This window comes from Lutra lutra, chromosome 1, assembly GCF_902655055.1.
Source record: "Lutra lutra chromosome 1, mLutLut1.2, whole genome shotgun sequence".
NCBI lineage: Eukaryota > Metazoa > Chordata > Mammalia > Carnivora > Mustelidae > Lutra > Lutra lutra.
The window spans coordinates 20,443,589-20,587,767 of NC_062278.1; the positions used below are offsets into that span (position 1 = coordinate 20,443,589).

Genomic DNA, 144,179 nt, shown 5'->3' on the forward strand with positions numbered 1-144,179 from the left:
GCGCCTACTATCCTTGATGTACCACTTGCTCCAGAGAAGTCTCAGGGATATAGTCCTTTTCTGGGAGGGTGCCTCCCATGCCCCTGATAAAGCATACAGGCCAAGACTGCCTCACCAGCACTCATATAAAATTCACTACTCACTGGTCCTCCAGAAATAAACAAGAGGGATGGCTCTGGTGGATACAACCCATCCAAAGAGCCCGTTAAACATTGGTGATATAATGTTTACATGTGAAGATTTGCCTCTGCTATAGGACACTTGGTAGGCTTTGCTGCAAAACCTGTGAGGAAATGAATGGGTGATGGAAAGCCCAGTCACTACCATAAGGTTTGGGGAGTCATTTTTTTAGGTGAAATGTATGCTGTCCCAGAAGTTATGATTGATAAGATACAGGCTTATCCAACTCTGAAAAATGCGAAAGAGGTGCAAACATTTCTAGAGATTTTAGGGATTGGAGGATTTTTATTACCCAGTTGTTATAGTGACTTTATCCTTTATGCTACCTCTTAAAGATAGGGCCCATGTAAGACAGGATGAGAGCAGCAAGTCACCTTTGAGAAACCAAAAATTCTAGTGCAGCAGATTAAAGCCCTGGGCATCAACCAAGCAGGACTACCATCTGAGTTAGATGTGTCTGTGACCCCAAAAGGTATGGGTTGAGCACTGTAGCAGAGACAACCAAATAGGAGAACATTTTTGTCCCAGCTCCAAAAGGGGACAGAAACTTATAGACCCTCATAAAGCAACAGCTCCTAGCAGTATGCACAGAACTTCTCCAGGTCAAGCCTCCCACAAAGGAACAGCCACAACAGCTAATGGGTCGAACTCACAAAGCTTTGGCTGGTCATCGCTCATGAGCCCTGGCTGTTAACCCTTTTCATGAACAGGGGCTGTTCTAAATGATTAACCTTATGGTTTGGATGACAGGAAACAAAGGGGGAGATGACCATGAGAGGACCTTTTAAAGCTCAGGATATGTGGAAAGACGTTTGTGTTCAACTGAAAGAGTCTGAACCAGTCCTTACTTGTTTTCCTTATCCTGGATCATAAGGCCCTGGAACCTCCTGGCAATCAAAAATCAAGAAGCTGATGCCTTAGCTGGAGTATGAGTCCTAGCAACTTCCAGGAGATGAAGAACACTGGGTGTATAGGAGATGCTGACACTATTTAGCCCATAGGTGATGGCGCATTGTCAGGGATGCTGGAAAGTCCTTGAAAATGACTTGGTTAATGAAGTAACAGTATGCCCTGTGTGCTCCAAAAATGTCCAAAGCAACTGTCAAAGGAGTCTAGGACCATCCTGCAGAGTTCCCAAATGGTAAGTTCCCAAATTGATTATATTGTCCCCCTCCCTCTGAGTGTGTTCTAAATATGTCTTGGTTTGTGTGGACAATGGATCTGACCCAATCCAAGCTTTCCCCTATCACTGTGCAACCCAGGCTGCTATGATTAGGATAGTAGACAAGCTGAGTAACATGTCTGGATATTTTCATCAGCCAAACAATGATTAGGGGATTACATTCCAAAGGTCATGTTGTGCAAAAGTGGGGAAAAAGCAAAACAAAACAAAACATGACATTGAACTGAGAATTCTATCCCCTGAATAACCAGTAAGCTGCAGGATTGTAAAGAGAAAAAATAAAATATATGAAGATATCAGATGAAATTACTAACAGATAACACCACCTTGGCTGGGTGGCCTGAAGAACTATTCAGACTTTGACACGTTTGAATGTTCACCAGTAGGACCTGTTGCTCCATATGCCCAACTGGGGACCCTTGCCAAGATATCCAATACTATAAATATGTGCAAGTCCTAGAAAATAGCCCTGATTCTCACTGTGGATCAATGTGCAATGCTGCTGGGAATACCAAGCCCCATAATGCCTGGAAAAGCAGTTATTTACTAGACAATGGGATGTCCCTCCAGGGTAAGTAAGTTACTGTGCATCGGTGGGTGAGGGGGAGCTACTCAATGTCCACAAGGATCCCATTATCCTGCTAGAAGCTGGACCTATGGGATGCACTCTACCTGGAATGGAAAATGTATCATTGAGAGAGGGGGGCAATGGGGGTCTTGGTCTGCAATACTCTCCCCCCGCAATATATCCCCTCAGTATTGTCACTCTGACCAACATGTATGGGATACATAACAAAGTTGAATTCCTAAAGTTTCCAGCCTGCCTCTCCTCAAGGCCAGGTGGGCACATTTTCCCCCCCCTCCATTTTCCTGGAGGTTGTTATAGCACATATAGAAGCCCTTTCTAAATGAACCCATGAAAGATAGCCACCAAAGTCTGTCCTCACTGAACACAAAAACGTTCCTACTGAGAAAAGCTGTCCTTCAAAATAAGATGGTCTTGGACGTTATTATTGCCCACAAGGAAGCACCTATGCCATTATCCAAACAGAATGTTGTGTGTGGTTCATACTTGATGAGTCTACTAATGTGTCATCTTCATTAAATCACATGAGGATATAAATGAATATCCTAAATGATCCAAGCCCCAGCTTAGGTGGGTCCAGGTCCCAGAAACATTAGTGGAAAACGTTGTCACTGATTTGTGGAATTATTATTTTAATCTATGTTTTCTCTTGCATATGCCTACATTGTGCTCTGGCATCTGCCCCCACAGCAGTCAAATAGCTGTCAAAGGAGCCACCTCCATGCTAGTGAGACTCCTTTCTGACTGCTCTGGGCACATTGCAGAAGAGGTTGATCACAAGGGCCAGGTGGAGTATTGGTAGAGGTCCTCAATACTGCTAGTTGACCGAGGAGCAAGACCTGGCAATTGAAGTCACCTCACCACCAACTCCCATCCTTGGAATGGATATTCTACTTGCCTTTCCTGGTCTCAGAAACTGCCCCCCAAAACCCAGCCTTTAGATAGTGATGTGTTGTTGAAGGTATAGATGACAAAACCCCATTAAGGTCTTTCATAATACTGTTAAGGTTTGATAGAGGTTGTGGAGATCTACTAGATTCAAGGCCACCCAAGACAGGCCTTGTATATAAGTTCCCTTGCTTATTAAACCTGCCACCTTTCGATCTGTAATGACCTGCCTCTTTCTTTTTGGTCTTTCAAAATTAGTAAGAGAAGAGGGAAGATCCACATGGTCCTCTCAATTGATGCAGAAAAAGCATTTGACAAAATACAGCATGTGTTCCTGATTAAAACTCTTCAAAGTACAGGGAGAGAGGGAACGTTCCTCAACTTCATAAACTCTATCTAGGAAAAACCCACAGCGAATATAATTCTCAATGCGGAAAAGCTGACAGCCTTCCCTTTGAGATCAGGGACACAACAAGGATGCTCACTCTCACCACTGTTGTTCAACATAGTACTAGAAGTCATAGCAACAGCAATCAGAAAACTAACTAACTAAATATGTTCAGATTGGCAAAGAAGTCAAACCCTCTCTCTCCACAGATGACATGATACTTTATATGGAAAATCCAAAAGACTCCACCCCCAAACTACTACATACAGCAATTCAGTCATGTGGCAGGATACGAAATCAATGCACAGAAATCAGTTGTTTTCTTATACACTAACAGTGAAAATATAGAAAGGGAAATTAGGAATTGATTCCATTTACTATAGCACCAAGAACCATAAGATATCTTGGAATAAATCTAACGAAAGACGTGAAAGATCTGTACTTGAGGAACTACAGAACATTCGTGAAAGAAATTGAAGAGAGAAAGATGGATAAACATTCCATGCTCCTGGATCAGAAGGATAAACATTGTTAAAATGTCTATACTGCCCAGAGCAAGCTATATTTTCAATGCCATCCTGATCAAAATTCCACCAGCGTTTTTCAAAGAGCTGGAACAAACAAGTATAAAATTTGTGTGGAATCAAAATTAATACAAGGAAATTTTCCTAGAATGAAATTGAGAAGTTTAGCCAGGAGAGCTCATATGCCCTATCACTTACAGTTAATTGCAGACCCAAAAGAAAGAGGTGAACCCTGCACATGGATACTACTTTACTATCCCAGTAGAAGGAAGTAAGTCTTCTACCGCTTATGTCCCTCAATGGCTCAGCCAGTGAGGGACTATCACAACTCAGTTAATGAAAAGCCTCTATTCTTCCAGTTCTCAGTTAATGCCAGTGGATGTTTCTGTTTATAACAAATAGCCTTCCCAGATTCCCACTTTTCTCTATAAAAGAACATTCCTCTCCTTTGTTCTCTATACTTACTTATGGTTTTGCCAGAGTGTGTTGTTCCAGATTGCAATTCTTTGCTATTCTCAAATAAACCCATCTTTTGTTACTAAAATTACTGGCAGTTTTATTTTTAAGGTTATCAGGTCTTTCCTTGCCCTAGGCTTACAGGCTGGTTTCAGATTTCACCTGGGAAGCTCTTGACTAGCAAACAACATCAAAGCAGTTCATGGAGGAAAAAGAGCAAAAATCACATGAAGAGAGATTCTATACCCTGAGCTAAAATAGAGAAGTTTTATTGATGACATTAAAAAATATTAAGGAAAAGGAAAGAAAAACTAACTTTGTCATTGCGTTTTTCCAAAGTCCCAGTAAAAATAGAAGTCAATCTGTTTTTGATTCCTGAATATAAAGATTTTAGTGTAATAATTCCTATTAAACTTATTAATATTTTGTGAAAATATAGATTATAACATCAATAAAATAGAAACAGCTCTTTAAAAAGGGACAAAATTAAAGAGAAGTATAAAAATTCAGGATAGGGAAAGCCATGAATCTGCATAAAATGATGTATATATTTTGAGTAGAAATGGATATTAAAACACTCAACCATCTGGGGTGCCTGGGTGGCTCAGTGGGTTAAGCCGCTGCCTTCGGCTCAGGTCATGATCCCAGGTCCTGGGTTCGAGCCCCACATCGGGCTCTCTGCTCTGCAGGGAGCCTGCTTCCTCCTCTCTCTCTGCCTGCCTCTCTGCCTACTTGTGATTTCTCTCTGTCAAATAAATAAATAAAATCTTTAAAAAAAATAAAATAAAACACTCAACCATCTAAAAGCATGAAATCTTGCCATTTGCAATGACATAGATGGAGCTAGAAGGTATTGTGCTAAGTGAAATAAGTTAAAGAAAAACACCATATGATTTCACTGATATGTGGAATTTAAGAAGCAAAACAGAGGAACATATGGGTAAGAAAAGAAAAATAAAATAAGATAAAAATAGAGAGGGACACAAACCGTAAGACACACTGAACTCCAGGAAACAAACTGAGGGTTACTGGAAGGTGGGTGGGCAGATGAGGTAACTGGGGGATGGGCTTTAAGGAGGCATTTGATGTAATGAGCACTGGTTGTTATATGCAACTGATGAATCACTAAACTCTACCTCTGAAACCAATAATACAGTTTATGCTAATTAAGTTGAATTTAAATAAAAAAATACAAAAATACAAAATATTGGCATATTGTTAAAATCAATCTTTTAAATTAACCAAGTTTAAACTGCCATTGAAAAGTAAAATGCTGACATTTTAAAGCAGATGAAATTCTATTAAACTGTCAAAATAATTGGTTAAACAAGAGCACCACACACAGAAGTTTTTGTTCCATGTGGCATGAGTGATAGGTCTTATGAAGAGTCTGGTTTTCCTCATAATTTAATGTTTCTGCATGATCCACATATAGTTAAGTTTCATATAGAATCCTTCAGTTTCTGGTGTTAAATTCAAAAGTTTAGCTTAACTTCAAATTAAAATGAGTTGAAATGATTTTTGATCAATGATGTGAATAAATAAACATTTTTAAAATAATATAATTTTTAAAGTGATGAAAGGCAATTTTATTCCAGCAGTCTGTACTTATTTTATTCTAAAAGAATGAAATGCATAAAAAGTAACAACTTTGGGACGCCTGGGTGGCTCAGTTGGTTGAGCAGCTGCCTTTGGCTCAGGTCATGATCCCAGTGTCCTGGGATCGAGTCCCTCATCGGGCTCCATGCTCGGCGGGGAGCCTGCTTCTCCCTCTGCTTCTGCCTGCCATTCTGTCTGCCTGTGCTCACTCTCTCTCCCTCTCTCTCTGACAATTAAAAAAAAATCTTAAAAAAAAAAGTAACAACTTTTATTTTTGTTTGCAATCTGTAAAATTAAGTTATTTTGCTGATGTAAAATACCAGTCACTCACTTGAGGACCATGTCACCTTTTGTTTTTTTTTTGTTTTTGTTTTTTTTTTAAAGATTTTATTTACTTGACAGAGAGAAATCACAAGTAAGCAGAGAGGCAAGCAGAGAGAGAGGAGGAAGCAGGCTCCCCGCTGAGCAGTAAGCCCGATGTGGGGCTAGAACCCAGGACCTGGGATCATGACCTGAGCCGAAGGCAGCGGCTTAACCCACTGAGCCACCCAGGCGCCCCCCACGTCACCTTTTGAAAATACCACACAGCTGCTTAGATGTGGCAAAGCTGAAACATATCTTCTACTTGTCCAGAGTTGAAGCAGCAAGCAACTGTCTTTGGCCAACAGATGTTTTCTTGACCACAAATCTGACTGTGTTGGGAAACAGCCACAAAACAAGGAAGCATGGCAAGATGCAAGAGACTTTTCATTTAAGGGCAAAACACCCCAGTGGCCACCTGACATAAATAATTTCTACTTTCGTGCTCATCAACTTGTACAAAATAGAGCACCATTTTTAAAGATGTGATGTGGTAGAACCTGGCAAAGCTTCATAGTATCTTTTTCACTTATTGGCTGTATAGTTTTTGCTTTGAATCTATAAAATATGTTTATTATTCTAAAGAAAACTTTTAATTTCTGAGGAAAAACATCATTGTTCATGTCACATATGACAATAACAAATATTTAGACATCTTGTGATATTACTTTTTCAATTTTATGAAAGATATGGAGACTTGGTAGTATAAATTAAAAAACAAAAAACAACAAACAAACAAACAAACAAAAAAGTATGTGCCTGATCTTGCATTTGGACATGCTTCTCTCTGACAATATCTTTTTATGTTACAATATCATGTCTATCTATAAAACTCAAGCACAAAATATCTCAATTAAAAAAAAGGAATGGCCATGAAAAAGAAGAAAAATATTATATTAATTATATTTTAGTATATTTATTATTTACTCATAAAATAAAAATGCTATATCTGCTTTTTAAGTTTAATTATAACCTATGAAAGAAAATAGTACCTCTGTTTTATTTAAAGTCATGCGTGCATTGTAGACATCACAGAATAAGTACATGCTCATGATTTTTGTTGATTCCAAATGTTCTAAGATGAGTAACATTGAAAGAGTCTTTCAGTTAAATCTCAAATGCATGTAATCACCAAAATCAAAATGAGTGATCAGACATTCAAGGCAACTTCAGACCACGCCAACTGGTTGATAAGGTTTGAATTTGAATGTTTCCCATCCTAAAAGGGAAACACTTAACAGGCACCTTTACCTATATTCTGTCCTAGCCAATTAAGTTTTTCACTTTACATTTAAAAACAACAACAACAACAAAAACCAGTTGATTTCATTTACTCCATTCAAGATTTCCAACCACACCACCAAATAGTGGGGAATAAGCAAATCCTGCTCCTCACACATATTCTCTACTCTACAATACAGACTATACAGATATGACCTGGAGATAACAGTTAATGATTTTTTTTTTAAGAATTTATTTATTTATTTGACAGACAGAGATCACAAGTGGGCAGAGAGGCAGGCAGAGAGAGAGAGGGAAGCAGGCTCCCTGCTGAGCAGAGATCCCGATGCGGGGCTCAATCCCAGGACCCTGAGATCATGACCTGAGCCAAAGGCAGAGGCTTCAACCCACTGAGCCACCCAGGTGCCCCAATGATTTTTTTTTAAAGATTTTATTTAGTTATTTGACAGACAGAGATCACAAGTAGGCAGAGAGGCAGGCAGAGAGAGAGAGGAAGGGAAGCAGGCTCTCTGCTGAGCAGAGAGCCCGATGTGGGGCTCGATCCCAGGACCCTGAGACCATGACCTGAGCCGAAGGCAGAGGCTTAACCCACTGAGCCACCCAGGCACCCCACAGTTAATGATTTATGCTGGATTCTGATTCAGTGCACTGAGGGGGACACATACACCTATAGTTTCAAAAAGGATGATGTTAATATCATTGAAAATCTTTGAATGTATGGGAAAGTTTCTCTAGGAAAATCGTTCTCTCATATAGCTAACAAAAATACTCCCATCTGTTTTAAATAAAGTGTTTTTTTTTTATTTTCAATATAATTTTGGAAAGATAATGGTCCTCTTTCCTTGCACATTTGAGAATATTTTTCTGCTTAAAAGTAACTTATCCTACTTTTCACTTAGTTTTAAATGTTTACACTGATTTCACATAAACTCTTTCAAGACATTTATTTCCAAAATATTATGGCAAGCAAAAATAACTGTCCATGATTTTTTTTTTAATTAGAACTTTTATAGGAAGGATATATTAGGCATCTTAAATTACTATTCTGACCATTTATAAATTTTCTTGTTAGAAATCACTTTGGAAATACATTGTTTTAATAACTAAAACTAAATGGCCAAAATTGCATAAGTATTTAGATTCATTACAAAATTTCCATAGAGTATCTAAGATTTTTATCTAAGAAAATCCACTGGAATTTATCTTAAAGTGAAAATCTTCAGAATCTCAAGTTTTCAGGCCCTAACACCTGAATGACTAAAAACTCAGGTTTTTTTGTTTGTTTGTTTGTTTGTTTGTTTGTTTTAAAGATTTTATTTATTTATTTGACAGAGAGAGATCACAAGTAGATGAAGATGCAGATAGAGAGAGAGAGAGAGAGGGAAGCAGGCTCCCCGCCGAGCAGAGAGCCTGATTCCGGAATCGATTCCAGGACCCTGAGATCATGACCTGAGCCAAAGGCAGTGGCTTAACCCACTGAGCCACCCAGGTGTCCCAAAAACTCAGGTTTTAATGACTAATAAGGACTATAGACCTGGACATAAGAAATATGAAATGGATGCATTCTATAGCTCATAAATTGGAAGTTTCTGATTAGACTTAATTCTCAAAAGCAAAAAAATAAGGGGAAAAAGGATTTTTAAAAGGCAAGTAAATTTAAATTCAAAAATATACTAAATGAAGTAGAATTTATTCTTTTTTAAAAATTTTTAAAAAGATTTTATTTATTTATTTGACAGACAGAAATCACAAGTAGGCAGAGAGGCAGACAGAGAGAGAGAGGGGGGAAGCAGGCTCCCCGCTGAGCAGAGACCCTGATGTTGGGCTCGATCCCAGGACCCTGAGATCATAACCTGAGATGAAGACAGAGATTTTAACCCACTGAGCCACCCAGGTGCCCTTAGGATTTATTCTTAAGTTGGAATTTTTTTTTTTTTAAGATTTATTTATTTATTTATTTGACAGAGAGAGAGATCACAAGTAGACGGAGAGGCAGGCAGAGAGAGAGAGAGAGGGAAGCAGGCTTCTCGCGGAGCAGAGAGCCCGATGCGGGACTCGATCCCAGGACCCTGAGATCATGACCTGAGCCAAAGGCAGCGGCTTAACCCAGTGAGCCACCCAGGCGCCCTTAAGTTGGAATTTTGATGAAACGTCATGGAATCCAATTTGTAATAAAATTTTAGTTAAAATTTATAAAAAGTATAATCTTTTTCTTATTAGATTCATTCGAGTTTAGTAAAACCTAATAACATGCCATGGAGAAAAAAATGATTGTTCTTAGTTGTTCTCCTCAGGACTATTTATAATAATATCCTCCAATATCTGAAGAGGGAAAATACATGCTGTACCTGTGAAAATGCAGAATGCAGCTAACCATGTGCTTGAGAACAAAAGCAAGTTCTATAGTTGTTGGTTAACAAGTTCCAACATTTGTTTCCATAATCTCTTTCCTATTGGTTAAGATCGTTAAATGTTACACAAGGACCGGAGCAGAGCTTCTTCTATAAAGCCCTGGAATTTGCTGACAGGCTTTATGTCAGTCGATTGAATAGGCCATCACATACAGTGAATCAAGATCCATTTGTCTTATACACATTTTGAAGCTGTTTAGAATAATTTTCTAAAATACAATAAACAATTTACATTATTTTAGATTATCAATTTTTGAGACAGGGACATACTTTGTGAGCAATTTTTGCACCTTAAGCGTTACGCTAAGCAAAATAAGTCAATCAGAGAAAGACAATTATCATATGACCTCACTGATACGTGGAATCTAAGAAACTAAACAGAGGATCATTGGGGAAGAGAGGACAAGATAAAATAAGATGAAACCAGAGAGAGAGACTCTTGGTCATAGGAAGTTACCTGTGCTACTTCATTCAGGGTTCAGCTCAACTGTCACCTTGGCAGAGAGTCCTTCTTTCCCCACCCTTTCTAAAGTGGTGTCTCACTTAGCATGTGTTGCTTCTACTTTAATTTTTAATTGTAATCATCACCTAATACCCCTTCACAAAATAAAAGCTTCTCCCATTAAGATGTCAACTGCAGGAGTTCAAAAGCTTAACTATTCACTGATAAATCCAAAACATCCAAAATAAATCCTGGCTCAAAGTATCAAAAAATAAAATGTTTGTTGGATTAAATAAATGGTATGAAGTGTTTGAATAGAGATCATCAAGTGGTAAGTAACATATGTATTAATTAGCATGTATACTTAGGCATATATATGTAAATTCACCTCTGTATTTCACAGGGTAAGTTAACCAAAATGGCATAGTCAGTAAAAGATAGTCACTAGGCTATACTGCCTCCTAAAACTATGACAGAGGAAAATGCAATAAAACTAGTTATTAACAGCGAAGAGTGAATATAGAGAAATGATTTTCAGAAACAAAATCATTGATCGAGTCTTAGAAAAAGGGAAGCCACTTTCTCCATTTATTTAGGAATATTCATGAATTAGGAAAATATGCAACAAAAGAAAAGTTAAGAAACTTGGCAATTTAAATAAATTTTAATAAAATTTAATATAATTAATTGCTGAAGAGCAGTTAAGTTCATAACACTAATTCCCAGTAAACCTTGTTAAATTTATTTCTAGGGTTTCTAAAGAGTAGAGGTAATATTATATGGCTTAATTGAGTGACTCATGAAGATGTCATAACTAAAAAAGTCTGAAAACAATGTTTAACTATAATTTCATATGATTATAAGAAAACTTAGTAAATAAGCATTTCATTCATTTATATTTAGTGATACAGAAATTGCAATGACCCATCCAGTTCGGCACATACTTTCTGAGTCTTGCAGCCTTATTGAAGTAAGATGGTTTATGTCATGATACTCTACAGTGAGCTAACACAACTCTCAAAACACCAGTGTGGGCAACACGAATGATTGCAGAAAGCACATCTACTTCTAAAGCATAACCAAGGGGCGCCTGGGTGGCTCAGCGGGTTAAAGCCTCTACCTTCGGCTCAGGTCATGATCTCAGGGTCCTGGGATCGAGCCCCACATTGGGCTTTCTGCTCAGCGGGGAGCCTGCTTCCCTTCCTCTCTCTGCCTGCCTCTCTGCCTGTGATCTCTGTCAAATAAATAAATAAAATCTTTAAAAAAAAATAAAGCATAACCAAGTAACATCTTGCATTAAGTTAGAATTTAGATTGTGCTTTGATCATAGCAAATGACAAAAAAAATGGGTATCCTCTGGAGGGGGAATAACAAAACAAAATACAGTTGACCCTGAATGAAGAGGGTGTTAAAGGTGTTGGGTTCCTACACAATTGAAAATCTATGTAACTTTTGACTTTCCCCACTAATACCCTACTGTTGACTGGAAACCTTACCAATAACATAAATGGTCAGTTAACTCATGTTTTGCATTTTATATGTATTATGTACTGCATTCTTACATTAAAGTAAGCCGTAGAAAAGAAAATGTTATCAAGATAATCATAAGGAAGAAAAATACAATTATAGCACTGCACTGTATTTATTGATACCATAGTTTGTATAGTCTGTTTCCAAGATAAATTGTCCTTCAGTACATACATCAATATTGTCATCTATGATACAAAACACTGCAGGTGCAGGGACTGATGGTTTTTAAATATGACTATGATAAAATGGCAGCAAGATTTTGGAAGATTAATCATTGATGGAATGCAGAAATAGATGAAACAAGTGAGATGGAGCCAGTGAGAAAAGTGAAAAGGCCACCTCCATGGTCCATACATAAAATAATAAGATAGCAATCCAAGGTGGAGACAGTCTAGAAAACCATTTTTTTAAAGATTTTATTTATGTATTTACTTGAGAGAGCCTGAGAAGGGGAAGGGTCAGAGGGAGATGCAGACTCCCTGCCGAGCAGAGAGCCCAAAGCAAGACTCAATCCCAGGACTCCAGGATCATGACCTGAGCCAAAGGCAGTCGCTTAACTAACTGAGCCACCCAGGCACACCACCTCCCCAATTAAAAAAAAAAAAAAATTATTTATTTATTTATTTGAGAGAGAGAATGCGAGAGTAATAAACCCATTTCTGATCGCATCAACACACAATGCTTTCTATATCCTAACTCATTAGTATTAAAAAAGACATTGAGGGGCACTTGGGTGACTATATTGTTAGGAAGGCAACTCTTAATTTCAGCTCAGGTAATGATCTCAGGCTCTTGGGATAGAGCCTATATCAGATTCCATTCTCAATGGGGAGTCTGCTTGAAATTCTCTATCTCTCTCTCTCTCCCTCCCTCTCTCTGTCCCTCCCCCTGCTCACATGTACTCTTTCTTTAAAAAAATTAATAAATATTTAAAAATATTAAAAAGACATTGACTTTCCTACATCCAGTAGTCTGAAGCTCTTGGATAAATGGGGTAATATCTTTTTCTCTTCCTATGTCTTTAAGACTGCCTATAGTATAACAGGAAAAATAAATAATGTTCACAATAATGATTTTAATAATCTAAAACAAGTTAAATTATGTTTCACATTAAATGTAGTGAAATATGCTGTATGTGACTTCAAATTGATTTGATAATATATCTTTAAATATATCTTCTAAAACTTGTCCTACAGAAATCCTTCACATCAATTAAGTGCTGTGTTATAATACACACTGTATTTATATTAAAATCTGAAATGTCCAAGTGTGAATATATGCGAGCACTTGGGAGGACTGTATTAAAAATTTCCTGACATTTTGTATCCCTCTTTCAAACTGGCAATTATAAATATTTTAATGCTTTCATGAATTAAATTTTCATAAAACTCTCATGGAATAGTCATCTTTATATTCTCATATTTTTTTAAGTTTTTATTTAAATTATAGTTGGTAACACAGTGTAATATTGGTTTCAGATGTAGAATTTAGTGATTCATTACTTATATACAACATCCAATACTCATCACAAGTGCTCCCCTTAATACCCATCACCCATTTAGTGTATCCCCCCTTCCCTCATGCAACCCTCAGTTTGTTCTCTATAATTAATTGTCTCTTATGGTTTTTCTCTCTCTCTTTTTTTTCTTCCTTCCCCATCTTCATTTGTTTTGTTTCTTAACTTTCACATGAGTGAAATCATACTATGTTTGTCTTTCTTTGACCGACTTATTTCACTTAGCATAATACATGCTAGCTCCATCCATGTCATGGCAAATGGCAAGATTCCATTCCTTTTGAAGGCTGAGTAATATATACACCACACCTTCTTTATCCATTCATCAGTCGATGGACATTGGGCTCTTCCCATAATTTGGGTATTGTTGATAAGGCTGCTATAGACTTCAGGGTGCATATACCCCTTCAATCAGTACTTTTGTACCCTTTGGTTAAATACCTAGTAGTGCAGTTGCTGGGTCATACCATAGTTCTACTTTTTTAAAAAGATTTTTTATTTATTATTCAACAGAGAGATAGAGAGCACAAGTAAGCAGAGTGGCAGGAGAGGGAGAGGGAGAAACAGGCTCTCCACTGAGTAGAGAGCCCAATGCAGGTGGGAAAAGTGAGGCTAAATATTCACAGAGGAAAAAGCGTATCTGAGAATGGAAACATCTAGTTGAAATAGCAAGATGTTGGTGACACAGAGATTCTCCTTAGGCAAGCAGCCCATTTCCAGAGACACCACCATCAGCAATTATGCAATTCTAAGCCTCCAGTCAGTTTGGGTGGGAAGATTGGAACAGAGGTTATTGCACCAAAGACTTTACACATGTGCCAATTTCAAAATGTGTTCAATGGTTTATAGATCTTTTTGCCATTCTGAGTTGTATGTGAACTCAAATGTTAAACACTTTTCCTTATAAGTTTCTCTCTTAAAAAAACAAAACTTTAGAGATTTACATTTTGGAACGTCAAATGCTATTACTAGTAACAGGAGAGAGCAAATAATCTCTCTCCCCAAACCAGTAATTACAGAGTCTGCCTTCTAAAGATTCTATTTCTGCATGCATATATATGAATTTAGGGCAGGCATTTTATACTTGAGTTAGTGGAAGTTGAGAGTGCCAGTGACTGAGAGTGCCTGAAAAAAACATGAAATATATTTTAAGTCTGTGAATTGCATTAGCATGTATGTAACATAATGGATGGTACCTTTAATAAAACCAGTGCAATTCATTGAAAGAAAAAGAAGAAGAAGAAGAAGAAGAAGAAGAAGAAGAAGAAGAAGAAGAAGAAGAAGAAGACAACGACTTCAATGGTTCTAAAGAGAGTGGTATAAGTTTTCAGTATATAGTCTTAAATACCATGGGTACTCATAGGTACCACAGTAGCTTGATTCATAGGTAAAGATGTGCTCTCTAGAGCAAAGAGGCTTCAGGGCATTTACAAATCTAAAGTTTTTATTCATTTGACAGGGAGAGAGAGAGAGAGAGATCACAAGTAGGCAGAGAGGCAGGCAGAGAGAGAGGGGGAAACAGGTTCCCAGCCGAGCAGAGAGCCTGATGTGGGGTTCGATTCCAGGACCCTGAGATCCTAACCTGAGCCAAACGCAGAGGCTTAACCCATTGAGCCACCCAGATATCCCTACAAATCTAAAGTTTTATGAAAACCTAGCATGTATGTGTATTATCCAGAGAGGAAATCCATACCTTTCATTAGAATCTCTTGAGTGTTGTTATAACAACAAAATTTAAAGAAAACGGTATTTCAAATTTATTCTTAATTTATAGTTGACCTAAGTAAACAATTGAAAGTTAATAGTTATTGTCACCCAACACTCTGAAGACAATATTTCACTGACTTCTGGCTCCTATTTTTGCAATGGTGAAATCTACTATTTCTTTGTAAGTAATCAGACTTAAAGATGCCATTACCTCAGTGTTTTGGGATTTTTTGGTAGCATCCTTTTCAGTTTGTTTGTTTGTGTTTGTTTGTTTTCCATGACTGGAAATCACTCTTGTTGGCTCTAAAGATCCTCAGCTATTACCTTCCTTCCTCATTCTCAAATCTCTTCCAGGTGTACGTTAGAATTAAACACGGAAAGCAATGATCTCATCCATTAACTTAAATTTAACATTGTTTTTTCATGTTGGTATTTATCTTTTGGGCTCAAAATATTTTCTTCCACTCTATTATCTGGTTTATCTTTTTCATCTGCCTCTATGAAGCTACTTATTTATTTCAATGATTACAATTTCAGTTATTCCTTGATTAGAATTACAGTACACATTCCAACACAAAAATTAACTGGATAAGTGATCCTGTTCCTTAGAAACTTGTTTATTAATTGTATGAGACTTTCATCTGCATCTATGCCCTGGATCCTATGTGTATAAATGTACATTTTCAAGGCTCAGTTGAAGCCCTAGCAATTGTTTTGATGATTGATGTGGTAGAAAATTATTTTTTAAATATGGAGAATTATAAACAACTCATAAATCAAAAACTTCATCTAAGTATAAAAAAGTAAGACATTTTGACATGTTTTGAGAATATTATTCCAAATAGAACAAAGCTTTCTGGGTTGGGGCAACATGACATTTTCTTCACTCTTATTTTAGATTTTCTGAATGTGTATTTCACTCTGATTTCAATGAAAAGAAAATAATAATTTTACCAAACAGTTGCTCCTCTTTTTAGTCTTTACAATTGCAAATTAAAATTTGATATTTTCTACAGATAAATTTTCTTTTACAGAGCATAAATAGTTTTTCTTTCAAAGGGACATTTATTTTTAATTTATATTGAAATATTTGGTTAGTTAAAATTTATATTAAGAGTTTTCTCTTTATACCACACTAATTATTATGTGATTTGGTTTACCAAAGGCATGGTGGATGCTTAGAATAGAATTATACTCTTCTTTTTTCTCTTCTCTTCTCCTTTCCTCCCTTCCCCTCCCTTTCCTTTCCTTCCCTTCTTTTTAAAATAAGAAAGTATCAATTTGGAAATAACAGCACTTTATAAATGGAACATGTGTTGTAAAATAAAATTACCCTAAAACCTTCTGTCCATAGTCTTCAAAAGATGTAATGATTAACTGCAGTTTGAAAATAGCTTCCCAACTGGATGTAGGCAGTAGTCTCACAGGATATAATTATAATGTATACATTTTAATATATAGATGCTAATTTGAATGTTATTGAGCTTAGTTTGTAAACACTGTGATTAAAGTCATGTACAGATTCCATCATTACTTATGTTATTAAAATCTTATAAGTTCTAATCTCAGCAAAAGTCCATTTCTTTTTTTTTTTTTTAATGATTTTATTTATTTATTTGTGAGAGAGCATGAGAGGAGAGAGAGATCAGCAGGAGAAGCAGACTCCCTGCTAAGCAAGGAGTCCAATGTGGGACTCGATCCCAGGACTCCAGGATCACGACCTGAGCCGAAGGCAGTTGCTTAACCAACTGAGCCACCCAGGCGCCCCAGCAAAAGTCCATTTCAATTGAAGTTTGCACTAAATAAATTTACTTTTATAGTAGAAGTAATTTCTCCATCTTATGAACAACCATCATTTTCTCATTTCATTTCATTGACTTTGTTAGTTGTTACTATTACATATTAATTTTAAATGGAAATGTGATTAGTGTTATAGTAGATATAATACATCATTAATAAACACAGCCAGTACCAGAATAAATTACCTTTCTTCCAATTTATTTTATTTTATTTTATTATTTTTTTTTTTTAAGATTTTATTTATTTATTTGACAGAGAGAGATCACAAGTAGACAGAGAGGCAGGCAGAGAGAGAGAGAGGGAAGCAGGCTCCCTGCCAAGCAGAGAGCCCGATGCGGGACTCGATCCCAGGACCCTGAGATCATGACCTGAGCCGAAGGCAGCGGCTTAACCCACTGAGCCACCCAGGCGCCCCCCAATTTATTTTTTTAATTTAATTTTATTTTTTCAATGTTCCAAGATTCATTGTTCCAATTTCTATAAATTAATGTTTTATATATATATAAATTAATTAATTTTCTATAAAATAATCATCATAAAAAGGATGAGTATAGTACAATAAGATCTTTTGAGAAAGACGGCATTTGCTAAACTTTTGTTACAATGTATTGTTATAATAGCTATATTTCACTATTAGTGACTGTTGTTAACCACTTCCTGTGACTAATTTGTAGATTAAACTTTATTATAGGTATGTATGCATAAGAATAAACATAGATATATGGTATTTGGCACTATCTGTGGCTTTAGGCATCCACTGAAGATTTGGAATGTACCCCTGTGTGGATAAGGGGGACTAATATATTTTAGAAAACTTTTGAAAACAACTCTTCCATAGATAACAAAGAAAACTACATACTATCTGAAGTTAGGAATAGCCATTTGCAAAGACACAGAGGCAGAAGTCTAGTTGGTAAAGTCCCTCTAGAAGCTGACAAAAATGTAGGCCTGCCTAGAAAGAGTAACTTATTAAAAGTATGTGTAAGATAGAAATACTGTCAAAACTAACTTACTTATATATTCAAACAATCAAATTTTTGTTGAGACATAAACACACACACACACACACACACACACACACACACACACACACACACAAATATGTTTGCATTCTTTGCCATCCAAAAATTGAGTGGATTCAGGTTATGTGAAGATTCTGTTACTGTATAAAATGAATTACATAGAGTTCAAAATTTAAAAAACAACAAAAAAAAAATCTTTGCCAGTTCTTCCTCACTTTCTCTGAGATAGATTTTAACCTCCAGACTACCAGATATCATCCAAATCAAGTAGTAGCCATTAGATCTGTGACAGAGTGTTTTTAAAGCACTTCATTAAAATGAAGCCATCATGTTTCTGCTGGATTCTTATGTAGCTAACTTGGATCACCTCCAGTGTTCCCTGTCCAAAAAAAAAAAGAAAAGAAAGAAAAAAGAAATAGCTTGTTTCATTTAACAACCCCCCAAGCCTCAAATTCATTAAACAATAAATTTATTATATATCATAATTCTCTGAATCAGAAAATCCACATGAACCCAATAGAGTTCACTCTTTAGATTCATTTGACAAATGGGCTGGGCTGAATGATCTGATTTGCACTGTGGTTGAGTGCTGGTCAGCGGGACTCGGTTGGGAGTTCTCAGGGTAATTGGAATTCATACCTTGCAACTCAGAGCTTCTGAAGAACCATCTCAAGAGACCCAGGCCCAAGCTGAAATGTCCCTTTTGGCCGAGCCTCCGCAATTCCTGAAAGGTTAGTTCTACCACATTCCCTTGGGCTAAGAATTCACCAAGACTTGCTCAGATTCAAGAGAGGACAGAATTTGATTCTCTCTTACTTAGAGGAATAGCAAAGCATTTATGGACATCTCTAATCTACCATACAGATGAAACTACAAGACTTGTTTTTAAGAAATTGCTTCCATTTAATATATTGATCTTCATATTAACTAGAGTGAAACAAGTGTGTTTCAATTTTTTTTGAATACAATTGTGAAGAATACCCTACTAGGTGTAAAATCGGAATTGTCTCCAGACTTGGAATCAATTGTAATAAAGTAACTATCTTATTCTTTTTTTAAGACCCTACATATAATAGGATAAGTGTACAATCAGAGTAATAAGACAACTTGTTAAATCACAGGTAAAATACGTTTCCCTCTATAAATAAGATATTATTCTAATTCCTATTATAAGCCTTTGTTACTTTCATTTTCTTTGTACATTAAAAAACCACATCTTAACTCATTCTGTACATATAGACTTTCATAATTATTTTTATCTTAATTAAAACTGCATTTGTAATAAGACATGCATATGGCAATTCGGTAAATTATACCTCAATATAGAAGCATTATGGATTTATTATAATATTAATTTATATCCCTGAAACTTGAGAAAGTGTCTTGTGCTGCCTAGCTACTATTTTTATCCCTCAGGAAAAATTGCATTTTGTGTTCTTACCTCTGAACAGAAATAAAAGCATATGCAGAAAACTTGATGTGGAAAAATGTAAATAAGACATTTTGATGTTTTGCATTCTGAATCGTTAACAGGTTTAAATTTAATTTATCTCATATAATAATGAAGTATAACTAATAGGTAATATAGGATGACTACCTTGTTACAAATGATATCTTAAATGTAATTAAATGTGTTATGCAATTAGTACTTGTTTTATTAAACCAAATGCAGCATGCTTGTGATCTCCTTTGTTCTGAAAGCATATTATCTTTGAAATGCTGAAAATAAATGGGTTGGTTTCAGCTTATACTGAAACATAAAAACATTTTTGAACATTAGAAAGAGGGGCATAATCTTCCAAATTTCTGAGGCTTGACATTATAATAAAAAGTTTGGTATCCAATTATGAATGGTTGGTTTTTTTTTTCTGTACCTTCATAGTAGAGTTAAGAATTATGTGTTGTGCTGTAAAGTAAATGTTTTATTCCTATTAGTTTTCTAACATAATAGGCAATTTTATTTCATTTTTTAAATCTCCATCCGATTTTATCAATAAACTTTTGAGTTTGTAAAACAAACAAACAAAAACATGAAACATAGCTTCAGGATAAAAGTAGCTGAAAGTATTTGTAAGGTTGAATATTTTATTTTCATCAATAACTAGCTTTCCATTGCCTGCTTATAGGGAAGTTACTAATTGTTTTATTATTAAGATAAGCATGTCACTAATTATAGTATCTGTCAGATTACCTAATGACCCTAGGCTTCATTAGCAAGAAATAAGCAAATTAAATAAGTTCAGTTTTTATCAGTTGATGTATGCAGTTTGCAACTAGAATTTCCTCTAATCCTCATACTAAAAGCTGATAAGAAATTTTCATGCCTCAGCTGGTAAGATATAATGACATTAATTGTCACAGATAATAAGTGCATCAGAGGAACTGGCTAAAATTTAAAGAAGACTATTTTAAAATTATGAAATGACTAGACATACCTGAAACTGTATGATATTTAAATGAAATTAATAATTTTGGAGCGAAAAAGAAGGTTTCACTTAAATAAAGCATTTATACATAGGCTTGAGACAAGGAAGAAATTTCTAGAATTGGAGATTTTTTTTTTTTTAAGCCTGAAATCTATCAAATGGATACATGGGGAAATATATGAGACCTGATTTCCAAATAATAATTAAAAAAAAGAAGTTTATTTTGAATCAATGTTGATTTACTTAAAATTCCACTCATATTACAACAAAGCTTTTTATTTCTACCCTTTGCAATTCAAAGATAATACAATTATTGAACACTTAACTCCCACTTTGTCTTAAATATCTCTCACTGCAAACATCTTTCTTTACAAAAATAATTCTGATTCTTGGGAAAAATCTGAAACTTGCCAGAAAGACTCATTCTGTAATGATTAAAACAATAATGTATTGACAGAAATCTCAACACACAAACTCCTAATAAAACTTTTAAATCCAAGTGACTAGCAAGGATCAAGGAAAGTTGCTCAAGTGCTTTGTAAAGCTTACTGCTTTATTTAATTATTTATTTCTTAGATTTATTTATTTATTTTTTTGACAGACAGAGATCAGAAGTAGGCAGAGAGGCAGGCAGAGAGAGAGGGGGAAGCAGGCTTCCTGCTGAACAGAGAACCTGATGTGGGGCTCAATCTCAGGACCCTGAGATCATGACATGAGTCAAAGGCAGAGGCTTAACCCACTGAGCCACCCAGGCACCCCAAGCTTTCTACTTTAAATGGTTTTCTAAAACAGGAACCGTACTTCATTATGAAGATATATTTTATAAAAATATGTATTATAAATAGTTGTAAATATCTAAACCAAAGCCCATCAACATATTATGTAGAATCTTTCTAGTAAACAGGTTACAAGGTTTTGTTTTGTGAATCTATACTGTGAAATTTGTATAAAAATCCCAGAGCTTTTTATTTTTCCAAACTTACCAAAGCAAAGTGTGCAGATATACGTGGGAAATAATCAAATAATGTTTTTTTTATATTAATACACTGACTTAAAAAAATATTTTTTCTATTTTCTCTAACAGTGTCTTAGTATTATTGAAACTGAACTTGGTGACACATATAACATTTCTATTACTGTGGTTATAATCAGAAAAAAAACTGATGTATTAAAACTTCAAAGAATGAAGCATATTAGTTACAACAGCTCTTGTGACAGAGCGATGAAGAATAGCTACAGCTTGATATCTGGTCTCATTTTCAATCATCAATGGGACTTTTCATTCATTTCTTATTTTAGGAGATTGTTTTCCTGGCTTCAGACTCAAACTGAAACAGCTGCTTTTCCTGTGTCTTGAACTTGCTTACCTAAAGACTGAAAGTCTGGAGCACTGTTCTGCTTCTCAATTTTCACACATCAGCAGCCCTTCCGGATCTCTGGCTTCCCAACTGCAGGTCTTGGGACTTGTCAGACTCCAGAATCATTTGAGACAGTTCCTTATAATAAATCAGTCTCTCTCTTTCTCTCTCTGAAAGAGAATTAGGAATAGATAGGTATATATATATATATCTCTTACTGGTTCTGTTTTTTGTTTGTTTCTTTGTTTGTTTGAGAATTCTAATACACTAGTATTATATATTTATCTGGATATTTTCTGTGTCTCATTTTTCACTTTCATGATAAATGAACAGTGAGTTGCCTTATCTCTGTTAACTAGATGGGCAAATAAAACAGAAGCTGCCCATTATACATTTTGTATCTCTAATCACTCAGCATACAACCTAACAGCTAAAGTAAATGAAGATATAGTTCTGACCTACATGACTTCCTTAATTTTTCCAAATATAATTTTATTTTATTTCTTTTTTCTTCAAGATGTTATCTAAATTCAAGTAAGTTCACATACACTGTAGTATTAATTTCGGGAGTAGGATTTAGTGATTCATCAGTGGCATATAACACCAAGTGCTCATTACATCAAGTGCCTTCCTTAATGCCCATCACCAGGTTACCCCATCCCCCCACCCACCTACCCTCCAGCAACACTCAGTTTTTTCCCTATAGTTAAGTTTCTTATGATTTGCCTCCCTCTATCTTAATTTACATTTCCTTCCCTTCCCCAATGTTCATCTGTTTTGTTCCTTAAATTCCACATAAGTGTCATTTGTCTTTCTCTGATTATTTCACTTAGCAAATATGCTCTAACCCCATGTTGTTGCAAATGGCAAGACTTCGTTCTTTTGATGGTTGAGTAATATTCCATTGGGTATGTATGCACACCACATCTTTTTTATCTATCCATCAGTGATGGACATCTGGGCACTTTCCACATTTTGGCTATAGTGCAGAGTGCTGCTATAAACATTGGAGTGCATGTGCCCCTTTGAATCAATATTTTGGTATCCTTTGGATAAATAACCTAGTGGTACAGCTGTTGGGACACAAGGTAGTTTTATTTTTAACTTTTTTTTTTTTTTTAGATTTATTTATTTATTTATTTATTTATTTGACAGAGATCACAAGTAGGCAGAGAGGCAGGAAGAGAGAGAGGGGGAAGCAGGCTCCTTGCTGAGCAGAGAGCCCAATACAGGGCTTGATCCCAAGATCCTGGGATCATGACCTGAGCTGAAGGCAGAGGGCTTTAACTCACTGAGCCACCCAGGAGTCCCTGTTTTTAACTTTTGGAGGAACCTTCATGCCATTTTCCAGAGTGGCTGCACACGTTTTCTTTCCTCTTTCTCTGCATCCTTACCAACATCTGTTGTTTCCTGAGTTATTAATTTTAGCCATTCTCACAGGTGTGAGGTGATATCTCATTATGTCTTTGATTTGTATTTCACTGATGATGAATGACGTTGACCATTTTTTTTTTATGTCTGCTAGTCATTTTTATGTCAAATATGATTTTAAAATAACAACATCTAGAAAGCATAAACTTTGGTGTACTGGGTTACTTAGTGTGAAAATATTTATATGCAGGAACAAACTAAAATTATTCCAATGTTCTTGTGTCTGCTATGGATTAGATATGCATGAGTTTTGAAACACAAAATACTTTACAATGTTGGGTATGAAGGGTCTCTGATACCTATCTGCTACAACTCACTTATCTTGTATATAAGGAAACTGAGATCTCAGGGAAGAAAAATGACTTATCTTAAGGTAGCATGACTAATTAAATTAATACAAAAGCAGGGATAGAATCAGGGTTTATCATGTATGAGATGGAACCACTCCAGCAGGAAAGAATAATTTATCACAGACCTTGTTGGAAATTAATAGTGCAAACTGAAGATAAAAAGAATTGTAACTTTCCATAAGTCTTTTTCTTTCCTTCTTTCTTTCTCTTTCTTTCTTTTTCTTTCTTTCTTTCTTTTCTCTTCCTTCTTTCCTCCTTCCCCCCCTCCCTGTCTCTTCTTTCTTTCTTTCTTTCTTTCTTTCTTTCTTTCTTTCTTTCTTTCTTTCTTTCTTTTTTTCTTTCTTTCTTTCTTCCTTTCTCTCTCTCTCTTCTTTCTCTCTTTCTCTCTTTCTTTCTTTCTTTCTTTCTTTCTTTCTTTCTTTCTTTCTTTCTACATCTCTGGAGAAAGCCCCCTCTTATTTCCTGGATCTAGAGCAGAGGACTTCCAAGGCCACTCCTCCCTTGCTCAGAGCCTATTCTTACACTGTCCTGATAATCAAGAACACTGATCATTTCTTTTTTTTTTTTTAAAGATTTTATTTATTTATTTGATAGACAGAGACCACAAGTAGGCAGAGAGGCAGGCAGAGAGAGAGAGAGAGAGAGAGAGGAGGAAGCAGGCTCCCTGCAGAGCAGAGAGCCCGACGCGGGGCTCGATCCCAGGACCCTGGGATCATGACCTGAGCTGAAGGCAGAGGCTTTAACCCACTGAGTCACCCAGGTGCCCAACACTGATCATTTCTCATTACCTTCTTTCTAAGTGTTTAAGTTAGTGGTTTGCATTATAGATCAAATAATTTGAAAATATATCCAAGACACAAGAGCAAACATAGAGTACATTTGTAATTTGTAAGTAGTTAAATTTGTAAGATATAACAACCTCACAGGAAAGCATATTTGAAAAAACTCACAAGACTTCAGGGGGATATTCAGATACAACTTTAAAAAAGGTAAAGGATATGTGAGGTACTGGGGTGGCTCAGTCGGTTTAGCATCCAACTCATGATCTGGGCTCAGGTCATGACCTCAGTGTACAGGGATAGAGATCTGCATTGGGCTCTGTGCTCAGCGGGAAGTATGCTTGAGATTCTCTCTCTCCCACTCCCTCTGCCCCTTCCCCCACTTGCACACACTCTCTCTGTCAAATGAATAAATTAATAAATATTTTAAGAAAGAAATGTGAAGGATATCATATGGTAAGAGACAGCAGGAGAAAAAAAGCACTCATGATCATTAGGGAGATCCAGGACTTGTAGTTAAAGTTAAAGTCTCCAAAGGATCCATTCTCAGTTGCAGATGACAAACTTTGTCTCTGGATGGTGAACCACCAAGACATACTCTGGTCTCAAAGGATCCATGTCACAAGTTTAATGAGGAAGCTTTTTACTCCCTATTTTTTTCCTTCCGTTCTTTCTTTCTTTCTTTCTTTCTTTCTTTCTTTCTTTCTTTCTTTCTTTCTTTCTTTCTTTTTTCCTTTCTTTTTCTTTTCTTTCTTTCTTTTTTTTTTACATAGCTGAAACTATAAATTAGGTGAAATGCATCTGTCTATATATTTTTAATGACTTATGTAAACAAACATGGAGATAATGCTTACAGAGGAATTTTGTACGTTGATTGGTATATTTTACATCACCAATAAGACATTTCCATCCCTCTTTGGCCACAGGTGAATATCCTGGTTTCATGGCTTCATGCATCCCTGATGATAATCACAAAACAACCACCATAAAGTTGTAGGTTAACTCCATTCTTAGTCAACCCCCTGTCCCTTTGCCTAGCTTTCTTACTTTCACATATCTCAACATCATCGCTTCTCATTTTGTGTCTTTAAAAATACATATAAGGGGCGCCTGGGTGGCTCAGTGGTTAAAGCCTCTGCCTTCGGCTCAGGTCATGATCTCAGGGTCTTGGGATCGAGTCCCGCATGGGGCTCTCTGCTCTGCAGGGAGCCTGCCTCCTCCTGTCTCTCTCTGCCTGCCTCTCTGCCTACTTGTGATCTGTCTGTCAAATAAATTAAAAAAAAAAATTAAAAAAATAAAAATAAAAATAAATATAAATGGGGAGCCTGGGTGGCTCAGTTGGTTGAATGATTGACTTTTGGTTTTGGTTCAGGTCATGATCCCAGGGTCATGGGGTAGAGCCCCATGTCCAGCTCCAAGCTCAGTACAGAATCTGTTTAGGATCCAGTCTCCCCTCTCTTTTCCCTCCCCCCACTCCACTCTCTCTTTCAAATAAATAAAACATTTAAAAATAAATAAACACATAAATATACATATAAAGTAGAAAAAGGTAGAAGGATAAGCATCAGAACACTAATCACCCAATAAGATCTTGGTAATGCTTTTTAAAGAAGAATTTTAATTTATTGAATATGTCGGTTCAAACGTGGGTGCAATGCACAAGCTTACAACTTTTTACTTCTTTTCAGTGGTGAAATTTGAAATATATGAAAGAATCAATATATGGACTTAATGTAGTAATTACTGAATAAATCCACATTTTCTCTAGTCTGTCATCTTCCATTGGAAAAGCATGTTGTCAAGCAATCATTTCAATCTCCCAATTCATCAATACTGGTATTGTTTTGGTTGTTAAATCATTTGTAGATCCAGTTGTCAGTTAATTCCAGGTTCCAAGTTTCACGTTTCCTGTCTCATACGGAGAGTTTACACATTCATAGTTTTCCAATAGAATTTTTCCTTAAACAATCACAGTCTTATGACCTCTACTAAGAATCCTAGACACGTTTAAAAGGTGTCAGTTCTAATTAATTTCATATTGGGTAAACTTGCTTCTTAAATGTATTCATGATACTTTCAAAGTTAAAAAACATTTATGCAAAATATATTATCCATAAATTTTCACAGACTACCGAGGCCAAAATTTCACATAAGTTCATCCCTTGTGCTTTCTCCTGCCAAAGTCAAAGACCATTTTCCCTGAGCTATTGCTACTTTCATCTAGATGAGCATACAAAGATAGCTCTTCTCAGGTCAGTGTGTATGCTCTCTAACAATCTGTTGAGTTTTTTAATCCATTTTTTTGGTAAAAGGATATCCTCTATTCAGACCACTTAGTATCCTTTGTCTTCCTCCTAAAATATCATGCATTTTAAATGTCAATAGAAGCTCATGAGTCCTTTCCCTCAGTCTCTCTCTCCTCATTAAAGACAAATTTGTTTCATTATACAACTTTTAAACATGAGCCAACATCACTCAAGTTTCTCTTAGAATGTTTCAGATGATTTTGTCTTACCCACCAAATATATTTTTGTAAGTGAGTTTAGTATTAAGTACAGTTTACTAACTTATCTTGGAACCAGAAAAGTTGACCTCCTCAGCAGAATGTCATATGGCTAGCTGTTGCTTACCAAATATAGTTTAGTTGGAGTAATCCAAAGAACTCTTTTTAGTGTACTCAAAAAGTGCACTTGTGAACCAACTAAGTCTTCCCTAAACTAACACTGATTTCAGTTTGCTAAGTATTCTTTACCTTAATTTTGGCTTCTATTCTCAAAAATCTTGGAACAGAGAATATTACAATAACTTGAATACCAAAGATATTTTAGTTCCATTTTAGCTAGGTACTTTTCTTAACATATTATAACACGAGTCAATAATTGCATAATGGTCCATGGCTCTGTTGTTAAATAAAATCCTTTGTAGGTGCTTGAGATGTAAGACTTACGGTAGATTATCCCCCCAAAACTGTCCAATGTGATTACCATAACCTGCATTACCAGTTTCTTGCTCCTGTTCAATCAACATCCAGGTCCATTTCTTTCCATTTATTATTAAATATCACCCAGAAAACTCCCTTTGGGTAGAACTGTCAAGTTTAGCAAGGGTACTGACTCAAAGATCTGGCCACAACATAAGACCTGTCAATATTTCTTCTTTTGTCCATTCCCAGATGTATCATGTAGGGGTGGAAAAATATTGGCTAATGAAACTGTTCGTCCACCAGGTGGTGAAGAGGCAGAACCATTAATCTCAATTTAGATAGGTGTCAGGAAGGAAAAACCACCCCATTATTTCTTCAGAACTCAAGTATTTAATATTTAGAATTGTCATGATGTCATGTTTAGAAACAGATTTTTCTTTTTGGCAGGAATTAGTAATTGCAATCTAGGTCTCAGAACTGCTGGATCATGTAGAGAAAAAGAAGGAGGAGCAGGAGGAGGGCAAGGCAGGGAGGAAGAATAGAGAGTAGGAGGAGAAAAAGAAAGAAAGAAGAGGAGGAGGAGGAGAAGCAGAAAGAGGAGGTTATAAGTTCATGTAAGCTCATTCTTACATCAGGTTCCAGCATCTATTCCCTATTTTTCCTTGTTATATCATTAGTCTATATGACGGTAAATCCTCTTTTACTCCACACATTGTTTTAACATATAAATCATTTCTATCACGCAAGCTATCTGCTCAGCCTCCAGTCACCTTCCAATTTTGTAACCAGATCTTTCAATGGTTCATTCCAAATTTCCAATAGACCACTACCTTGTAGGTGGAAGGCTTATGAAAAGTCCATTGTATATGATGTTTCTTAACTCATGGTTGTACTCTACCTGCTGTAAAGTAAGTTTCTTATTCAGGTGACTTAAAGGGTTGCACATTAAAAAGTGTTTATTTTCTCTTGCAGACAATAGTGTTTGAGGTGTCTCCTTCATTTACTGAATATACAATTCCAAACCCAGAATGAATTTTTAGCCCAGTTAAGACCCATGACTAGAGCCATGGATAACTTGCCAGTATCATCCCCTAGTTAGCTGCAGGTCAGCCTGGATTCCCTCAGGGTGCTTTTGGTGATTTTAATTTCTCAGGGTCCTGTTGAACAAAGAGAAGAATTGTTAGACACATTTTTGAGGTTCTAAGGACAGTGAGGGGTAGCTTTTCTCTGCCATTTTTTTAAACGTGAATGGCTCCATGACCATTCACCTCATGTACTCCAGTGATCAATTCCAAAGAGTGAAAAAGAACATCTGTCTTTTAGGTTCAGTTCCATTCTGAAGTGTGTGTGTGTGCGCATATATGTGTGTGCACATACACACACATAACTAATTATATATATATATATATTTGTATTCATTATTCATTATTTATATTCATTATATACATCTTTGATTTGTTGTCTTCAAAACCATACTTTTTTTCATAATATTGCCACATACTAGGACTCCTTTTATTTTCCAATAATTTAAGGCACACTTTATGAACCATATTGCCAATTCATCAGGTACTCCTTAAGAATTGGTACAAATTTACTGTTTTATTATTTTTATCTAGTTCTTCAGATGCCACAAGGGACACTACTCCTAATTCTGATAACCTAGTGGTTTTACTTTTTAAGTCTTCTTGCAAACTTCAGCCATTGACCAGATACAATATAGCTTTATTTCTGACTAAGATCCTAGGAAGTACCATATGTGAACATTATTGCTTATTTAGCATCATTTATTAGGTGCTCTTAGCGACACACCTATTCAACTGCAGAGTTAGATAATTCCTCAGGTGGATCTAATATGGAAACAGGTATGGTAGCCACCTGTTCATGTATGGGATGGGTACTGCAGTAGCATGTTTTTTAATATATCATTCCCAACTCCTTTGTGTGTTTCTCTCTCTATTGGAATGTTGTTTTGACATAATCCATGACATGAGAGGTATTTTGTGTCTCAAAATAATTTTATGTCCTCCCATAACAGAAAGTTTCATTTGAAGCCCAGTAACAGACCTAAAATTGTCTTCCAAAGGAAATTTATATAGCAACAGCTTCTGGGAAATTTTTACTCCAAAATCCCAGCAGTTATTATTGCTGGGTAACAGATATGAGCTTTTGCAAAAGGCTCTAGACAGCATAAGAGCAAGTGGCTGACACATCATTTGAGCACTGGGCTTGTACTACCCCAAGGAATAGACTTGGTAAGCCATTTGTCTGAGTTCTTTGAAACTCTGAGTGTCTTCTGTTGTACATAACATTATTAAAATTCATCTTTTTCTCTGGTACCTTTGTGAAAAGGGACTAGTGAAATTTTTACTTGTGGTATGTGATTTCTCTAGAGACCAGCAACCCAATCAATCTTCATATCTCTTATTTTCATTTTGGAGATGAAAGAGAAAATAATATTTCTGGTTCTTTGAGGTATATCTTTAGTGTGTCCAGTCCAGGTAATTTTTAAGAATCTTATCATTTGTGCTTGACTCTGTAGTTTAGCTAGGTTAATCCATGACCCTGTGGTGGCCATATTGATTTATCAGCATTTAGTTCAGTCCACTTGACCTTCAGATTGAGTTGTCAACATTGTATCATCAATATGATGAATAACAGTCTTTTAAATTTTTCATTTAATCAGATCTAAGTCTTTTCATGGAGATTTGGTAATAACACCAGAATCTATATCTGTGTGAGAATACAGCAAGTATTTGTTGGGTTTCATCCTCATGGATACAACTAAGTTTGGCTTCCTTTTGAAATAAGAATTGGGGAAGAAAACCCCATTGAAATTGTTCACAAAACGCTGATATCCTTTAGCATGTTGTTTACTTTGAATTGTTAAACCACACTGAATACAGCATACTTATAAGGCAACCACTTTGCCTAATTCCTTATATTCTACAGTAAACTCCAGGGATTTATTAACTTTCCTCAGAATATTTAACAAAACCTCTAGGGTACTAGTTCAGATGAAACTGAAATATCCTTAAATAAGCAACAAAAATCCCTTGATGACACCCAAATATCCTATACTGTTTTGAGTTAATCACCTCAGTGGGTTTAGGTAATTCTAAAGATTTCCATCCAGCATACCACATTTAAACAAGTGAAAAGCAGATTGGCATGGCTTCCTTTTTCTTAATGGTTTAAGTACAGAAAAAAAAAATCCCACATTCAAACATTGCATCTATTCCCATACTACTTTCTGATAGGGGTAATGCATTAGAACATAATACTTCCCTTCATTGATTTCTACCTTGAGTCATTTTTACATTTAAGCATTCCAGAATTGTATCATCATATTCTCTAACAGAAACAAGTCATCCTTTAATTTTTTTATTAGCAATTAATAAAATTAGCCAATTTGGGTTAAGAGTATAGTGTGGACTGGTATCCAAGAGTTTTCTTATCACCCTCAGTCATTTAATCTATATCAGTATAAATGGTCTCTCCTATTCCTGTGTCAAGGGACCCTTATCAAGCCATCACACAGAATCATAATTCTCTCTTTTATTTCACACCATTTTAATCAGTACTTGTTCTGAAGAGACCATAGTTTCTGTATTTCTGTTATCATTACAAATTTAGAAAAAAAATTATTTAGGCTAGGAAAATTCAAGTGAATCTATTCTAGCCCCTTTATAGTCTAAGGAGTTGATTACCATTCAGATCACCTAATATTTACTGTAATCCACTAAAATTTTTATAGCTGCCTCATCTATCTCCTATTTTATTTCATTTTGAATGAACTATCGAAATGCTTCCACGGGCTTAATTGTCTCAAAGTTATTCAGTATTTTAATCTTGTTTTCTCTCTTTAAAATAATTTCCAATACTTTCCCACAACTGAATCTCATTTGAAGAACCTGAGCTAATAGCTTACCACAAATTATCCTGCCTTCCCAACAGTAGGGTTAGAAGGAGTCCAAGCAGTTGGAGTACTTTTTAGCAAAGCATGAATAGCACTTGGTCAAGACTAGGTGATACTTTGGTTTCATCATAAAATGAATCCAAATGTACAAGCATTCCTAATAATTTTTGGTGTCTCAGAATCCCACTTAGTATCAAAGGGTGGTATGTCTTCCTGACTCCCTTTTGGAATCATGTCTCTGCATTTTATTTTTTTAATTATTTTTAAAAAGTATTTATTTATTTGAGAGAGAGAGAGATAACAAGAGCAGGAACACAAGATGGGGGAGTGGGAGAGAGAAAAGCAGGGTTCCTGCCTAGTAGGGAGCACGATGTGGGGCTCGATTCCAGGACCCTAGGATCATGACCTGAGGCAAATGCTTAATGACTGAGCCACACAGGCACCCCATGTATCCTTTTAAAAAGGATTTCTGGCAGTCTTGAAGTTTTGTTTCTCCATTTTCTGACATTTTCACTAAAATACCCCAAGGAATCCAAAAGAATTCTTGATCAATTTTCTCTCTTTAAAACTAAAAAAAGCAAATAAAACAAAACAAACAAAAACCCTAATTTAGTTATTTGTCCAACTTTAGATCTACAAATTCCATTAATATATTGTCTTCTCATCAATGTGTGTGGCCTCAAATAAGGTGTGGCCTCAGAGGCAAACCAGTATCAGGAAAAAATTTCATTTATTCTTCCTGCCAACTGCAGCTATCACACAGGATTAGATATTCTAAGTATTTACAAACAACTGCATAAAGACAAAGGAGAGCATGCAAAGGTACCATCAAAATATGTGTATTACTTTGGGTTCAAGGAGCCTAGACACAAGTCTGCAGTTAAAACCAAGCTATAGGGGTGCCTGGGTGGCTCAGTGTGTTAAAGCCTCTGCCTTCAGCTCAGGTCATGATCTTAGGGTCCTGGAATCGAGCCCCGCATCAGGCTCTCTGCTCGCAGGAGCCTGCTTCCCCCTCTCTTTCTCCCTGCCTGCCTCTCTGCCCACTTCTGGTCTCTATCTGTCAAATAAATAAATAAAATCTTAAAAAAAACCCACAAAAACCAAGCTATATAACTAAATCACCATCATCATCATCATCATCATCGTCATTGTCATCATCACCTATAAATTTGTAATGAAAATGAGTAAACTAGTATAGGATTCCACCCAGGGATATTTGAGTGGACTCTAAGTAACAGATAATTGGTCCTACTACTATTTAGTATATTTAATCCCTCTCTTGGTCAAGTTTAGTGCCATGGCTCCAGGCTTTCCTGGAGATAAGATGGAACACCTACAGACAAGATAAAATCTAACTTTATCTCTATGCATAAGATTACATGTTTACATGTCATTATTAGAAGACCATGGGTGGAATCTAGAAAGATTAAAAATATTTCCTTTCCATCTGTGTCACAATGATTTTGCTACCAGAATACAGGTGTTGTGAAAGCCACCACTAAATCTAAGCCTAAATGGAAAAGAAAAAAAATTTATACTAACATCATCAACTTCGGACCCAAAGATTCAAAGAAGTTTACCACTACTGGCCATCTGATCTACAAATGCGGTGGATCAACAAAGAATCACTGAAAAATTGGAGAAGGAGGATGCTGCAATAGGAAAGGATTCTTCAAGGATGTCTAAGTTTTGGATAAGCTGAAAGATGAATGTGAATGTTTTATCATCATTGACATGTCTTTGTGAAAATTTGAGACCAGTAAGCATTATGTGACTACCAATGATCTAAGGACAAAGAGACTACCAGGAACATGATTACTTACAGGCATGTATCAGGCTGATTGTACTGTTCTTTTTTTTTTTTTTTTTTAAGATTTTATTTATTTATTTGACAGAGAGAAATCACAAGTAGGCTGAGAGGCAGGCAGAGAGAGAGGAGGAAGCAGGCTCCCTGCTGAGCAGAGAGCCCGATGCGGGGCTCGAACCCAGGACCTGGGATCATGACCTGAGCCAAAGGCAGCGGCTTAACCCACTGAGCCACCCAGGCGCCCCTGATTGTACTGTTCTTTTTTTTGCTGCTCATATTGGTGAATTTGAAGCAGGTTGCTCCAAGAAGATTCATGCAGATTGATAAATTTGACTCAGGTGTCTCCATTCAGATATTGGCTTACACACTGAGTGTGGAACAACTAATTGCTAAGAAAATGGATTCCTTCAGCTGGAAAATATATGGGAAAAAAATGTTACAGAAATCAACACCAGCATTTTAAAAATTGGGTACAATCTCATACAGGTACATTTTTGCCAGTTTCTGGTTGAAATGGTGACAAGATGTTGAAGCCAAGTGCTAACATATCTGGGTTCAAGGAATGGAAAGTCACCCATAAAAATGGAAATGCCAATGGAACTGCATTGCTTGAAGCATTGCATTGCATCCTTCTACCAACTTATTCAACTTGCAAGACCTTTTTTCTGCCCCTCCGATGTCTACAAAATTGGTGGTATTGGTCCTGTCTCTGTGGACTGAATAGAGACTAGTGTTCTAAAACTTGGCATGGTGGTCACCTTTGTTCCAGTCAGCATTCCAAGTGAAGTAAATTCTGTTAAACTGCACCATGAAATTTTGAGTAAAGCTCATCCTGGGGACAAATGTGGGCTCCAATGTCAAGAATGTGTCTGTCAGAGAAATCCATTGTGACATGTGGCTGTGATAGGGAAAAAAACAAACAAACAAACAAACAAAAACCCACGAAGAGAAGAAGCTAACTTCAAGGCTCAAATAATTCTCCTGAACCATCCAGGCCAAATCGATGATGGCTATGCACCTGTGCAGGTGCACATATATATTTATGTATATAAATTTGTTTGCACTTATAGCTTTTTTTGTAAATATAAACTGTAATTTGTTGTCTATTTTTACTGTAATATTTAAATAAACACCTGATTTTTAAGAGTTTATTTAGAAAGTATCATAGGGTAAAAAATTATAGCACTTTATTTTTTTTTTTAAAGATTTTTTATTTATTTATTTGACAGAGAGAAATCACAAGTAAGCAGAGAGGCAGGCAGAGAGAGAAGAGGAAGCAGGCTCCCTGCTGAGCAGAAAGCCCGATGTGGGGCTCGAACCCAGGACCTGGGATCATGACCTGAGCCGAAGGCAGCGGCTTAACCCACCGAGCCACCCAGGCGCCCCAACACTTTATTTTTTTTAAACAAGATTCATGATGTGAAGCTGAAGTTATTCATGAAGATTATACTCCTTTAGAAAGTTTTTTTTTAAAGAACATCTGTGAACCATATATGGTTAATAAGGAATTTCTTTAAATAATAAAAAAAAAGTCACACAACTCACATTGCTTGCAACGGTGGTGAATTGAAGAAGAAAATTTATTTCCTTTATGAGGAGAAACTAACTGGAAAATGGCTAAAAATTCTTGAAATCTGATGATGCTGTCATCATTGAAATGGTTCCTGATGAGTGCATGCATGTAGAGACCTTGTCTTACTATCCATCCCCTGGGTTTTGCATTCCATGACAGGACATGGACAGTTACTGCTGCTGTCATTAAAACAATGGAAAAGGGGTGCCTGGGTGGCCCAGTTGGTTAAAGGGCCAGGTCTTGATCTCAGTTCAGGTCATGGTCTCAGGGTTGTGAGATCAAGCCCCACATCAGGCTCCAGGCTGAGCATGGAACCTGTTTGAAATTTTCTCTCCTCTGCCCCTTCCCTGCTCCTGTCTTCTCTCTCTCTCAGAAATAAATGAATAAATAAATAAATAGCAAGCTTTGTAGATTCATAAAGATGAATTCAATTTCATTTAACTGTTTCAATAATTCTATAAAGGATTTTTTATGTTAGAAAGGGCAGTTTATATCTTAGGAATGACTAGTCTATCATATTTACCCCAGATTTAAATAATAAGTACTTTAAATTAGTTTAGAATAAATATATCACTAAGGCCAGTCACTGAATACTATTTTTAACTAAATGGCATTCCTAAGGCACAGGAGATTTTGTGCAGAAATCACCAACCTCCTGTTTATTTTCCAAGGATACTTATGTACTCCCTTGAGTACTTATTACTGTTGAACAAGAGGAGCTGGAGAAATTGTTAATTTACATTGCCTGAATTTTGTGAACACTGGATATTTTCTCTCAGTGGAGGTCTGAAAAACTGAAGTATTATTTCTCATGGCAATGAGTTTCTTTTTTCTAGGCAGGCATTTTGATGAATAGCATGGGTAGCTAAACATCTATGGTATTCTCTCAGGTTCAATTCTGGTTCTATCAGTGAGTAAGATAAGGACATAAATGACAAGTTGGCAATTTGTACTATGATTTGTGAACAGTGTGAGGGAAAATTAAACCTACTGGTTTTATATATAGATCTACTGTATATATGAACATTTACAGAGAACAGTCAAAAGAATTTGATCTCAGAGACCAGCTCTTGTCCAAGAGACATATGATAGAAAGTTCTGCCATCCCTTCACCTTTTGAAACATTGAAAATTTTCAGGAAGATTGATTATTTTTAGAGTGACAAGTTTCAAAATGTGAATATAAATATTAAGGTCATATTTAATCTGGAAAGAAATTTAATTTTTTTAAAGAATCTGAAGGCATTTTCTGGTTACTATGTTATATAGAATTGACCTCTCATCTGACTACAAAGGTTTATATAGAAGGAATGAGTTACTGATGAAGATTTTCATGCATGAGCTTATAAGTTATGTTCCTGATTCCCATAGCCTGAGGAACATGGACAACCTAAATATTTTAAATTATTTATGGTTAGCTTATCAAACTTCATTAACAGAAGTTGTGTATAATGAGGAGACCCCATTTTAGGTGCAGTGACTCTTACCTGGTACAATTGACTGTACAAAATTTTCAAGTGGTAACTTTGAAAATCTGAACTAAATGACAACCAGAAGTTAGAAATGTGCTGTATCTCTCTTGTGAGAAACAAGTTCTGGGTAGAGAAATATGGAAGTTAAATTTCTAAAGATAGTTTTGAGGACAGATCATAGAAGGTCCTCTGATCATAGAATGACAGGGAGTTTGGATATTATTTGCTGGGCTGAGGAACCCTTGAAAGTGGTTAAGGAGACATTAAACATTTTATCAAAGAAGTTTAAACAAGCAAAAGCATAAAAGATGCAATGATTGGGGGGGAATTCTGGGGATAGAAAAGTTAATTAAGGGACTATTACATTTGTTAAGTACTTATCAAATGTCTGGGTTTCAGAACTCTGTTTCAAGATATGAAAAAAAGTTGAAACTAAGAGGAATAATATTAAAATAAATAAACAAACAGGGGCGCCTGGGTGGCTCAGTGGGTTAGGCCTCTTCCTTCAGCTCAGGTCATGATCTCAGGATCCTGGGATCAAGCCCTGCACTGGGCTCTCTGCTCAGTGGAGAGCCTGCTTCCTCCTCTCTCTCTGCCTGCCTCTCTGTCTACTTGTGATCTCTCTCTCTCTGTGAAATAAAGAAATAAAATCTTTTAAAAAATAAACAAACAAAACCCTAAATTCTAGAGGGAATTATATTCTACTCAAAACTGAAAGAAGATGTAATAGACTGCATTCTCAATTAGATGAGGATACCCAGAAAGATCTGGTAAAAATGCTAACAGAGCAATGTGACTATAAGAATCTCCTCCAAGAGACTAGGGCCTTGAAAAAGTTATTTTCCAGGAATTAATAGCAGAAATGTCCCACCATTTATCAGAAAAATCATATTAAAGAGCCCTGTTAAAGCCATAAAAACCACTAGTGGTGAAATCTGTGGTCTCAGATAGGGCCTCCAGCTTTGGCATGAGTCCAGATCACAGTACTTGTTCACAGCATACCTTCTCACCAACTTGGACTTGATAAGGAGCCTGTGAGTAAGAGAGACATAGTCAGAGACATAGAGGGTGAGACACAAAGAAAGAGTTGAATATTTGAAGATGTTACATTGCTGGTTCGGAAAATGAAGGAGGAGACCAATAGCTTAGGAATGTAGGCAGGCTCTAGAAGCTGGAAAAAGCAAATGAATGGATTTTCCCAAAAGCCTCTGGAAGAAACACATATTGATTTTAGAACTTCTGATTTCTAAAAGTGAATGATAATAAATCTGTGTTGTTATAAAACACAAAGGTTTTGCAATTCAGTACAGCAACAATAAAAAACAATAAAAAATCACTAGGAAGAAAATTCTGTGAGCTACTGTTTCCAGTCTCTCAGATTGTTTTCTTGAATACTCATTGGCATACTCTTTCTTTTATATCTGAGACAGAGCAGCAATAGTGCAGGGAGAGATCCATGAATATGGCTGAAATTGGAAACTGTAAAAGGAAAAGAAAATTTGCATTTGAGGAATACGGGGAGATTGAAATGGTAGAATATGGAAATAAACAAACAATTAAAAAGCAGTGAATGAAGGATGAATCAAAGCCATTGCTTTTAACTCTTTCTTGGCAAAGTTAGCAATCTTATACTGAGAAAATATGTAAATATACAATTTAGCCTATAATTTCTGAGTTCACAGATACTTTGGCCAAAGTCAAAGTTGTAGGAGAAATTGATACATTCTGAGAGATGGCTTGGTGATAAGATTTCTTCCAGTTTCACAGTTCAATAATAACTATAAAACTTAAGCATTAAGATACTAATGGAACCAACAATGGATCCAAGGAAGGCAGGAAGAGAAAATATTTTTGTGGGGTAATGGTGAAGGTAATGGTACGTGGTAATCGAGTTGTCTTTTTTTTTTTTAAGATTTTATTTATTTATTTGACAGAGAGAGAGCACAAGCAGGCAGAGAGGCAGGCAGAGAGAGAAGAGGAAGCAGGCTCCCCGCTGAGCAGAGAGCCCTATGCGGGGCTCCATCCCAGGACCCTGAGATCATGACCTGAGCTGAAGGCAATGGCCCAACCCACTGAGCCACCCAGGCGCCCCTCGAGTTGTCTTTTAAACACAATTAATATAAAGTGCTGTTAGAGCATTTATGAGGAACTACTGACCAGATCATTAAAAACACAGAAGTAACACCCGGGCAAGTGTTTAGGGCTGTAGATGATTATTAACCCAAAACAGTGAGCAGTTAAGATTTAAATGGGAAAATTACAAAAGGAGGAGTGTAGATGGAGGGGTCAGATTGTGGAGAATACACTTTCCATATTTATAGGCCTAAGGAAAGGAGGCTGAGAAGGATCTAGAGAATAAGCAGAAGTAGGTGACATCCTAGGAATTAAATGCAGAAGGAAATTCATGAAAGATTTTACAAATAGCTCATGTGAAGTACTTCTACCTTTAGCCTATTAATGTTAGTGAGTCTATGGAGGTTGAACTCTGGAAAGCATAATAATCAAATCTAATTCTTATGAAGGTAACTCTGACATTGTTAGAGGGTAGACTGAATTTGAAGAGAAATTGAGCTCAAGGAGGACTGAAAGTCAGGGAATAATAAAAAATATTTAACATCTAAAAAGCCTAGCTGAAGAGCTAACTTAAAATCAAACTTTGGGGCGCCCGGGTGGCTCAGTTTGTTGAGTGACTGCCTTCAGCTCAGGGCATGATCCTGGACTTCCAGGATCGAGTCCCGCATCGGACTCCCAGCTCCTTGGGAAGTTTGCTTCTCCCTCTGACCTTCTCCTCTTTCATGCTCTCTCTCACTCATTCTCTCTCAAATAAATAAATAAAATCTTTTTAAAAAAATCAAACTTTGTATTTTACTTTTTTTCAATGATGAATTATATATTTTTGAAAAATATGGTTTGGTTTGGTTTTGCTTTGGTTTTGGTAACAATGTATGTATAACCTATGTATAGTAATAATGTATATATAATCTGTGTATAGGTTGCAATGAAAATCAATGTTATACACGGAAGATGAAAGATACTTTATGTGGAAAGAATAGAGAGAAGTGGGAAAAAATAAGGTAACAAAATTTCTAAGATTTCTAACAAAAAAAAGTTGTCTTTTTGTTTAATCATTCCTGGTTTAAGAAGAGAGAGAGAGAGCGAGTGAGAACTCACATTGTTTTCCAGCCTTGAAAACATGACAATAGGAATAATTGCTTCTAAAAAGAATTTTCCTGGAGGCTTCATAACTTATGACCATTTCAGATATTTTAAAGTGTTTGCTAACTTAGCATACAACTTTGTAGTATATCCTTTATAGCAGAAATGCTGATACTTAAAATGATTCATTTAGAGCTCTGTTTAGACTGAAGAATACATGAAAGTTTAGGAAAATACAATATGAGGATATCCAGAAAGATGAACTGAAATGTTTGGGAGTGTTTGTATTGCTTTTATCACTCTAAGAGGAAAGGAGAGAAAAAAAAAAGAAAGAGAAAGAAAGAAAGAAAGAAAGAAAGAAAGAAAGAAAGAAAGAAAGAAAGAAAGAAAGGAAGAAAGAAAGGAAGAGAGAGAAAGAAAGAAAGGGAGAAAGAGAGAAAGAAAAGGAAGGAAGGAAGGAAGGAAGGAAGGAAGGAAGGAAGGAAGGAAGGAAGGAAAATCACTGGATATAATCATTAGAAGTTAATACCAAAATGAAGCCAGTGATTTATCAAAATATTTGGAAAATGGACCCACCTGGGCAGAAAATGAGTCTGATATGTTGTCATTTTATATATGTTAAAAAACAAACAAACAAACAAACACACTTATGGAGGAGGAGATGAACCTTGAGAGACTATGGACTCTGAAAATCAATCTGAGGGTTTTGAAGGGGCAGGGGGTGGGAGGTTGGGTGAGCCTGGTGGTGGGGATTATGGAGGGCACGTATTGCATGGAGCACTGGATGTGGTGCATAAACAATGAATTCTGGTACACTGGAAAGAAATTTTAAAAAAATTAAAAAAAAAACACATATATATGAAGTAATTTATCTGGAAAAACCAAGGCTCGGCTGTTTAAAGAAATTATGCTAGGTGATAAATGTCATAAGTGGCAGAATTGGAAATTAAAATTGAACCAATATCTCTGATAGGGCTGTGGGAGTAGTGGGAAGACCAGTGAAAGATCTGATAACACTGATGGAAGTGGTGGAAACATTCATTATGTTCCACATATTCTTCTGATTACTTTCCATGTTTGAACTCACTTGTTTATGATGACCACAATATGAAGTAGGTCTCTTTCTTACTCTGTTTTACTGATGACACCTGGGATGTAAAGAAACTAGCCCAGGACACACACTCATGTTACATCATACCAAAACCCCAAAGATGACCAGTGAAGGCAAAGTAAATCAGTTGTCTTAGGCTAGGTTAGTCTTTGATAGAAAACAACTCACAAAATTTCAATGGCTTAAAAAGCATAAAGGTTTATTTTTACCTCACACTCTGTGTATTGCAGGATAGCATGAGTTTTTGTGGTTGTTTTTTTCCATCTTTTCTTAAATTTGGTTTTCGAACAGCCCCTATCATTGTTAGTCTTGTGGAAGAGAAAAAAATATTTAATTTAAAGAGTAATAGGTAAACTGTCTGATAGCTTCTGTAACATTTCTTCTGAAGTACTTCATGTCACTTCCTCTGATATTTCATCTTCAAAAGTGAGCTGTATGTCTAAGCCTGTCAATGGAGATAAAGTATAATATTTCCATGTGGAAGGGCTCTGGAGTAAAAGAATATACAGTAATGGGTAGTGAATAGTTTGAACTATATTCTACTCTACCACACAGGGCTACCAGAGATGGGCTGTTCATTGTGTTGATTTCAGTTTCTCATAGAAGATGATCAGTGGGTGGTTTGACTTAGTTTCACAATAGAGTATTAATGTGATGATCCCAAAGGTTGATTCTTGGTTTGTCAGTCTTGAACAGGTTACCATTCAAGTTGAATAAAAACTATTACATTGAGATATCTGCCAATTTCTAGGAATAGTATAAAATATCTTACAGACTTGAGAGACAGATCTCTAGAATGAACCAAACACCATGCTATACCAGATCAACAGAGAAAAATACATTTTTTTTAAATGTACCAAATCATAAAGGACAGAAGTCTTAGGCTGACCTGGTAAGGTGTCAGGTGATGTGCCAGTGAGGTCTTTTTTCAACAAAGAATTTTATTTTTCAGCTTCAATGAGTGCAGTTATCTCACACTGTTGGCAGCCTTGGGATGAACCTACTTCAGTTTTCAAGCCAATCACACTTCACCTGAGCAGCCCAAGTCCAGACTTAGGTGTAGTGGAGGTACTATGGGTTGGTTATTTTTATTCAGCATAGAAATTATTCCCTGGGTAGTCTCTGCTCTGGAGTTTCTAACTGGGTAGCCTAGTATGTTGTTAGGTCTGCATCAGAGTCTGAGATTCTCTTTGTGCCATCATCTTCATTCCCCTTTCCTCTCACTGTGGTCTAGTGCCTTTCAATGTGCCTATTCTGTCTCCTGCTCCCTTAGCTTTCACAGGTGTTATTCCTAACTTCTTTTCAACAGTGGCTTCCTAGAGGATCAAAGTGGCACTTCAGCTAGGAGAACCTCTAGGGAAGGATAAGTAAACAGAAAAAATAGAAGTTGGAGATACCTGAAGAAAGCACTGAGATTGTTTAACTTAGTGTATGAAGATTGCATTATGAGGTGGGTATCTTGTCCTGACCTGATGCATCTGAAAGTGGCCCCAGTGTGAACTGACTGGGGAATGCTCTAAAATCTAATGGGTACATTAGATACCATTCAGAGATAGTTGGAGGAGAGGACAAGAAGAGTCTTATTATAACATAGAGTCTGGACTACGTGCTTTAGAAAACTAGAACCTGTAAAATAATCAGGAACAGAAAATGAAGAGTAAGGGAGGTATTTATAGGAAACCAGATCATAAAATCCAGGTGGCCTGAGTCCAGTGGCAGGGGAATGGAAAGAATGAATAGCTTTTATGAGATGTTTGTAGGGCAGAGTTGAAAAACAGAGACTGAATGGAACGGGAGAGGCAATAGAGCAAAGGAAAGAGGACAGGATGATTTCTTGGTAACATTCTTCTCTCACTTAATGAAAGTATTTTATTGAATTCTATAAAAAGAATCAATGTAAATATCCTTATGAAAAATATAAATGTTAGTTTGACAACCATTCTGTGGCCTTGGGAAATTAAGTCATCTTTTTTTAAATTGTTTTCCAAATCTGGCAGGTGATATGTATTTGTATAGCTTCTGTAATAAATGCTATTGATGTGAATAATGGCGTATATGTTATAAAACTAAGGATAAATCTGTAGAAAGTTAATTGTTGTAAAGTAAACTATAATGAATTCCAGCACTATCAGGAATATTGCATTTTTGTTGGAAGATGCTTACATTAGCTCTCAATGGGATGTAAGCAGCCTCCAAATCCTGGAGATTGGGCGGGCTCCAAATTTCTGCCTGAACATTGCAGCTACATAATAAAGACTTGAGACATCTGATGGAGGTAAACATGAAAAAAATTCTTGGACAGGACTGGTTGCTTTGTGGGAGTGATAAAAAAGAAAAGATGATTTCCAGAAAATATTTCAGCAGGGATTTTTGGTGAAGACAGGAAAGTTGACTGGGTTTTTATTAAATTGTGTAATTGGGTTATTTGTTATAAAATAGTGTTTCATCTCTCTTAATAATTTCCAATAACATCTGAAAGCATGTGGGCCCACACACACACTAAAAACATTGGATGTTATTAGAATATTCTCCATAACAGTAATATGATTGAGATCTGCTTACCTTTTGGCACAGGGCAGAGGGAGGGAACCCCTATTACCTGAATCATGAAGGAGGTTATAAAGAGTGCTTGGTTCACATGTTTCTTAAGTCAAAGCAACTTGTCTTAACATTAGGCAATGCATTGTCTTTCTTTAATGTTTCTTAAAGAATAAGTTTAAAAAGAGGGCATAGTCATGAATCTCATACAAATATGAAATGAATATGTCAATGATTTAATTTAATTCATGTATTAATAAGAAAAACAGTAAGATGTTACAATGAGTTAAAAACCTCACATTTGTATGCAGTGAGGTAATGCTGAAATGAATTTGCAAATATATTCAAAAACTGGTCTATCCACAAAACAATAATCAATTGCATTCTACTGGACTCAATAGTTTAGTACTTCTGTGGGCAAATTCATTTGTATTATTATCAGTTTTCTACATTTACAGAGTTGTAAAATAGCTCAAAGACACAGAAAGCACAAATAACTTGAATGTGTGACACAGAACACTGATTAATTATTTTTAAATCTTTTACTCCATTTAAAAATCCTCTTTACACTTCAAATCTGAGAGTGGTGGAAAGAAAAACTAGTGGAGTCAGACCTCCAAGGTGATAGGTAATAAGTAGTAAGTTATAAGAATGAATGCTCTCACCTTCAGGTTTAAACATAACAGCATAAATAAGTAGAACATATTATTTTCTTGTGTATTTTTTCTGTGTCTGCATCAGTAACAAACTAAGCCTACTGATTTTAAATGCTACATCTTTGTCCCTCCTTGCCCCTTATGTGAAAGCAATATAAAATTAATTTGTGGCCAATAGCAAGTTAATAAATAAATCACAATAAAAATCTAATAGAGAAAGCTGGGAGGAGTGGATATTTGAAAATGATTAATACCTTAAGGGAATAAGAAATAATAATAGATGGAAGATTATCTGGGCACTTACAGTGTTACAGAGTTAAAATAGAAAATTCAATTTTAGGTTGTGAATGCACTGGTACAATATCACATCATGAAATATGAAGAAACCATTCACTTCAGAGAATTTGAGCATGAAAATCAAATAGTTGAATGTAAGTGAATGTGATATAAAGGGAAGTGGAGATTACAGGGCTAGAGGGATAGTTTCAGAGATAAATACATAATTGAAAAAAAATTTAAAGAATCTCACTGGAGTTTATATTGAAGATGGATGAAAAAGTAGGAGAGAGAGGAAAAAAAAGTAGTATAACAGTATCTGAACTACTCAATTTTCCAGCTGTCAATGGAGTTTCATACAGAATCCATGCACTTTCTACTTTCATAAAACACTCACCAATAATTTGATGAGAATGGGTTAGAAACTTCATTCCTATATGACCAAATTCATTAAGTGCCAGATTTAAAAATAAAGGAACTTGGAAAAACATATTTTCCTCAACATCGCTATATATAATTTAGTGTTTTCTAGATTTCATATATAGGTTATGGTATATAGATTAAATAATTTTCATTTCTATGAAAAATGAGCATTTATATTAATTTCAGAAATAAAAAAAATATTTTAAGGAAGTGTAAACTTCAATTGACCAGTCCTATAACTTTGTTACATTAATATTTGTTAAGTAGTTCCCAGGAGTGTCCTATGGTGAGCCACCCTTCCTCATCAATAAGACGAGCAAGGAAACTGCTTTCCTTATAACACTTCTGCCAGCAACCTGGGACAGAGAGGAAAGACCCAGTCCTAATAATCATCTCTTCTGAGACAAAGGCTGGGGTGAGGGTTGGGATAATAAGCCATCTTAATTTATTAATTGGTTTTATCTAAAACAAAAGTAAACCTTTTTTATCTTCAGGAGGTAGTTTTTACAACCTGGAGTAGGTTGCTCCTAGAAAATAAGTTCTACCCTCCTACAGACTGGCAAAGTGAGGCCCTATCTTCCTTGGTGATAACATTTCAAAGGGATAACCTTAAGTCCTTGAGAAGGACAGTGCTGGGTTGTAAAACTGGCCAAGAGGCTTTACAAAAGATTCATACTTCCAAGGAGCAGAGAAAGAATAAGTTTAAGTTTTGTCAGAAAAATATCATGTTTACTACAATACAACCTTTTTTTTTGCAGTCTATAGATATCATTTTAAGCAATGATACAATAAACATATAGCTACTTATTTTGATTTCAATCATCAGAAAAAACAACTTGGGCAATTGTTTTTGAGAAGGATTCCATTATCCTTGTAGACATATTGACTGATCGCCAGTCAATGTTCTAGACCAACCAGAAGGACAAAGTCCTTGTCCACAGAAAGCTATATCCTAAATGGGCAAATAGATATAAACAAATATGTAGCTTGTATTGGAATATTATGATTAAAAAAATACGGGAAACAGATAAGGAGCACCCGGAGTGTATGATGCAGTGTCATGAGTTTAAACTTGACCCCCCCACAAAGGTGATATTTAAGTAAAGCTCTAAAGAAGTGCATCTGTGCAAATCATTAGGGAAAAATAAAAGTAAGGATGGTAAAGAAAGTCCAAAGGCACTAAGGCAGGAGGGTTCTCATATGTTCGAAGGATAGTGAGGAAGCTAGTAGGGCTAGAAGAGAGGAGTCTCTGTGTCAGGGTTTAAGTCATCAGATAAGTGATGGGGGTTTGGGATTGTGTGCAGGGAAAAGTGTTAAGGGGATGGTCAGATCCTAAAGGGTTAGGGAAGCTTTTGTAAGGACTTTGGATCCTCAAGAGTGAAGTCCTTAAAGGTATTGGATAAAGTAATGACTCGATCTCACCTTTTTAAAATAATTATTCTGGATTGTGCTGAGAATAAATTCCAGAGAAGTAAGAGTTGAGCTTAGCAGATGAGTTAGAAGGCTTATGGAAATAACCCAGCTGATAGGTGGTTGAGTCACAAAGATGGTAGTGGAGGAGCTGATACGTCAAGATTCTGGATATATTTTGAATTTAGAACTAATAAAGTCTGCTGATAGATCAATGTGTTTTGTGAGGAAAAGAGAAAGACAATACATGTGCAGAGGGTTTTGGCCAAATAGGATAATGGAATACCCATTAATTAGATGGGAAAATAGTTGGAAAGGTAGGTTAGAAAGGAAGATCAGGGATTTAGTTTAATTATTAGTTATGTTATGTTTGACCTAATGTTTTAAGATAGAATGAGGGGAAACAAATAGGAACAAGTATAGACTGCCTTCTAGATGAGATTTTTTTCTGACAAGATCAAGAAGAAAGTATGCAGGAGCTGGAGGAAGAAGTGGGGCATTGAAAAATTTTTCAAACTAATTCAGTAGAAAAACACTGATGATAATGCAGCAGGGAGAGGGGGTAACTAACTGTTGGAGTAGTATCTACAAAGATGAGACAGAGATAATAAGAAAGAGAGATAAATGGTTTATCGGCAAATAATTTGAAACAAAGAAAAATGGCAAGAATAAAAATAGAATATTACCCAAATTTTTCTATTGTTATCATTTGGCTCCATTTATTTATCATAAGTTATTCCTCTTCTTCTTGAAAAGGATAAGCATAGCATAAAAGTAGATACAGGTGTTAGTATAGCTATAGATTATAGATTGATGTACATAGATATAATTTTTCTGAACTGTTTGAGAATAAATTACATTTTGTTGTCTGTTTATTATTGAGTTTTTTAGGTTTAAGTAATTTACGTTATAGGAGTCAAAATGTTCAAAATATTCCTTCAAAAATCCCCCAGCCCTCAAACAAAAAAAGAAAAGGAAAAGAAAAGAATCTAAATTAGGGCTATAGATAACACAGAAAACCCACAAGATGGCAGGAGTGCCACATACATGTAAGTTTCCTTATTACTTTCCTTATTTTTATCCCCCCCCATTTGCTCATGTAATGTAACTTTAGATTTAATATTTTGTTAGTTTTGAAATATATATGCGTCAAGAAACTTAAAGAAAGATGATAATATATAACTAGCTAAAAGACAAGAAAAAACAGAGGAAAGAAACATAACCAGGGAATCATAATAGTAAACTATCCAAAATTAATCTCATTAAATGCCTCTTATGTTGAGATTGAGGGAAAATGTTATTTGCTGAATAAGACTACAAACTTGGAGGTCAGGAAGCTATACGAAGAATACCTTTTAGTATACAATAAGCAAAGTTCCTAAACTTCTAATTATAAGGCATAGGTTTTAAAGACATAGTATTGCATATGTGTTTATAGACATAAAATAATATATAACATAATATTACAATATATAGAATAATATATAATAAATGTATATATACATATGTAGACATATATTAACATTATGTCTATGACATTCATGTCTTATGATTGTAACTTTAAGAAACCCTGCTTTTTTATATAAAATCCCTAAGGGACACTTGGATCTTTGCTTTCAAAAAGATAAAAATTGCAATAGTCTTTTATTTGCAGAAATTCTACCATGGGTTGCAGTTTAACCACACAAGAGCTATTAGATTGAACAGACTTTGTTTGACTCCAGATTCCACTTCTTACTTGGTGAATCACTTTCTAGTTCTTGGTTTCAGCTGTAAAATGGGAATAATTATACCATCTTCCTAGGGCTTGCTATAAATGACATCACAAATAAAGCACCTCACATGTAACAGTGGGAACAGATGCCTACCTCCTGACATCCACAGTTTTTTTAATGCTGTTGCTGGTTGCGTTTCCCTGCAGGACAGAAAGCTTTGTATACCGTTTTGAAATACCTCTCCTTTTTCTGTATAAAACATAATCATCTTTGTAAAGGCTCATTTTTTTAATTAATGTGTTTAATTATGCATTTATTATATTAGGCATCTGATGATTTATGCCCTATGGTGTTATTCAATATATGGTAGTAAAAAAGAGAATAGAGAATGTTTTTTATCAGCAAGCAAGATGTCCTCTTTATCCTTGCATGTAATTTCCTAAAGAGCTGACAGAGTCAAAGCACAGGCTATCTCTCACCATATTCCTCTGCAGACAGCGTTAAGACTGACAGTGAGTCTGCCCTTTCTAACTTGGATCCAAGTGTGCAGTTTGAGGAGGTTATGTACAAATTACTATTAGGGCTCCAGGAAGGAACATGGTTACCTATATGAAAAGAGGCACAGTGGATATATGCCCTGGATAAAGACTGAGGCCAAAGTTGTTGCAAGGATGCTTGATAACCAAATACATGAACACTTTAATGGCTTCAGATTCATCTTACATTTGACCTCAAAAAGAAATCCATTGAAACACATCAGAGAAAGGTAAAAAAAAAAAAAAAAAAAAAGGTGGGCCTGGGATGGGAATAGAAAATAATAAAGATAAATGAATACTATAGTAAAGATATGAATATCATTGGTACATGAGATTTCTGAAGAAAAAATGTTAAGATACAAGGTATACCATGCTCAGAAGAGGAATATGTTTTACAAAGGCAAAAGAAAATAGAGTTGAAAAAGTAAAGGAATCAGAGAATATGCTGAACAGCTGTCTGCCTGAGTTAAATGACAGTGATGCTGATATATATGTTTTAATTATAAGTACATTTTCTAACAAACATCATTGATCTTATGAGTAAGAAATCATTAAGAGATTTTTTAGCATAATTTAATTATTTAATCATTCAATTGGTTTCAGTAAACCAATAGACTTGGGAATTATAGGGCTTTTTAATCCCAACTGATGAATTCCATTCCCCTATACTCAATCATCTTCTAAGTATAGAAATTTGTGTAGGATGATAAAGGTATAGATATTCTTTTTTTTTTAAAGATTTTATTTATTTACTTATTTGACAGACAGAGATCACAAGTAGGCAGAGAGGCAGACAGAAGGTATAGACATTCTTAAGGAATATCAACTTGCTATTAAAGCTGATTTAGTACTTATAAGAACAGTATTTATTTTTCATCTTTAAAGCTCTTTGGATACCAATAATGGCTTGAAAAATACCACTTTTGATTTTCCATTGCATATTTCAAACTTGGTATATTTGGGTTTGAGTAGACAGCCTGTATTTTTCAAGCACTCTGGTTTAGGGCAAACCATTTGCTAGAGCCATTAGCATAGAATATGTAAAGAAAAGGGGACTGTGGTTTAAATGTTAAGGTTAAGAGAGACAGTTTTGAGGGCTGAAGACTCTGAGAGGGCCAGCAGTTAGAGACCAAGTTCCAAAAGAACTCAGCATAGTCAGTTAAGGTGTCAAGAATCAATGGTCAGCAAAACGGGAAAATGGCGTCGTGTTAGGCGCGGGCTTCGAATATGTAGCCCTGGGAATGTGTAAGTTTTGGGTGAAGTCTCAGAGGATTTTAGGTGATTCTAGGAATCTCATACAAGCAAGGACAAACAAAAATGAAGATTCTTTAAAAGAAGGTGAGCCAAAGAGTTGAAATGAACAAGTCCAAGCCATCCCCAGGCTTAAAGTAAAGGATAGTCTAGAGTACAGGATAAAACTGCTCCCCTGCAAAAATTGGGGCCACAGTTATGAAATAGGTTATTTGGATGCCAGACACCAAAGAGACTCAGACAGGGGTTAAACTGGACAAACTGGAAACTCCTTAAGTGAGATGGAGTCCCAGTAGCAGCTCATGGTAACTGGTTCACCTATGCTTCAGCACAAAGAAAATGGATTTTCTTCTGTACTTATTTGATTAACTATACAATTGTTAAATTCTAAGGAGGTATCTCTTTTTTTTTTTTTTTTTTTTTTTTTTTGGTGGGGGGAATCAGGAGAGATGTTGGGCAGGCCAGAGAACTCAGGCCATCATCTGAACAGATGGACGACGATGGGTCAGGGTCAGGTGGAAGAAGCACAGGATTTTGTAACCTGTAGATGCCATGGTCCCTGAGGTTTCTACCCATAGTTTATGATGTCTTTATGGAAGCACACCCTGAACAATATATCATAGTTTTACTTGCTTTTCTTAGAAGTCCAAAATATGTTGAAATACTTAGTCATGGCAAATCTTATTAAAATCTGTCTTCTTGCCCATTCTCTAAATGCTCATAACTCCTGGAAATAAATTTCTGGGTTCCTGTCCACTCACATCTATCTCTGCCTTCACCTCACCTCACTGGCATAACACTCTCTCCTCACTGGCATAACACTCTCTCATGAACACCCTTGACATTCTATGTTCACATGACTCTCACCACTGAAAATAAAGTCTCAGGAGAATGATTGACCCTCACTGTTTTTTCTCCTAGACAAGACCTATATGGCTTTTCTGTTTTGGTTACTTCTTCAATCTCTTAATTGATTGTCCCAAATCCTACTATTCTAAAAATAGTAGCCTTCTCCTCAGTGGGACGGAAGGGACACAGCTAGCTAAACCAAAGCCAATTTCCCTAAGTAGAAGGAATGGAAGGACTAAAAGCCCCATTGATTTAATTATTTTTGTCTTGTGTTACCTATTGTTTCATTCCTAACACATTCATTCCTATCTCCACCTTTGAGTTACCTTTTCTGGTTATCTCTCTTCATTTAAAATAGAACATATTTCCATTTGGGACATATGACTATCCAAAACATGTTTTCAAAATACATAAATTCATTTTTAAAATGATTTTATGAGTTAACAAATGTTTTTCTTAGAATAGGCAAGTCTTCAAAATCTACTTTCTCTAAAGTGGTTGCCTTCTATATATTCCCAAGTCAGTTCCCTTCACCCCACAAAGTTCTATTTTTTTCACAAATTTTATTATCTGAAATTTTCTGAAATTCTTCCTTTGACTTATTTGCTTAAAATTTAGTGTTTCTTTCAAAAAACTGCAATATCTACTAATAGAATTTATTTCATGCCATTCCAACATGTGCTCCAAACTCCTAATGTAGTTCCCGAGTAACACAAAAGCTGCTGAATAAGTATTTATGTAGTAAATGAGTCAATGTCAGATTAGATGTCCCTACTCTTTCTTTGGAGTATAAGTTTTTGTAATAATAATAATAGTACCTAATATTTACTGAGAACATACTACATGTTAACCATGTTACATGCATTGACTTTTTAACCTCACAAAGTTCTAAAAAGTAGGCACTATTATTATGGTTCCAACTTAATATATGCATATTTTGAGATTTTTAGAATTAAGATGTTTGCCCAAAATCAAGCAGCTAATAGGTAATGCAATGAGTGTTTAAGTCCAAATCTTTTAAACTCCAAATCTGTCTCAATCACTTTGATATAATCCTTCAATCCATTCTTTTAAGTACCACGGTAGAAAGGCTATCTACGTGTATTAGTTTCCTAGGGCTGTCTTAACAAAGTACCACAAATTGAGTAGCTTAAAACAACAGCTACTGGTTATGTCACAGTTCCAGAGGCTGAGAGTTCAAAAATCAAATTGTCAGTTATGTGTATTCCTTCTGGGGACTCTGTGGGAGAATCTCTCCTATGCCCATCTCCTAACTTCTGGTAATGATCAGAGAGTCTTGGTGTCCCTTGGCTTTTAAATGACTTACTGTAATCTCTGTTCCATTTCCACACAGTATTCTCCTTTTATCTCTCTGCCCTTACATAGCTGTCTTCTTACAAAGATACAGTGTATTGGATTATAATGACGTCATCTTGACTAAATATTTACTTGATTAAATCTGCAAAGACCCTATGTTCAAATAAAGTCAACATTCATAGGTACCAGGGGTTAGGACTTCAATTTAATTTGGGGGGGGGCAATTTAACACATAACACTTTTCCAAAACCATAAATCACATCGATCATACTTTTATCCCTATCATTCAAAAGGCAGCAAAGGCCAATTCTGTGTACCGTATCATAGTAATATCTCTAGAACATAAGTTAAGGTTGAAAATTGTGTTGATCTAAATATTGGTTCATTAGAATGAAGGAACATTAAGGAATTCAACCCTGTAGGAACATTAGCTGTCTAGAACTGTTTATATAGAGTCTAAATAAATACCCAGAAGATATGTTGTAGAAGAAATTCATAAAATTCATATATTGGGTAGTTGGCTATCTGGGATGATTTTGACATTTATTATGTTTTTTCTTTGTTCCTTCAAGACCATGGTTTCTAATTGTACTTCTTGGAGTCTTAGTTTTTATTTTCCTTCCTTCCTTCCTTCCTTCCTTCCTTCCTTCCTTCCTTCCTTCCTTCCTTCCTCTTTCTTTCTTTCTTTCTTTCTCTCTCTCTCTTTCATTATTTTCCCCACCAATTCTTTTTTCACCAAGTAACTACCAGAGTGAAGGTAGCCCTATTTCCAATTTAAGCTGAGGTGGTCCATCTCTGCCTGTTTTTTACATTAAGTCTCTAAGTGAAATCTGTTTTACAAAAAGGTTCCAAAGGCAAAATACTTTACAAAACATTTGGTCTTGTGGGAATGTCCTAATAAACAAAAGATGACATAGGCTTTTCTGTCTATATTATAAGCAGGATTGGATATGTGGTATCAAAGGTGTTTGTGTGTTAAATTTTACCTTTTTCTTAAACACATAATAGCTCAAAGCACAGCTATTGTGCTGAATGCAGAATTTTTATTGGAAAAGATCAATATAACCTCTGGCATTTGGTAACTAGACTAATGAAAACATTCTATACATCCACATTAACCAGGAAATCAAAAGCCATTTGAATTTACATAGGAATACAGTAGTCCATTTTAATGTCTTTTTTTTTTTTTAAAGATTTTATTTATTTATTTGACAGAGAGAGATCACAAGTATACAGAGAGGCAGGCAGAGAGAGAGAGGGAAGCAGGCTTCCCACTGAGCAGAGAGCCCGATGCGGGACTCGATCCCAGGACCTGAGATCATGACCTGAGCCGAAGGCAGCGGCTTAACCCACTGAGCCACCCAGGCGCCCCCCCCATTTTAATGTCTTGCTCTAAGGCTATATTAACTCTCCTGCTCTTTGTTAAACTGTAGTCCAAAGGGAATTTTAACATCTTGAAATTCTGTAGAACATCAAGTGATCAACTCTATTGATAACATGTTACTAACTAGACATAGTGAACAAAACTGTTACACAGTCTAGCTATCTAATAAAACACATACAAGCCAGAGCATAGAGGATAAATTCTATGGCATTTCAAAGGTAAGTCTAGAGGATTACAATATTTTAGGGCAGGCAAAAGCATTCTTTCTAAGAGAAGGAACAAGTCGTTCCTCTTTTAGCCTCTATTGTTAAAGAGATATAACATTGGGATTTTGAGACACTACATGCCATGCTGCATTTGGTAAAATTGTTGTTACCTCCTTATCATGACTTAGATGACTACTTATTTTGAGCAAGTTGCTGTGCTGATTAGTATATATAACACATAAAATCCAGTGGATAAGGACGTTCTGTGGGCTGTCTGACAAGTTTTAATAGAAGAACCAAAGCAGGGATCTTTAGGGTTCAGGAATATCTTTTACAGAGTAAACTATTCTCCATTTCAAAAGTGACTTCTGGTGCACAACTGGGTCTTAGTGGAGGCTGTATGCCTGGACATGAGACACTAAGTAAATGTGTGACATCTACAGGGGCCAAGACCACAATAGTATCTCCCTTTTTCTACTGATGCTGTTCTATCAGTTTACATCTATGACATTCTGGAAGGTTCTTATGACTAAATGCTAGACAAAGAAAAAACTGGGGTCTGAGTCACAGCTAGTCATAAATCTGGTGATGCCACACCACAGTCCTACTCAGGGGTGGCCCTAAAACACATGGTAAAGGGAAATCCTCTCAGAGGGCAGAGTAGAGCAATAAAAACTATTTAACCAATTCCAAACACATAATTCCAACTTTTGACATATCACAATCAAACATTAGCTCAGCATCATGACTGAGAGCTAGGTATACAAAATTTGTTCAAGATCAAAGATTTGGTGTCATGGTACATCAATGGTATTGATTTCAAGACCAGAGACTGCCTATAGCTGTTAACTGAGATAACTGTGAAGTCAAGAATTGATAGCCAGAAGGAAAGCAAGGTGTCTTTTCATTAATATTAAATTTTCCATGTGTTATTTTCCTTCAACCAATCTTTTATGAGGTAATTGATGACTGAAGACCCAAGCAACGTTTCCTTCTTTTTATATATTTATTTACTTTAGGACCCAGCCATTAGGAGACATGTAATAATTTTGGGATTTCACATTAAGTGCTGCATGCAATTTATTACCTGTGTTGACTTTGTTCAATTCATACATTTCCAAGCCCTAGACTTTTGGCCTCTAAAGCAAGCATTAAATTGGTACCTCTGTCAGAGTGTTGTCATGAATATTAAATCATATAAATGAAATCACTTTTAAATAGGAAAGTGCCATCCACCTCTAAGTTACAGAGTTTCTTCTACTTCTGGGACAAACCTGGGACTCTCCACAGTGTGAAGTGTACTTTACAGATTGGAAAAGTCACCTTCTCCTGCCTGTCCTTTTGTCTGCCTTATTCATCTTTGTCCCGTTTGCAGAGCACAATGCTGTCCAACTGTGTGTGGCTCTACACCTCAATAACAACTCTGCAGAAAATGAACTTAATGTATGCACAACATGTGCTGGGAAATAAATGGAATGTGACAAGGAAAATTCTAGTTCTGCCTCACTCCCGGTGAAATCAAGATGAGTCAGTGATGCCTGTAAATGAGGCCAAATGAAGGGTTAACATGGAAGACAGCCCCAGTAATTGGGAACTTCAGTGGACTACTGGCAGTCCATACTCTGGAGATTCACAAAATGACTGAGGAAGATGGGAAGGATATTCAAAATTCAAGACACATAAAATAATTAATTTTTCTCTCTAGTTAAACAGCAGTGGATCTAAAGGCTGTTTGACTCTGCTGACGTTTGAATTGTATGTTTAAGGATTTACACAAAGGCTGGGGGGTGGGAGGTTGGGGGCACCAGGTGGTGGGCATTGTAGAGGGCACGGATTGCATGGAGCACTGGGTGTGGTGCAAAAATAATGAATACTGTTATGCTGAAAAAATAAAAAAATTAAAAAAAAAAAGGATTTACACAAAGGCTACATAGGATATGAAAGCAAAGCAGGATGAAAGAGAGAATGATTACACTGGTGATTCTATTGGGTAAAAATAAAAATGGAAAAAAGAAAAAAATCAGGTAATCAAAAATAATAATTGTCTATCACGTACAAAACTATATTGGAAGCTAACACATTGAATTAGTCAACCTTTTATTTATTTCCACAAAAGGAATTTCTACCATCCAAATATTTTTTCATTCATTCATCAATCCATTAAAAATTTTTGGAATGCTTCTAAGTCCCACGTAGAGCAATAGAAGCTTGTACATGCACTACCAATTTTTCACATTAATTATTTTCAACAGGTACAATATTTCCATCTTATCTCTAAGGAGTCTGACATGTAGAACAGTTAAATAACTCAAAAATTATGACACATTCACTAAGGGAAAAAACAAAAACAAAAAAAAAAAAACAAAAAAACCTGGGATTTGAACCTCCCTTTTTTTTTTTTTTTTTACTTTAAAATCAACTTCCCTTTCTCTGATTACCTGCCATGCACATAATATCTTGGTTACCATGAACTGAACTGAAAAACTTCAAAAAAAGTTTTAGCAATTTCCTCTTTTTTAAAGATTTTATTTATTTATTTGAGAGAGAGAGAGCACAAGTGGGGACGCAGATGGGTCAGAGGGAGCAGGAGATGCAGGCTCGCCTCAGAGTGCTTAATCCCATGACACTGAGATCATGACTTCAGCTGAAGTCAGATGTTTAACCAGCTGAGCTGCCCAGGTGCCCCAACAATTTCTTAATAGCTTCTAAAAAAATAGAGGCATCATAATGTGTTATCTCTATCTTATAACCTAATTAAGAAGTGGTACTGAATGTTAAATTTTGTCTTCCTATTTGTACCCTCAAGAAACATTTTATTAGATTATATATTTGTTACAGCTTTTGAAGCTCCTAATTTGGAGGTAGCTTCTACAAGTTCTTTTACCTCATTTTTACCTCCTAAATCATGCTTTCTTGTAAGAAATATCCTTTAGAATTATTTCAGAGCCTTGTTAAAGTAAAGGTTCCTGGGACAACTCCAGATCTCTATGGTGGGTCCGGGAAGCTGCATTGTCAACAAACACATCTATTCATTCAGATACATGCACAAGTTTGGGAACAAGTGCCCTGGACAATTGTCCATGCAAAGCCCACCCACAGTAGTTGGTGACAACACCACGGGCCTCTTCAGTCTGCAGAATTCAGTTCAGAATTCTGAACTTCCATCACCAGGTCAGGCCCTTCCACCAACTGCATCACATGAAGTGGCACTGCCTCAAAGGCCATCCATTCTCATCACATTCCATGATTACTCCTAATTCACCCAAATCCCTGCTCCGATCCTGAACCTTAGTCCCCAAGGATGCTGGAAGCTCTGGGACACTTCTTTCCTACCATAACCCCAATGAAGGCTCCAATTTATGTTTCCTTCGTTCAATACCCAGTCCTGGTTATGATCCTTATTCCACGCCTGGATTTTTCCCTACTTGCCCTTACTCCACTTCTCCACAGGAAATCTCTTATCCTAGAATGAATAAAATCATCTCTTTATCTTGATTTGGGGACTGAGATTACAGATGTAGACTATTTCCATACCTGGCTAATGATGCCTTAACGCCTAGCAGGAGTCAGGACAACAAATGCACTGTTGAACATGATTCTGATAAGGACTGTGTGAGCAGGTGGAATCAATGATTAAGTTACATTTTTGTTTATTATAGGTGTATGAATTTTATATCTGAATGGCATCTTGCCAATCCACAGAAAAAAATGCTTGGGTGGTCTCTGAAACACATAGCGTCCTATAAGTCTAAAAAATGATTTGCCCTAGCTAAATAAAGGATAATGAAACTTTCCCTTAAAACATCTATTAGTTCATGAGATTTAAAGCAACATTACAAATTAACATTTGGAACCAAAGATTTAGTACTATAGTCACAAAATACAATATTATACAAAATTAACTGAAATATTTCTTGTCTTTTTGTATACTTTAGATGGTACAAGGTACCATGAACAATGGGAAAACTAAAGCTGGGTACAACCACCCGGAAGGTTCTCAGTGTGTCAGAAACTGTATTTCAAGGAAATTCGGCAGTTGTAAAGGTCTTTTTTTTTTTTTTCCCCTTCCTCTGGAGATTGGTTTCTTTACTGTTCATCTCTTTTTCTTTCGATCTGTATTTTAATCCTAACAGAAACAACAAAAATATTAAGTTATGTCCTAGAGAAACAATGTAGTTCAAAGCAGACTCTAAACTCACTTCTATGGGATGGGAAAGCATCATTCATTCACCCATCATCAATTTCCTTATAGTACTTTGAGGAAAATGGGACATGTACAAACTTTATCTTTAAAATTGGGTTTGAATCTTGATTCAGATGTTTATAAATTGCCATAATTTAGAAAGGGGATTGAAATTTGGGTTCCTCTCTCATTTTTCACATGATGATATCCCCACTCTTGCCTTTTTTCCACCAGCCTTATTGAAGAGAACATGAGTTCTGATGCTTCACAAATCAAATGAACTGGTTTTTCCTCTTGGTTATCTCTCTTCTGCCCACAGTTACATGGGGGTTAATGTTTCTCAAAATAGTGTGGTGAAAGACTAGCTCTTTTCTTTGTTTAAACTCCAAACTATCATGGACCAAAACTTTTGTAAAAATAAGTAAGTATGAGTAATCAGAATTATCAGAATGACCCCCAAAATGATTAGGCTTTTGGATATGATTCAGTATTGAATTATAGTCAAACTTCCTTTTTGTTCCATTCCAATGTCTGTACTTAATTTACAGATGAGTTCACAGGGTATAAATGACACCGGTCTGGGTAACACACATTGATTGTGATACTTACTGGATAGCAGAGTCACCTGTCCTATGTTTCATAGCACTCACTGGCTCATTAAGTGCCCCTTTTTTCTTTGTTTATAAACTTCTTAAGGGCAAGTTACCTCTCCATCCTTCACAAGTGTCCAACTTTCATAGAGTCATACGGCAAATGCTTATCAAATATATGTTTTTGGATGAATTGCACTGTAAAAGAAAGAGAGAAATACCTGATCAAAATAGCTGCTTCTAAGTCTTGTAGGGGACATTTGTAAAGTTTGTGGCACCATAGTAGGGGCTCGATAAATGCTAGCTTGTTTCTCCTGAAGAGCCCCTGACTTCTCAACTTTGCTCCTATGACGTTTTATTAAAAAAAAAAAAAAAAAAAAAAAAAAAAAAACAACAGTTGGACATGTGTTTCTCTGAGCTTCACACCACTTTCAGAAATGTTATCCGATGCCAACAAGGCCAATGGAGTATTGAGAGCCTGCTTAGGAAAATAGCATTCCCAGGGATGCTGCATGTTTAATTGAAGAAGACACCTTAGAGACACAATATGGGTTTTGTCACTCTGTGATGGGTAAATATTAAAGCTGGAAAAACTTTTAAGCTTCTTTCAGAGCAAACTTAACCAACCTGTCATTCAGGATCTAAAAATGAGCATGTGCTCCCTCTTCAGATGTGTTTCTTCCTTATTCCTGGGCCATATACTATAAGCCAGTGTCTATGTGGGACCTAACTCACTCATGCAATCTAAGAAGAAGGTGAAGGGATGAGTATGCCTGTTATAACTGCAGTGGTCCTTGTCACCTAGAAGGGTGAAACATCTCTATCAGTAATAATGAAGGAGACTGGTATATTTTACCATACACAGTGCATTTTATGTATATAAAGAAAGATGACTATAGACAGTAACAATTATCAATGTTATTTTAAAATTCACCCAGTGACTGTAAGTTAAAGTTCTTTGTTATATAAGAATATAAGAGATATAATTATATAATTATATATTGTTATATAAGAATATATATTGTATATTCTTGTTATATAGAATATGCTATATATTATATGTTGTATAAGAATATATTTTATATTGTTAGATAAGAATATAACAAAAAGATATGGAGAGCCAGTTTAGGGGAATATCTTTCTCCATATACGCATCTTTCTCCATATACATATAGGTATATAGAACTTCTCCTTCAAAATCTATCAGATATATGCTAGAAAATAAGAATGCTATGATTAACCTGAAGACCATAGTACTGTGCCTGGGACTAGGTTCATTATCCATAAAGAATGATTAGCCTGGTGTTCTTAGAGAATTTTCTGGTCAGCGGAGGCTCTCAGCTTCCCAATCAATCACAATGTAGACATCATAAGTATATTAGCTATTTTGGAAAGCAGTCTTTATAGCCTGGTTAAGAGACAATTTCAACATATGTTATGAAGAACAATGAACTGTCAGAGGATAAAGAATGAAGTAAAATTGAGACAATGCATAAGTTATATTGAGAGGTAACCTTTCATGATTTAGGAGATTTGGAAGGGTTTTGTAGTAACATTGCTATATTTTCTATGCTGACTGAGCCTATTAAGATAATGTTTACGAGAAGAAGGAAAAAGTACATGACCCTACTTCAGGTGAGATGGGTGCAAGTTCTATGGTTAACTATAGATGTACAGTAGACTTTATGAAAGATCAGTACAACATGTCAATGTAAGATGTGCTTTGTTTTCCAATAATAAAGTAGAGAAAATGAACCCCTCTGTAGATGACCAGTATTGTTTCAGTTGCCTAACATACCCACCTTGAGATACAATATCTGGAAATGGAATGGCTGCCATATTCTTACATATGGCCTGGCGGCGCCATGTCAGAGGCAGATACTGACTTGACTCATGATTTCTGTCAGAGAGAAACAACTCAAGCTGAGTAAAGCAAAAGTTAGTGACAAGCCTTGTGGCTTATGGGAATGGCCTTGCCAAGGTCATTGGTTTCATTCTGAACAGATCACTTTCTCATAGGTCTTCAGTTTCTATCTGACTAGTAGGAATTTGTAGCAGCAGTGTTGTCTGGATCAGAAAATGAAAATTCACTTCTTTAAGAGCAGAAAAAAAAGATTTTTAAAAGCTATAATAAGAAAATACTTCATCACCCTTTGCACTAGTTCAAATTAGTGCTTATGTTCTCAGGAGAAATATAAACCAAGAGAGGCATAAAAGACATTTTTCATATATCATCATGCTATACAAGACATTTGTTCCCTCTTTTTTTAAGAAGAGCAGACTGCCACTTGCAGCACCTGATTTGGATGTTTGAATATGTCTGGAGTTTTAGATGCTTGACTACCTTATGTTCTATAAATGGACCTTGAGAGCTGTTTGGAGATTGTATCAGGGGAAGGCAGCTACTCATATATTCTTGATCTAAGAACTGTCCTCCTCTGTCAGGGAAGGTCATCCTCTTTGACCTAGCATGCAGTTTCAGGAGGAAAGCATTGGAGATGTGAGGAAGGAAAGGGACACATACCTAGCCAGCCAGATCACTGAAATCAACCCTATCAATGGGGTGATGGATATCATAGCTAGATTTCCCTCACAACCAAGACACCTGTTCTTTTTGCTTCTAAATAAAAATGAGTTTCTAAAAATAGTATAAGAGATTGGGGCGCTTGGGTGGCTCAGTTGGTAAAGCGTTTGACTCTTTTTTAATTTTTTTTTTAAAGGTTTTATTTACTTGACACAGAGATGGAGAGTACAAGTAGGCACAGTAGCGGGCAGAGGGAGAGAGAGAAGCAGGCTCTCCACTGAGAAGGGAGCCAGATGTGGAGCTCCATCCCAAGACCCTAGGATCAAGACCAGAGCCAAAGGCAGCCGCCTAACTGACTGACCCACCCAGGCACTCCATTAAGCGTCTGACTGTTGATTTTACTTTGGGTCATGATATCAGGGTTATTAGGTCAAGCCCCACATTAGGCTCTGTGCTTGGCATGCACCTTGCTTAAGATTTTCTCCCTCTGCCCTTCCCTCTCTCTTTCTATCAACAACAAAGAAAATAGTATAAGAAATAAAATTAATAGGTGGTTGATTGTTAAATAGAAATGTATTAAAACCTTGTTTGCATTTTCTGATGAACAATGATTAAATCCTAATTTCCTAGTTTTATATAATTAGCTTGTGATATTTTATTAAGTAAAATAATAATATGCTATAGATAAATTTGAAATTTCTCATCCTCTATTAATTTTTGCCTTCCAGATACATGTACCCAGAAATACAAAATATATCCTTTCAAAAGGTTCTTATTGATATTGTAAAGTTTTATACACGTATAGGTTGATGTTTAGATTTGGAGTAATAATAATTTTTGTTTCCGATAAGTAATAAGTAATTAAGTAATGATTTCCTTAATATACTTCTACTAATTTTACCTTTAGAGTGATAGAATCTTGTTATAACATACAGTATGTAATATTATACTCTGTAATATCATTATGAAAACTCTTCAAAGTGTAGGGATAGACGGCACATACCTCAGTATTATCAAAGCCATCTATGAAAAACCCACCGCAAATATCATTCTCAATGGAGAAAAACTGAAAGCTTTTCCGCTAAGGTCAGGAACACGGCAGGGATGTCCGTTATCACCACTGCTATTCAACATAGTACTAGAAGTCCTAGCCTCAGCAATCAGACAACAAAAGGAAATTAAAGGCATCCAAATCGGCAAAGAAGAAGTCAAACTATCACTCTTTGCAGATGATATGATATTCTATGTGGAAAACCCAAAAGACTCCACTCCAAAACTGCTAGAACTTGTACAGGAATTCAGTAAAGTGTCAGGATATAAAATCAATGCACAGAAATCAGTTGCACTTCTCTACACCAACAACAAGACAGAAGAAAGAGAAATTAAGGAGTCCATCCCATTTACAATTGCACCCAAAACTATAAGATACCTAGGAATAAACCTAACCAAAGAGACTAAGAATCTATACTTAGAAAACTATAAAGTACTCATGAAAGAAATTGAGGAAGACACAAAGAAATGGAAAAATGTTCCATGCTCCTGGATTGGAAGAATATTTTTTATGGTTTCTAATTAGTAAGGGAAGGAGACCTAGAATCATATGTAGATTTAATTACAGTGTCAGCTTTCTAACATTGGAATCCAGCATGTTTTGTTTAAATATAAGAGACAAATAGTTTATTCTAAAGCCAAAATGAGGCATTCAACTCTTTCTTTACAACTTGCAGCTAGAATAATAACAAAGTTTACTATCTTTCTTATTTTCTTGAATTTTGACATTCTCTTACAGAAGTTATTCATTATTTTCTGAATATTTATGACTTAAGAAAACAAACACACAGAACAAATATGGGATGAGGCCCCGATTATTTATTTCTGGAATGCAAATTACATAATAATTATATATTATATTATAATATATTATATATATATATGATTATATATTATATTAAAATAAAATAAAAATAAGTTTATTATCAGGTATATTTCACATGAAAATACTCAGGAAATGAAATAAGTAGGTTATTCAATAATGTATTTATACACATGTGACCAGCAAAGATGTAGATACAGAGTTTACACATGATCTTGATGAATAATATTTAAAATTAATCAGAATGTCTAGTTTTTTAACTCAAAATACACTTTATAATATGTTCTGAAAAGTAGTTTTATGTAATTTGTTGCTATGAGGATAAAACAATTTGAATTATTTTAGTGTGTTACAAGTGTAAGAATTGAAAACTTTCATAAGATTAACTGTTAATGCTGTTTGTGAACATAATGCATTTGCAAAGTATAGAAACACTTCTCATTATCTTATGCCCAAGAGACCCAGGGAATTTCATTATATGGATGATTTTACCTCCAGAAAATTTGTATAATCATAGACATTAGCCAAAAGACAGGTTTAAGAAGTAATTTAGTTCATTATTATAAAAAAAACTTCATATCTTAAAATCCTTCAGGTAATTCTAGTTTGGATATCAAAAGTGGCACTACTTTCATAGATTTAAAAAAAAAAAACTTTAAAATCTTTTATGGAGTTAGTTTCCATTTTATAAAAAGTGAAACAAAAACATGTAATGGCACATGGTATTTACCAAGTTTCTACAATCTTGCTCCTGTGTCTTGTTACATACTAACAAAGTATACAGGCACTCTTTAATTTTATGCCAAGTGGTAAATTGCTCTACATATAAATGAATACAATATACTAAATATTTTTAAAGCTCAAATTTTCTTCTATGAAGAGTTGTCAATTGAAAATATACTCAGTGTGTAAAGCACAAAAGCCATATTTTAATCTATGCCATTCGTCTCTTCATAATAGCATCCTTTTACATTCTGCTATAGAAGCCTCCAATATTAATTTAATAAAAGATTCTAATTGACCCATCTGAGTTACTTTTCTTTCTGCAAATTGACTGCTTGGGTCTTAACATATGTCTTTTTTTTTTAAGATTTTTTTAAAAATTTATTTTAGAGAAAGAGACAGAAAGCCTAAGTGGGAGGGGAAAAGAGAGAGGGGGAGAGAGAGAATCTCTAGCAAACTCCATGCTAAGCACAGAGCCAAATGTGGGGCTTGATCTTGCTACCCTATGATCGTGACCTGAGCAGAAACCAAGAGTTGACACTTAATCAACTGTGCCACCCAGGCCCTATATGTCTTAAATTAATGAGATTATTATACTAATTGAAATAAACCTGGGAATATAGAAATGGCAGAGAAACACTGGCTAGTCACCATTAAAGCAATAAATCCTTAATATAACTCTTCATAACAACTACTATAGAATTAAAGCTATTATTCCAAAAAGGACCACAACATATCCTAAATTTTTATTTAAAACAAATATACAGTGATTAAAATAATTGTGTAATTTGGAAACTTTTGTGGTTTGGAAAGTTTTTTAAAAAATCAAGGCGAGGGATGCCTGGGTGGCTCAGTTGGTTAAGCTGCTGCCTTCGGCTCAGGTCATGATCCCAGTGTCCTGGGATCGAGTCCCACATTGGGCTCCTTGCTCATCAGGGAGCCTGCTTCTCCCTCTGCCTCTGCCTTCCATTCTGTCTGCCTGTGCTTGCTCTCTCTCCCTCTCTCTCTCTGACAAATAAATAAATAAAATCTAAAAAAAAAAAAAATCAAGGCGAAAATACAACAATCTAACAAATAAATATAATTAATAAATAATTTTCTTCTAAAGGAAACCTATACCATTGATAAATACAATAAGGAATATGTATTTTTGAAGACACAGTCTTACGATCACACATATGCTTAGATTGGGAGGATTTTCTAGACCAGCGCCATCTTGACACAAATATTTAGCAGATATTTACCTAGTTTCTATGATATCCTGGGAACTGTACTATATACTGGCGGTATAATGAATGAAATTAAGAAAATAAGGAAGACTAAAATTCAAGGTGAGGCTTGATCAACAGGAAATAGCCAGAAAATACATGGCCTTCCAGGAGTACACCAGCAATGAGAAGGCACCAATGGGTTTTAAACATGGATGACATTATTATATCACCCTGACCACAGGATAAAGTAAAGATGAGAAAGGAGAACAAATGGCTGTGGCCAAAGCAGTTAGAAGGCCATTACAGAGTTCCAGGTGGAATGATGACCACTTGCACCAGAGTGGATTGGTGGAAATGGAGAAAGGTAAGGTATTTAGAGAAATATTTAGGTGATAAAATAAAAAGGACTTGATGCCTGATTTGAGGAGATAAAAATATAAAGATTGTCATTTAGATTTCTGGTTTTATATATATGGGTAAGTGAGGTTGGCATTTACCGAACAATGAACATTAGATAAATATCATATTTTGAGGTGTTTGGGAGATGGATAAACATGGAAGAAGGAGGAGATCATTTGATCAATTTTTAACATGATGAGTTTTAGTCCATTTACAGGGTCCCAGGGTTCATCATTCATATAGAATACAATGTGTTCCAACAATAGGGTTTTTACTGAGGACTACTATAGACTTCCAAGTGGAAATGATGAGTAGTTCTATGGGTCTAGATTTCAGAAGGAAGATTAAAATTGGTTATAACTGTATTATAGTAAATCTAAGAAACAATGGATTTTAAGATGCACATTATTCATGTCACTGAGGAAAAAAAAATTCAATTAAAATATGAAACCCCATCCATTGAAAGATGCATTCTCCTATCAGATACATTAAAATGTGAAAACAAAACTTGCCATGGAATTGATTAAGTATGAAGTAAATTTGGAATTCGCAAGCATTTGGGGTTATTATTAGGGTTGATGGGATAGGTATGGAGTGCAGATGAAGTGTAAAAAAAGCCTGGAAAATGGAGAAGAAAACCCAATATTTAAAAATCTAGATAAAGGTGAAATGTTCCACAAAGAAATAAATTAAAAGAGCTAGGTAAGCAGGTCAGTAGGTTTTCAGAGACTCTGAAAAGGGGGAGAAAAAAAAAAGTTCTTAGAAGAAATCAGTAGTACTATATACTACTTAAATCTTTATAGAGAGTATCAAAATTGAGATTTTTGGTTACCTTAGAAAGAACTCTTTTAGTTGAGTAGTGGAAATAGAATCAAGTGGAGTGATGTTAGGAATTAAGATGGTAAAGTCAGATATAGAGGAAACCAATTTTTTTAAGAAGTTTGGTCATGAAGGGGGAGAGAAAGAGAGGGAAAACTTCATTTTTTAAGATGAACAATGTTGGGGGCATGTAAAAAAATGAAAACAAAGCCATGAGAAGGATCCAGATTATTGTAACAAGTTGAGAATTAGAAAGAGAAAAAAAGACAATGAGAGACTATGGACTCTGAAAAACAATCTGAAGGGTTTGAAGAGGTGAGGGGGTGGGAGGTTGGGGGAACCAGGTGGTGGGTATTAGAGAGGGCACGGATTGCATGGAGCACTGGGTGTGGTACAAAAACAATGAATACTGTTATGCTGAAAATAAATTAAAAAAATGATTAAAAAAAATAAAAGAAAGGTTGATCATGTAAGGTTTCTTAGAGGATAAAGTTAAGTAGGATCCAAAACACAGGTTAAGAGATTGGCCATTAGGAGGGATAACTTCCAGCTGTCTTCGGAAGCATGGGGAAAGACAGGTCATCTGGAATTGGAGTTTGCCAGATGAATGCAAAGAAAAGATATAAAGGGAAGAGGAGTTAATGCAATTCTACTCAAACTGTGGTCCACAAACTGGTTTCTGGCTTTCAAATGGTTTGTTACCAATCTATGGCAATATACAGAAAATGGGAGTAAATGTTTATAAATATTATAGCACATTGATAATACTTTGTTGAAACTAATAGTAAGATTTGATGTCTTATAGTCTGTATGTCTTCATAGATTTTTGCCCTTTATTTTTTAATAATTTATTTTATTTTATATTTGTCCACAATGGATTATAAAATGCCATAATTTTCATCACCATCAATAACTACAATGTCTTTTATCAAAGATGGCTCAATAAGCACTATTTCACTGTCTGTTTTCAGGAATATTACTGGAATTACAAACCAGAGGATTTAAGGAAGCTTGAATGTGATTTTGGAGGAGGAGTGTTTATGACCATGGCTGCAATTGGCTTAGGTGGAGTGGCCAAGGAAGTCATTAGAGGTAATGAGACAAAGGAAATGGGAGGATATTGTCTGAACTAAAACTTCCATGGATACATTCAGGTCACCAGGGATGACCACATTACTCAGCATTAAGGCAAAGCATTTGATCTAGGTGGCAGTGGAGGGAAAAGGGGAGTTCTGCAGGGAGATGGAAACCAGGATCAAAAAAGGAACCGATTTTGTTTGTAGCAAAAATTTCTTCAGCTCTCTAGTTTGACTAGTTAGGTGAAAGAGAATATGTATAAAGTAAATGAGACAGGAGGTAAAGATAAGGAAGAGGCATGAGAAATGTGCAGGCAAATGATTTTTAAAGTTGTGTGTTCAAAGCGATGTTGTCTTTCTCTCCTGCTTCATTTAACATCTGAGTCCTTCCTGTAGCCTGAAGAGTAGATCTAGTTTCCACAAATGTTTGTCTCCATTTTCAAAACCATGAGCCTATGTTAGAGTTATGGATCACACAAGTGACATTTTGGAGCATGTGCTTGTCATGAGTCTGTAGACACCACTGAAGCTGTAGCTGGTGTGTGGTCAGGACCTCATGGGAGTTTGATGATCGCTTTGTCCTCTTTCCCTAAAGATGCTGAAAGCAGGACTTCCCTTAAAACCTCCCTTCTCAATTTTGTAGCTGCAGTGAGGGAAAGAGAAATTAGCCCACAGAGAAAGTGAACTTTTGACTCCCATTTACTCCTCTCTCTAAAAGTTTCATATCCTCCTATGGTGATCTCTCTATAACCCCTTGAGAACTCTTTTGTGCCCTTGATTCAGACTACGTATTTTTCTTCTTAAGTAATGAGAAAGGAGCTGTTGTGGCTGAGGAGTAATTGGGTGTGCAGAATCTTGAACTTTCCTGAGGAGGTAGTGTGTCACCAAAGGGGGTTCAGAATTAGCCAGTGAATCAGATTATTATTAAGTATATTGATAAACTTTGAGTATTGCAGAACGTTTATTATGTATGAGTTTACCCTTGAGGTATGATGCAAATGCTTTTGCTTAGATCTACCTTGGATGTATTATTTAGTAGACTGGTAATACTCAGTTCAGTCTAGCTTCAGCCGCATGGCTGTGTGAAGACATGCATATCATCACCCCTTTATGTGCACTGCAATATTGTATTTTCTCCTTATATAGTTAGTGGACATTTTGATATATGAAAATTAAATTTACTGTGGTAGTGATAGATGTCTCCAGGTGATAATGTTTGAAATTTATTATTATTATTATTATTGTTATTATTATTTGCTTTACTTCCTCTTCTGATGAAGTTTCTGTTCGCTCTTGCAGGACAAATTTTGTTGTGACTATTGTTTCATGAATATGCAAATGTATTCATGTGTTATTTTTTATTTGTTTTTATCATATTGTTAACCAATAGATCGCTCTTCTCTTTGATTTTTTTTTAGTGTTCTTTTTAGTCTCTGTGTGTATGTACACACATAGTAGAAAAACAAATGTGGGCAAGGTGAAGTGCTCTGATTTCAGCTATTCTGCCGTATGATGGGTCTCAACCAGGGGCAGTTTGCCCCAATGGAAATACAATTCACAATGTTCACAATGTCGAAGAGAAATTTCTATTTGTTAGAATTGCATTGGGTGGGGTGTGCTATTGGCATCTAGTGAAAAGAAGATGGGGATCCTGCTAACCGTACTACAATGCCCAGGATGGAAACCTGTAATGAAGAATTGCCAGATCCAAAACATCAAGGCTGAGAAACCATAGACTAGTTAAACAGAATATTATATGGTTTTTGCCCAAAAACCAAATAATTCCAGTCTTGCTTAATCATTGCAATGAGCAGGCACTTTGTGACAAGGTATTTATAAATGTTTATTATTTCACCTGTTAATATACTTTATAAAACAATTTTATTTTTTAAAGTAATTATTTTCTTGAAGAAAATAGGACATACATACCTCTTAATATACATATATACATAAATTCCATACATTTAAATAGACATCACGATCGTCTACAGTGTTTTCTTTAAAATGGCATGCATATTTAGCTCTTTTAGTAAGATGTGTCTAGCTATTTTTCTCTTCCAAATAAAGAATAAAATATCCTGGCTGGGATTTCCTACAAATATGATATGGAAAACTTGTATCATTTAGACACTTTTGATTGCAGATTTATGAAAATACAGTCAAATGAGTGAATGCATATATTCCAGGTTTTCATACATAATGTAATTTTGAATCCTGATTTTTTGGCAAGGAAGAGATCAAAAGTTTTCATGCAATTCAGACATCTCAATATGCATACACTTTTCTTCCATGTCTTTTCTTTCCCCAGGCAAGCTCACAACCTTAAAATAAAATTGCCTGTTTAGTAGTTTCCATTTCTTTCTAGAACCCTTCAGAAAATGTTAAAAGTTTCTCTGACAAGGTTAGCTATTTTTCAGCAAACATAATAAATCCAGAGTATAAGTAGTCATGTACTTTTATGATACATATAAAAAAGTACTTACCTTGGATTTATGGATTTTCTATTTCATGCAATATTTGAGAGTTAATAAAAGTTTTCCCTTTTTTATTACAATATGTGATCCAAATTTATACAAGGTTATGCTATCTGAGGGTTCTTTTGAGGGAGTTAAAATTACTGGTGAGGGTCACCTGGATGGCTCAGTTGGTTAAGCATTGGACTCTTGATTTCGGCTCAGGTCAGGATCTCAGTGTCCTGGGATCAAGCCCCACACTGAGTTCTGTGCTCAGCAGGGAGTCTCCTTGAAGATTCTCTCCCTCTCCCTCTGTTGTTCTACACCCTCCCTGCCCTGCTCGCTCTCTCTCTAAAACAAATTAATTAATTAATTAAAATAAATAAAATAAATTACTGGTAACTTAAAATAAATTCCTGGTAGCTTAATATGAGGATAATAAAAGATTATCCATTATGATATAGGAAGAAAATCATGAAACTTCTAATTATAGGTTTATTTTAAAACTAAAAAAGGGGTTAAGACTTCAAGTACAAAATATAAGATCTTATGTGGTCCTATATCCTACATGCAGTAGTGAGGTGGTGACTGGGCTACTCAAATCTGTCTGATGAATTCCCCCGATATTCCCAGTTATTACAGAGTTCACAGAACTGCTATCAATTTTCACTTATTTTCAAAGTAGTGCCACAAACTACAATTTCTCTTTAGCTACGTAAGTGAAAATGTCTAGTTCAAAGTAGGATATTCTTCCCAAAATAAACAACAATCTTAAAATGATTCTCCCACAGAAATTGTGGTTAAAAAATCATACTAAAATGCAAAAAAAGTGAACAGCGAAAAAAATGACTAATTTTTCTTCTATAACTAGTAGGGGACCTTTTGATTGTGAGGGAAAAGTAATGATGACTGAGATGTGACAATATATTAGTTGAAAATTATCATCTTAATGAATAATGGATAATGGATTTATATCCACTTCCATAACAATGGACTATGTCCTAAGGGTGTGTGTTTATGTTTCTGTGTCCATCATTGTTTGTGTAATAAATATTGTAACTTTATCATTTTAAATTTTCGCATCCACTAACAATTTTTTTACTTATTTTATTTAAATTCAGTTAGTTAACATATAATGTATCATTAGTTTCAGATGTAGAGTTCAGCAATTCATCAGTTGCATAAAACACCCTATACTCATCACATCATGTGCGCTCTTAGAATGTCCCTCATCCCATTACCTCATCCCTCATCCCATTACCTCATCCCTCCAAGTTCCCTCCAGCAACCTTCATTTTGTTTCCCATAGTTAAGAGTCTCTTATGGTTAGTCTCCCTCTGTGACTTTGTCTTGTCCACTAACAATTACATAAAATTTTAATTTAGAATCAGATTTTTTAATACCTGTATCCTACAGGACAATATTTTAGGAAGGAATCAAACTCTATAACATAATCCCCAATATTATTATTAATACATACTATTAATATACATAAATAGTATTTGTTAAAATATATTAATAATGCAGACATAAAATTATTGGTAACAATGTGAGAAGGGTGACGTACTCACATAAGTGCAAGATTATTCATTGTGGTGCAGGAGGAAAAGAAGGGGTTAAAAGCTTCTTAATATAAAATTTAACAACATACCTGGTCCCATATAAAATAATGGGGTGTTGATTAATAATATATAACACTATATATATAGTATGTATTATTGATGAGATATAATATATATTAATCATAATTCCCCTATTATATAACAAAAACTGTTGACAATATGTTAGTGAGAACAAAAAACTTTATCTATCGGGGTGCTTGGGTGGCTCAGTGGGTTAAAGCCTCTGCCTTCGGCTCAGGTCATAATCTCAGGGTCCTGGGATCGGGCTCTATGCTCGGCAGGGAGCCTGCTTCCCCCTCTCTCTCTCTGCCTGCCTCTCTGCCTACTTGTGAACTGTCAAATAAATAAATAAAATCTTTAAAAAAAGTTTTATCTATCCCTAGAAAACAAAATAAAATTTTACAAATTTTTTTCTAATTTTTATCTCACCAGTTTAAAATTTTTATTTCTTACTAAATAAATGGGATATCTTATGATATATAATAATTCTATATATACACATTTATGTACATATATAAATATACTCACACACATATATATGCATATACACATGTCCACACACACACACACACACATACACTATAAACTTAAAATTATTTTCTGATAGAGATGCACTAACAAAAATGTTTAAAAATGTAATGCTAGAAGTAAAAATTTAATATGCTATTTTTTTCAAAAGGCCTATAAATAATAAATTAATACAAACACCAATATTTTATTTTCCTTTAGTAATTTTTAAAACAGAAGAGAAAAAGCTATTGATTATGAAGCAGAAATGTGATGAAGGAATTGTGTTAAAATTTTAAACCATTTAATCAATAATACCCTATGCAATTCAACTATTTTTTTTCAAAATTTTAATGATAATCATTAAAAATATCATCATTTTATGCACTACCTTATATGAGTCTATGTGGATTTGCAGAGTGCTTTCACACACTTTATCTTGTTTTAATTTTATTAAGTAAAGCAATTTTGGAACTGCTTAGATTGGGTGTGTTTGCCATTTTACATACAGAAGAGAAATCTGAGGTTGGGAGAGGTGCCCCACTCAAACACATACCTAATTAAAGGGACTTAAAGACTTGAGTTTTCTCCTCTTCCCATTTCTCTGTTGAACCCTTAATCTCTTCCAGTTCACACTGATGCTGTATTCATAAATATTCTCCAAGTTTATGAAATTGTGTTCTAACAGTCACTGCTGTTTCTCTTGTCCATCACACGGCAGATTGATGTCAGCCAAATGACTGACAATCATTGTTTTTAAATTGTGCTAATTAGGTGTCATGATTTTTTAGCTTCTTTTTGATGGACTAACATTTTTTTTAGAAGCACCTACCTATTTTATCACAATCGCATCAGTGTGAACCTGCTGGTTTGTGTGGCAGAGATGATTGTTGACCCAACTCCTCTTCCTGGACACGTGACGAGATTACATTTTCCAGCTATCTTGAAGTCAGTGTAGTCATTTGACTGAGTTCTTAATGGAATGAAAGTAGAAATAGTGTGCTGCTTTTATGCTTGAACCTATAACTGAATGGGAGTGCCTCCTTATGCTTTCTTCTCTCACCTGCCACCAACAAACCAGCCTTCATGGTGTGGATGATAACAGGGGCATGCAGGTCAGCAGAGCAGTGAAGGGAGTAGGTGAGAACACTGGGTCCCTGAATAGAGGAGAGCTGCCCACCAGCTAGGAGCACCTGCCTGGATTGCTAAGACAGAAAGAAACATAAGTCTTTAACTTCTTGTTATAGCAGTTAATCCTACACTGATATTAACGTTGAACAGAATATTCTTGATTTGATTTTTTTATTACCTTCTTTCACTTTTCATAATCTATTGTGCAAGTATAGGAACATATTCAGGACATTTTTTATACTTCTTAACTTAGACTCATACGTTTAGGTTAAATCATCATGTAAGTCCTAGATCCCATTGCTTTCGATAGAAAACCTCGTGCAGGTTTTTTGTTTACCTCTCAGGCTTTTCTGCTAGGTTTGCTTAATGTGCTGATTTGCACAGCAAGATGAACTGTTAGCTCACATGTTAAACCTGAAAGCTTATATGGTGATGAACACAGCAAACATTGTGCAAAAGCACTAAAATGCACAAAATCTGTCAATTTACCACACCCCTGTATTGTAAAGGCCCTCGTTAAGACCTCAAAAAATGCCAGAATGCAGATGGTACTCAGGAAAAGTTCCTTCCCATGTATGACACATAATACACGAGATGTCTACAACCACAGAAATTATATGCTGTACAGAAGTCATTTTAGAAAATAGTTATGTAGAGTTGACTACATTAATAACTATTTTGTACTCTGCTTTAGAGTCCCTGGTTATTAGGGTACCTTATGCATAAATGAAGTAAGTTGGAAACCGGAGAAATGACGTTCATTCTAGGGCACATATTGTGTTGCTGACTTCTTCAGTTCTCAGGGATATAATACAGGGCTTATCTCAAGGTTTAAAGACTTGTGCCTCTTAAATTATAGAGTAATTGGATCCGAAATTCCTGTTTTTACACAGAGCAAAATCTACTCAGTAAAATACATTCCTAACAATTCCATGGTGACTCTTTTATTAGGAATTACAAGTATCACTCAAATAGATGCTACAAGTTTAATATACTCTGTACAACTAAGTTTCTGATCACTTACCTAGCCTTCATTTAATTAACACTATTTTTTTAAATAAATCACTATGCAGTTTAACACAACTCTAAGGACAATGAGAATTAGGAAGAAGATATTCTGAATAATTTGGAAGAAACAAAGTTATGTATACATTTAAATAACCATAGTAATCAACCAGAAGTAAGAAATAAATATATTTTCTAATTCCAAGGATATGCAAAATTTTCCTAAGATCGCTTCAAAATTGTGCATATGTCCCTTCTCCTGTCCATGTTTCCTACTTGTCCCCCTTCAACTATTACATCAAAAACTTTCATCTTTTCTCAAAATTTTCTACCATTTAAATGTTGAAGAGGTGACTTATGGTAACACGACAAAGCTATAAAAGGGAGTGATCTGGACTGTTTTAATGCATATTGAAGAAAGTGAGACAGTTTCATTGTTAAAAGCTATACACACACACACACACACACACACACACACACACACACATATACGGGAAGAAAAAAATCAATTCATTTGTCTGATTAAACTTAGGCCTTAGAACAAACACCTGTGACTGATTGGTTATATACCAAGATACACGTGTGTGTATGTGTGTTTAAGAGGTACACATGATATTCAACTTTAAAGAAAACAGACATAAAAAATTTCACTTGGAATAGGTTTCTGGTTAATTAGTTTAAACTCTGCTGTATTGTGTGTGACATTTTGTGATTTGGGTGATGAGTGTACATAAATTTAAGAATCTACTTCAGAAGAGCTTATATATTCTATTCTTTTTAAAATATGAATGTTAAGAACCTTTTAGATTTTGTGACATGTGTTCTTATAGAAATCCCATAAAATTGGGCACATTGAGGACTAGATAAGTTCTCTGGTTTGCTCTGCAGTGGGTAAAAATGAGAGCTGGCCTAACCAGAAGATTTTCTATTCCCAGCCCTGTTGTCTACATTCCATGACACATGCACACCTGCCTTCTTCCTAACCTTGTGTTACACCCCTTGCCCTCTTTTCACTAGTTGAAAGTAGAACAACTTAATGTAGGCAGTTTCTATTACAGATACTTTCTAGTGGGGCAGGTTAGGGTTTTTGCAAGACTAACTCTTTTGCTTTTAAGGTGGATGGAAGGTCTCTACTTCTACTGAGTATGACGTAGGATGATCCAGAGTCTTGTAATGTGGGTCTCTTTGCATCCATGTAGGCAGACATGGGGGTTTATCTAGAAAGTCTGACTACATGAAAGATGTTTCCTGGAAAAGTCTCAGCATCCTCTTAATGCTGTGAACTATAGTTCTTGGTACAAGGATGATCAAAAGAAAGGTGTCATACTTAACATTCAAACAATGGTAACATAAAGATTAAAGTTTTTGAATAATGAAATAAACTATAATAATTTTCCTTATTTTTTCACATTTAATACAAGGTAATTTTTAATACATTTTTGCTTCAGATCAATACCCTTAAAAGAGACTTCAGTTATATTTATCAATTAGTTCAATTATTTTAGCTTAGTCTTAATCTAAGGACATACATTGTTTTCTCAGATTCTACTTCCATGAAAAGATTGTTCTAATGTGCATATTTCTAAAGTTCAATGGAAGTCAGAAAGTCTTGGTGGCATTCCTAGATTCACAATGAGGGAGTTGTCATGGATCAGAGAAATTTGAAGCCCTGTGTAAATATCAAAGCATACCTAAAAGCCATTTAGTATTGTCCTCCTTGAAGAATTATGTTAATTTGGGTCAGAGGCTTTTCCTCACACAATATTTATTTCCTCTAAAGTACCTTGCAGAATGCTGGGCACTGGTGGATTTTAACAAATCTTTATTATATAAAAATGAGAGACTTAATTGCATCAAAGTTAGCTGTTTATTTGAGACTCTTTATCTGTTAACTATTTCTGTGTAAACAACTTGTAACTTAGTTTTAAAACTTTGATGATCTTATCCTTTCTCAAGAGAGTGAGTCTTTGGAAAGTTCTATCTATCTAGGTCCTACTTGGCTGATTTTGACACATTCAGGGAATGAACCATTTGGGTCTGGCTGGTCTAGGATGATTTTAGCTGGAAAGGATCAGCTCTGCCCATAGTAGTCTCTCACCCTAAACCTGGCCAGTCTCTGTTATTCTCAAGGGTAAGTGGGCAAAATTCCAAGAGAATGACAGCCCAAAAGGCCTCCAGAGGCCTAGGCTCAGAATGCCATGCCATGCCTGCCATGTATTCTTTTTTCCAAATCAGGTCAAAGGGCTTGTTCTGATTCAAGGGGCAGAGAGAACAAGTCCACTACTAGTCGAGCATAACAGTAATGTCACATACATACAGCATTCATGTAAGGATGGGTGATGAATAGGGGATGTTTTTGAAACCAATATTCAAAACATTGAAGCAAAAAAGAGAGAAATCAGAATATGCTCAAGGCTCAAAATTCCTACATGATGAATTTGTTAGTAGCCACATTTTTTCCCGGCAGCAACTCAAAATGACAGGGAAAAAAATCCACAATTCGCGTAAGCAGAATGAGCTTTTCAAATGACTTATGTTAGTTGTCAAAACAGAATAGTTATTCACACAAACAACTTAGCAGTGGATTTATCAAAGCCCTAAATTTTTGTAAACTGAGCATTGCTATTAATAGTACAATGTTTATACTGTGAGGGGTTTTTGGTTCCTCTGCTTTAGTATTATTACTATTTTATTTTGTTTTGTGTTTAGCTTTCAGCAGTATTTTCTATTTAAAATTATAACAGTTGCTACAAAAACCTCTTTAGATTACAAAGCATTCTTGGTTTAATGACTCTGATAAGAGTTCTTTTTCTCTGAGGTGATGCACAAAACCACATAAGTTTTTGATAAACTTTGGAGAATTATTTACTTTCTTAATAGTCTTAATTGAAAAATCTTATTTTTTAGGTTCACAGCAAAATTGAGCTGAAAGAACAGAAATTTCTTATGTACCTCCCCTAGACTCCCTCATTTTGAACATCCCCCAACACTGTGATACTTTTGTTACAATTAGTGAGTCTAGAATGGTATATCATAATTACTCTACATCCATGGTTTATAATAGAATTTACTCTTGGTGGTGTACATTCTATGGGTTTGAATAAAAGCGTAACATGTAGTCATCATGATAGTATTATACAGAGTATTTTCACTGCCCTAAAAATCCTCTGTGTTCTGGTTACACGGAGCCTGCTTCTCCCTCTGCCTCTCTCCCTCTCCCTCTGATAAAAATCTTTAAAATAAAATCTTTAAAATAAATAAATAAATAAATAAAAATTGTATCTTTAAATTTTTCATCCTTTTTGTATTTTTGACTTGTAGTTACAGAATAAATATCTTAAAATTCATTTTATTATAAGTCACATAAAAATTAAATAAAGGATATATATGTATATATACATATACACATATATAGTCATAACTAGCAATTTATCACATATAAAAATCTGATTTTCTTTTTTTTGGCTAGTCGATATTTTTACTTTTATGAAAATATCCATACAACAGGTATTAATATGAATGGAACCCTTATGACTATAAAGGAGATAGTGATCAAACATGAGAACCTAATGTTCTGTTTGGTGGGGCTTCCAGGTTCAAGAGTGAAGCTGACATCAGATGGATTGGCAAGGGACTGAGTCATCCAATGTACTGCTCTGCTCTAGTTAGGGGCTGACCTATCTAGAAGAGTAAGGGTCTGGGCGCCTGGGTGGCTCAGTGGGTTAAGCCGCTGCCTTCGGCTCAGGTCATGATCTCAGGGTCCTGGGATCGAGGCCCGAATCGGGCTCTCTGCTCAGCAGGGAGCCTGCTTCCCTCTCTCTCTCTCTGCCTGCCTCTCTGTCTACTTGTGATCTCTCTCTGTCAAATAAATAAATAAAATCTTAAAAAAAAAAAAAATAGAAGAGTAAGGGACTTATTCATCATACATAGGACGCTACCTCCTGCTGTTTCTTTCCAGGAACTCACCTTTGGCCTACAGTGGCCCAGAATTAGTTAAAATCAACACCAACGACAAACTTCTTTCTTCTCTGTCTTCTCTTTCCCTTCCCTCTCCTCTTCTTCCTTCTGATTAGTAACTATTTAATTTACAGTCTCAAGGACAGCATGGGTTCCCTAAGCTTATCTAACTTTATCAAAGGAATGGTGGAAGATATAACAACCAGAGCCTAAACAGATTAAAGTGCAGTTAATCCATATCAAGTCAAATCTATACCAAGATGAGATTCCTGGGTATGACATACCCTAGAGTAGAAGAGGAGTCTATGCTTTAGAAATGTCACTGCCTTTATACTTCAGAGATTTGTTTCGAGATTTTTTTTTTAACATTCTATTTAGAAAGTGGGTCATTATGGAATGTCAATTGCTAGAAAGTTAATTTTGTTATTTTGTTGCTAATAGTGTCTTGAGATAAAATGAAGTTAATTAATAAATATTAAAAAATAGATATAATTTAGAGAGGGTATAGAGAGGCAAAAAAAAAAAAGTTCAATTTTAGTTCATTCTAGAAAAGAACTGATACAATCCCTCTCGCTATAAGAAATGTATGTATACCACTGCTCTTGCTGAGAAAAAATACACTTCTAACTTTTGTATAACTAAAGACCCTATCTCTGAGCACTGAAATTAACTTAAACCATCCAGGCAAGACAAAGCTTAGAAGTCACACCTGATAATAATATTGCAGCATAATTATTTGTTTTATAATAGTTTTCTTTAACCTTGGTAAAAGAAAAAAAAATGAAAGTGTAAGTAAAAATATATTAGTAAATATTAACAAATACTAGTTTAAACATTCCAGTTAAGTGTCTCATTTTCTCCATTCCTAACCAAAAATAACTCAAAATCTGATGTAAGTGTAAAATAGCAGTTGATCTTTATTTTGCTTCTAAGTTTATTTTTTCAAATTTTGCTTCTTATTATGATGTTATTAGTTGATAATTAAAGAGTGTTGGGGTGCTTGGGGGACTCAGTTGGTTAAGCATCTGCCTTTGGCTCAGATCATGATCCCAGAGTTCTGGGATCAAGCCCTGGCATAGGGTTCTCTGCTCAGCAGGGAATGTGCTTCTCCCTCTCCCTCTGCAGCTCTCCCTGTTTGTGCTCTCTCTCTCTCTGTCAAATAAATAAATATATATTTTTAATTTTTTTAATTTTTTAAAAATTTTTTGGTAATTTTATTTTTTTTCAGTGTTCCAAGATTCATCGTTTATGCACCAAAACAGAGAAAATCAATTATCATATGGTTTCCCTTACCTGTGGAGCATAAGGAATACATAAAATCTTTTTTTTTTCTTTTAAAGATTTTATTTATTTATTTGAGAGAGAGACAGTGAGAGAGAGCATGAGCTAGGAGAAGGTCAGAGAGAGAAGCAGACTCCCCGTGGAGCTGGGAGCCCGATGCGGGACTCGATCCCAGGACTCCAAGATCATGACCTGAGCCGAAGGCAGTCGTCCAACCAACTGAGCCACCCAGGCGTCCCAAGGAATACATAAAATCTTAAAAAAAAAAAAAAAAAAAAAAGTATTAACTCTCTTCAAAGTGGAAATCATTTCTCTGCATTAAAAATTGGTATATCGGGCGCCTGGGTGGCTCAGTGGGTTAAGCCGCTGCCTTCGGCTCAGGTCATGATCTCAGGGTCCTGGGATCGAGGCCCGAATCGGGCTCTCTGCTCAGCAGGGAGCCTGCTTCCTCCTGTCTCTCTGCCTGCCTCTCTGCCTGCTTGTGATCTCTCTCTGTCAAATAAATAAATAAAATCTTTAAAAAAAAATAAAATAAAAAAAATTGGTATATCATTACTTCATATCATCCTGGCATTTAGAAGATACCACATAAATATAATTCTTGAATGAAACAAATCAATAAGAATGAATAAGTGTTAAGTCTGAGAATAAAGATTAGATTGCTTGATTGCCCAAAGAGGGAAGATTTATACACAAGGAAATTTAGTATATACAGAGCTGTTGGGAAAAAGAAGGACGTATTTTGTTGTTGTTTTTGTTATTGTTTATTTCCTTATTCTCCGTGACTTTCATTAGCACTCAGTATAGTGTATGCTAAGCAATGTGATTTATTGAAATATCTATAACTAGACACCCTTGACTTGCCAAATGACTGAGATTAAACTTTTTCATTTCCCGCATCCTTACTTACAAGTAATCAGCGTCACCTACCACTTTCAAGAACAAATATTTTATTTGTCAATAACAGAATCTCACGTGTCCTTCCATTAGCCTTGCTTATGGCTTCATTGAATTCATTGACAATAAAACCATGTGTTGTATAAAAAGTAAGTGTATTACTTAAAATAAATAGAGAAAAAGACAGGTCTTGGGTTTTTGGATTTGGTGAAAATGTTGTATGGCTTACTTTTCTATACACTTTTTAAAAATTTCTCCTTTGTAATATGTAAATTTTACTGACTTTTCTTAAAGCCATGACTAAATTCTCTAACTTGGTAAAGAGTTAACAAATTTCCTGTCCTCATATATCTTCTCTACACAAATTAATTTGAAAAGAAAATTACCAAGCCTCCCTTTCCCCACACTAATCATCCACAAAATGTTTAATATAAATAAATACAAAGCAGATGCTAATGGAAGAGTTAAATCTTGATCTTAATTATTCAGATAATCCTATTACTAGATGTCTACTCTGATCAAAATCATCAGATTCTTGTTCAAACCTCTGCCTCTGTTTTCTTGTGTAAATACAATGCATTATCTTAGAAGCAGTTTTCTGAGGAGGAATTGCTAGAGTTTCAGAGAACAGCTCATGCATTTTAACTATTTGTACAAACCTAGACTCAGACTGAGAATTTTCCTATTTATATCTTCTGTGGAATAAACTAGCAGATCTGAGCTGTCCCAAGAGAAACTTTGTATACTTCTCGAATGAACTGTGTATGCTTAGATCTGATGTTTTGTCTTAAAAAATTCAGTATTCCCTTTCTTTAGGAGAAGAAATGATGATTTAATAATGCTTTGCAGTAAGCAACACTTCAGGTGTAATAAATTCAAGCATTCTAGTAGTCCATTTTACAAATGCCTTCTAGTATTCCAGACAATTGATGCTTTTAAAATTTTTTTTCTGTTTATACAGTTTGCAAAGGGATACTTATCAGAGCAGAATTAATTCCACAAATTATTTTTCACTTTATCATCTTGCATTTTTGAGCCCGTGGAAGTGAAACTTCTCTTGACTATCTGTAACTTCTCTTTTATTGTCAGTGGTACTTTTATTATCATATGTCATTATGCTTCTTCAAATTGGGACATTGAAAAAACAAAGTCAAGGTATTTATTGCGAAAATTCAGGTTTGTGTCTCACGACCACAAATACAACCTCCTGGCCCATCCACTGTTGGTCACTAGCCAAGAGATCAAGAAAAAGGTGCTATCTTGATAGCTCATTTGCCATAGTACAACTAACAGTACATTGTGTTTTTCAGTTATAAATAATCATATTTTTCTCATTTTGTGCATCTTGCCCACAATGTACATTTTATAATTAAAACCAAAACTTGACTGTGTTTGTACCTGATAAGGTCTCAGCAGGAAACAGAGAAGTCATTCAACCTTGGCATTTAAAAGATGATTGAATATTGTTGGGCCGCCTGGGTGGCTCAGTCCTTAAGCATCTGCCTTCAGCTCAAGTCATTTTAGGGTCCTGGGATTGAAGCCACATCAGGCTTCTTGCTCAGCGGAGAGCCTGCTTCTCCCTCTCCCACTCCCTCTGCTTGTATTCTCTCTCTCACTTTATCTCTCTCTGTCAAATAAATAAATAAAAATTTTAAAAAAGATAATTGAATAATGAGATTATTGTTATAGGTATTGTCAGAATACAGGTAAACCAGCAGGGGATAGTACACCATTCCAGGAATGAAAATAGGAGAGAGACTTCATCAAGCCTGAGCTTGGTGAAATGGAGTTACAGGAATCCAGAAAGAGTAGTTGTATGTGAGGCTGACTTCACAAAGACTGGGGCTTTATGCATGAAATGTAGCTGGTACATTAAGAAAGTAGCTGTAGTGAATGAATACAAGAACCTTAATTTCCTCCTGTCTCCTGGATCTCCTTCCAGAGTGACTAATTGACCAGACACAACTGGAGAAAATAAATCAACCCACTATGACAATTTATACAGTTAAGATTCTGGATGCACAGAGGTGAAAGAGGGTAGAGAATGGGTAGGGATGGGCAAACAAGGCATCCTTCACTGTCTACAAGGCCTGATGCAATGAGGCCATTTCTACCTCATGACATCTCCTACCACCTTCTACCTCACTTACTTTCCTCTGACCACCACAGCCTTCTTTTTCTTCCTACCAGTGAAACAACTGTATATCTTAGGGCCTCTGTAAATTATGTTCTATCTACCAGAAAAGGTCTTCCCTAAAGCTAAGTTGGCTGACTCATACCATGCAGGGGCATGAGGATTGTCACTTCTTCACTGAGGCCTTCCATAACCACCCAACTGGAAATGTCTCCCTCATTTAGTCACTCTTAAAAAAATTAGTCTTCAATTTTCCCCATAGCAGATATCACACCATGAAGTCACTTTATTCATTTATTTGTTGCCTTATTCATTTACAACAATTTAGATTTCTGGTATAAAGACATCGCCTATCTTGTTGATCATGGTATGTTAGGTGTTTGGGACCATGCCTGGCTCATATACCATTTCACATATCCAGCTTCCTCTTTTAACAGATAAGGAATCTGTGGCATAGGTGTGTTCACGTTAATAAGTAGTATAAGAGTCAAAGACAAGTGCAGTTACCCCTAACTCGACTAAATACCACCACTACCACTTCCAAAAATTGCCATTGAAAAGATAGGTTTTGCTTATGACTTCTTAGAGTTAATGAATTAGAAGTTGACTCAGTTGAGAACATCTATTTAACTTATGGATGTAAGAAAATTCTGAGGCAATGTTAGTTGTAGAGTGGGAAAGATATCTCAAAATATCAACTCCAGAGGCACCTGGATGGCTCAGTGGGTTAAAGCCTCTGCCTTCGGCTTGGGTCATGATCCCAGGGTCCTGGGATCAAGCCCCACTTCGGGCTCTCTGCTCAGTGGGGAGCCTGCTTCTTCCTCTCTCTCTGCCTACTTGTGATCTCTGTCTGTCAAATAAATAAATAAAATCTTTAAAAAAAAAGAGTATCAACAACATGTCAGTAAGCCTATATAATAGTTTTAAGGACATGCCTTTAGATATTTAATATTTTCCAATGTATCACATTACATATAAAAAGCAACTTCTGCTCTATGTTGCTATTCATGATGCTTGGGCAAAACCAGAAATGGCTTATTTGATAAAATGTTTCCTGTTTTGTAATTATTTTTAATCTACTTTCAATCCTTGTTGCACAGAAACTACACAAGTTATATCCTTTCTTCATTTTATATTTCAATTAAGTCTCATCCCTCCTCTTTCTTCCTCTGCCTTCTGAATCATACTCAGTGGAATATGGAAAGTGATGTCACATTTGGTCAAAATAGAGACCATTTCTTTTTTTCATTCATATAATCATTCCTACTATTCTTCCCAGCTTTTGCTCTACATAATGAAAACAAAAGCTGATAAAGATGTTTTTTATGAGAGGTGGAATGGGTGGCAGTAGAGATGGGAAAAGAATGAGAAAGCAAATTAGCAAAATATTTTTAAGCATTTACAAAACCAGTGTTTCCACAATTTCTTGCTTGTATAATTCCACTGGGAGCAACCCTTCTGCTCAGTGTCTTTTCTCCCCTCACTGTATAAAATCATCTCACATCCACTGCTCCTTATTTTACAAAAAATAACTATGTGTGGAGGAGAAGATAAGCTCCAGTTTAATATTTTTTAAATTATTTTTGTCAACATTTTTCACATTTCTTTCATTTTGTAATTTTTTGTTTTTGTTGGCATTGGAAACGAGGCCTTGATTTCTCCATAATTATTTCATTCTGTTTGCTTTTGCTTTCCAAGCTTCTGAGTTTATTTGGTTTACCAGTTTTGTATTCCTTTACTTAACTAAGCTAGGCACCAGGGTAACCAGACATTTTCATGCTCACAGATGGAGATGAAGATACCAAGTGTTCTAGCCAAAGTTCTATTCTGATAACTCATTTTGTTGAAAGCTTTTAAATTCTTTCTTAGAGAACTCCCCTCTGGCACCCACCACCTGCTCATATTTTTGCAATTAAACTATAATCTCGGATGGGACTTCAATATGTTTTTGTTTTAAAATATTAAATAAAATATAGTTGAAATAACATTAATAATATCATGACTCTGGTCAACAAACAGTGCAGCAAAGTTGAAAACAGTGTAGAGACAAAAACTGTTCAGATTTCAAACACAAATATTTAAAACATTTTCTTTTAGAAAAGAGAGAGATGAAAAGAACCTCTTGCCTCACTGCTGTATTCGTAACTTGCTCTCCTGGGAGAGTCACATTTACTGTCTTCAAAAGGTTGAATCATCTTGTGTGTTTTGGTCATAGACAAAATATATCAGCTTGAAATAGGGTATGTATCTAAGAGTCTTGTTTTATTGGAGCTATATCTAGCATGAAGGAAATTTTTATCAATCTTAGCTTCAGTGTCTGACAGTGTCTGACTGATGTTAAGTACGTTATTTATCCTTTGCTTGGATACAAGGTGTTCTTGTTGTTGTTTGGTTTATTTCCAAAATTAAGAAATATCTAAACAAGAAAAAGCATGAATTTGCAAAGCCCAAGATATATGTAAATACATATATATACATACAATTCCAAAGGGGGTTCTAAGGGTAGGCTAATGATTCATCTAGAATTAATTTTTATTACGTAAAATAAGATAAATGTTGAGGTTCATTTATTTTATTTGTTTAGCTAATTGTTTCAGCACTATTTGTAGAAAAGCCTGTCCATTCTCAATCAAATTGCTTTGATGTCTTTGCCAAATCATTTGAATATGTGTTTCTATTTCTGGATTCTCTATTTTATTCCATTAATCTATATCTATCTTTTTGTCAATTCCATACTCCCACACTCTCTCGATTACTGTAGCTTTATATAAAGTCTTGAAATCAAGTAGTATAAGCCTTCTAGATTTGTTCTTCTATTTAAAGATTGTTATGACTAGGGCGCCTGGGTGGCTCAGTGGGTTAAGCCGCTGCCTTCGGCTCAGGTCATGATCTCAGGGTCCTGGGATCGAGTCCCGCATCGGGCTCTCTGCTCAGCAGGGAGCCTGCTTCCCTTCCTCTCTCTCTGCCTGCCTCTCTGCCTACTTGTGATCTCTGTCTGTCAAATAAATAAATAAAATCTTTAAAAAATAAATAAATAAAATAAAGATTGTTATGACTAGTTTTATTTCCATATAAATTTTAGGACACACTATCCAATTCCCAAAAGAAAGCACATTGGAAAATTAATTGGCGTTATAGTTCATTTATACATGAATTTTGAGGAAAAAGGAACATTTTTATATTCCAACCAATGTACATGGTATATCTCTCCCATTTATTTATTTTTTATTTTTTTAAAGATTTTATTTATTTATTTGACAGAGAGAGATCACAAGTAGGCAGAGAGGCAGTTAGAGGGTGGGGGGGAGCTGGCTCCCTGCTGAGCAGAGAACTCTACTGGGGACTGGATCCCAGGACCCTGAGATCATGACCTGAGCTGAAGGCAGAGGTTTAACCCACCAAGCCACCCAGGTGCCCACTCTCCCATTTATTTTTATTTGTTACTGGATTCTAGTACATTAAGGCAATACTTAACATAATTGATGAGAGCAAACAGTTTTTCCTTATCTTGGGGGGAAGGTGGAAAGTATTCATTATTTCACAATTAATTAAGTATGATATCCTTAAAAGCCTCACCCTCCTAATAACATCACCCTGAGGATTAAGATTTGGATTTCAACATATGAATTTTGGTGGGGCATAAACGTACAGATCATAACATTGTGTGTGTGTGTTTAATTACAAGATTTTTTTTTCAATTTATTTATTTATTTATTTTTAAAGATTTTATTTATTTATTTGACAGACAGAGATCACAAGTAGGCAGAGAGACAGACAGAGAGAGAGAGGGGGAAGCAGACTCCCTGCTGAGCAGAGAGCCTGATGCGGGACTCGATCCCAGGACCCTGAGATCATGACCTGAGCGGAAGGCAGAGGCTTTAACCCACTGAGCCACCCAGGCGCCCCTAATTTATTTATTTTTGTTGATTCTTAAATTAATGCCATGTATCTTATGATTATGATTATTATTGTTTTTAAATTCTTGAATTTACTTAAAATGTGTGTTTTAAGTCTTTGCTTTCTAATTCCAACATTGGGTTAATCTCAATATCTTTTCCTATTGACTGCTTTTGTTCTACCAACGAGCCATATTTCATTCTTTTTTAACATCTCTACCTTTTTATCCTTTAATTTTATTATTATATACTACGTCTCTTGTATATTTTTTAATATATTTCAGTGAGTTTGGATTTAGTTATCTTCTCTGAATAGTGTTTTTTTTTTTCATTTTATTTGGCAAATACATTACTGATTGCTCATATTGATATTTTGAAGGTTTGATTTTACATGATAGAAGACATTTTCTATTTATCCTTAAGCATAGGATTAATCTCTTTGTGGGATGTCTGGGTGGTTCAGTCTGTTAAGCATCTGCCCTTAGCTCAAGGCATGATACACGGTCCTGAGATTGAACTACTGTATTAGGGCTCCCTGTTCATTGGAGAGTCTGCTTCTCTCTCTCCTTCTGTCCTTCCCCCTGCTCTCTCTCTCTTTCAAATAAATAAATAAAGCCTTTAAAAAAATACTGACACTTAGAATTGCTCTCTTTGCCATAGGGCATAGTACTTTTAGGTTTGAAAGGGGAACTTCAACATTTTACCAAGTCACCTTTCAATATGTTAATTATAGTTAATGTAGTATAATACAGTTAATAATTTGGGGAGTTCTATGATTTTTTTTTCAGTTCTCTTAGCAAAAACCTTGAAGAATTTTTATAATAATCTTACTAAAGCACTGTTTTATTTCCAGTTTAATAAAATAGAACCAATTAAATGTTCTACTGTTAGAATTATTTATAGTGTACGTCTCTAGGTGAGCTAAGAAAAAACTAAATGTACATTTTTCATTTTATGAGCTCTGAGATGAAAGTTCCAAGATGTAATTCAATTCACTGTTCTTCATGAGATCTTTTTTTCCATTAGAGAGAGAGAGGGAGGGAGAGCATGCATGAGCAGGGGTGGGAGTGGCAGCAGAGGGAGAGGGAGAGAGAGAATCATGGCCCTGAGATTATGACCTAAGTTGTAATCAAGAGTCGGATGCTTATCCTACTGAGCTGCTCAGCTACTCCCATGAGATTTTCTGACCACATTCTATTTCCTCATGTCAAGTTCTTTTGTATAAATCTCAGTTTTTGGCAGATTTGCAATTCAGTTTATCCCCTGTCAGCCAGGATAGAGTGAATACTTAAGTAACACCGAGACATAAAGATCTTGCTTTTAAGTAATATTAGCATGGATCATTATTTGACACTCCTTAAATTTCAGTAAGATTCTTACTAAATTATACCTTTCCTGGGGCTCTTGGGTAGCTCAGATGATTAAGTCTCTGCATTTCGCTCAGGTCATGATCTCTGGGTCCTGGAAAGGAGCCTGCATTGGGGTTCCTGCTCAGCTAGGAGGCTGCTTCTCTCTCTCCCCCTGTGGGCACTCTCTCTCTCTCAAATGAATAAATAAAATCAATGAATACATAGATAATAAATAAACAAACAAATAAAACCTTTCCCCTGTTTAATAAATTTCACATTCGGAAACTCCATTTTTTTAAATGTTTTATTCATTCATTTATTTATTTATTTAACAGAGAGAGGGAGAGAGAGAGAGATCACAAGTAGGCAGAGAGGTAGGCAGAGAGAGAGCGGGGCGGGGGGGGGGAAGCAGGCCCTCCACCAAGTAGAGAGCCCAATGCAGGGCTCGATCCCAGGACCCTGAGATCGTGACCTGAGCTGAAGGCAGAGGTTTAACCCACTGAGCCACTCAGGTGCCCCGGAAACTCCATATTTTAAAAATATTTCCCTTGGTGCCTTGGTCACTCAGTCAGTTAAACATCTGCCTTCAGCTCAGGTCATGATCCTGGGATCCTGGGATGAGTCCTGCATGGGGCTCCCTGCTCAGTACAGAGCCTGCTTCTCCCTCTCCCCGCTGCTCATGCTCTCTCTCTCTCTCGCCCTCTTTCTCTCTCTCAAATAAATAAATAAAATCTTTTAAAAAAAATTTAAAAAGGGAAGCCTGTGTGGCTCTGATGATTGAGCATCTGCCTTTGGCTCGGGACATGATCCTGGGGTCCTGGGATCGAGGCCCACATCAGACTCCCTGCTCAGTACAGAGCCTGCTTCTCCCTCTGCCTCTGTCTCTCTCTGTCTCTCATGAATAAATAAATAAAATCTTTAAAAAAAATAAAAAATAAAATCATTTGTCTTGCTTGAAATTTGTAATAGAATAGGTTTCCTTTAAGATTTTGTTCAAAAATGTGACCATCTCATTGAAAACACATAGTCTTTACTAGAATTGCAATTCTTGGGCAATTTTTAATAGAATATTATAATACCATGTCACCCTAAGTGGTAGCCAATAAGACATCAACTTTACAGATCCCTTTCAAGTTTTTAAATCCCCTTCAAATTTCAATTCCATCAGGAAGCATATTCCTTCAATTCATGCAGTCTTTTTAAACCTTCTTAGTAGCCATCTATAAACTTCTTAGTTTTTCCCCAGAAAATTCTGAAGCCTGAAAGAGATTTTAAAGCAGAAAATACCTAGAAGGTAAAGTTAAAGATTCTGGAGAGAAAGCTCTACGGGTCAAAATCAATAAACTCTATCAGCCTAGTAAAGGAAATAAAAATCATTTGGAAGTATTGGGAAAAACTGTAATTAAAAAAAAATCAAATTACACTCTTCTAAAGCAAACACCTTCCAAGTTCAAGTGTCATTGACTTCGGTGTACTCAGCAGAGTAGACCTCCTTGGCTGAATAGAATAAACCTTTCAACACTACTTTGCCTATATTTCCTTGAATTTATCACAAACTGGGCTTCTCTGAACACGTGCTTATTTCTAAATAATGATTAATTTGTTCCAGTTAAGCCTCTGTTTAAAAAACAATATAATGAGATCTATACTTTATTGATGTTAGCCTTTAGGAAAATGTCATGAGATTTACCTCCGTTTTCATAGGAGAATGACAAGAATCATGAGAGATTAAGAAACATATCCAAGGTCATGTTTGAAGAATCAGAGCTGAAATCTGGAGCCAAATTTGTCTGACCTAAATCAGAGTCCACTTCTTAACCACTATCTTCAATCTGTTTAACAGTTTTATTTTGACAGACAATATGCTTCAGTACATTTCAAATGGTTTTGACGTATTAAACAAGAAAGTTTGTCAAATATATTTAGATTAAAAATCTAATAAAACTAGATACAACTCCTTGAAGAAATGATTTTAGCAACAAGAAAATTAAATATCTATTCCATGGTGCTTTTATGGTAGAAAGCCTACTCTTCTTTTTTTTTTTTTAAGATTTTATTTATTTATTTGACAGACAGAGATCACAAGTAGGCAGAGAGGCAGGCAGAGAGAGAGGAGGAAGCAGGCTCCCTGCCGAGCAGACAGCCCGATGTGGGGCTTGATCCCAGGACCCGGGATCATGACCTGAGCTGAAGGCAGAGGCCTTAACCCACTGAGCCACCCAGGTGCCCCGCCTACTCTTCTGATATATTATGTTTATATTAAAAATTGAACTTTAAAAAAATTCTCAATAATTATATAATATTCTGCATTGCCTAGATAAATTTGGACATTAGACAAAAGGTCTACCTAATTCCGACTGGAAAAACTAAAGGAAAATCAAAAGACAATTTTATTTAACCTGGTAATTTAAACTGCTTACTTGCAGCATTAGAGAGCTATTTTCCTGATATATTTTACATAATACATAGGCAACCCTTTATCTACGTTTGTTTATTAATCTAAAGAATGGATGAGGTAGCAAGTAATAATCTGCAATCAAATTTTTTTTATCTCATCATTCAGGAACTTATTTTCATAAGCTATGAGATCAAAGTCCTTGAAGGTTTTTTTTTTTTTTTTTTAAGATTTTATTTATCTATTTGTTAGAGAGAGCATGAGCACAGGCAGACAGAGTGGTAGGCAGAGGCAGAGGGAGAAGCAGGCTCCCCGCTGAGCAAGGAGCCCGATGTGGGACTCGATCCCAGGACGCTGGGATCATGACCTGAGCCGAAGGCAGCTGCTTAACCAACTGAGCCACCCAGGCATCCCAGTCCTTGAAGGTTTTTAAAGGAATTTTAAAGTAACACAACAAGAATCAAGGCTAGTTATACTAACATTCTTCATGTTGGCTACAAGCCTCAATTTTTCCCTGTAACTATTCAGAAAGCAGTATGAAACTGCCAACATATCACTTTTATACTTTTCTATAAATAAAACAAACAAACAAACAAAAACAACCTTCTTAGTACCCAGAAAACCTTCTGATCACCAATAATATGCCTAGACTTCTAGCTTTGGGTAAACATTATTTCTCCTATGGTTAAACATACAAGTTTAGGTCAAAACATGAAGGAACTATTTTCAAAATGGCATTCTACTTACTCAGTGGAGAGAAGAATACAATGTTATTAACTAATGGTATTTCTCCCATCCAAGTACTAACCAGGCCCGACCCTGCTTAGCTTCCGAGATCAGACGAGATCGGGCGCGTTCAGGGTGGTATGGCCGTAGACAACTAATGGTATTTCTAATTCCAAATATTCTCAGCAGTAAATTTCACACCTAGAAAAGCACATCAACAGGAAAGAAAAGAAAGGCACATCAATATTTTAATTTATGACTATCGACAATTTTGGTTAAGTCATTTTATAAATCATATTCTTGCTTTAACTTCCACAATCCGTTTTTTAGTACCTAAGTGAGTATACAAACAATACATGGAGAAAACACCTCATGATAACATGTATATCTTCTGTATGGAGACTCTCCTCTTCAGACCTTTAAAAAGACAGAAGCCTTATCATAACTACAGATGAACTGAACCAGAGTTTTTTTTTTTTTTTTTTCTTGTGGGGGAGGGGGTTACTTTACAAGGATCCATAGTTCATTCTGGGTTTCACAAATATTAGGATTCAAAGAATTAAAAACACTTTTCGGTGTCAGTGTATAAAGAAGTTGAAGGCCAAGCAACTGGGGACTCAGACTGAAGTCTGAACTTGAGTACTATAACACTGTGGGATCAGAAGTTAAGAACGGGTCAGAAACTATGTCTCTCTTCTTCAACCCTTTATCTTCAGGCTTGGCAGGGTATCTGATGAAGAGTAGGCACTCAGTATGTGTTTGTTAAATAAGTTAATAAACCAAAAAATAAAATTACTTTCTCTTTCTTCACAACAAGAAACTTTAGGAAATAACAGAGGCTGTTTGTGACATTTTCTGGGAAGGACACATTTTTTTGTTGATTTAATAAGGAACATTTTCTGAAGGTTGGACTGTCCGCTAAATTCTGTACAGGAAGACACATTTGGGGTGTCAAATAGGGGTTTGTTCAGGTCTCTAGTAAGCATTAAAAGGAAGGTGGTAGGAGGATTTGTAAGAAGATGATTACTTCTCCTTGATACCTTACAGGGAAAGTTCAAAAGGAAATTGACTTTGATTTTCTTGATTTCTTGAGGAAATAGTATAGGCCTTTTTCCCCCTCTGGTGTAGTGAAATGAGGTTGCAGAGGTCAAAGACAATGATTTATGGACATGGCCTTAGAACTAGGTGTATTGAATTTAAAAAAGAAAGAAAAGAAGTATGGTATTTCATGGTCTTTCCTGATAAACTACGGAATGAAGTGTTACTGATTCAACCCAGTGCTTTCTGATGAAATGCTGTCAGAACTCATTGTTCAAAGCAGACTATAACCCAGGAGTCTGAGCTCTATTCTAAAATCTACCAGGATTCTATCCCTAGTTGTTTGCTTTTTGGGTGTTTGAGGTCACTTCCTTGGGATGGTGTTAATTGTAGAAGAATGTGTTTCTTGGGAATTCTTCCTAGATATAGCAAGCTTTGCAATCAGATTTTGTGATCAAGTGTTAATGTTGAGCATATTTCTCTTATAGTTTTTCTGGTAAAACTTGAAGAGGAATTAAAATATTGCATTTTTTTAATAAAAGAAAGCAATAGCATTACCTAAAAAGGCTTTGCAAGTAATTTAGACAAATTTTGCAATGAACTCACAGCTCTATGATATAAAAAGCAAAGTTGCTTAGGTAAAAAGTCAAGTTCTCAATAAAGCTACACTTTTTTTAATAAGTGGATATCATATGGTACTGAAATACAGCATTTAAAGTACTATTCATACTTTTCTATCTTTCTTAATAGCTTGAAGTCCTATTAAGAATGTATCCAGGGGTGTCTGGGTGGCTCATTCATTAAATGTCTGCCTTCAGCTCAGGTCATGATCCCAAGGTCCCGGGATCTAGCCCTGCATCAGGCTTCCTGCTCAGTGTGGAACCTGCTTCTCCCTCTCCCACTCCCCCTGCTTGTGTTCCCTCTCCCGCTGTCTGTCAAATAAATGAATAAAATATTTTTTTTTAAAAAAAGGACCTATCCATAGAATAATCAGCATTGTTTTGAGAGATACTACTCTTATATAGTCAACTGAATTCTACAGAAATGTCATCAATGATTTCTCAATATCTTGATTCAACAGCCTTATGGATAACTCAAGCTGTGTATCAGAGAATTATGGCCTGCTTGCCAGTGGTAATAACTATAGATTTGCTCTTAGTGTCTCCAGGTGAAACTAAGTGCTAGACTCTTCCTGCTCTAAGTGATGTTTGCAAAACTTTTTAGAAAAGCAGTCATTCAGGCTTGTCCTCAGATCTACTGAATTAGAATCAGCCTATTAACAATGACTCTGGGTGAGTAATTGGATGTACATTAAAGTTTGGTAGTTTTTTTTTTTTTAATAAAGCTTAGTAACATTTTTCTATGCTTTTAGAATGTAAAATAAAGCAGTCACTGCATAGAAAGGATCCGACTCACAGGAAGAATCATATTTGCCTTATTGCAGAATTGGACAATAAGAAACAAAATTAGTGTCATTGAGTTTCTCTAACAATTTTAAATCCAGTGCAAGCCAAAACAAATAAAAATAAATAAATCCAGTACAAGTATATAAGATAACATAATCAAATACACTATAATTTCATTTGATATCATATTTTTAAATTAGAATTAGATCAGAAAACTTTAGCAAGTATACACCAGTATGTTCGTTTTACAGATGAAGAATCAGAGGTCTGGAGAAGTAAAATGACACCCAAGTTTTCACCACTACTAAGTGGCAGAAGTCTGACTACAGGGCAGACTTCTGGAATCCATTCTAGGGCTCATCAAAACGAAATGTTTTTTTCTCTCTGCAAATTCACTAAGTACTTTTATCTGTTATGCATATGCAAAAATCTGTGTATAAATATATGTAAATTACATGTGATATACCAGTATTTAATGATGACCGTATAGAAGAAAACTATTAAGTTATTTCTGTTTGTAGTACAAGCAAATGTACCCAAGAAAATACATGCAATTATCATACAACAAAAGATTAGCTGTGAGTCATATTTTATGCAATGAGTGATATGTAATGAGGGATGTTGGTTATGTGTATATGTGTGGTAGAGAGCTTAATTCTTATCTTCCATTATAGGAAGTCAGTAGAAAAAGTCCAATTTGGAAAAAAAAAATAAAAGTAAGACAGAGAAAGAAAGAGGTACCTGGGTGGATCAGTTGGTTAGCATTTAACTTTCACTCAGGGCCTGATCTCAGGGTCCTAGAATCCAGCAACATGTTGGCCTCCCAGCTCAAATTGGAGTCAACTTCTCCCTGTTCCTCTGACCCACCCCTTCATGGTCTCTCTTTCTCTCAAATAAATAAATAAATAATATTTTAAAAAGAGAGAAAGAAAGAAAGAAAGAAAGAAAGAAAGAAAGAAAGAAAGAAAGAAGAAAAGTAGATACATAAGCATACTATTTAGATATGTTGAGGTAGATTTCCAAGAATGTAGCTAAAAGTCATGAACTCTATTGCCTCTGGAACACAGGTCACAAAAGACATGTTAGTGGTGGCTGTTTTTCATTAAAAGTCTTAAAGGCCTACATTCTTCCAAAAGCTTATAACTTTTATTTTTTATTTCTTGTTTTTTTTTTTTATGTTCACAGATTTTATTTACTAATTTTTAATTTTTTTTCAGTGTTCCAAGATTCATTGTTTATGTACCACATCCAGTGCTCCACCAATACGTGCCCTCCATAATACCCACCACCAGGCTCACCCAACCTCCCACCCTTATGTCTTCAGAACCCTCAGATTGTTTGTCAGAGTCCACAGTCTCTCATGGTTCTTCTCCCCCTCCAATTTTCCCCAATTCACTTTTGCTTTCCTTCTCCTAATTTCCTCCATGTTATTCCTTATGCTCCACAAGTAAGTGAAACCATATGATAATTGACTCTCTCTGCTTGACTTATTTCACTGAGCATAATCTCCTCTAGTCCTGTCCATGTTGATACAAATGTTGGGTGTCCGTCCTTTCTTACAGAGGCGTAATATTCCGTAGTATATATGGACTACATCTTCTTTATTCATTCACCTGTGGAAGGGCGTCTTGGCTCTTTCCACAATTTGACGATTGCAACAATGGCTGCTATGAACATTGGGGAACATACGGCCCTTCTTTTCACTACATCTGTATCTTTGGGGTGAATACCCATCAGGGCAATTGCAGGGTTGTAGGTTAGCTCTATTTTAAATTTCTTAAGGAATCTCTACACTGTTTTCCAAAGTGGCTGTACCAACTTGCATTCCCACCAACAGTGTAAGGGGTTCCCCTTTCTCCACATCCTCTCCAACACTTGTTGTTTACTATCTTGATGATTTTGGCCATTCTAACTGGTGTAAGGTGGTATCTCAATGTGTTTTTGATTTGAATCTCCCTGATGGCTAATGATGATGAATATTTTTTCATGTGTCTCTTAGCCATACGTATGTCTTCTTTGGAGAAGTGTCTCTTCATGTCTTCTGCACATTTTTTGATGTGGTTTTCTGTTTTTTGAGTGTTGAGTTTGAGGAGTTCTTTACAGATCTTGGATATCAGCCCTTTGTCTGAAGTGTCATTTGCAAGTATCTTGATTGTTTCCTTTGCCGTGCAGAAACTTTTGATCTTGTTGAAGTCCCAAAAGTTCATTTTCACTTTTGTTTCCTTTGCTTTTGGAGACATGTCTTGAAAGAAATTGCCATGGCTGATGTCAAAGAGGTTACTGCCTATGTTCTCCTCTAGGTTTTTGATAGACTTCCTGCTTCACTTTGAGGTCTTTTATCCATTTTGAGTTTATCTTTGTGTATGGTGTAAGAATATGGTCTAATTTCATTCTCCTATACATAGCTGTCCAATTTTCCCAGCACCATTTATTGAAGAGACTTTTTTTCACTGTATTTTTTTTTTCCTGCTTTGTCGAAGATTAGTTGACCATAGAGCTGTAGGTCCATATCTGGGCTCTCTACTCTGTTCCACTGGTCTATGTGTCTATTTTTGTGCCAGTACCATGCTGTTTTGGTGATCACAGCTTTATAATAAAGCTTGAAATGAGGCAAGCTGATGCCTCCAGTTTTGTTTTTCAACATTTCCTTAGCAACTCAGGGTCTTTTCTGGTTCCATACAAATTTTAGGATTGTTTGTTCCAGCACTTTGAAAAATGCTGGTGCAATTTTGATTGGGATGGCATTTAAAGTATAGATTGCTCTGGGCAGTATGCGCATTTTAACAATGTTTATTCTTCCAATCCATGGTCGGGATTGCTTTTCCATCTTTTTGTGTCTTCTTCAATTTCTATCATGAGTGTTCTGTATTTCCTTGAGGACAGATCTTTTATCTCTTTGGTTAGGTTTATTCCAAGGTATCTTATGGTTCTTAATGCTATAGTAAATGGAATCAATTCTCTAATTCCTCATTCTATACTTTCATTGTTAGTGTATAAGAAAGCAACTGATTTCTGTGCATTGGTTTTGTATCCTGCGACACTACTAAATTGTTGTATAAGTTCAAGTAATTTGGGGGTGGAGTCTTTTGGGTTTTCCATATGAAGTATCATGTCATCTGAATAGAGAGAGAGAGTTTGACTTCTTCATTGACAATTTGAATACCTTTTATTTCTTTTTGTTTTCTGATTGCTGTTGTTAGGATTTCCAGTACTGTGTTGAGAGTGGTCATCCTTGTCGTGTTCCTGATCTCAAAGAAAAGGCTGTCATCTTTTTTCCATTGTGAATGATATTCACTGTGAGTTTTTCCTAGATAGATTTTATGAAGTTAAGGAATATTCCCCCTATCCTTATACTTTGAATCATCTTAATCAGGAATGGGTGCTATATCTTGTCAAATGCTTTTTCTGCATCAATTGAGAGGACCAGATGGTTCTTCTCTCTCTCTCTCTCTCTTTTTTTTTAAATTGATTTTTACTATCATGTTGATTGACTCGTGAATGTTGAACCAAACTTGCAGCCTAGGAATAAATCCCATGTGGTTGTGGTGAGTAATCCTTTTAATCTACTGTTGGATCCCATTGGCTAGTATTTTGGTAGAATTTTTGCATCTGTGTTCATCAAGGATATTGGTCTGTAATTCTCCTTCCTGATGGGGTCTTTGCCTGGTTAGGGGATCTGCTGGCTTTATAGACAGAGTCTGGGAGTTTTTCTTCTGATTCAATTTTTTGAAACAGCTTCAGGAAAATAGGTATTACTTTTTTCTTTGAGTATTTGGTATAATTCTCCAAGGAATCCATCAAAAAACCTTTTGGGAGGTTTTTGATCACTGCTTCAATCTCATTATTAGATATTTGTCCATTCAGGTTCTCAATTTCTTCTTGTTTCAGTCTTGGAAGTTTATAGGTTTCCAGGAATGTATCCATTTCTTCTGGGTTGCTTAATTTATTGCCATATAACTGTTGATAATAATTTATGATGATTGTTTCTATTTCCTTGGTATTAGTTGTGATCTCTCCCCTTTCATTTATAATTTTGCTAACTTGGGTCCTCTCTCATTTCTTTTGGATTAGTTTGGCCAATGGTTTATTGATCTTATTGATTCTTTCAGAGAACCAGCTTTTAGTTTTGTTGATGCATTCTACTGTATCTCTAGTTTCTAACTTATTGGTCTATGCTCTAATCTTATTTCCCTTCTTTTGGTTGGTGTTGGCTTAATTTGTTGTTGATTTTCAAGTTCTTAAAGGTGTAAAGAGAGTTGGTGTATTCAGGATTTTTTTTTTCCCTAGTGAGGCTTGGGTGGCTATGTATTTCCCCCTTAGGATTGCATTTGCCATATCCCATAGGTTTTGGATTGATGTGTTTTCATTCTCATTGGTTTCCATGAATTTTTTATGCTCTTCTTTGATTTCCTGGTTGATCAAAACATCCTTAAGCAGGATGGTCTTTAGCTTCCAAGTGTTTGATTTCCATCCAAACCACAAGAAAAAGTTTGGAAGGAATTCAAACGTCCAGTTTCAAAGTCTTGTGGTCTGAGAATATGCAGGGAATAATCTCAATCTTTTGGTTTCAGTTGAGCCATGATTTGTGATCCAGTAAGTGATCAATTCTGGGGAAAGTTTTACGTGTGCTCAAGAAGAATGAGTATTCTGTTATTTTAGGGTGGAATGGTCTGTATATATCTATGAGGTCCTTCTGGTCCAATGAGTCATTCAAAGCTCTTATTTTTTTATTGATTTTCTACTTGGATGATCTATTTTACTGAGAGTTGTGTGTTAGGATCCCCTACAATTGGGAGGAAGGAAGATGGTGGAGGATTAGCACATTGAAATATCATTAGGTCCTAGGAGTTGAGCTAGATAGTTATCAAACCATTCTGAACACCTACAAACTCAACAGGAGATCGAAGAGAAGAACAGCAACTCTAAGAACAGAAAATTGACCACTTTCTCAAAGGTGGGATGTGCAGAGGAGTGAATCCAAAGCAAAGGGAAGATAGACCACAGTGGGAGGGGCCAGCTCTGGGCAAGCAGTGAAGCAGAGGAGCACAAAATCAGAACTTTTAGAAGTCTGCTCCACTGAGGGGCATTGCTCCAGAGGCTAAGTAGGAGTAGAGCCCTCGTGGGGACAGTGTGGTCTCAGGACCCACAGGGTCAAAGAAAAACGGGGTGTCTGAGTGTGGCAGATTTGCCAGGTAGTGGAACCAGGAAGCTGGCTACAGAGATGGAGCTGAGCAGTATGCTCTCACCTCAGAGTTAATTTAAACTGTTTTCCAAGGCATAGTTGAGCCACTACACTTTAAGCAGAGAATGCACAAGGGGCAGATCCGGAGAGACCCTGTCCTTCCTCCTCCAGGAGGAGCAGTGCAGGAGCACATGGCAGGAATCTGCTGAGTTTGGAGACTCCAAATGGGGTTGTGCACCAGAGGTAGAAATGCCCAATCACAAGTTGGGTGACCATGGAGTGCAGCCAGAGACCAGCAAGACAGGAGCGTTTGACTGCTTTTCTCTGAGGGTGCACTGAGGAGTAGAACCTGAGATCTTGGCTTCTATGGGATGGGAGATTGGGAGGCTGCCATTTTGATTCCCATCCTACAAAGCTCTATGGAAATTGTTCAGGGAACAAAAGCTACTGAGAGCGAACGCAAGCAGATTACTTGGCCTGGCCCCTGGCAAGGGTGGTGCAATTCCACCTCGGGTAAAGACATTTGAGAATCACTGCAACAGGCCTCTGCCCTGGAGATCAACAAGAATATCCAGCCAATACCAAGTTCACCAAGCAGTGAGAACTGTGGAACTCCAGAGCTAGGGGAAAGCAACACATAGAATTCATGGCTCTTTTCCCATGATCCTTTAGTCTTGCAAAGTTAATTTTTATTTTAATTTTTTTTCTTATTCTATATTTTTAACTTTCCCTTTTTTAATGTTTTTTAAAACTATTTTATCTTAACAATACCTTTCAAAAATATTTTTAAAATTTTATTGTTATAATCATATTTTAACCCTTCATTGTATTTCACCTTATTTTTTGTAGACATATAGAGTTTTTATTTTTTCCTTTAAAATTTAAAATTTTGGGATATACTTTAATTCTAGCACATGGCTTTGTTCTAGTCTCTAACCTGATCACATTCTCTCTTTTTTTTTCCCCCCAATTTACTTATCTTATGAATTCCTTTTTTGGATTTTTTTTTTTTAATTTTCATCTTTACAATCCTATTCCATCCCTTCATCATGTTTACCCTTATTTGTGGATATATATGTTTTCCTTTCTTTAAAAATTTGGGAGGTAGTTTCTTCTAAGAGACAAGAATACACCCAAAATCAAGTGGGTGGCTCTGTTCTATTTGCCAGTCTAATATAGATAGATAGATAGATAGATAGATAGATATAGATAGATATAGATACAGATATAGATATTTTCCCCCCTTTTTTCTCTCCCCAGTTTTAGATCTCTTCTGATTTGGTTAGCATATATTTTTTCTAGGGTCTTTACCACCTTTTTAGTATTTTGTTCTCTCATTCATATATTCTTATCTGGATAAAATGACAAGGTGAAAAAACTCAGCACACTCACACACACACACACAAAACAAGTGGCAATACCGATGGCTAGGAACATAATCAGTACAGACATTGGTAATATGTCAGAACTTGACTTCAGAAAGATGATTGTCAAGGTGCTAGCTGGGCTTGAAAAATGCATGGAAGATATCAGAGAATCCCTTTCTGGAGAAATAAAAGAACTAAAATCTACCCAAGTTGAAATTTTTAAAAAAAGCTATTAATGAGGTGCACTGAAAAATGGAAGCTCTTACTGCTAGGATAGATGAGGCAGAAGAGAGAATTAGTGATACAGAAGACCAAATAATGAAGAATAAAGAAGTTGAGCAAAAAAGGGACAAGTGACTACTGGGACATGAGGGGAGAATTCAAGATATAAGTGGTATCATAAAATGGAACAATATTAGAAAAATGGGAATCCCAGAAGAAGAAGAAAGAGAGAGAGAAGCAGAAGGTATATTGTAGCAAATTATGGTAGAAAATTTCCCTAATATAGCAAAAGGAACAAGCATCAAAATCCAGGAGGCACAGAGACTCCCCCTCAAAATCAATAAAAATAGATCCATACCCAGTCATCTAATAGTAAAACTTACAAGTCTTAGTGACAAATAGAAAATCCTGAAAGAAGCTCAGGGCAAGAAGTCTGTAACATACAATGGTAAAAATATTAGATTGGCAGCAGACTTATCCACAGAGACCTGGCAGGCCAGAAAGAACTGGCATGATATATTCAGAGCACTAAATGAGAAAAATATGCAGCTAAGAATATTATACCCAGCTAGACTGTTATTGAAAATAGAAAGAAAAATTAAAAGCTTCCAGGAAAAACAAAAATTAAAAGAATTTGCAAACACCAAACCAGCTTTTAGGAAATATTGAAAGGGGTCCTCCAAGCAAAGAGGAAGCCTAAAAGTAGTAGACAAGAAAGGAACAGAGACAATATACAATAGCAGTCACCTTACAGGTAATACAATGGTACTAAATTCATATCCTGAATGTAAATGGGCTAAATGCCCCAATCAAAAGACATAGGGTATCACAATAGATAAAGAAACAAGACCCATCAATACACTGTCTACAAGAAACCCATTTTAGACCTGAAGACACCTTTGGATTTAAAGTGAGGGGGTGAAAAACAATTTACCATGCTAATGGACATCAAAAGAAAGCCAGGGTGGCAATCCTCATATCAGATCAATTAGATTTTAAGCCAAAGACTATAATAAGAGATGAGGAAGGACATTATATCATACTCAAAGGGTTGTCCAACAAATTATCTAACAATTTTAAATTTCTGTGCCCCTAACATGGGAGTAGCCAATCTTATAAATCAAAGAAACACATTGACAATAATACAATAATAGTAGAGGACTTTAACACCACCCTCACTGAAATGGACAGATCACCCAAGCAAAAAATCAACAAGGAAGTAAAGATCTTAAATGACACACTGGACCAGATAGACATCACAGATATATTCAGAACATTCCATCCCAAAGCAACAGAGTACATATTCTTCTCTAGTGCACATAGAATATTCTCCAGAATAGATCATATCTTTGGTCATAAATCAGGTCTCAACGGGTACCAAAGTGTGGGATCATTCCCTGCATATTTTCAGACCACAGTGCTCTGAAACTAGAACTCAATCACAAGAGGAAAGTTGGAAATAGCTCAAATACATGAAGACTAAAGAGCACCCTACTAAAGAATGAATGGGTCAACCAGGAAATTAAAGAAGAATTGAAAAAAAAAAATCATGGAAAAAATGAAAATGAAAACACAACTATTCAAAGTCTTTGGGATACAGCAAATATGGTCCTAAGAGGAAAGTATATAGCAATACAATCCTTTCTCAAGAAACAAGAAAGGTCTCAAGTACACAATCTAATCCTACATCTAAAGGAGCTGGAGAAAGAACAGCAAATGAAGTCTAAACCCAGCAGGGAAAGAGAAATAATGAAGATCAAAGCAGGAATCAGTGAAATAGGAACCAAAAGAATAGTAGACAAATCAACAAAACTAGGAGCTGATTCTTTGAAAGAATTAACAATATTGATAAACTCCTGACCAGACTTATCAAAAAGAGAAGAGAAAAGACCCAAATAAGTAAAATCATGAGTGAAAGGGGCAAGATCACAACCAACACCAAAGAAATAGAAACAATTATAAGAACATATTATGAGCAATTATATGACAGCAAATCTGACAATCTGGAAGAAATAGGTGCATTCCTAGAGACATATAAACTACCAAAACTGAACCAGGGAGAAACAGAAAACCTGAGCAGACCCATAACCAGTAAGGAGATTGAAGCAGTCATCAAAAATATCCCAGCAAACAAGAGCCCAGGGTCAGACAGCTTCCCAGGGGAATTCTACCAAACATTTAAAGAAGAATTAATACCTATTCTCCTGAAACTGTTCCAAAAAATAGAAATGGAAGGTAAACTTCCAAACTCATTTTATGAGACCAGCATTACCTTGATTCCCAAAACAGACAAAGACCCCATCATAAAGGAGAATTACAGACCAATATCCTTGATGAACATGGATGCAAAAATTCTCACCAAAATACTGGCCAACAGTACATTAAAAGGATTACTCACCACGACCAAGTGGGTCTTATTCCTGGGCTGCAAGGTTGGTTCAACATCCATGAAACAATGTGATAAAATACATTAATGAAAGAAAGAACAAGAACCACATGATACTCTCAATAGATGCTGGAAAAGAATTTGACAAAGTATAGCATTCTTTCATGATCAAAACTCTTTGAAGTGTAGGGATAGAATGAAAACTCCACAGCAAATATCATTCTCAATGGGGAAAAACTGAGAGCTTTTCCCCCTAAGGTCAGGAACACGGCAAGGATGTCCATTATCACTACTGCTATTCAATATAGTACTAGAAATCCTAGCCTTGGCAATCAGACATCAAAAAGAATAAAAGGCATTCAAATCAGCAAAGAAGAAGTCAAACTCTCACTGTTTGCAAATGATATGATACTTTATGTGGAAAACCCAAAGAATCCACTCCCAAACTCCAATAACTCATACAGGAATCTAGTAAAGTGTCAGGATATAAAATTAATGCCCAGAAATCAGTTGCATTTCTATACACCAACAACAAGACAGAAGAAAAAGAAATTAAAGGGTCAGTCCATTTACAATTGCATCCAAAACCATAAGATTCCTAGGAATAATTCCTAACCAATAATTCCTAACCAAAGAGACAAAGAATCTTTACTCAGAAAACTATAAAGTACTCATGAAAGAAATTGAGGAAGACACAAAGAAATGGAAAAACATTCCTAGCTTACGTATTGGAAGAACAAATATTGTGAAAATGTCTATGCTACCTAAAGTAATCTACACATTTAAGGCAATCCTTATAAAAATACCATCAATTTGTTCAAAGAAATGGAAAAAATAATCTAAAATTTATATGGAACAAGAAAAGACCTCAAATAGCCAGAGGAATGTTGGGAAAATTTTAAAAAAGCCAAAGTTGGTGGCATCACAATTCCATACTTCAAGTTCTATTACAAAGCTGTAATCATCAAGACAGTATGGTACTGGCACAAAAACAGACACATAGATCAATAGAACAGAATAAAGAAATAGACCCTTAACTCTATGGTCATCTGATCTTTGACAAAGCAGGAAAGAATGTCCAATGGAAAAAAGACTTTCTCTTCAAAAAATGGTGTTGTGAAAATTGGACAGTCACATGCAGAAGAATGAAACTGGACCATTTCCTTACACCACACACAAAAATAGACTCAAAATAGATGAAGGACCTCAATGTGAGACAGAAACCTATCAAAATCCTTGAGGAGAACACAAGCAGTAACCTCTTTGACCTCAGTCACAGCAACTTCTTCCTAGAAACATCGCCAAAGACAAGGGAAGCAAGGGCAAAAATGAACTATTGGAAATTCATCAACATCAAAAGATTTTGCACAGCAAGGGAGTTAGTCAACAAAACCAAAAGACAGCAGCCAGGTTGTGAGAAGATATTCACAAATGATATATCAGATAAAGGGCTAGTATCCAAGATCTATAAAGAACTTATCGAACTCAAACCCAAAGAACAAATAATCCAATCAAGAAAGGGACAGAAGGGCACCTGGGTGGCTCAGTGGGTTAAGCCGCTGCCTTCAGCTCAGGTCATGATCCCAGGGTCCTGGGATCAAGTCCCGCATCAGGCTCTCTGTTCAGCGGGGTAGCCTGATTTCCTCTCTCTCTCTATCTGCCTGCCTCTCTGTCTACTTGTGATCTCTCTCTGTCAAATAAATGAATAAAATCTTAAAAAAAAAAAAAAAAGAAAGGGACTGAAGACATGAACAGACATTTCTGCAAAGAAGACATCCAGATAGCCAAAAGACACATGAGAAAATGCTCCACATCACTTGGTATCAGGGAAATACAAATGAAAACCACAATGAAATACCAGCTCACACCAGTCAGAATGGCTAAAATTAACAAGTCAGGAAATAATAGATGTTGGTGAGGATGTGAAGAAAGAGGAACTCTCCTACACTGTTGGTGGGAATTCAAGCTGGTGTAGCCACTCTGGAAAACAACATGGGGGTTCCTCAAAAAGTACCCTATGACCCAGTAATCACATTGCTGGGTATTTACCCTAAAGATACAAATGCAGTGATCTGAAGGGGCACATGTACCAAATGTTTACAGCAGCAATGTCCACAATAACCAAACTATGGGAAGAACCTAGATGCCCATCAACAGATGAATGGATAAAGAAGATGTGGTATATATATATATACAATGGAATACTATGTATCCATCAAAATAAATGAAATCTTGCCATTTGCAATGGCTTGGTTAGAACTATAGGGTATTATACTGAGTGAAATAAGTCAATCAAAGAAAGACAATTTTATGATCTCTCTGATATGAGGAATTTGAGAGGGAGAGTGGGGTGTTTGGGGTAGGGAAAGAAAGAAATGAAACAATATGGGATTGGGAGGGAGACAAACCATAAGAGACTCTTAATCTCACAAGATAAATTAAGGGTTGGTTGGGGGGTGGAGGGGTAGGGAGAGGGTGGTTGGGTTATGGATATTGGGGAGGGTATGTGCTATAGTGAATGCTGTGAAATATGTAAGCCTGATGATTCACAGACCTGTACCCTTGGGGCAAGCAATAAATTATATGTTAATAAAAATAATTATATATATATGTATATATATATATATATATATATATATATATATGAAGAAAATATACCCTACAATTAATGTACTTATATCAATATGACTCTTTATTTTGCTTTATTTAAAAGATTTTATTTATTTATTTGACAGAGAGAGAGATAGAGATCCCAAGTAGGAAGAGAGACAGGCAGAGAGAAAAGGTGAAGCAGGCTCCCCGCTGAGCAGAGAGGCCAATGGGGGTCTCAATCCCAGGTTCCTGAGATCATGACCTGAACTGAAGGCAGAGGCTTAACCCACTGAGCCACCCAGGCACCCCATGACTCTTTATTTTGATTAACATTTGGCTAATGTATTTGGCTGTTCCCATATTGAGGGCATGAATATTTACAATTGTAAATTATAAAAACTGACCCTTTAAGAATGATGTAGTGTCCTTCTTTATATCTGACTACAGTCATTAGCCTAAAATCTAACTTATCTGATACGAGAATCACTCTCCTGGCTTTCTTTTGAGGCCCACTGACATGAAAGATGGCTCTCCATCTCTTCACTTTCAGTTTGGATGTATCTCTAGGTTCCAAATGTGTCTCTTGTAGACAGCATATGGATGGGTCCTGTTGTTTTATGCAGTCTGCAACCTTGTGCCATTTTATGGGAGCATTTAGGCCACTCACATTAAGAGTGATTATTGAAAGATAAGTTTTTATTGACATCATATTGCCTGTGAAGTCCTTGTTTCTATATATTGTCTTTGTAAATGTCTGTTCTATGTCACTCTAGGGTTCTTTCTTCTTTTATAGCACCCCCACTTAATATTTCTTGTAGTGCCAGCTTGGTGGTCACATGCCCTTTTAAACCTTCTGGTCTTGGAAGCTCTTTATCTCTTCATCCATTTTAAGTGTCAGACTTCCTAGATAAAGTATTCTTGGCTGCATTCTCTCCAATTTAGTGCCCTGAATCTTGCCAGCCCTTTCTGGCTTGTTAGGTTTCTGTGGACAGGCCTGATGTTATTCTAATATTCTTTGCACTGTACATAAGGAATCTCTTCCCCTTAGTTGTCCTTTAGATCTCCTGTCTGAAATTATGATTTGTGAATTTCACAATTAAGTGTCTGGATGTCTTTCTAGACTTGTTGATCTTGGGGGTGTCCTTTCTGCTCATAGGACACTAATACTTGTTCTATTCCCTAGGTTAGGATAATTTTCATTCAGAAATTGTTCAACTGTATCTTCTAATCTTCTCTCTTTCTCCACACCCTCAGGAATCCTAATAATTCTGACATTGAAACATTTAATAGCATTATTTATTTCCTTAATTCTGTTTTTATGGCTTCTAAGCTGTTTGTTCCAGGTCTCCTCCTGATTCTCCTTTTCTCTCAGTTTGTCTTCTAGATCACTAATTCTACCTTCTGCCTCAGTTACCCTAGCTGTTAGAGTATTTAGATTAAATTGGATCTCACTGATAGTATTTTTAACTTCTGCAAGATCAGCTCCCACTGCCTCCCTTAGAGATTCCATGTTGTCATTAATGGACTTCTCCAACCTAGCCATTGTCTGGATAATTATTACCCTGAATTCCCTTTCCAACATACTGTTTATGTCCTTACCCAATAGTTCTGCGGCAGAGGGCACAGTCTGAATTTTTCACCTGTTGGAAGTTCCTCCTCCTAGACATTTTGGTGAGAGGTGGTTGAGGGAATGTATAGCTGAATATATCAACCACTATCCAGACAAGGTGCACCCTGGAAATTTTTGGACCAATCAGAAGTCACCACCAAAAAAAAAAAAAAGAAAAAAAGAAAGAGAAAAAAGAGAGAGAGAGAGAGAGAGAGAGAGAGAAAGAGAATACCCAGACAAAATGAGCCCCAAAAGTAAGATTTATAAGATATATAAAAAAAATGAACAAACAAAAATACCAACAAAAGTAAATGATAAGAAAAAAAAAGAAAGAAAAGAAACAGCAGAGTCAAAATGAACCCCAAGAATAAGACTTATGTAGTACCAGAACAAAAGCAAATACACAGAAACACTGACAGAAGAATAAGATGGGAGAGGGGTTATAAATCCTTGATATGGGCAAGGAAGGTTATTTTGGTTCTTCCTGGGTATATCTTGTTACCTCTGCTAAAGGACTCAACTTTCTAGAGATATAGGGAAATTAAAACTGGTTTATATATAGGGGTAGTATTGAATAGGGAAAAAGGATTACCTTGAAGCTTATATCTATTTGTATATTTTTAAAAAAAGAAGGAAAAGAAAAAGAAACACAGGTATGTGTATGAAAAAAGTTTAAGTTAAAAAGTTATTATCGAATATGCTGGATTAAACCTCTAGTTGTAGTGGTAAGTAGGTTCAAAAAATTAAAAGAACAAGAATCATGAGAAGAAATTAAAGAAAAAAAGAAAGAAGGAAAGAAGGAAAGCAAGAAAGAAAGAAAGAAGGAAAGGTTGTATCTATGAAATATACAGGTTTTGGGATGATACCGGGATCTTAACATATTATTTTCCCTTGATGTTGGGGTTTTACAGTTCTGTGGGTCCCTATGGGAGCTGTCCTCTTGTTCTTTTGGCTTGTCTTCTGGGTGAGGGGCCTGCTCCGTTGTTTTCCAGTCAATCTTGCTTGGGTTGAGTTGTCTTGCCCCGTATCAAGGGGTTGGGCTCTGTGGAGACCAGTTTTTCAGGCTTTTGTTTTCTGGAGGTTTTTGTCCTTTGGTGGTTTTTTGTGGCTTTTTGGTAGGTCAGAGCAAAGAATCTGTCTTCACCCAGACCTCTGCCTCAGAAAGAAGCCTCAGACTTTTCCCTCTGGGTGGTCCAGAACACACGGATTCCCCCTCTGCAAACTCTGTTGAACAGCACAACCTTCCTCAGGCATTATGCACCCCAGCTACTGTCCCAGTGGTCACCCAAGTCCCCTGCTTGCCTCTGCACCCCTGTGCCACTAAAACCATGAGCTATATTGGTCAGGGGAGCCCGCTTCTGGTGGCTGTCTTTGCTGGGATGACTCTCTGGAGTCCCGGGCCTCACAGGTCACAGAAACCTGCAGCCAAGGGACCCAGACCAGAGTTTGTGATGGGTTCTTTCAGGGGTGACCTGGGTGCTCAAACCCCATAGTCACACAAGTCATAGAAGGCTGCAGGCCCAGGGATTCCAACTGGAGTTCACACCAGGTTCTCTCAGGCGTAGCAGGAGTGAGCCCAGCCTGAGCGGTGGTGCAAGCAGTGGAAAGCCACGGGCTCAGGGACCATGGACTGGGGGTCCTGGGGGACTCTCTCTGGCACAGGTTTTTGCCAGTGGTAACCGTCCTGGGACCATGGGTTTAGGCCCATGCCCATGACTATCTGATTCTACAAGTTTCCCCTTAAGATCATTTACTCTTTTTGGGTGCTTTTAACCAGACTCCAAGCTAATGTTGGTCCCTAGTCACAGGGCACTTTCATAATGAGATAATACTTTCCAATGGTCACTTCTGGGGGCTCTCTCCCCCTTCTGTTTATCCTCTGGTATCAGTCCAATCGCTCCCACGCCACTTTACCTCTGCACTTGTGTCTTATGCCCCCACTAGAGATCCAGAAGTGTATAATCCTACATTTCAGGCTGATTTCATGGGTGTTCAGAGTGTTCTGGTAGATACTTAGCTCACTTTAGGGGACTGGTTGAAACCGGTTCTCCTATGTCTCTGCCATCTTGCCCCTCCTCCTATAATAACTTTTAAATACATTTTTAAATTTACCAAAGGAGAGAAAAAGAAAATACATCAGTGGTTCACCTTATGGTTCAGAAACAATTCCACAAAAAAAATGGAGATGAGTTGATTCTGAAAATAGTGCTTTGTATTTAACTGGCAACTTCAATTGGATTCCAGAAATCTGTCTGGAAATAGAACTCAAAGTCATTTTCATTCAACACCTCTACAAAGCTCAGATGAGGAAAATAATATTTTTGGAGCATTTCCATAATTACTGTCAATACAAAATTTTTTTCTTTTTTAGTATCAGTAGGGGGCACTATGATTCCACTAAAATTAATACAATAGCCCTATAGTAGTCATAAATTATTTGTGCTCTTACTTTAACTTTAAAGGGAAAAACATCATAAACTCCATGCTTTTTTAACTTTAGTATAGCTGTTGGAAATGTTTTTCCTTTTAACCCTTTTAATAGAGAGATGCATCGAACTATTTTCTTTCACTGGGAATGTATTTATGTTTTCTTCTATTTCCACATCTGTCTTATTTGCCTTTTATTTAGCATTCAAATGCAATGCTAGTTTGCTCAATTTGTCAAAAATAGAGTAATTCAGACTTTACACAGATAAGTGACTACCTACTAATTGACCTTCTGCAAAAAGCTCCTTTAAAATGAAGCGAAAGTATGTTTACTACAAGTTGGAACCAAGAAAGAAATTTCAGGAACAACAAGCAGGCTTTATATAACCAACACTCTTCACCAGCCCCCAAAATAATGAAACCACCACTGGACAACTAGGGCCATGCTAAAAATCATCCTTAATATGAGAAAAAACTGAACCGATGAACATCTGTTTTGATTGGCTATTGAGCATTAATTTCCCAGTTAAAGGAAAACCATCTAATATTCTCATAGGACATTACCAGATCAGGAAAACCAATCAACATGGATGAACTGGGAAGGGATGAAATATGATTGATGGGTTTTCATGGCTTCTTTAATTTTGGTTCCTTCTAGTATTAAGGAAACTTAACAATTCCAAGTAAAATATTTTTGAAGTATATTGCAAAGGACCCTCAACACCTAGATGTCAGTCCTGGCCATATATTTTTGGCCTGCACACTTACTTGTATTCATGACTGTCGAAAAAGAAATCCAAAAAGAGCAGTAAAAAAGAAAGAAAAACAAACTGTAATTCAAAATACAGGCTCTGAATTTGGTCATATTGACCATTGTTTCAGGTAATTTGTGGATTGCTAATGAATGATATGAGAAATGTCATTCCTAATGGGTTTATGTTGATTTTACTTATTTATAAGCCTAATAAACCAAGCTAAGATCATAGAATTGTAGAGCTGTGAAGAACTTTCCCAACAATCCTTTTATTTTACAAATGAGAAATCTTTAAGTACAGAAAGGTCACTCAGAAACCTTTATAAGCAGAAATGAATTATTTGCCATGGTAGAACAACTGGCAGAAAGTCCCAGATCTCTTGACTCCAATCCAGAATTACTTCTCCGTGCCATGCTGCCTCGATGTGTGAAGCATAATTGATTGGCTCTCAGTGTAATAGATTTCTTTAGAACAATTCAGAGAACAACCTGTACCCTAAAGGAAACAAGTGGAAGTTGATCCTATCTGCATTTGGATAAGTAGCATCACATTTGGAGGTGGAGGACACTATACATTTCTCTTGAAAAATGGATTTCTTGGACTACTAAGGAATGAAACAAAGTAATGAACATACCACTTATTGGATTCTTTTGGGGGTTTCTCTATGAACACAATTGAGGTACTGCTCCAAAGAAGCCATATCCAAAATGAGACAAGATACCTAGCAAGGAAAGATGCTTTTAAATAAGAATGATGACGCCTAGTGTCAGGACACAAGAATGGTGCAAAGATGAAAATCTCAGCTATACACCCAAGGCATATTACCACTCTACCAGTAACACACTTCAAGTTATGGGCCTTGTTTGCATTTGGCTGACTGTGCTGCTTCAGTCGATTTTTGTCTTCTTTCTTTTCAATATAATTAAATCAAATTTATATGCTGGGTCCATGATGACTCCATGTGCCTGTGTTACTTGGCAGTAAAATGTTTTGCTCTTTACATTTCATGTTGGTTTTCTTTCTATTAACAAAAATGAAAATTTCCAGTTTCATTACAAGATTAAAACTCTTGACAAAATTAAAGATTGTTGATCCTTTCTTATCCATTCCAAAAAACATTTTTTTTTTTCTTGGAAACTACCATCCTGAACACTAACATCTCAAAATTTAATTTCTCCAGGGATGAATTTTTTTGTTTTTCTGCCTATTAGGAGAAAGCTTGGTACTGCATCACCAAATTTAGCAAAAGAGTTAAGCAATGTGAAAGTAAATTATTTGAAATAAATGAAAGGATCCTACAAAATGGTGAGTATAAGTACTTCAAAACACTTATGAGATGTGCTGTACTGAATTACCTATGACCTCTAGGACATAAACATTTAAGAGTTTTATAAAATAACACAGAATGCTGTCATACCTTTTAAATTATTTTTTTATTGTTTCTTTTGTATTTTGACATTGAAGAGGCATAGTAAATTTTTAACAGGCCAAGATTGGTTTCCTTCTCCCTCATAGCAAATATATTAAAATATTGTTGATTTTCTTATTTACACTTGAATTGAGTTTCCAGTTCATTTTTGGTCGTGAAATGTAACTAATAGTCCCTGATGCTAATATAAAAGCAGTAAATAAATTCTGTTTGGACTTTCTTTCTTCTCTTTCTTTTCTTCTTTCTTTTATTATTTTGTTCTTTTGAGATAAACTTCATGTTTCAGTTTCCTATTTGTACAGATGAAAAGATAGATCTTTTCAGGGGAATGTTTTTTAAAGTTTATGCTTAAACCCACATTTGGAGATGAGAGTCCATCTCTACGTAGCTTGAGAAAGAGACTTTGTTAATTTAAATGGAGAATGTTTATTTCTTATTGTGTTCTTTTAATTTGAGTCTTTTTTTTTTTTTTTTTTTTGAAAGAGCTTAAAGCTGGACCTAAGTATTTTGAATCCATCAGAGAGCTCTGAACCACAGTCCTGTGAGGCCACACTTGCCCACGTGCCCATTCCAGTGCATTCGATCCCGTGTGAGCCAGACACCAAATCCGGGTCTTGGGCAGACGGTCCTCCCACCCACGACTGAAAACCCAGGAAAACAGGGTCTCCAGGTCAATCCATTCACCGCTCCCGGCCCAACGAACATCTTGTCAACCCGGTAACCTTCACTTGCCCACGGACCAATCTCCAAACCTGACCCAGACCTGCTCGCGCCACTTCCTCCACTGCTGTTTCCCTCACAGGGTGGGAGCCCAGCTCGGGGCAGATGCGGAGCTCAGGGACGTTCACAACCTCGGCCTCCCCTGCGTGGAAGCCCTCCTCCCACCTGCTGAAATCCTCCCCACGTTGCAAGGCCCAAATCCCACCACCTACTCCTCCAAAGTCCTCATCATGGAGGCTCATCCCTATCGATGCCTGAAGTAGTCTATTAGTAAATGGAAAAAAAAAAAAAAAAAAAAAAAAGATAAACTTGGATCAATATCTGTTACAATTACTCACCATACACAGAATGCTGGGTTAAAACACACAATTGGAAATGAAACTATCTCTATGGGCAAATGACATAATTTTGTATTAAAAAATAAATCCTAATTCATCTACACAAAAGAGTAGTAGAGCTAACAAACAAGTTCAGCAAAATTGAAGGATACGAGATCAATATAAAAAAAAAATGCCAATAAGGTAAGTGAAAATTAAGGCTGGATGGGCATGAATTTAAGATAAGACCCAAGAGTAGTAAACTGGTAAACTAAGCTTTGATTTCAAATCTGTCTGACCCCAAGACCATTTTATTCCTGTCCTCTCTCCAACTATGTCACAGTTCATCTATCTTCAATTCAATGACCCAACACCTATTTTGAAATAAATGGAAGGATTTTGTAAAATAAAAGTTACTCCTCTTAAAACATTTATATGTCACTGTTGTAAAAAAATTATTCCCATTATTCCTGGTCAGGCTCAAAAACACAACAAAGACAAAAAAAAAAAAAAAAAAATGAAATGAAAAAAAAACCCTGAAACTCACTTTGAGGCCAGTAGCATGTTAAGACCTGTCTTTGACCTTTTTGACTCTGAAGATTTATAGCAAACCTTCTATGACAGTTCAGTACTGTGAGACTCTTGGGGCGCTGCCTGCAGTTCATTTGTCAGATTTGGTGGCATCTCTTGTACTTTTCCTCTACTGCAGTTTCTTACTGCTTTTCTCTGTATTTTGGTTTCTGGCTTTGTTTTCTCTTTGCTGTGAATCAGCAAGAGGACATTATTGGGTTAAAAGTAAAGAACTGAACCAGTATGGAAGAAAGCTGGATTATAAACATTCTTGGAATCATGAGAAATTCAACGGAAGGCCCTAAAGAAAACTTTTGAGGAAAAGTTAGTAGAAAGTGAAATCAGTCTCTGGGAAAGCATACTGGGAGATCAGGAAGGAAGGGTAGGGGATCCAAACTGCAGACTGAGGTATTAAGATACTGGAAATGTAGCTCAACTACTCACTGGTTCTGAAATCTAGAAAGATCAAAATAAATGTCATTAAAACATTATCAATACATTCATTATCCAGCAAAATGGTGATCTCTCTCTCCTTTAAAAGAAAAAAAAAAAAAGTTTTTTCATTCATTACATATCTTTGGACTTTAGAAGAACTGGCCTCTACGTCTCCTAACCATCCACTGATGAAGCTTGAAATGGCTTAGTGACATAAATCATTTTGTTTATATTAGTTTTATGAGTTTACTCTCCTTTTAGCTGAAACAAGCAATGGAATTTGAATTCTAAGAGCAAGCAGTTCTGTTCCACATAGAAAGTTAATTTTCAAGTTCATCAGATGTATATTCATATGGTGATTGTATCTGTCACATAAACATTTTGTCAATCACTCCTTCCTTCTGTTTTGATATGCTATGCATTCCATCTAAAATGTGATGGATGTTTTGCTTGTTCTAAGTAAAAATTAGTTATGGCAATGACAAGTGTTTTGCCAAACCATATATATTCTATTATAACATTGCATTAACAAAAACAATCATTGAAGTTTTAAATTAAAAAATAAACATCTAGGTCAGAAATTATGAAATGGTTTTACTTCTTCTTCTTAAATTCACTTATTTTTTTAAAGAAAATTTGCCTAAAACTATTATGAAGATATAAACTAATTCAGGATTCTGAATTATAAAATCAATCAGAATGTGTAAATGACAATAGATTTTAGTAAATAAATCAATCTATCCTGCCTTTTCTTTGTACTGCATATTTGTTCAGTTATACTACGAATAAAAGAGACTTCATATTTTTTTCCTTTTAAAAGATAATGTCCATATCACTTGGCAGTGACCACAAAAACAATTGCTTTAAGGGAAAATCACCAATGAATAACAAAAATAGCACAAGTGTAAGTAAAATTAGGATGCTTAGATGTCTCAGATTATCTCCAGTTGAGTACTTATTAATTATAAGGGTAGAAATGTTAACTTCACAGTGGAGAAACTTCATAGGCACCACCTTAACCAAATGATCATAATTAACACCATCAGGAATGGGGCAAATTGACATTTCTGTTCAAATGGTATATCAGGATATAAGACATTCTTGAAATATGATATTTTAACAAAAGCAGCTGTATCTACTTCTGTATAGTTCCTTCTGAATTATAGTCTGGAGAATGTATATATTCCCAACAGGATGTTATTATGAAGAGAGTAGCATTTGATTTGTTTAATGTAGTATAAATATATTAGAATAAGTGGTTTGAAAATGTTAAATAAATTTCCAGACCTAGCATTTTAAAAATAAGCTTTGAGAGTACAAGAGGAAAACTACTCTTTGTTGTTACTGTTGTTAAATTCACAAAAGAAAAAAAAAATCAAACACATAAGAACACCAAACTTTATATCAACCATTGAATTTAATCTGGAATGGCCATTCTGCCAGTTCCAGATATTGGAACTATTACAAGGGAAGAATCTGTAAGACAGTAAATCAGACCCTATTCAGGACAACAATTTGGTGTTTCAATTGCAACCAATAGTTACCAGTTAATATGTATTAAGTCTTTAATTTCTAAGCATTTTATATATATATATTTTACATGAAATTCCAAAAAACACTCAATATATTATGGGGTCTTACATGAATTATTCATTTTTTAAAAATTTTCACTGTCAAGTATATGATTACCCATTCTTATCATGTTTAAGTATTGTTTAATATTAGCTTAAGCATGGCGTGTTAGAAACTCACAGTTAAAGTGATTTAAAATAAGATAGAGGGTGATATCAGTGAAATGGTAAGAAGGATCTGTAAAAACCACCTCTTCCATAAAAACAAGTAGAATGATGGAAAATATTCTCAGAATCAACCTTTCTGGAGCTTTGAAAATTAAATAAAGGATTGCAGCAATTCAGAAAGTGTTTATTCTAATGAATAGCTGAATCTTGGTAAGAATGGAAAGCATTGTGGTGTTTTTAACTTGCCCAATTACCATTCTATCCTCTCCAGCTATGTGATAGCCAATAACCCACAGCCACAGGAAAACTAGTAGTCTAGCAGTAACTGGAGGGAACAAAATAGGTTATAACTTCTTCAAAGCAGGATTCCTAATTATTATCACTATTTGATTTGTCTGTTGGCTCTTTGAAATATCTCATTCATTAAACTATCTTTATTTGACTCGATTCAAAGCTTGCCCAGTATAAATGGCCTGTCCCAGGATAATTTTTTTCTAATGCTGTAAACATAAAGAGCCAAACATTTAATATCTTATCTGTCTATAGTGGCGTATAATAATTGAGGCAAAATATAGACCAAACAAAAAGCTTAAAAAATAAAGCTAGGGGTGGTGGGAGTCGCCTGGGTGGCTCAGTCTTTAAGTGTCTGCCTTCAGCTCAGGTCAGGTCATTATTCCAGCATCCTGGGATCCAGCCTTGCATCTGGCTCCCTGTCAGTGGGAAGCCTGCTTCTCCCTCTCCCATTCCCTCTGGTTATGTTCCCTTTCTCACTTTGTTTCTCTCTGTCAAATAAATAAAATCTTAAAAAAAAAAAAGAATGTTTTAAAAAAGAAAGTTAGGGATTAAAATGTCCATAGAGTTTTGGAAAACTCCAATGTGTTTTGGAAATCTGGAAGGCTATGTACACGCATAAGGCTATGCACATACCCAGGAAGATATGCATGTTCTCAAAAGATCTAAAAGGTCCTCCTGCCATTGGCTAATCTTGAGACTCAGTAAAAAGCAGGAAGTAAAGGAAAAGACACAAATGTAAACTGTTAGACTTAGTGTTGAAGTTATACCCCAACTTGTACAATGAGCCCATCAGAAAACACAGGGTTCCATGTATTTAAAGAAATCTCTGTCCAATCACTAGGTGGCTACTACTGAGCAGAAACTTGGTGGCTACACACATCAAAAAATACAGACTTTATAGAATAAGTCCAGAAAAGTCACTAAGCAAAGCAATAGCAACAGGTCACAATAACAATAAATGTTTAGGAGAGAAAAGTATTAGATTTCCACAGTTGCCAAATTCAGTTATCTATAATGTCTAGTTTAAAAAAAAATAGATAAATAAAATAAAATGCCTGGTCTTAAGTTACAACAAAAAAATAGCAGACATGCAAAGAAATAAGAAAGTATGTTCATACACAGGAAAAACAAACAACAAACAAAGAAAAAACAAAACAAAACTAGAAACTTCCTGAGGAAGTTAACATTGGAGGACCTAAACAAAGAGTTTAGGTCAGCTATTTAAAATGTGTTGGGTATTAAAGTTAGGTACCTGGGTAGCTCAGTGGGTTAAAGCCTCTGCCTTCGGCCCAGGTCATGATCCAGGGTCCTGGGATCAAGCCCCGAATCGGTCTCTGCTCAGCAGGGAACCTGCTTCCTTCCTCTCTCTCTGCCTACTTGTGATCTCTGTCTGTCAAATAAATAAATAAAATGTTAAAAAAATAAATAAAATGTGTTCAAAAAACTGAAGGACATCACGTGTAGAGAACTAACAAAATATGAAAATGATGTCTTATTAAATAGAGAATATTGATAAAGAGATTATAAGAAACAAAAAAACAACAAAAACAAAAATCAACAGCAGATTTGAGCAGGCAGAAAGTGAATCAATCAACTTGAAAATAGGTCAATTAAGAACATCCAGACTAAGGAACAGAAAAAAAGAAGAAAGAAGGAAGAAAAATGAGCAGAGACTGAGACACATGTGGAACACCATCAAGTGTATCAACATAACATAAGATCTCCTTAGTGCACATGAAATATTCTATAGAATAAACCATAAGCAAGGCCATAAAACAAATTACAGTAAATTTAACAGATCTGGAAATCATATACACAGTGTACTCTCACCACAGAATATGCAATTAATAATGATATTGCATTCTCTATGGTGAGAGTACACCACAAAAAGTTGTGAAATTCATAGATATGTAAAGATAGACAAAATACTCCAAAATAATCAATAGATCAAAGAAGTCAAAGTGAATTTGAAAAATAGTGAAATAGAAAACAAAAACACAATATATCAAAATTTACATAACCCTAATGAATCAGTGTTTGGAAGGAAATTAGTAACCATGCCTGTATGAGAGAAAGAAGAATACACTATTACCTAAATTTCTACCTTAAAAAGCTGGGGAGAAATAAAGAAGGAGAGAGAGAGAGAAAGAAGGAGGGAAGGAAGGAAAGATGGAGAAAGAGAAAGAAAGAAGAAAGGAAGAAAAGGAGAGAAAAAAAGGAAAGAGAGAGAGGAAGGAAGGAAGAAAGAAAGGAAAAGGAAAAGAAAGGAAAGGAAAAAAGGAAGAAAAAAAGAAAGGAAGCAAGAAAAAAGAAGGAAGGAAGAAAGTAAGACCCAAAGCCAGCAGAAGGAAGGAAATAATAAAGAAAAAAAAAAAAAAAAAACCAGAAAATAAATGAAATCAAGAATAGGAAGTCAATAGAGAATATAAAACAAAACCCAAGCCTCATCCTTCATAAAGATCAACAAATCTGGCAAACATTTAACTAAACTGACCAAGAAATAGAGAGACAACTCGATTTATTAAATAAAGAATGAAAAAGGGAATATTACTACTGACCTTACAGATATAAAACGGATTATAACAGAATTTTATGAACAACTATATGACAAAAAGAGAATAAATTAGACGAATGGACAAATTCCTGAAAATATACAAACTACGAAAGCTGACTTAAGAACAAACAGAAAATCTGAACAGACCATTAAGAAATAAAAAGATTAAATTAGTAATTAAAGAAAAAAATCTCCCTTAGAGGAAAACTAAAACCCAGATGGTTTCAATTGTAAGTTCTACCAAATATTTACAGAACTAACACCAGTCCTTCACAAATACTTACCCTTCTCCCCTCCAAAAAAAAAAAAAAAAAAAAAAAGAAAAAGGGAGTTTATTTTCAACTCATTCTGCCCATAATTACCCTGATTCCAAAGCCATCTTAAGACATCACAAGAAAAGAATACTATAGAAAAAATATCCCTTGTGGAGCGCCTGGGTGGCTCAGTGGGTTAAAACCTCTGCCTTTGCCTCAGGTCATGATCCCAGGGTACTGGGATTGAGTCCCGCATCGGGCTCTCTGCTCATCAGGGAGCCTGCTTCCACCTCTCTCTCTGCCTGCTTCTCTGGCTACTTCTGATCTCTGCCTGTCAAATAAATAAATAATATATCTCCCTAAAAAAAAAAAAAGAAAAATATCCCTTAAGGCACCTGGGTGGCTCAGTCAAAGTGGCTGCCTTCAGCTCAGGTCATGATCTCAGGGCCCTGGAATCAAGCCCAGCATGGGGATCCCTGCTCAGTGGAGAACCTGATTCTCCTTCTCCCTCTGCCTGCTGCTCTGCCTACTTGTTCTCTCTACCTCTCTGTCAAATAAATAAATAAATAAAATCTTTAAAAGAAGAAAAAGAAAAATATCCCTTATGAATATAAACACAAAAATTTTTAACAAAATACTAGCAAACCAAATCTAGCAAAGTATAAAAAAGATTATACACTTTGACCAAGTGAGGTTTATCCCAGGAATGCAATAGTGGTTCAAAAATACAAAAATTTATCAATGTAGCACGGGGCGGGAGGGGGAGAAAGAACATGATCATCTAAGTAGATGTAAGAAAAGCAATCAACAATATCCAAGACATTTTTATGATACAAACATTTAACAAACTAAAAATAGAATGCTTCCTTAACCTGATAAAGAAAATCTACAAAAATTATTGCTAACATCATACTTAATTGTAAAATATTCAGAATTTCCCCCAAGATCAAGAACTGGACAAACATGTTTGCTCTTGCCAATTTTACTCAGTATTGAGGTTATAGTCAGATCACTTAGTCTAGAAATTGAAGTAAAAGTTCTCCAGCTTGGAAAGAAAAATATAAAACTTGCTATATTTGCAGATGACATGATCTTGTATGTAGAAAATAATAAAAATACACACACACACACACACACAAGGACTAAATGAATTCAGCAAAGTTGCAAGATACATTAATATGCAAAAATTAATTGTATTTTTGTATACTAGCAATGGACAATTCAGAAAGGAATTAAGGAACACTTCCATTTACAACAAATAAAATGCTTAGAAATTAATTGAACAAAAAATGACAGACATCTTGTGTTCATGTTTTGGGAGATTTAATATTGCTAAGTTGATGACAATATTCCCCAAAGTGCTCTCTAGATTAAATGTCATTTCTCTAAAAATTTTAATTTTTTTTGGAGTAATTGGTAAGCTAATCTTAAAATCTGTACGGAAATTAAATGAATCAGAAGAGCCAAAACAAGCTTGAAGCGAAACAAAGTTAGAAGACTCACAATCCCCAATTTTAAAACTTACTACAGGGGCGCCTGGGCGCCTGGGTGGCTCAGTGGGTTAAAGCCTCTGCCTTGGGCTCAGGTCATGATCTCAGGGTCCTGGGATCGAGCCCCGCATCAGGCTCTCCACTCAGCGGGGAGCCTGCTTTCCCCTCTCTCTCTGCCTGCCTCTCTGCCTACTTGTGATCTCTCTCTGTCAAATAAATAAATAAAATCTTAAAAAAAAAAAAACCACTGCAAAGTTACTGTCATTAACACTATGTGATAGTGGCATAAAGATAGACATATTAAATCATTTGAAAAGAACTGAGTGTCTATAGACACAATAATCAATGACTAATTGATTTTCTACAAGAATGCCAAGAGAATAAAGTAAGGGAAAAACAGTCCTTTTACCAAATGGGATTGGGGAATCTGAATATCAAAATGCAACAGAATGAAGATAGACTGCTAACTCACACCATTAAAAAAAAAAAAAAGTCAAAATCAATCAAAGATCTAAATGTAAGAGCTAAAACTATAATACTTTTAGGAAAACAAAACAAAACAAAAAGAAAAATAGGTTCAAATCTTTGTGACCTGGGATTAGGCAATAATTTCTTTTATATGGCACTAAAACACAAGCAACAAAAGGAAAAAAAATAATTTTATGATCAAAACTAAAATAAAATGTTTTTTGAAAGACACTATCAAGAATTTGAAAGGACAATCTGCATAATGGGAGAATACATTTGCAAATCATATTATCTAATAAGGATCCCCTATCCAGAATACAAAAATAATACTCACAAGTTAACAACAAAAAGACAAGTAACCCAGTTTTTGTTCTTTCACTGTTGAGTTCGCAAGGGTTCTTTGTATTTTTTCTGGACACTTAATGACTAACGATCCTGAGCATTTTGCGTATGCTTATTAGGCATTTGTATATCTTCCTTGAAGAAATGTCTATTCAAATGTTATAATTTTTCAAAAAGGACAATGAACTTGAATAATCATTTCTCCAGATATATATCTATATCTTTATCTATATCTATATCTGTATATATATATATATCTTTAGTCATGAAGAGAATGGAAACCAGAACCGAAGACACCAGTTCACAGTCAGTGGGACAGCTGTACTCAAAAAGATAAGACAACAGCAAATGTTGATAAGACAGGAATACTCAAAAAATGTAAAATGGGGCACACTCCAGGGAAAACAGTTGAACAGTTATTCAGAAAGTTAAACATGGAGTCACTGTAGGACTCAGAAATTCTACATGATTTTATATGCACAAGAAAACCATACCCACATAAAATGTGTACATTAGCGCTATAGCAGCATTATTGATCCTAGTAAAACAGTGGAAAAGACATAAATTTCCATCAACTGAACAAAAGATGATACAGCATGTAGTACTATAACTTATTTAGCTGTGGAAAGGAATGGAATACTGATACACATGAACATAGATGAACCTTGAAAACATTATAAGCTAAGTGAAAGGAGCCAGACACAAAAGGCCGCTTATTAAGAGTCCATTTATATGAAATTTTTAGAATAAAATTTATAAAAAGAGAAAGTAAATTAGTGGTTGTAAGGGTTTGGGAGGAGTGGAAATGGGGAATAAAAACTATTAAGTATGGAATTCTCATTGAAGGTGATGAAAACATTCCGACGTGAGTAGTGATGATTGCATATTATTGTGAATAACTGAATGATGCATTTTAGAAAGGTGAATCATATGCTGTGCAGATTGTACATCAATACAAAAATTAATTTAAAAAAAAGCAGTCTCTCTTTCTATAGGATAGAGCTGTCAAGTTAATTCAGATGTAGAGAGCAGTGTGAAGCAGGGCATGAAGACCTCAGACAGAGAGATGAGCAGGACACTCTGGATGGACTGGGTGGGTGGCAGGAAAGAGGGTGGCACAGGTATGGTTTGGTCCTGGGGAAGGCCAAAAATCCATATCTCTTGGTCCCAGGGCCTGAAGCAGCAGCAACATCCCATCTTCATACCATGAGCTGATGGTAGTTGCAGTGACTGTGGAGCATCCTCCAGACCTCAGGCCATGTACTGTTGGATAGGAAGAATGAAGACCCCGCTAATAAAGTCATTTTCCAAGGGTTCTCCGGTATTTAGGAAGGCAGGTGCATCATGAATGTTTCACAGTTTCAGCACATCAGCTTTAAGCCTTAGAGCCACGTGGATCTGGGACATTGGGTCAGTACCGTGTCCTAAATGGAGGAGACTCCATCTGTCCAGACAAGCTCATCAGTTTCCCAGAGGAGAATAGATGGAGAGGTCAGCAACCTATGTGTGATTTTCCTTCTATCTGACCTTGATATTAGAAGAAAGTATAAAATAATATTCCACATTTGTCACATAAGAAATCCCCACCACCCTTTATGAGGATTTTCTTACATTTATAAAAGTGTATCTATGAAAAAGCTGTTCTCCAACTTCCCTGGAATCTTTGAAAAATAAACCTGTATTGCTATACGTAGGCTGTCTAGATGTAAGCAGATTGCTAGCATAAGATAATGTTGAGCTAGAGAATCACATCATAAATGTCCTTGAAACTCTGGGTGTGGTGCATAACCAATGAATCTTGGAACACTGAAAAATATTAAATTAAATTGGGGGTGCCTGGGTGGCTCGGTGGGTTAAAGCCTCTGCCTTTGGATCAGGTCATGATCTCAGGGTCCTGGGATGGAGCCCCGCATTGGGCTCTTTGCTCAGCAGGGAGCCTGCTTCCCTTTCTCTCTCTCTGCCTGCCACCCTGCCTACTTGTGATCTCTGTGTGTCAAATAAATAAATAAAAACTTTAAAAAATAAATTCAAACACACACACACACACAACAAATGTCTTCTAAAAAGGACTTTTGGAAATGAAATTATTAGACCATCACCTCTAGAAATAATACACCCATGTTTGCTCAGTGAGATAAAGGAGTGGAATAGAAGGTCTCCACAAGAAGAGAAGAATGTTCTGTGCTATGCCGGTCACACTTGAAAGATACTTTTGTGTTAAAACCATTGTTCTGTGTGTACATTTTATTCTGCACTACAGATATATAGTTGATAATACTTAGTACTTTTGATATAGTTTCTAGATGATTTGAAGTGCCTGATATGTTAAAAGTAGAGATAATAATTGTTTTCTCAGTATCTTTTTTATTAAAATTCCTATAACACATTGTTTTTTTGTATTTTTTATTTATATCATATTTTAAAAACTTTATTAACATATAATGTATTATTTGTCCCAGGGGTTCAGGTCTTATTTATCTCATTTTTTAAAAGACTTTATTTATTTGAGAGAGAGAGAGAAAGAGCATGAGCAGGGGAGAGAGGCAGAGGAAGAAACAGACTCCCCACCCAGCAGGGCATTCCAGCAGGGCCCTGAGATAACCTGAGCCCAAGCAGATGTTTAACCAATTGAGTGATTCAGGCACCTGTTTTTTTGTTTTATTTTATTTTGTTTTTTTAAGTGGAGTAACCAAACCATCTCACTGAGAAGTACTGCATTGTGTTTATACTGCTTAAGAAAGGAGGGAGAAAGAAGTGAAAAGGGTTCTTTCTGCCTGTACATTTGTAGTGAGATAAGACTAATCATTGTCCCCTATGTTCTGTGCATTTTGTTTTACTGGCTGTGTATACAATGTGCAAATGTGTGTTTGTTCCTAACCTTGGGAATTCCCTGGATGAAATCTATAACCTGCTTTCATACATGGAAGGCAAGGAGAGACTGAAGAAACTGGCAGACCATTCCAGCTTGAGAAATGACAGTTTTAATAAGCAAAATAACTTACAAAAGAGGCTTGTCTTGGGTAAACGCAAGACAAATAAATCTCTGCACCCACCTGTCATATCTTAAATTTTACATAACTGGTTTGATCATATATTCAGTATAGATGGTATCAACAGCACTTTAATCTCTCAAGGTTACAACCTTGAAGCTGGCACCCACTGTGGGAAGGGCACGCAGAACATACATTCCAAGGACAGGGGATAGGGTGAGGAGCCTCTAATTGCCTGGGTCCAGCTCATGAGTCAACTGGTGGTCGTATCCTGTCTATGACCTTCTCCAACAGTATGAAGGACAAATGAACAATAAATCAACAACATTTAATCTTTCCAGATGTCAATGAGTTTGCCAGGATATGACAAAACTAGAATTAAAAAAATAATATTTTTTGTTTAAAATTTCATAGGCAAGGTCATTTTCTGAAAATGGCATGTAGAAGAGAAATTGTTAAAATCACCTCCAAACGTTAGTGATGCTTGCAGTTACCCACTGAGTTGGCAAGCGAGAAGTGTAAGCACACTGGTCCAGAATGTTCCTACTTAAAGGATACATTCAGGGGTGTCTGGGTGGCTCAGTGGGTTAAGCCTCTGCCTTCCACTCAGGTCATGGTCTCAGGGTCCTGGGATAGAGCCCTGCATTGGGCTCTCTGCTTAGCAGGAGCCTGCTTCCTCCTCTCTCTCTGCCTATCTCTGCCTGCCTCTCTGCCTACTTGTGATCTCTGTCAAATAAATTAAAAAAAAAAAAAAAGACACATTCAGGTTTTGTGTGCAATTTATTCAATGTATGTAGAGGATAAATTTCAGCCCTTACTTGTAACATCTAGCCTTTCTAGATGTCTAGAAATATACAGTATAGAGAATGTAGAGAATGTGAAATAACACTCTTTTTTTTTTCCTGTGAATTCATGGAAATAATTGTGTTTGGGGAATGAAATTGTGAAACTTGGTCTCTTAGAGCAGCATTCTGATTGTTTACTAGGTCATGGTGCAGGCAAGAAATGCAAAAGAGCTCTCATGGTCTAAGTATTAAAAAGTCCTAAGTGCTAAAAGTATGTGAAAGGTACAGGTAATAAAATAAATCATTCATAAATGTCATTCATGTTAATTTATAGGAGGTACTCTCTTCTGGGATTGATCTTTCTTCAACCATTTCTTGGAGTTGAATACATTTCTGCATTTAGTCTTTGGGATGATGGAGGATGGAGACAAGGATGGAAAAAGGAAGGGTCCATTACTACTATTTCTGTATCTGAAAGAAATTTTGAATTATAATATAGTTCTGTATGTGCATTCTTTGTTAAGTATTTGTGTGTATTGTGAACAAAGTTCATTCTCTACTTCATAACTTCCAAATCTTTCAGATATTTTGAGATGACAATGAGTGATAAAAAGTAGAGCTGGCAAATTAACCAATTTATAAATAACTGTTGAATATATTTAAAAGAAAAAATATATTTTGAGTACATATACTTGTGTATACACCTAAGCAGTATATAGCAGACTTATTTATTAACTTGGTGGTGGACAGGCAGATTGTTCACATGAACATTTTGAGGAGAAACATTTATGTATGAATGCATCTGTTTTGATTGTAGGAACATACTTTTATGTTAATATTTTAATAGTATATACCTGATAATCGATTCTCTTAAAAGTATTATACTTATTATATACTTGCTTTGCTTCTCTGAGAGCTATCCACAATAAGCCCTAGCAATTCATCTATTAGACTGCTTGTTTTCCTATATTAGCAATGGTTCCCACAGTTTTATGATTCTGGGTCTCAGCTTCAGTAAGCTATGACTCCTTATAATTGTCTATCCATGTCTCCGATCTTGGGTACAACAGTTGACCCTGTGTCCTCATCTTCCTTAGGGATCCAAGAAGAATTGTGATTTTTTATTCCATTTAGGTTTTTATTTGTTAGGATGGAATAATAACTTCTGAGCTCCTTACAAGTGGAATCAGAAATCTTTAGTTCTTGATCTTTTATAAACACTTCTAAGAAATCATATGAATTGAATACTTTGAGCTTTAGAAATCAAAGTCATATAAAATAGTTACCTAAATAAACTATCCTGCAAAAGATAATCATAAACATTTTACTCTGATTAACTTAAAATCTTCTGGCTCATATAAATGTTCTTCAGTCAACAATGTTGTATTTAACAACTTATAGAACTAGTCTTTAAATATGTGCTCAATGTAGGAGAGTTCCACCCTTGTTCAGTGTTGTGATAGATAGGTAGAACAGCAATCTTGACAATAAGTGATAGCTCATCTAGAAATTTTGAAAAGTAATTAATTGACTTCTTTGTGGATATCTCCACCCTTCAACTAGATCTTTTTGAGACCTTGTTGGTAAAGGGACAAAATGATTTTTTCCCCAACTTCCAATAAATTACAGACGTAATTTTTGAGGCAAGAAATAAATAGGAATTTTCTTGAAGATATGAAATAAGAGAACTATAAATACTCATTAAGACATAATGGAACTAAATATGCCTCCAAATAAATACTTTTAGCTCAAACCATATGAAATTACCTTATTTGACAATTTTTGACCTACAAAAATGTGTATCTCATGATAGATAGTAGAAAAGTTAATACAAAGATTAAAAATAGTTTTCTTTGTACCAACAATAAATTAGTTTCCAGCCAAATGCCAGAATCTTCTTAGAAGATGTCTAAACTACTAAATTATAGGGAATAGCATGTATATCAAACAGAAAGATCAACAAAGCTTCTGTGGCTGGCTTCTGTGAGGGGGCACAATGACTTTTCCATTTAGCATTTTGGTTCTCCAGAGGAAAGAAAAATGACAGCTATCTAATGATGTTAGTGAGATGAAGGTATTCAAAATAGTCAGGCATAACTAGATAATCTATGAATAAGACATTGAGGCAGACTGTATGGAAGCAATTAAACCCAGCATAAATACTTCTAAAAAGAATGCATAATTCAATCTTCTGCCTCATCACACCATAAGCATTACCATATTTTTTATGGTATTTCTAATTTAAATGTAAAGTTTAGGAAGAGACAAATATGCATATATTATTGATTCAGTTAAATGATATATTTGAAAAGTGCTAGGAAAGATAAATGTAAAGATATTTTATTATTCATAAGCAATACATGCACAGAAATGAATTTCTTAATAAAAATATAATGGTAGAAAGTATTAGAATGATAGGTATTCTCAGACTTGAATTAAGTCTAATATCTATAGGTAAATTTAATAAATATCAGCTTACGTTGTGAGCATTCAAGTATCAAGGCAAAGCAAAAACCCCTATTTAGGCCCTGAGATTCCCTGATACTCCATCTGTCTTTATGGGAAACAAACAAGATTAATTGACCATGTCCGTTGCTCTTCTAATTAAGAAAGGTGTGGCAACATCCCTGTGGCTCTTTCAAAAAATAAGCTTTGTATCTACAAGAAGGGAAAACAACAAAAAAAAAAAAACATGTTTGCAGACCCCTGATAATATCAGTTTATTTAGAATAATGTTTGATTTTTTTTTTTTTTCAGTAGAAGGGTATGTCAAAACCCGAACAACCCCTCACTCAGAGATCCAAAGGAGGTAAGAAAAGCATTTGGTCAATAATTTCTGCTTTGAAAAAAGAAAGAAAAGGAGAAAAACAAAAAGCTTTATCCTTTGCTGGAAGTAGGATAATAATATGTCAGATCTGGTGGATGTCATCTTAAAGCACCACATGTTCCAGAAAAAATAAAATTCTCTTTTAATGTGGTAGTAACAGAACATGTGTCTCCCTCAGATTTTAGGGAAAGACTTATCTCTGACCCAATATCTAAGATTTCCTCATAAGCTTCCTGTTGCTCAGATCTTAATTACTTCATCTTAAAAAGAAACATAAAACTGACATAAAGAACGTCAAATAAGATAAAAACCATGTGGTGAATAATGGACCCCTTATAACTTTGATATCAGTTGGAAAAATCAGTCATTTGCTATTCTCCCTATGGTTGTAACATTGTCTGGTTATTCTTACATGGTGGTGACAGTTGCTAATAGTAACCATGATATGCACAGAAGTGTAATATATTCCAATCTATGCCAATTTGATACCAATATTTTTAAAATAAATCATAAAGGTATCAATACATAGTTATTTTATACTTAGGTTTTCACTACCTGCTTATTGGAGAAACCTGAGAATTGGCTATCCAAAAAGGTTTTTTGTTATTGTTGTTGTTGTTGTTTTAAATCTGTATGAATGCAAAAAAAAAAAAAAAAAAAAAAAAATTCCTGTGATGTTTGGCCTGGAGAAGAGGCTTGTGTACAAACTTCTGAAGAGAAGTAAGTAAGTTATCAGTTTTTCAGTCGGCAACAAAGGGAAAGAAGCATCTGTCTTGTGGATGTATAAACAGTCACACTATGGAGTATGATCCATTATGAGGAGGGTCGGGATAATAAATATTGGCTATTTGATCCACCTGGTAATTTCCTGCTTGCCTCTTTTATTCATAAATTGTTTCATCTTCTGTTACAGATGACCAGCAGTGGTGGGGGAATGATTAATTACTGAAAAAATAGGTGAATGAGACGTGGAAGGAAAGTGAGATCTTAATTTGGACATATTTATTGGGTCACTTCCAATGCACTACATTATGCCATTAACTCAATGATTCAAAAAACACCTCTTGATATTTCACTATATGGAAGGTTTGCAATATTCAGGTTATCCATTTCTACTGAGAAAGTTCCAGCAAATCTCATTTTATAGTGCCTGGCATGATATCTCATACGGTTTTGGTGATTATAAGAAAGATAGTGATGATAACTATAAACTTTAAAAATATTAAATTTCTCTCACACATCATATAAAATAAAATAGAAAAGAAAGCAAAAAATAAGAATTGATTTTATACCATTTCCAAGAAAAAAAATATTGAGGAATAACCAATAGATCATTTTTAAGTGTAGAAGTCCTTAACATGATCTTTTAGGAGAGCTGCAAAGCCTCACGTGGCTGTTTGGCATGTCCACTACATCAATGCAGTTTAATGATTTTCCAAGTATTTGTGCATAATTTACTTGCAGATTTGAGGGATTACCTTCCCTGCATCCGCTTCTCTTCCAAGATTTTTCTTCTATTTTCAATTGGTGTACCAGCCTGGAACACTATTTCTGAGTTCTCACTTTGGATAAGCGAGTTATTAACAGAACTTAACTTTCACACTCTATAATTAAAAAGAAATATCTTGCCATGTCCTATTACGATAGGCAAACTTTGAAAGACAGAATGATTTTTATTAAAGATTCAGTTAGGAGCTTATGGCTCCCCATTAAATTATCACTTAGGCAATTTCATTGTGACTTCAAAAATTAAACTTGCAAATCTCTTCAACAAAACATCGTCTTATATCTTCAAAATTTGAATATGGCATGGCTTTAAGTGGATACATACTTGATCCTATTTTTGCACCTAACCTGGTGTCTCTTCTATCTGTTGTTTCAACGAGAGAGAGTTTAGGAATTCAAACTTGAAATTGGTGCAATTCTGGCAAGAAAAATAGAAGAAAAAAATAGCCAGAATTCTTTTCACATTGTAAAGCACATTGTGGTTAAAGAGACTTAGGGCAGGCTGTCTTGGGAGGTAACAGAGTTTCGGTGCAGCATTCTAAAAACAGGAAGGGAAGATATCAGGCACAATGTAAACTTTTGTTAAAAAAGGCTTTTGAAATATGTTTTCTATATTTATAAAGTCACAATTGCAGACCTACAGAACCTATGGAGACATAAAACAGAATCCAAATATATAACTTTAATTTAGTTTTGGAGAGCCAGGACTCCTAAATATTTTTAGTTGCATTTCACATAATGACATCCCATCACAGAAAAAGCAAGCAGCACTGACATATGATCTTCACATCACATCACACATAACAGGAGAGGATTTGAAGGCTATTGAGCACCAAATTTTCCCATTGTACTGTAATTACAAGAACACCTGTGCTACCTAGCTGTGCACTGAGCCCCATGAAATGCAATGTTCCAGAGCTGTCGAAATGTCTCATTTCTTGTCTTTCATGCAGAGGCATAAATTTGCTGGATCTGGCTCTTTTGTTGGGCTATGTTTCAGTTATAAGCATAAGGCAGAAGGTCTAATAATGTTTAACGTAGCCAAAGAAACAGTTGTAAACATTCAGCTTTGTACCATTCCTTAAATAATACTTTTAGTATACTAACAGAAAATGTGGGGGGCACTGTAACATAGGCATGATCCTTAAATCATGAGGATGTTTTTATCAGGGCTATTGATCTGTACTCACCTAATGCATCTCAACTCTAACATTTGAATTAGTTATGTTGTTTGAGCTCTGTTTTTGCAAAAATCCTAGTGGTTTAGATATTGTAATCCTTTTACTATCTGATGCTCATACTGATGCATCAGTGATTAGATGTTTTGAGTCCCAAATCAAGACAATTTATCTGGTATATCAAAGAAATTACTTACTGAATGACTTAAAAAGGGTGTAAAATAATTATATTAAGTAGCTAATATTTTATTAATAAATTTCATATTTAATCAATTAGTTCAACCAAAAAGATAAAATTTTCCTTAGGTTAGACACTTCCCTAGAATTTACCTTAGAAACAGAGTAAGTGTTGTTTGTTCATGTTTGAGATCTCTCTCTCTCTTTTTTTTTAAGATTTTATTCATTTATTTGTCAGAGAGATAGAGAGTATAAGCAAGGGGAGAGCCAGGCAGAGGGAGAAGCAGGCTCTGCTGAACAAGGAGATGGGGGACTCAATCCTAGGACCCTAGATCATGACTTGAGTCACCTGAGCAGAGGCAGATGCTTAACTGATTGAGCCACCTAGGCATCCCTTTGTTTGAGATGTCTCTTACTGAGGATTAAATAAAATGAAAGATAAGAATTGGTACACGTGCCAATAACTTTAAATTTTGAAAAGAGAAAAATTTCATTCTAGAGAGGTAAGTTGAGTATAATATTGAGATCTCAGTGTTAGAATTGTATAACACAAACTCTGCTTCTCTACATAGTCTTATGCTTAATATAAAATTCTACTTGGTTTTTATCTTCTTCTGGGTATATGCCACATAGTAGATTCTCAAATGTATGCTGAATTTTGTGACTTGAAATAAACTGATATTTGATTTCTGAAAATGTCCAATGATCCTTTATCTCTGGATTTTTTATACCCAAGTTTAGCCATATTACAAATATATTTTTCAAGGGGCCCCTGGGTGGCTCAGTTGTTTAAGTGCCAGACCCTTGATCTCAGTTCAGGTCTTGATCTCAGGGTCACGAGTTCAAACCCCACGTCGGGCCTGGGAGCCTACTTAAAAAATTTTTTTTTCAAAATTTATTTTCAAAAACACATGTAGAACAGTAATGGAGCTGACTAGACTTCTATTCAATAAAGTTATATGTAAATGTAATGTAAATGTAATCATCCATGAATTTCAGGAGAAAATGTAAGCTAATAATAGAAGGCAAATATAAAATAACTAATAAAATCAGCACAATTAAAACTATATATTTTATTTGTGAATATAGATGACAGAGTCCCAAACTAAAATTCAATAAGTTAAATTTGTTCACATTTTAAAAGAGCAATATAGAACAGACAAGTACAGTTTATTAAAATAACACAAAGGTGTTTCAATAAGAAAGATATTTCAACACAATTAATTACATTGATAAAGCAGAAAGTAATGACATATTAATTGATAACAAAGCATTGAATAAACTTGGCAATTTTCATTAATTTTAAAACTAAATATGAACAAAAAGCCAATTGTAAAAGTAATATCCATCAGATTTGTTCAAAGAGAAAATAGAATGGATCACCAACTTTATTTTTAATGAATTGTTTTGAACTATTATTCATTTATTTAACATGAATTAACTAAATGTCTACTATATTTTCTTCAGTGTTCTAAGTAAGGGTATTGGTAAATTATGCCACAGACTGAATGTCTGGGTCTGTCCAAATTTTTTATGTTGAATCTTCATCCCAATGTGACAGATTAGGAAGTAGGGCCTTTGGAAGGTGATGATTAGATCATGAGGGCGAGCTCTCACGAAAGAAATTTGTGCCCTAAAAAAAGAGATCTCAGAGAGCTCTCTAGTTCCTTGCCATGTGAAGATTCAAGTAGAAGGGGACTACTTCAACCTGAAATATGGTCATCACCAAAAGCTGACCACACAAGTAGCTTGTTCATGGACTTTCAAAATCCATAACTATGAGAACATAAATTTCTGTTGTTAATAAGCCGTCCTGTCTGGGTGGCTCACTCGGTTAAGCATGGACTCTCAATTTTGGCTTAGGTCATGGTACCAGGTCATGAGATGGAGCCTTGTATGGGGCTCTGTGCTGAGGATGGAACCTGCTTAAGATTCTCTACCTCCCTCTCCCTACGCCCCTCCCGCTGGTTGTGTTCTTTCTCTCTCCCTCTCAAGGAAGAAAAATTAAAAAAAATAATAATAATTAAAAAATAAAAATTCTACTCAACAAATATGTCTAATGGATAAGTTTATTATGCTCATTATACTTATTCAATTTTTTGAAAAAGTTCCATTCTGAGTTATACGTGCAATTGGTTTAGTTGATGTTATAGACTGAAATGTGTCCTATTAAAATTCATATGTTGAAGCTTAAACACCAGTGTAACTATATTTAAGGATAGGTCTTTTAAGAAGCTCATTAAGGTTAAGTGACATCATAAAGGAGGAATCCTAATCCAATATGACAGGTATCTGTATAAGAAAAAGGGATACCAGGGGTACGTCTGCACAGAGAAAAAGCTATATAAGCCATATGAGGACATACCTAGAAACTGGCCATCTCTAAGCCAAAGGGAGAGACTTCAGGAAAACCAGCTGTGCTTTGATCTTGGACTTCTAGCCCCCAGAACTGTGGGAAAACACAGTTCTGTTGTATAAACCATCCAGTCTATAATATTTTGTTATGGTAGCCCTAGCTACCTAATATAATTGATGAAGCATTTAATAATGTCTGTTGTTATGTTTATTTAAGAAAGATTTATGAAAGTTTTATTTATCTTGTTTGTATCCCTATTTTATTTTGAGCAGTAAATTGTATACTGATTTTTTTAATATAAGTGAAAGGAATTTACAGAATCTACCATACTTGCTTACCTAAAGTGCATAGTATTAAATGAACAATTTATTGGAAGTTAAACTTTGATGTTAAAGAATCTAGTTACTGGAGTACCCAAAGAACTTCCTTATTGAATCATCTTTCACATAAAGTGACCTCACAACTGGGTTTGCCCAAACATTGTCATAGAACAAAGTCTTAAGAGTTAATTTTGGAACTTATAATACAGAAAATGAATTATTCTCAATATATTTTTGAATTATATTATTCCTTAAACTTATTTATCTCAATGGGATATGCATTCTCTTGGGTTCTACAGGTAAAGATCATGTTTGGACTGTACATAGCAACAATATTTGGTACTATATGGGAAGATCAGCTTGAATCTTATATAGCAAATGAGGACAAGTAGTCAAGTGGGCTCTTCCTAATTCTGTCCATGGTATACTGGAGAGCTATCTTATAAAATGGCTTTAGTTGTGACATTTTAATTTCACACCCTTTAATCTTTAATTTTATATGGCCCTTTTGAATCCTAGGTTTGTGGTTTTTATAGAAAAGGATATATCTATTCTTAATGATCAAGAAATGCCAAAAAATCAAGAATTAAAACTAGATTTCAGAATTAATTCAGTGATGCCTTATAAGAACTGAAACAATTGTTACTTAAAATTGTTACTGACAGGGGCACCTGGGTGGCTCAGTGGGTTAAAGCCTCTGCCTTCAGCTCAGGTCATGATCTCAGGATCCTGGGATCAAGTCCCGCATCAGGCTCTCTGCTGGGCAGGGAGCCTGCTTCCCCCCCACCTCTCTGCCTGCCTCTCTGTCTACTTGTGATCTCTCTCTGTCAAATAAATAAAATAAATAAAATCTTTAAAAAAAATTGTTACTGACAATCATTGGTTGAAGTATATAATATTGTCCATATTGAAGACTACTTAGTAAGGTAAGTGCAGTTATAAAACAATTGATATTTTTACTGGAATATGCACATTGCACTGGAAGGCCTAGGATACCAGCAGACTATATGTATATATTCATTAAATAAGCCTTTCTGAGTTGTGCTTCAGACAACACTGAGATCTTGAGAAACTTCGATAAGTGTTTTGAAAAAAAAAAAGTTTCTTGAACAAATTAGATTGTTAAATGTTGCAAGCTAAATTGCTCTCTTGGTGATTCACACTAAGCACTGACAATGTTAAAACTCAATTTCTAAGGTGAAAAAAATTCTATTTAACAATACGTAACCTAGTATTTTCCACTCCTTGTTAAAAATTATTACTTAAACATTTTTCTATTTAAATTTAAAATGTTTAAAATATTTGAGCTTTATGAATTATTAAAAAAACAAGCACACTTTTAACAACTACTAGATCTGTAAATAAAAATTCAACATATATTCTCCAGTACACCTCACAAGGCATAGCCTGGTTTTTATGATAAGCTCTAGTTTACTTTTATTTCAATTATCTTATAGTTAAGTTTAGCTGCTTTTAATTTTTTTAAATCCATGTGTTCCCTTTTGATCTCAATATCTCTCTCTCTCTTTTTTTTTTTTTTTTTTCTTGAGACCTGTCTGTCTATGGAATTGTATAAACTGTACTTTCCCAAATCCTGGGTTCTGCTGACTGGATTACAATGTTGTAGTTTAATATGTTTCTCTGTCTTTCATAATTTTTGTTAATTGGTAATTGCATCTGTAAGTCTAGTGAGGTTTAGGATGTAGTTTTGGCAAGACTACTTCATAGATAGTGTATTTAATTCAATTAAGAAGAATATAATATTTGATTGTCTCTTATGCAGTAGTATTAGCAGACAAGGATTTTTCAATTCATGGATTTATTCAAAATTTAAAACTCCTTCTTCATTTAATTTCTTCACAGGAATAAAATATAGTTTAAAGATATATTTTATCTCACATTTTTTTATTATCTAGTGACATAGTTAATATAGGAGAGGTAGAATAAATGTTAGATTCTTTCCTTATTGACCAGCTGTCAAAACTGTGAACTGATATCCTAGAATCCTCAAAAGGTCACCAATTAGTTTTTTTTTTCTTTTTTAAGTATCATTTTAAACTCTTGAATTTAAATATGTTTGATGTGGTTTGATGTACTGAACTTATTATCTTCACTGCTTTTAAATATGCTCCATTTTGGCTAGTCTACATCTGAACTGGAAACAGACTTTTTTTTTTTTTTTTTTTTAATGAGAAACTGTATTCTGGCTATTAGGAGTGATTGTTGTTTTCAGGTATTTCCAGGGCACTAAGCTAGGAAATAGGAATATAGATCTTCATGACTTCTCATGGACTGATCCTTTTCTTTTTCTTTCTTTTTCTCTTTCTTTTTCCTTTTTTTTTTTTTTTAAGATTTTATTTATCTATTTGACAGAGATCACAAGTAAGCAGAGGGGCAGGCAGAGAGAGAGGAGGAAGCAGACTCCCTGCTGAACAGGGAGCCCAAAGTGGGGCTCGATTCCAGGACCCTGAGATCATGACCTGAGTCAAAGGCAGAGGCTTTAACCCACTAAGCCACCCAGGTACCCAGATCTTTTCTTTTTGTACCTGATATTTTTATTTTCCTAAAGCTCAAGAGGATTTTCTTTCTTCTTTTTTATTTTTTAAGATTTTTTTAAAAAATTAAGTAGTCTCTACACCCAATATGGGGCTCAAACCTATAACCTTGAAATTAAGAGTTGTATGCTCTACCAATTGAGGCAGCTAGGTCCCCAAGATAATTTTCTCGAATTAAACTTTTTAGTTTTTATTTTATTCTCTTATTTTTGTGCCTTTAGCAATACCTATTTTGTATAGGCTACATCCTTTTTTATTAGTTTCTATATTTATCACATTTCTTCAATTTATTTTCATCCATTTTCTTCATTTCTTTTTGATTTTCTTAATTATCCATTTCTCATAAGGCATTATTGGTTTTATTTATTTCCTTTGACTTTATTCTTATCTTCTTGTTTTGTCTTCAATTCTGAAATATGCTTTAATTTCATTTTTTCTGTGTTTTTATCCCATTTCTGAAATATAAGGCTATAAGCTTCTTATATGTATTATGTAAATTTTTTCAACTATTTAAAATATTATATTTATCAGTGTTGCGGGCATTTCTTTCTAGCAATCTTTTGTTGTCTATAGGAAGATAATGTTATTTATCATGTATAAGAATGTGATGCTATTTATTCTTTTATTTGTTACAATTTCTCCATATGAGATTTGTCTTCACTTCTTTTGTTACCCATTCCTATATAAAATGACTTCCAAGAATCTTCAAAAGGTAAATCAATTAGTTCTTTTAAAAATCATTTAAAAAAGGAAAATAAAATGGTCCAAAATTGCTTTAAAAATCGTACAGTTTAGGATGTCTTCTTAAATTGTCTGAAAGAATCTTCAAAAGTGGGGCGCCTGGGTGGCTCAGTGGTTAAAAACCTCTGCCTTTGGCTCAGGTCATGATCCTAGGGTCCTGGGATCGAGCCTCACATTGGGCTCTCTGCTTGGCAGGAAGCCTGCCTCCTCCTACTCTCTCTCTCTGCCTGCCTCTCTGCCTACTTGTGATCTGTCTGTCAAATAAATAAAAATCTTTAAAAAAAAAAATCTTCAAAAGTATGACATCTTGACTTCTGAATTTTTCTATATTTCTTCTTTACTTTTATCTGGACCTTCTTCTTTTTCCATTTTCCTTCTCCTGCTCAGTTTAGATTCCACTCTTAGAAGTTTATCTTCTGTGTGAGGCTTTGTCTTGGAAAGAAGTTTGGCCAGTTAGTTTTGAAAATTCACAGAGCTCAGACTTCCCAAAACATCTTAATACGGAACATTTTTTTCTCACCTACTCTTGTAGTGTGTACAGGCATGCCTTCCTTTTGCAGATGTTCTTCTTAAATTGTCCTGGTGAACTTTCAGGAGAGTATCAGCTGGGCCATATTGAGTTTCTCATATCTGAGTTTCTCAGGTACCTGAGACATGTCATTGCTTACTTCTGCCTCCTACACAGTTGCTCACACTGTTCAGCTCATGTAGCTGCCAATAGTTTACCTACAACAATGCATATTTAAAGATTTGGGATGAAAACGTGTCACCAACTTTTATTACACATATTGTTCAGGGGTTTTTAATGTTGTTACCTTAGCTGCACTGTCAGATTTTATTCACGGGGAAGAGGGGCTGGTTTGGGGAATATTTGAATCTGTTTTACCATCCACTTTCTCAGAATTCCTTCCAACCCTTGTTGGCTATAGAAATCTCAACTTCCAGTCATGCAGATCTTTTATTCATTTACACCAAGAAGCTAATGACCACAATATAAGCACACTGAAATACGCAGTATATTCTAAAGAAAAAGATATGATTTTTCATATCAGTTCATATTAATTTATTTAGTTAATGCAGAATAATCCATGTGGACTATTTTGTAAGTCAAAATAACTAGATAAATGCTAAGTGGATTATCTCCTTTGTACTATATGGACATGAATAATGGAATAAAGAACATTTTTTTCTTATAACCTATGTTACCTAGAATGACATCAAATTACAAAATTAGATCACATCATTAAAATAATGCAAAAAGTATTCATTCATTAATACACTGAAACACATTGACACTTTCAAAGTAACTAAACTGGTATACTTGTTTATATCAGTATCTATAATCCTCATTAAATAATAAAATATTATATATTAGAGATTGATTGTATGCCTGGTTCTATGCTAGGAAATGTTGCATATCTGGAAACTCAATATAGATACAGTATTACTCATTATCTAATTTAAAGAAACAGAAGCTCAGGAAGCCAACAAAACTTACTGACTGGGAGAAGATAGACAACATTTGAACACAGGTTTCTATCAACAATGTTCATGTTCATAGCTAAGCTCAGTCTCTTCTGTCTCAGTGTAAATTTATTTTCCTGACCTGCCTTTATTTTATAGCAGTAATTATTTTTAATACTTTGGTTAAGGAACACTGCTTATAAACAGTATTGTTCAGCAATTCCTGTGATAATGCAATGTAACAAGCAACTGAAATATCTTAGTGAATATTAACAATACCCATTCACTTTTTTTGTGTGTTTTATTCATATAAGTTGGCTGAGGCAAATCTATTCCATGTTGTATGTTGAGACCTTTAAAAGAAATATGTCTCTTTTTCAAGTCAGGATACAAAACTGTGGCTACCCTGGCATATTCTTCTCACATAGAAGAGGAAGACATCCACTTTTAAAAGAGGAAAGCGTTTTTAAATCCTTTTGTTAGAAACACAATGCATATATACACTCACATTCTTTAAACAAAACAACTTGCATGGTAAGCCCAAAGTCAATGAGGCAAAGAGGGAAGACAGAATTGAAAAATAGTACCTTAAACCACATGTAATGAATGAAACTATATTCAGATCCTTACTGTTATTAAAGAGGCATGTGATCTTAAGAAAGAGGTTTAATAGCTCTGAACTTCAGTTCCCTCATTTGTTAAAAGAGAAGAAGGAGTGGGGGGAAGGGGAAAATGATTTTATCTGCCATATAATTTTGTTTTGAGAATTTAATATTAGGACAAACTTAAAGGGATTGGCATGGTTATCAGTGAATGTTATTCAATAAATATGTGTGCTAGGACACATAGGCTAAAAAATATATTTTTACATATACATAAATTAAAATATATAATTATAATATTATATATATTATATATTAAAATGTAATGTATACTTATTTATATATAAGTATTTTACATATAAATAATATATAATGTATAGTAATTTACATATGTATATATTTTAAATATATATAAATTTTTGGCTTTCTAGAGTTAAAGAAAAAAAAGTCTCTCTAGATACTGTAATTAAAAAAAAAAAAACCCTGATATCAGAAATTTACATTTCTGGAATACAAATAATGAGAAGAGAGTTGTAGATTATGTCTAAGAAATAATGGAAGTCTGGGTCATATAAGGATTTATAAGGAAGTTGAACTCCACTATAGATAAGACAGCAATCCAATAAGAGTTTGCAGTGAAGGAGTCACTCGTTCTGACTTTGTGTTTTATGACATTACTTTAGCTGTAGCTTTGGGGATCATAGTAGGGAGTCCATTTATAGTCTACTGAAATAATACAATTAAAAGATTAAGGTACTTAGACAACTTAGCTGTGGAAGTGAGGTCTAAAGATGTTGGAATTTTGATGTATTTTTACCATAGACTATAAGAAATGCTAATAAATTGGATATGTTGTGTGAGAGAGAGCCAAAAGCAAAGAAAACAGAGTTTGGGCCTGTCTTCAGAAATACAGAAGACTAGAGAAGATCCATTCTGGCAAGGGAAAGGAAGAAATTATTTCTGGATATGTAAAATGTATTATGCTTATTAGACATTCAAGCAGAGACACTGAGGACATATTTGGGTTTATGAACCTGTGGCTCAGTGGAGAAGTTGGCATTGGAGACACAAATATGGGCAGTGTCATCATACGGATTTCACCAGAAGAAACTGGACTAGGAAAAATTAAAAAGCATATATTGAGAAGAAAAGTGGTTTAAGAACTGAAACTGGGACTCTCCAATGTGTAGAACTGGAAAATATGAGGAAGAATGAACTAAGGAGACAGAGAAAGAATTGGCCACAGTGTTGCCTCAGGAGACAGGGGAGAGGGTATCTAAGAAGCCAAGTGAAGAAAAATATTTTAAGAGTAAAGCTTCTGATTAGCTGTGATAAGTGAAATAAGGAAACTGATAACTGACCGTCAAATTAGACAATGTGAAGGTAATGGTGATCTTAACAGAAATAGTTTGAACAGACATGAGAATATGAAAGTTTGATGATGAAAACCAGTGGTGAAAAGGAGAAAAACTGGAGATAGAATATCTATCCAAAAAAGAGTCCAGAGAACGCTTTTGAGGGTTTGACTGGAAAGTAGTGAAAAGAAATGGTCAGTAGTTGAAAGATAAATAACTAGAACATATTAATACATACTAATAAAAAAGTTCCAGTAAGAAGGGAAAATCTGATAACACAGGAAACAAGAAGAAACAATTACAGGTATAATGGTTCACATAGGAGTCCTTAAGTGAATGGAATGGAATTAATCCAGGGCATAAGTAAAGAGGCTGAACTCAGATGTAAACATGAACAATTTATAGAAAAGAGAAGTGAGAGATACCTGGGTGGCTCAGTTGGTTAAGTGTCTGACTCTTGATTTCAGCTCAAGTCATGGTCTCAGGGGCCTGGGACTGAGTGGGGCACTGGGCTCTGCGCTCATCATGGAGTCTGCTTGTCTCCCTCCTCATGCTCCTCCCCCTCCCCTGGCTTGTTCTCTCTTACTCTCTCTTTCCCTCTTTCTCTGTAAAATAACTAAATAAAATCTTAAATAAGAGAGAAAGAGAGAGAGAGAGAGAAGTGAACAGCCTACTTATGTAGATGTGTGTAAGTTGGTAACGTTTGTTGTAAAATTTCCCTGAATGCTTCTATTAAGCAAGATTATTGGCTCTGAGTGAAGAGTGGGAGGAGAGTTGGAACTTTAAAGAAAGAGTTAAAGATCTAAAATTGTCTAGGAAGGTAAAAGACTAAATGAACTTAAAAAAAAAATCAAGTTTATAAGGCAAGACTGAAAGACCATGATTGTGTGTTTTCTCTTACCATACTCAAACTCAGGAGAAGTTAGAGACTAAGCTGAATATTGGAATATTGGATTTCAACAAATTTGTTTTTGCCTAAAGGTGAAACATAGGGAGAAAAATCAAAGGAAGGAAAATATATGTGTAAAGGAACTTTCTAAATGATTGTTTTTAGAGCAAAAACTAAGAAAAGAATCATATATATATACATATATATATATATATATATATATATATCCATTCAACATGGAATTTAAGTTAGTTATTTAAGCCAGGTATTTAAGACAAGAGCTTTGAGAGGCAGAGAAATATGATGGGATGAATGGCTTGCAGTTCTTGAAGAGGCAGAAGAATTTTAAGAGTGAGAGGACTAGTGAAAGTTTGCCAGAACATTAGGATTGAGTGGAATACTAAACTGCTAGAAATTAAGACTGTGGAGAGATGGACCTCGAGGCACTTCAGATAAAGATGTACTCAGATTCCTGCCCATTTATGTTCTTCCACAGTTCCTGGAATGTCCTATTTCATTCTCTTTCCAGGCTGACCATTTAATTCCCTTAAGACCATATTTAAGTTCTCCTCATTTAAACTATTAATTATAGCATATTTGGTCATTGATTTCCCTTTTTCACTAAAGCTGTATATAGTACTGGAAGTTGGTGCTACACAATACAGTCCTAAAATATATAAAGTGTTAATATGTCCCAACTTTCTTTAGTAGTTTTAGGATCGGAACATTCTTTTTTCATGCACTGCCATCACTCTTTTTTGTCAACACTTTAATAAAATATTTAATAAATACTTCTCAAAGAATGAAATTAACGAATTATTCTTATTCAATATGTCTTATTTAGTCAACTATCCATTTGGATGATATTTTGATAGTTCTGAAAGTCTGTAAGCTTGTTTCTTCACTTTGAAACATTCTTAATATTAATTTGTGAATTAAAATAATACACAGTTGGCCCTTCAACAACATGGGTTTTAACTGAGTCTACTTATATACGGATTTGTTTTCTATAGAGTACTCCTTAAAGCTTCCAATGTTATCAAAAACAAGGAAAAACTGAGAAATTGTCAAAAGCATGAATACCAAGGAGGCATGACAAATAAATATAATATTGTATGCTGGATGGAATACTGAACATGAACATAAAAAGGCAGTTAAAACCTAAGTAAATATGAATAAACTATGAACTTTAGTTAATAAATATGTCTTAATATTGGTTCATTAAAAGTGATAAATGTACCATGCTAATGTAAGATAACAGTTGGAGAAACTGTGCTCAGGGGTTTTGGAGAAATTTTGGTATTGTCTTCTCAAATTTTTTTTTCTATAAATCTATGTGTTCTAAAAAATAAAGTCTAGGGGCGCCTGAGTGGCTCAGTCAGTTGAGCACCTGACTCTTGATTTCTGATCAGGTCATGATCTCAGGGTCTGGAGATGGAGCCCTTGTCCATCCAGCTCCTGACTCAGCAGGAAGTCTGTTTCTCTTCTCCCTTTCCCTCTGTCCCTCCCTCCACTTGCATTCCCTATCTCTCTTTAAAACAAACAAACAAGCAAACAAACAAATCCAAAAAAACATTTCTTCAAAAGAAAAAAAGGTAAACACTATACCATGCAAACACTACAAGAGCAACATGCTTGAATGGATATATTAATATTAGCAAAAGCGGATATGAGGCTTAATTGTGTCATCATTTTAGGTATATGGGCTGCTAAAGCAAACACCTTAATTCTGTCATCTTGACTGGGCCACCTATCTTCACTGGGTGCCCAGGTATTTGGCTAAACATAATTTCTGAGTGCATCTGTGAGAATGTTTTCAGATGAGATTAGTCTTTCAATTTGTTGACTGAATAAAAGAGATTATCCTTTCTGTGAGGATCCAATCCACTGAAGATCTAAATAGAAGAAAAGGTCAGGGGCACCTGGGTGGCTCTGCCTTCGGCTGGGGTCATGGTCTCATGGTCCTGGGATCAAAACCCACATCGGGCTCTCTGCTCAGCACTGAGTCGGCTTCCCCCCTCTCTCTCTGCGGGGCTCTCTGCCTACTTGCGATCTGTCTCTCTCTCTCTCTGTCAAGCAAATAGATAAAATCTTTGAAGCAAAAAAAAAAAAAAAAAAAAGAAGAAGAAGAAGAAGAAAGAAAAAGTCAGAAGGAGAAATTCCTCTTGCCTGAAATGAGCTTGGTATCAGTCTTCTCCTGCTCTTTGGCTCAGTCTGGGACCTAGAACCATTGGCTTTCCTGGTCCTTAGGCTTTTAGATCTGGACTGGCACTCTGTTTAGGCTTTCCTGGATGTCTAGCACACAGACAGCAGAAGGTAGACTTGTGTCTCCAAAATCACATTGACACAATTCTTTATGATAAATCTGTATCTGTATCTATACCTATCTATTTCCTCCTATTGGTTCTGTTTCTATGGAGAGCCCTAATACAGCAGATTGCAAAACAAAAATTGCTAGGAATAAAATAGGACATTTCATAATGACAAGTGGATCAATTTATCAAGATGAGAAAACAATCCTAAATTTATAAGGACCAAATTAAAGGGATTCAAAATACACGAAACACAATGGATAATATTATAAGCATAAAAACTACACTTATATTTAGATCCCTTAACATGTCTTTGTAATTGCTTACAAAAATTTTTAAAAATCATCAAACAAATAGAATATCTGAATATCAATCATCTTGACTTATTTCTCATCTACTGAATAACAACAGGAACATATCTTTATATGTACTGAGGATATTACCGAGATAAATTCCATTCTTTGTTGGAAATACTGTGGAGGCCGAGAAAAATTAAGACCACCCCCCTCAGGCTTAGCCTTAGCATAAGTACAGCCATCTTAGCTCCCACAGCCATCTCAGACCCCTGTGCCCAAGGGCTGAACTTTCCCCTGCTTTACTTTAGTTCTAAGGTCCTCTACCCTGCTTTAGTAACAGGAATCCCCACCCTGCTTTAGTAGCAGGAACCCATAAATACCCCTGCCTTAACTAGGCTTGGGGTCCAAGTCCCTACTCCTTTGCTGTGTCGGGTATACTTGGGTCCAAGCTTAAGCTTGTTAAATAAACCTTTGTGTGATTGCATCAGTGTTGGCTCCTTGGTTGTCTCTCCGGATGTGAAAACTCAGGTACAGCATTTGGAGGTTCCATCGAGATCTGGTGGACTCCCAGGACCCCAACCCGGAGGGTCTTGCGCTGGCTGGTGAGTGCACTCGTTTTCATCTATTTGCATACATACTTTGGGAGCTCCAATCTGCATTTTTACCAATAGAAATTCCAACTTTTATCTGGGTTGACATTGGCTCAAGCGGATGTGTGGCGGGCTGTCGACCGGGGGTCTTGGGAGATGTCCCTTGCCCCTGCAGGGGGTTCGAGTCCCCCGCTGTTTCAGGGGTTTAGAGTCCCCCTAAGTGGTCACCAGGGGGTTCAAGTCTTTGTCTTGTCTTTTTGTTGCCTGTTGTGTCGCTCATCTCTAGGGGACCGAGAAAATCCCCACTGACGAGTGTCTCCAGGGGGCTGAGAATGGTAATAAGACCCAGAAACTTGACACCCTCTCTCTGTTCCTGTTCTTATATAAAGTTGCCTCTCTTGGGCACAGGATGGCCACCTAAGTCACCAGGACGACTGCCAATCTTAAGACTCCCGTGTGAGGTTTCCTCCTGACTGATCTAATGTGATCCCCTCCACATCCCTTGTCTTAGCCACTTCTGGCTATGGGACCTCCACAGGAAGCCAGCCAAAAACAGTACCCGATTGAATTAAAACGCAACCGGGGACCATTTCCTAGGGAAGTTGGCTGTAAGGACCACATGTGTTGGAATGTTGCATAGACCATGATGGATTTCAGTCTTTACTGTTTCTTGTCAGTATCTTCTAGTAACTACTTAAAGCTATACTTTCATTGCTCAAACTTAGGCCTTCATTGCTCTACACCAGGACCCCCATCTAAGGGCCTCTTGCAGAATAAGCCTTCTAGTAAGCCCAGGTTGCTGGGCCATCCCTAGTAAAAGGGACTCTGACTTTATCTATGTTCCTCCTAATAAATGTGGGGGCTTCTCCCTCACTCATTTCCCGTGTTAATGGCTATAACTGGAACCAACTGAGGTTGATCTATTCGAGACAGAGACTTTAAGGAATATCCCCAAGCAGCTGCCGAAACTCCCTTTGTTTCAGGGAAATTCCGGGTATTCTTTGGCCTGACAAGGACTGCCTAATCCCTTCCCCCTTGCTGGTGGGAAAGCATGGCGTCTGCTCCTCTGTTGGAGTTAATGAGCTCTAAAACCGGGAATCCTTTCTCTGCCTCCTGGCATCACTGTGTTTCTTCTGTCTCCCCCTTCTCCTGTTTCTGCACCAATGTGCATGCAGCCTGCATGACTGGCCTCTAGATCCTGCACCATGGCTCCTTCTCTCTTCACTGTCAAGGAGCAAGAAGAGCACCCCTGGACCTAACACCCCCCACTCCAGATCCTCCTACCCGTGTCTCGGGTAAACATTAAAAGTGGAGTGGGCCCAGGTGGAACGTAAATCAGTATTTGAACTAAGTTAAGTTTGTTGGTTTAATTAAGATATATATGTCTTTTAAGTTATTAGCAGTAAACGTGAAACTTCAATCAAAGTTTACTGGTGGTCAAATAAGCTTGTGTTATTTGTTAAAATCTGTTAGCAAAGAGATGACTAACCTGATGGTTAATTGTCTGTCTCAAAGTATTAATGGGTAATTGCTGAGATAGATTTCAAAGTCTTTGGTAACCTGAAAATTTAAAGTTTTGCTTGGATGACAAATGGAATTAAATTTGTTGGACATCTAGGTCTTTTCCAAAGAGATTAAAATGCTAAGTCATTGATTACTGAACATAGGTTTGTGCTTTTGACTTCTTACAGCAAAGAAAATAAGAATATTGAAATCTGTTGGTAAACATGTTTTGTGCTTAACTGCTGTTGCAACAGTTCACAATTGGTTAATATTTAGTCTTCACTAGAGATTGAGATGTTTCTAAAAAAATGTAAATGGTTTTCTCTTTGCCTGCCCAGAGTTGTAAATGAGATCTCTTTGACTCATAAAGCTTTTCCTTGATATGCTAAGTTACTCAAGGAGTACTGGTAAACCAATGATAAACCTTGGGTTACATTTGGGTAAATGCTGTAACTACTCTAGAGGTTCTATACATTTCCTAAAGTTTTAATGTTTTGATAGGGTCATCACTTGATATTTATTTGAGTTTTTGTCATTTGTAATTTTAATTCTCTTGTAAGATGACTTCTGCCTTAAAGGAAATTCATATGGGAAGACTTTCAGGACAAATACAGGTCTCTGATATGTTAAGATCAGAACTGAAATGGGTAAGAATTTCCAGAAGTAAAGGCTGCATTCGGACTAAAACCA

The 144,179-nt window shown here is 35.7% G+C and overlaps 1 long non-coding RNA gene and 1 pseudogene across 1 annotated transcript; both read left to right on the forward strand.

Annotated features, from left to right (window-relative positions):
- The first annotated feature begins 5,016 nt into the window (after positions 1-5,016).
- LOC125095084 (uncharacterized) lies at positions 5,017-10,220 on the forward strand. Its single transcript, XR_007125786.1, has 2 exons — positions 5,017-5,076; positions 10,135-10,220. It is a non-coding gene; the product is annotated as an uncharacterized LOC125095084 (long non-coding RNA).
- An 8,308-nt stretch (positions 10,221-18,528) lies between these two features.
- On the forward strand, positions 18,529-110,505 carry LOC125092955 (uncharacterized; annotated as a pseudogene).
- The last annotated feature ends 33,674 nt before the right edge of the window (positions 110,506-144,179 follow it).